Raw genomic sequence first — 141,361 nt, 5'->3', positions numbered from 1 at the left:
ATATTTTCTTTAGTGACACGGTAATAATCTCTCTACAGTCTTTCCAATATATATTTTTGAGGATATTTTCATTTTTGCAAGTCTTATCAACACTTTTCCCTTCTATTCAATGTATAAGGTGATTACCAATTTTTCCAAATTCAGCTTTGTTCTGCTCTCTGGAGAGGGGAGGAGGATTCTCAGGCAACACCTCTCTCTTTGTCTCACAGAATACATTTGTAAACAGATATAAGAAATTTATAATGCAAGTTGGGAAAGTACTATTGGGCTATTTTATCATCAGTAAAGGGGGGCTTCTCAATAGGATAAACACTCTGATAGAGGAATTTAAAGTACTTTTCAAATAGAAAACCGATTTTTTTTCATTTGAGTTGCCCCCTTGTTTTCTAGTAATAAAAGTAATTCAGATTTTCAAGGAGATAGTTGATACCAGGTAGTGAGCAATTCATCGGGTGGCGTCTGAGCACAATGTCGGTGAATTTCTGACCTCATAGTCCAGTTGAGCCCTTGCCTCCTAAGAACTGTTTGGCTTACACTTGTTTTAACAAAACAGATCTGCCAACTTTTATAGTATCTGCACAAACAGAAAATGGTGTCTTTCAGCATCACACTATCAAATAGCAGCGCAAATATTTATTTAACTATTATTATTGTCCTAGGGATTGTCATTGCTGAGATAATACTTGTTGAGTAGTTACAAGACTTTAGTTTATACATTTAAGAGATTACTGTTAGTCGGTTGTTTCAAAACTGTACTTAACATGGATAAGGATAAATACAAGCCTTTATTTATATATCCAGAACAGTCAATCCAGTTGCAATTGTTTGTAAAATTCATAGATGAGAAAAATATGTTTAGATAAACCTGGAGACTGTAAACTAAAGTTAATCTTTCACCTCTCTTTAGTAGTCTCCTTTGTGAGGAGGTGGTAGTCAAGGAATGAGGATTCACACACTCCCATTCTTCCTTCCCCTCTGAGAAACCTATTTTGTCTTAAGGTCAGTCTTCCCTTCAGCACCTGCAGGGGTGCCATCCACCTCTTTAATTCCAGAACCATCATATTCCCTTCTATATGGGAATAAGAGGTTTACAATTCCATAGGTATCCTTTTGTTAGGATGAAATTTCTCCCTTGGTGATGTTATTATATTTTCCTTTTCTCTGGAAGGGAAAGGCGTGGTGTTCTTCATTGAGAAATGCTGAACTTCACAGTAGGTATCAATCTGTACATTAAAAACATACTTAACATAAACTCACAGACATATGAATTATATGCAGATAATTAGCAATACTTGGTTAGTACCAGACATCATGGCAATCAGCCACACTGAAGGAACTCATCCCCAGCCAATTCCTTCTGCATATTATGACAGCAAACAGTTGTATTTCTCCAGACAGAAGTGTTTTTCTGCAACTTGCAGACTATTTGCATCAAAAGCAGTCTCTACACTCCCACAACTTCAAGCATGCTTAACAGAAGACCCCAGGAATTAGATGCCAGCTGGTGGACACAGTATTTAGGTTAAGCATATTTTAATGAAACTATAGCAAGAAAATACATTCCAGAGCCAACTGGCCAATGCAACTAAAAAAACTCTGATTTTTAAGCAAGTATTGTTAGGACCAGCAAATAAGTATTTACAAGCTCCCATTAGCAGTCCACTGACTCATGCTGGGAAACACTATGCTTGACAGAATCTGCCAAATCAGGTTATAAAACAGACTGTGCAGCTTGGATTCATGATGTATTGATAGTGTATCTAATTCAAGCTGTTATTTGTCATTAAGACTAAATTGTCAGAAATCATAAACATTTGAACAATTCCTTTTATGCCATGAAAAATATTCTTTAGAAGAGACATTTGAAATTCAAGCTTCCTTATTCTATCTCTTTTCTTCCCTCCCTCCTATAAGTTTGAGTTGAGATATACTGAGAAAATATTTAATAGATTAAGTTACAATTTAATTTCCCAATGTGAACTATTCATTTAAGATTTAGGTTTTAAAATTTATTTTTCTCTAGGCATCTCTAATTTCACATTTCATTTATTTTTAGCCTCGTGGAAAAAAAAGCATGAAAAACATACAAAACTAAAATACCACCCCCCAAACTATTCCTTGATTTTCCATCTTCCAAGCATTTTAATCCCTCTCTAATGCAATAAAAATAATCAGTCATGATTTTACATAAGAAAGAATTTCCCTTGTGTTGATCTTGAAATGTTGAGTCCTGTATTACAAATAAAGAAGTCAACATGTATATTCTATTGAAATTAGTTACTTCTACGAAACAGCAAAATTTTCACTTTTATCAGAAAAGAAGTAAAAGTTCACGCATAAAGCTTTTGAGGAATGCAAATCAATGTATAAATCTATGTTACTCTCATACAAGATAAAATAAATTAATATACAGATATAGTTCCTTTATAAAGAGAATAGCCTCACTTCAAGACCCAATAGAGTAGATGACAATAAATGTAATGTCCCTATTCCAAGAAATGGAACATTTCACACAATTAGCTTCTGTACTCAACATTATTAGCTGTGAGTCATAAGCACTGTTGCCAAAATACTGCAGTAAAGGGCAATAGAGCTGGTTATTCTCCTACTTCAGTAATTTTAATATTTTGAAATGTTCTGCGAAAGTGGAATTAAAAAATAAAAATAAAATCTAAAAATCCTTATGACATGACACAGAGAAATGTAATGAAAAATCTGATATTAATGTTTTGACAAATTTTAAAACACTAAATGTAGGATGAACACGAAACTATATTACACATTGAACAACCTAAATGAGTTTTTGCACCCTTCTATGGTTTCACTGGTATTTATTTCACAAGGATTTTGGCTGTCTTTTGAAACAGAGAAAATAATTCCTCTGAATACGGCATATATGAGGCACTCTACTTAGAAACTCTTAATGTACTCTTTATTCATCATTTTAAATATTGCAACAAAGTAAAACTAATAAAACCATTACTTCTTGCTTCTAGTTTATCAAACTATTGTCTTTTTTTTTTTCTTCCTAAGCACACTTTTTGGAAAAAAACTACAAACTCATTTGTTGCTGCATCACAGAAAGATATATATATTTATTGTTTCATTTGACCGTATACACATCAGTGGAGTTCCAGATCCACCAGTTATCTTACCCACTGTTACTTTCCTTACTGGGGCAGCTATGTAAGGCATTACCTTTACCTGTAGCTGATAGAGAGGCACTGCCATAAAGGATTCAGCTGAAATGTATTGTCCGCTCACGATAACTGGATGGGGATCTGCCACAAGTAGGTTCCTACTTTAGAGGCCTCAGTTAGTAAACAAATTTATGTACTATGGGTACCTAAACTTAGGATTTATCTGTCCATTTAAATTTTGCATTGTTTGTTGTCTAAATATCTACATTACATTTCAAATACTGTGTTGCTGGGTGTTTTTCTCCTCCGTAGAACATGATGAAAAGTTAAAATTCAGAAGACAGTTGTTTCTTGCATCTATTTAGGTAGGAATGGTGATGTGTTTTGTGAAGAAGGTGCTGATTCTCATCAGATGCAGGGGTTTAAACTTTGCAGTGCCCTCACTGGCTGTTCTGCCCTCTGTGCAAAGCCCCACTGCCTCAGTTGAAGCTGCCAAGGGCAAACACCTGTCTGAGCCACAGCAGCTGCATTTTGCCAACCAGGGCTCCCTTAGGAAGTTACCCTCACATATGGTTACAACAATGGCTAAACTAGGAATTCTGTCACATCTTAACTTATTGCAGGGAGATTTTCCAGTGGAAAATCATATGTCAGTGGAGCATGATGTGATGCTGGTGTTTGAATAGAATATATGCTTTGCCTCACTCTGTGCCTAAACAAGAGGCTCAGAGCAAAAGGTCTGAATTTTCTCTTAAATCAAGAGAGATACTGTGTTGAGCTCTATAAGTACTCATTTTCTTTTTACTCTGTTCTTTACAGGAAATGGTGATTTATTATCCGTAGTGATTATTTTATTTTTCCAGCTAATGAAACAGGACTGTCAAAGTGTTTTGAATCAAGCTGATGAAAGCACAGTATAGTTATGCTTATCATGACACTGAAGGGAAAAAAGGTCTCTCTCCCACTGGACAGACCATGTTATAGCAACAATAATGAAGTAGAACCTGTTTGAGTTTGCTTTTTTGCACTAAACACATTCCCCAAGTTATTTTCAAATACAGCTTACATTTGATATAAGAGAAAACTTGTATCACTAATTTGAAATACCATATAATTTTGAATTGTCCATATGCATCAACGGCAAGTTGAATATGAGTCAGCAGTGCCCTGGCAGCCAGGAGGGCCAACTCTGTCCTGAGGGGCATCAGGCAGTCGAGGGAGGGGATTGTCCCACTCTGCTCTGCACTGGGGCAGCCTCACCTTGAATATTGTGGCAGTTTTGGGCACTGCAATATAAGATATTAAGCTATTAGAGAGTGTCCAAAGGAGGCCATAAGGATGGCGAAGGGTCTGGAGGGGAAGTCGTATGAGGACTAGCTGAGGGCACTTGGTCTGTTCAGCCTGGAGAAGAGGAGACTGAGAGGAGACCTCGTCGCAGTTACAACTTCCTCATGTGGGGAAGAGGAGAGGCAGACACTGATCTTCTCTGTCATGACCAGTGACAGGACTCAAGGAAATGACATGAAGCTGAGTCAGAAGAGGTTTAGGTTGGATATTGGGAAAAGATTTTTCACTCGGAGGGTGGTTGACCACTGGAATAGGCTCTCCAGGGAAGTGGTCACAGCCTGACAGAGTTCAATCAAGCCTGACAGAGTTCAAGAAGAGTCTGGATAACACTCTCAGTCACATGGTGCGATTCTTGGGATGTCCTGCCAGGAGTTGGACTCAATGATCCTGATGAGTCCCTTCCAACTCAGCATATTCTGTGATTCTATGATATGCTACACTGTAGTATATTGCTTAGATATTCCTGTAAGAACTGCCAAATATTTTGCAATCCTCAGCATTGATAGTTGTAGCTCTTTCACACAAAGATTGACCAAGACTTTTTAGAATGCTGCCATAATCATGAATGTAGATCTGGGGCGCCAACCTATAAGCTTATTGTATGGCAAATAATTAAAATGCAAACATTTTAAACTGAGGATGCAGTCAGAACTCAGAATACACGGAGAAAGTGCCATTAGCTTGAAGTTTTCCTTAGAATGCTGTTTAAGTTCAGTTTCTCTAGTTTCAGTGGACAACTGTTTATCCCTGTATTACTCTTTACTTTGACTCCTGATAAACTGAAGTTCATTTGTAACCTTGGCCTGTGCTTAGATTTACCAGCATCATTGGCAATAAAAATAGATTTGAATTCAGGCATTATTTAAAGAGGTTATGTGATCTGCAGCCCTAAATTGTAAAATGCCCAAGACAAATACAATTTTTATTAATGTACAACATGAATACATGGTTGGCTTTTTGGCAAGTAAAAGAGGATTTTAAAAAAGAAAAAATATATACTATCTACAGTCACACCGTGGTCAGTATTATCTACTCCATCACCCCATTTGTGAACAAAGAGGGAGCCTTCCAGAAGAAGATGAGCCAGAATAGCAATCCTTGCTTAGTTAGAACTAAATACAGAATTCAGGAATCCTAACCAGAAATATGACTGACCGCCCTGTTCCTAATAGGAAAATCTGAGAGCCGTAGTTCCGCTGCCATGGGAATTGTGACATTCTGATTTTATACATCTTCTGGCTTGCATGGTTTGGAAAAACTGCATGGTTACCTGAAAAACTTCTTCAAAGCTGTTACCATTGTTATTCTCATAGGAAAAAAAAAATCCAAAAGGGCGTAACCCATTCAGCTTCACTAAACAAACCATTCCAATCTGACTATGTGTCTATAAATATACTGGCTAAGCACTGAGAGTAAAAGCTGTTCTTACCTCAGTAAATCATACTATGGGGTAAAAAGAAAAGCTATATTGCCATATCTTCCTCACGGCTGCCATCCTGTGGTTTTAAGTGAAAATCATTGAAGGTGCTCAAACACTGGCGTGGTTCCAATTGCACTCCCTCATGTAAGGGCAATTTACAGGGTGGGCAACTTACAGTACACCAGCTGCACATGAACCTCACTGGTGAATTCCTGTGTGCTCTGTCCTACCCAAATGATCTCTCCAATCCCAAAGAAAAACTAAAAAACATGAACAGGGAAAGAAACAAGCAACCAAACAAAACACACACAAAACCCCCAAAATCTTGCTGTCTTAAACATCCTAATGTGTCTTCCAGCACAGGAAAGGAGATAGAGGATATGGAGGCTCAAAATGGAATATACTTTTTTTTTAATTTTGTATTATGTTTCTTTACCTTTGAATGTCATTGTGCAGATAAGCAGTGTGTTTCAGAGTACTGTTTTCCAGCACAGGAAAATATACTGATTTTCAATCTTAACATTTGCTTGAGAATTAATTCTTCTGAGCATTCTGAAGGAGTCTGAAACTGAGATATCAGCCCCATTTGAAAAGGACAACAGAACAATAGAGGCTACAGTAATTTTTTGGAGGAAAACCGATATATCAAACACTGAGTCTCTTTAACATATATATAGTCAATGAAAACTATAGGAAAAAAGCTTTCAGTGCAATCAGCATAGCTGTGCCAATATCCATACCACATGAATCAGTTTAAACTGCAAAGCTTTCTCAGTAAGAATTAACCAAAATATACCTGTATAATTTACCATGACTGTTTTGCTAAATGTTCCCAGGAACTTGCTGAAGCCATGAAACTAAGCAGAAAAGCAATACTTGCTTTGTATCTCAGGATTTACAATGTCTGTTTTAAAAGCAGACCTTTCGATTTGATGTACAAATAGTAAATGCACTCTGGGGATAGTTTCCAATGGATTTCTCAAGCTTATCCATCTACTTGAAACATTTAAAGGCACATCACTTGACAAACATTTCCTCTCAAATACTACAAGGACAACACTTAAAAAAGGCATTGCATCTTTTTACAGTCAAAGAACAAATTTAAGCATGCAGTCAACCCTTAAGATAGCTGTCTCAAAAGCCGTACCATTTAAAACCAAGTTACACAAATCACAATTCTTGCTTGAAGAGTCAAGATGGCATGAAATTGCCAGACACCAAGTTATAGTAAATACTCCCAGAAGAATTCCAGTAGTGGGCTGCTGTCACTTCAACTTCTGGTCAGAGGAAGTGATTGTCCTGCTCTACGCTGCACTGCTGTGGCCTCACCTCGAATACTTGTGTGCAATTTTGGGCACCACAATATAAAAAAGACATTATGCTATTAAAGAGGATTGAGAGGAGACCAAGAGGAAGGATCTGGAGGGGAAGCCTCATGAGGACAAGCTGAAGCCACTTGGTTTGTTCAGCCTGGAGAAGAGAAGACCTCACTGTAGTTTCAACTTCCTCATGAGGGAAAGTGGAGGGGCAGGTACTGACCTCTTCATTCTCACTCTCAGTGACAGGACCCAAGGAAACGGCATGAAGCTGAGTCAGGGGAGGTTTAGGTTGAATATCAGGAAAAGGTTTTTCACCCAAAGGGTAGTTGAGCACTGGAACAGGCTTCCCAGGGAAGTGGTCACAACACCAAGCCTGACAGAGTTCAAGTGTTTGGACAACACTCTCAGGCACATGGTGTGATTCTTGGGGTGCCCTGCACAGGGCCAGGAATTGGACTTGGTGATCCCAGTGAGTCCCTTCCAACTCAGCAAATTCTATGATTCTATGATTTAGTGTACACTGAAAGAGATAGAGTAGACTGCATGAAAAAAAATTTGAAGAGTTCTTCAGAAGTCATTGGATGGAAAGCTTTGGCACAGGTAAAGTTGTTAGTAGAAAGAACGGCAAGTTCTACTCAAATCCAGTCAACTAAAAATAAAAATATACACTTCAAAGAAACCCAAAAACCTGTATTCCAGATACTTTTCATTCTCATCTGTTTATTAGTTTGAGAAAATTATTTTATCTTCCTAACCTAAATTCTATAAAATACAATCCCTAGACTATGCCACAAATAATGTGTTATTTAGAGCTGCTAAACTATGAAAGATATTCTTGTGCTAACAGGTATTGTATAAATATTAATTACATTCAGAGACTACACTATGTAAAAAACTGCATAGATATAGAAATGATATACTCATCATCTTATCTGAGAAAAACCTTACCCATTATTTTTGTGAAAACCAAGAGAGGAAGAATTAATTTAATCAAAATACAATGAAGTTGCAATGGTTACATTCACAGCTAGACACTTAAAGGCTTGATTTACTTCATGTTGTTCTTCAGCAAAGGATTATACCCCCTAGCCTTAGCAATTAGGAATTAGAATTGATTTTTTGCCATTAATATTACTATGAAAATGGGCAGAACTGTGTAAAATATTATAGATATTATGTCTAAGTCGTAAAGACACTTTCCCTATAAAAACGTATTCAGTTGTTTTCTCATGTTAAGAAAGTTGTCATCTTAAATACTGTATAGTTTTCATATTGTATGCTACTTACTTTGCAGAAAAGAAGAAAAAAGAAAGTTTACTTATCAATGTAGATAGGCCACATGACTAAAAACCTTCTTTTGAACTCAGTATAATTTTAATTAAATACTAAGGACACTTAGAGGAATTTAGATGTCTAAAAGTAGGGGTCTACAGGATTTTCAAGAGAGCTTAAGAAAGTTAGGAATTTACCTTCCACCTTTGAGCTTCAAAATGACTTTGACAGTTCTTGTTTGCTGAAGAGAGTCCAGCACAGAGCCCCTAAGAAAATTAAGAAACTGGAGAACCTCACATTTGAAGAAAAGCTGGGAGAGCTGAGACTACACAGCCTGGAGAAGTGGAGATTAAGGAGAATCCTAACATGCATAACCACTTGCAGGGAGGGTGCAGAGAGGATGGGATCAGGCTCCTTTCAATGGTGCCAAGTGGCAGGATGAGGAGTGACTGAGGGCACTTATTCTATTCAGCCTGGAGGAGACTGAGGGAGACCACATTGCTGTTACAACCTCCTCATGAGGGGAAGAGGAGGGGCAGACACTGATCTTTTCTCTGTGGTGACCAGTGATAGGACCTGAGGGAATGGGCTGAAGTTGTGTCAGGGGAGGCTTAGTTTGGATATTAGGAAGAAGTTCTTCCCCCAGAGGGTGGTTCGGCATTGGAACAGGCTCCCCAAGGAAGTGGTCACAGCACCAAGCCTGAAGGAGTTAAAGAGTTTGAATGATACTCTCAGGCACGTGGTGTGACTCTTGGGGATGGTCCCATTCAGGGCTAAGGGTTGGATCTGATGATCCTTGTGGGCCCCTTCCAGCTCAGCATATTCTGTAGTTCTGGGACCAAACTGAAACACAGGAAGATGCCTCTGGACATCAGGAACCATTCTTTCACTGGGAGGGTGAGTGAGCTTGGCACAAGTTGTACAGAGAATTTGTGGAGTCTCCCTTCTTGCACATGTTAAAAAAATCATCTAGACATGGTCCTAAGCAATCAGCTCTGGATGACCCCGTGTAAGCAAGAGGGTTGTGTCAAGTGACCTTCAGATATCCCTTCCCTCAGATGCTCTGTCATTCTGTTTACACTGATCAGAAAGCTGAAAAAGGAGTTTAATGAAAAGTATAACCTGCACAATAAATTTAATACAAAAATATTTTTAAAGTACTTAATTATCCACAGCACTATGTTGTCATGCATTTAAGGGAGAACAAATGCACAAGATTATAAGTGAGGTATATCTACCCCCGCCCATGAAGAATACGTCCTTGAACACATCAATATCCAAACAATCTATATAAGGAAAAATATATCAGTAAAAGAAAATAAATAGTAAGATCAGTCAAATGTAATAATTTTTAAAGTAAGGTGAGATGTTATATTACTTTCTAAAACCACACAAGTAAAGGCAGTGAATAAGAGAAGAATGTAAATTAAATCTCTCCTGTAGACAAGGACTGGAGTTTTTAATTTCTGAAGATCTCTGTGCTGGTAATTGTAATTAAATCACCAATACAACAACAGGAAGGTAGTGTTGTGCCCATTACAAGGCCAAATAACTCACTAATATAACAATTCTTCTAGCTTCACAGATTTTGGCTGTGGCTGAAAGATGCTCTGAGCAGAATACAAGAACAGGGTAAGCACAGAGTGGAACTTCCTCAATGTATAAATCTTTTGACTCCAGAAAATGGAGGTTCAATAGGAAGTTTTTTATTATTATTATTTGATTAAAATATTAAGAAAAAAACTTACAGGGATTGTTTTTACATGGCTTGTCTAGTCTCTTTGAAATTGTATAAAAAGAAATCTGAAGTGTAAGGTCTTGTGGCAGAAGGTTTCATTGTCTTATTATATATTCTGTTTAAAACATTGGGGTTTTTTTATATTCACTTTAAGGTTTTGTTCCTTCTCTTTGCTTACTACTTAAACAGCTACTTAACTTTAAGCACGCAGAAAATCCTTTAATGACAATGCAAATTAATTATATGATTGAATATAATGCTGAATTATGGTTTGAGTATATAAAAATATTTTCGCTGTGAAGATTAACAAAAGGTTACAATAATTACAGGCGACTAGAATTTCTTGAGAATGGAAAAGCGCTGCCTAGTTCTGACCTAGGTCAAATTGTTCTGTGGAAGATTAGATCACACTTCCTGGCTTTGCAGTTTATATTTTTGTATTGCTGAACAGTACAGTTATTAATTGTGCAATCATTTAGAATAATTTTATTTCAGAAATTTAATGATATTAAACTGAAATGTAGAATCAGTAGGCAGGATGTGCTGTTTTTCAGAAGTTTCACTTCTCAGTCTGAGTGTAACATAATTTCACATCACACAGGACTGACTGAACACTACTGGGCTACTCACTGTTTCACAGAAGTAGTGCCCCTGCTTGTCTCATGTAGCATTCTGGGTGAACTGAACAAGGGAGAACAAAAAGATAGTTGTAACACAGGACTTCCTTTGGTAGACTTGTTCCTAAGAGCAGCTCAGATCTAAGGTAGGGATCAGAAAGAGACGCCATCGTCTCCTGAACCCTATTAATTTCAAATCACTTCAATCCAGGAGCAGTCTCACAAGCTTTCTGAGGGACAGGCTTTCTGAGTCATACCCACTGTCTTCAGATCACAGGACTGTGCACACACATTACGATGGGCTGGAAAGGTATACTAGTGGCTTTAATTCACTGGATACTCGTCCTTTTCTCAAAAAAAAAATTAAAAATCCTATATTTCAACTGCTTTTTTCAAATTCTTTTCCTGAGAACCCTGACAGGGATTAGTTCTTTTTATTTACGTCACTTTGCATTTCAATTCCTTGCTTTATACTCAACTAATCAACTACTGTCATTGGTCATTGAAACAAAGCACACAAAACCACAGCAAAATCCTGGTTAATGTGTACACTATTTTGTTTATGATATTTTGTAAACTTGGACTTTAACCATACAAATATTTTGAACAAGAGCTTGCTACTTACTGCCAAATTCCTTTTTAGTCCACTGCTGTTGCAGTAATGTATTGCTAAAGACATGTATTTCTGAAAGAGTTTTATTTTTATTTCCCTACAATTCACATGTATGGGTGGGCATCTGAGTTTCAGTTAATAGGTAGTCTTTCATTTGCACATTTTTTAAGATATTTGGGATTGTGTTTCATATTGGTGTGTCCTTTTTTTCCTTCTTTTTTTTCTTTTTTTTTTTTTTTTTTCTGAAAAAGTAGAGGGAAGAGAGATAAAAACAAGATGGAGAGCAGGTGAGAATTAAATAACAAGGCGATGTAGTAATAATGATCTGGATAGACATCAGAATCTGAAAGAGGAACTTAACAAGATCCAAACCACAGAGAAAGAGCAGCATTTAAGAGGAGAGAGAACAGCTAGACTGAATAGGAAAAGTGGAAGTAAAAGCTACTGTTATCTGATGAAAATGCTAAGGACTAATAATGAGCCACTATGGTTTTAAATCGTGCAAACTATACTGTTCAAAGCAATTCTTCAGCTACTCAAGAAAATTAGATGCACCTTCTAATCAATTGCTGAGCATTTGATGGATTCAAGGTACATATTTTAAGAAGTTATTGAAGAAAAAGCTGAGAGAGATAAGGATGCGTGCTTTATTTTTTTTTTTATTTATTTAAGGCATTGTGTGGTACTTCACCATTTGTGCAACAGGTTTGGGGACCAATAAAAGACAATGCTCACTGATGCTAAAAAACTCTACTGTGTGATTCTAGTAGTGCTGATTAAAATAATAGGGAATTCAAACTGGTAGGACAGGATGATTGATCTACTAAAATTCACTATATCACAGGTAGAAAAAATCAGGTTTTGCTCTAAGCAAAATTTAGTCTCTCTTTTAGTAAATATTTATTCATGCAACTTCCATTCCTTTATTACACCAGCATTTTCACTCTCAGAAAAGACTTAAAAAGATGTAAACTGCTATTTTCCCTCTTCAGCTGTACTCTAAACTACTATTTATCCTGTTTTCTCCATTCTGCAACCTTGTGCTTGACCATATATGAACTTTCATATCACAGTCAACAATATGACAGATAGCGTTGAATACACAAGAAAAGGCACAACCAAAACCAATATATGCTTCTTTGTCTAACTGATATGTTAGTGAACAATAAGATTTCAGGTATAGCAGGTGCTACTAATATACCATGTAAAGCAGGAGCTAGAACATTCATTTAATGAGGCTTCTACTTTTAACAACTGCTTCTATTCAGCACTGCTCTAAAGATAAAATTTTTGGTGCTTTGGCTTTGCACATTGCTTTTGCTTTTCTGATTTAGCTCCTTTTAAGGAATTTTGTTATTACATTAAGAGCTGAGGCGTAGAGGATTCATATACGAACAGCCTTTTGTGGTTCAGTTCTTATTTCTCGTGATGAGGCAATGATTGCACATGTGGGGATCTGGATTTCTAGAGAGGAAGAGAACATTACAGTGGGGAGAGGGATCTGTGCCAAAGGCAATATTGCTCACTCCATACTACACTTGTAACTATGAAAGACCAAATAACTGTTCAAATCTCGCCTTTTGTTGTTAAGCACTGCAGCAAATCACTTGTTTTTCTTGTCCTGAGGCTCCAACTGCTTTCATGGTTATTTCATTGCCCTGTTTCTACCTTGCTGCATGTTTTCTGCAGATGGGTACTTTTCTTGACTATGCTGTCAGTGCATAATGGCCCTTGGCACTTCCACTTTAGTGCTATTACATTTAATGGGAAAATGCTTCAAGCAGCTGCAACTTGGCTACTGTATTTTCTTAGGGCCAAATGGTTTCCTGGTGTACAAAAATAGTGAAAAAGGAAAAATGCACTCAAGATCTATGTAGATTTCCATGTCAATAAAAAGGTAAATATGTATACAGTCACTTAAGAAAAAATATTTCTCCCTTTTCCTCCCCAGGCAGCACATGGTGTCAGGAAATGGGGGTGCAGTGAGTTCATTACACTTTGTGTCTGTCACTCCTTTCTCTTCATGCTGCTCCCCTGCTCCAGGGAGGGTCCCACCCATAGGATATGGTTCTTCACGAACTACTCCAATGTGGGTCCTTCTCACAGGCATTTCTTCAAGAAATGCTACATCATGGGTCCTTTCTACGGGGTTCAGTCCTTCAGGCACAGTCTGTTCCAGCATGGAATCCCACAGGCCACAGGTCCTGCCAGAAAACCTTGTCCAGCAAGGGCTCCTCTCCATAGGCTGTGGGTCCTTCCAGGAGTCTGCTCCGATGTTGGCTTTCCATGGGCTCCAGATTCCTCCAGGGCACATCCACCTGCTGCAGCCTGGGATTCTCCACAGCCTGCAGGTTGATATCTGCTCCACCGTCTACAGGGGGCAACCAGCATCCCCACAATCTTCACCATGGATTGCAGGAAAACCTTTACTCCAGCGCCTGTAGCATCCGCAGCCTCTTTTTCTTCGCCAGTCTTGGTATCAGTAGGCCTGTTTCACTCATATTCTTATTCCTCTCTCCCAACTGCTGTTCTTTACTCTTTCTTAAATATGAAATCACAAAGGTGCCACCACTATCACTGATTGACTCAGCTTTGGCCAGTGGCTTTTGGTTCCATCTTGGAGCTGGCTGGAATTGACTCTGTCCAACATAGGGGAGGCTTTTGGCACCTTCTCAGTTAAGTCACTCCTGCAAGCACTCCTGCTAGCAAAACCTTGCCACATAAACCCAGTACACAGTTCCTTAAAACATTTCTAATAAAAATAGATAAGACGTTCTAAGATTACCTATCTATCTATCTATCTATCAATCTATCTATCTATCTATCTATCTATCAACTTATGTACCTTTTTGTCTCACATAGTTGCATTTATTTGTTTAAAACATGCAGCCTCTTAAACTTGTATTTTTAAGATAAGCTTATGGTTCCCACATAAAAAGAATTTCATGTAAATCTCACCAAGAAAAAGAATTCAAATATAAAATACAGAAGGACCAGATGTTTGTAATATCAAGGCAAAGAAAGTAAACAATATAGTCTATTTGCATGTTTGAAGACTCTGGTCATAACAGCCAAAATTATTCTGAGCTTTCAGTTGTCTAAGTTAAAACAAGGATTGCAAACTGCTGAAGTATACAAAAATCACTGAAAATTCTGGCCTTTACTCCTGCTTTCCTTCACATCCTTTATATTCTGCATAATTAGCACTTTATGCTGAGAATGAATTCAGGGTAGGGATTCAGTCTCTCACTAATTTATGTGGAGCTACTTTACTTTAAAAATTATGAACTCTTTTACCAAGTCTAGAATATTCCTTCCACAAAAGTTAAAAAAAGTATATAATAGAAGTAGAATAAGTATTAACACCTTGGCCCCAAAATCATAAATGAAAATAGGAGGATGCTGTGATACAAATCTGTACAATCCATGTGCAGAAATAATGAAACTGGGAAGAGGAAGGGATGCAACAAACCTGGAGAACTATTTATTACCTGCATATCCATCACACTGCATGTTTGAGGCTAAAAGGGACCTTGTTTCCCCTGTTGTACTTTGCAAGAGCTTCTTATATAACTGCTAGATGTGGGCTGATCTTTGCAAGGGGTAGAAGCCAATGGTGTGGGGTAAAGCAAAAAGGTATTAATAAAGGTGTCCCGCTTTCCTCCTGATAGAGTTGTATTTTCATTGCTCTGCATTTCCCCTCAAGCATTTTTGACATCAGAGGGGAGGATCTGGGTTAACGTTACCTGTCTAGCAGAGCATGCAATGACAGGATTTTATGAAGACTCTAGAACTCACGGTTAAAGTTCAGAAATAATAAGTAGTAAAATGATTGCCTCTATTAAAAAAAAAAAAAAAAGAAAGGATATTTTCCTGGTTGTGCTAAGTAATTCTCTGCATAAGTCTGATGTGATAGCCCTTGCTATCACTAAGGTGATTTGAGGTGTGAATGACAATGTAGTGGTTTGAACCTTGTTTTCCCCAGAAGCTAACAGAAGTGGTAGACTCCAAGGGGTGGAAACCCCTGGAAGTTTTGAAGTTCTGCCCAATGGGCGCTCCTGCAGAAATGTAAACATATCACAACCAGACCGGAAAAGAAGAGTTGTAGTTTGGTTGTAGGAGAGGTGGCCATGTTGTAGAGCCACGAGGAAGGGGCTCTGAGCCCCTTGGGGCCTCTGGCCCCCTCCCAGCCCCTGGCTGGGGGCTGCAGGGACCTGGAACAGCATAAAGCTGGGCTAGGTGCCTGTAGTTATGCCGGGAGATGTTTTCTCCATGGGCACAGAGCAGCAGCCGACGCTGACCAGAGAAACAGTGGCAGAGAGCCAGAGATAAGAACCTGAACTGAAGAAGCAGCAGAAGCAACATGCAGCACTGCAGAGGAGACTCCTGGAAGGAGAGTCGAGGAAAGGAGAGCCAGCAGCTGAGAGCTACAGAGTTCTTGGGGGTAAGACTGATACCAGATCCCCAAAACTCCTTTGAGACCTCCTGGAAGGAGGAAGATGATGGACTCTTACTTGAAAGAGCCTTGAAGTGCGACATGCACTGTAGAAAGGAGCTAGAGAGCTCCGAGAGGAATGCAGGGGGAGTTGACCTTGGCTTCCCCCCCTCGCACTGCTGCCACGGTGGCAGCCTGAGAGACAGGGCACAGAGGCCCTGCAAGAGATACCAGACCGTCACGAAGACCCCCCTGTGTCTTCGTGATATGACGTGGTGATACGACCTTGTCTGGGGTTACGAAGACCACGGAAGACCCCTCGGTTGTGAGGCGATGGGGCCGAGAGAGAGGCTTGGATACCTCCCTCGTGGAGTGCTGGCAGAAAGCCAGCTATCAGCTGCTGCATGCATGAGATGAGGAGAAACCTGCTGCATTAGAAGATCCTGCTGCTTAAGGACTGGAAGGGATCTGTCCTTCTTTCCCTCCTGGACTTTTATTTGGAGGGGAGAAGAGATCTGATCCATTGTAAATACATATGTCATGGTAGAGATAGTTGTGATCATGTGTATAATGTGATATGGTATTTATTTGTACAGTCATTTGTAATATATTCCCTTTTCCCCACTTTGAGTCTGGTGTGTTTTGTCTGGAAAAACCCATCTCACATTAGGTTGAGATGTGGGAGGGGGGATGGAGCTAGGGAATTGGATGTTGGGGCTATCTCAAACCATGACAGACAATAATATGAAGCATCAAAATTTTATTGAAGGAAGAAGTTTTCTGACTTGTTGATGAGGAATGGCCTGTTAGAGGCTCGTTCTGTTCTAATAGCTCGGAGTGCATTTTCAGGTTATTGTATTAGGTCCATTGAACAGATACCTATTTTGGATATTAAGTCATTAAACCCTGTTTCTGAACATGATCTTCCCTTTTTCCTTACATTTACTCACAGAAAATTAACATTATTGAATTACTGTGTCTTGAATAATATTACTATGAATTCAAATACATTTTAAAATTCTTTAATTTAAAATAAAAAAAGAGAAGTATCTACAATGATTGTAGACTATTTTTTTTTTTATTTCACTGGAGATTCTCATTACATTTCCAGCAAAGTAAATGAGCCATATAGTCCTCTGTTGTTCCTTTCTCAACTGAAAATTGGATTGAGTGTTACATAGCTATTGTAAACTGTATATTGTATAAAAGAATTAACTCAACCAGTTATTGGTTTTGGTGGTAAGGGAAATCTGCTAAATTCTATTTGGAATACTTAAAAGATTCAAACAAAGGAAATATGTTTTGGATTGACATATTAGATATTATCTATTTATGCACATTTCCATAATGAGATAACACAGATATTTATAGAAGCAGATGTAAGCCAGGAACAGGTTCATTTAAGAAAAGCTAGTATGATATTCTGAGATCATATCACCCTGCATGTAATTTTAGAATTGTTATTTTCAATATATGGAGCCATAAAAAGACACACATGTCCCCTTCACCTTCTCACCCATTAGGCTTATTCATCTGTCACTGCCTTCTCCTCACTTAAAAGGTCTTCCTTGTTGGCAGAAATCAAGTGACAGTAAGCAAAGCTGTAGTGTACTCATCTCCACTTGACATCTTCTTAGAGAGATCCCCTAGTGAACTTTCTCTCACCGTTGCTTCATCCCTGTCAACACAGTTTTAAAAATATAAAAAAAATATCATTTTAAGCAACATATAAGTAGGCAGTTACTTGGTGAGTGTAATATGTTGAACTACCAAAGTAGGCTTTTTTTATGAACAGGTTATCTGATTTTAAAACAGTGTCATTCTATTTATTTAAAAACATTTTCCACAATTAATGTCCATTTCTTCCAAGAAAGACTTTTACCCAAAGGTGTTGCTACAGACAGGATTTTCTCACTTTTTAACAAAACTTATATTTGTGCACTATCTCATTTCAGCAGGATATATTAGAAAAACACTGAATTGATTAAAGTAAATAAGACAGTGTAGAAAGAATTTGTATTTGTATCTGTAGTTTTGTTCCTATATATATATAGTTTTGTCTCATAACTTGTTAATGGAAATAAACTTCATCCAAAATCTCTTATACAAATTGATCAAAACAAGGCCATGGAAGAAGGACTCTTCCATCTTCTGACTTATTATCTACATTCCTATGACTAGCAGAAAGATTGAATTAGAGTAGATTAGATTAGAAAGCAGAGAGAGGAGGTGAGAAGGAAAGCTTAAGGAAAATTGTCCAAGGGCTTTCTTTTGCAAAGGATGAAATCATTGTCACATTAAGTGTATGACAATTCAGTAACAAAACTGCCACTGACTTGCATAAGACCAAAAATTTCAGTCTATGCAAAAAAATACATGCACACTGACAAACACGCATACTACAGGGGCAAAGTGTGAGAAGCAAAGATTCCCCTAGCTCTTGAATCATATTTTTGTCAAAGTTATGGAGATAACACAGCAGACTTCTGGATTTTAAGATATGCACTTCTCCATATCTAAAAATTTGCATTGCGCTCTAGAGAAGGTCCTATTATTATGCCAAAGGCATTTGTGTAGCACTTAAAAATTGTCACAATCTCAAAAGTTACAGACACAGGTTCTTAGTGCTTTAGCTTCATTTTAGGACACATTCAACCCCACATGTTTCATTTTCACAAAATCCAGGATGTTCCTGTGAAGAATCTGACAGACTTCCAGGATCATCCTCTCAAAGAAAACAGCAACAAAAAAACACCCCACAAACCAAACCAAAACAAAAACTGTCATATTTCTGCTATAAAACTATGTAAGATGTCTTTGCTTTTGTGTACAAAGTGAAGTACGAAACTTCACAGTCGTCCTATGGAGGTGGTATGGAATGTGTAATCATATGTAGCTGTTTAAAAGGAGGTTGTAGTGAGGTGGGTGTCATTCTCTTGTCCCAAGTAACAAGTGACAGGATGAAAGAAAATGGCCTCAAGTTGCACCAGGGGAGGTTTAGACTGGATATTAGGAAAAATTTCTTCACTGAAAGGTTTGTAAAGCATTGGAACAGACTGCCCAGGGAAGTGACGGAGTCATCGTCACTGGAAGTATTCAAAAATTGTGTGACTATGGCACTTGAGAAAGGATTTAATGGTGAATGTGGTGATGCTGCGGGGTTGACAGTTGGACTTGATAATCTTAAAAGTCTTTTCCAACTTTAAATCTCTATGATTCTATGGTATATGTCTACACCTAGACTAGTGTGTCTAGTTTCACTTAGTGTCAAATAGTAAACTGCTCAAGAGTGGGAACATTAGGGTTCACAGCACGATTGACCATCTTAAGGTAGGTATTTAAAATTAGGTAGCTAGCTAGAAATCTTTATGGTGCCTTTTTTTCTCTTTGTTGATGTTAAAGGGATCACAAAATGACCAGTTGATATACAGATGTTCTGAAAGTACAAATTGTGAATCTGTTTCCATGCATAATATATTCATATAAAAAGCACTTATACATACAGTGTCCTCTCAACAGTTTCAAGAAGCAAAAACAGCTGCCAGAGATTAATTTTATATAAGTGCTTTCTCCTCGCTACATTTCAAATACCAATGGTCCATTCATCGATTGCAGAAAGGGAGGAAGCTAACACAAAACCACCAGAGAATCCATCTAAAATTATAATCCCCAGAAAAGAGACTCTGCTTTCACAGCTGACCTGCTTCACAGGTATCATTCAGATTCAGCATGTAAAATTCATAATTCCAACATGTTACCAAGAATTTCTTCAATGCCTCATAGTTACCAATAACCATTCAGATACTAGAACTGAATGTATTTATGAGCTCACAGTTTGCTCTACATCATTTGTCAGATCAAGGGACTTGTGCATGTCCGAATCATCTTCTGGTGATGGCATAAATACAAGTTGTTCTCTCTCTATATTGACTACTCTGTACATACACAAGGAGATGGGCCCAGTCTGTGCCTAAAATCAGATTAAATGTGTCTTTAACATATGTGGTACCCCATTTTTCAGTGGTTACACTAGCCCAATTCAATGACACACAAAGACCTAGTCTATTGTTGCCAGACAGCTCCAGCATGAATTTGTTGTCTGTGTTAGGTAAATTGTCTCCTCTTTAAGATACTGTTGATACTCTTGAGAAAAATACATAGTACTTTACATATTTTAAAAAATCTTGCTTTTCATTCAGGTCTGAAAAACTTTCTACCTTTTTTGTAAGTAAACAAGTTGTAAAAGGTAAAAGCATCAGCCCTTATGGACTATAATAATAAAAATATTTGTTTGACTTGAACTGCTTAATTTTATCAGAAATAAACTTTTCCTAGTCTTTTACTTCATCAGAAATATGAAAATAATAGTGTTGCTAAAAAAGAATCAGGGAAAGGTGTAATAACTTGTGGATACCTTACTTAAACTACATATTTTTAGGATCTGAAAGACTCTGACAATCTTGCGTAACTTATTTTTTCTATGTAAATTAAGTGTCCTGTGGTTTGTGGGCCACTGGTCATACTGGTGAGTATCACGGCAGCGCTGTGCCTCAATGCACACCCAATGCACTCAACTCCTCAATTTCCTGGGTATACCAGGAACTGTTCCCAGCTTAGAGATAATGTGCTGATAGAGATGACAGATTGACTTTAGACAGAGTGGCAGACAGGGCTCCTATCTGCCTGCACAACAAATTATTGAACTGACTCCTCCCAAAGCTCTCTGGGTGTGAATTTCAGCTGGTTTTAGAAATTCCCACAGGCATCTCCTGCTGGACCCATTCTCTTTTGTATTTTTCAAGTAATTTCCACAGTAGAGCTGGCCAAACTGTGGACAAGTAAGATGCAGTAGTCAGCAGAAACTGTTCCTACAGATGCAGAAATGGCCATGCAGGACATTCCTGCCAGGAACTAGCAAGAATAGGGATGCTCCAATGTGGGGAATGAAGCAGGGGCACAGCCTCACTAGTCAGAGTACAGTCCCTCAGGGCATCAACAGACTTGGCAGGAACAGGATCTACCAACAGTCAAGACAAGCAATTGTCCATCAGATGCAGAGCCCATCCAGGGAGTCCTTGCAGAAGCAGCAGGGGATGGGACCAGAGTTGGGTCTGAAAACAAGGTTAAGCATGGGTTCACGGTCTGTTTAGGAGACAGAACTGGAGATGAAGCAGAGAACAAACACATCTACATCCTCCTTCTGAAAAAGAGTGGGTGTCTAGGGGCTCTGGGAGCAGAAGGAGTGGGTATGGATCTCAGGTAAGACTGGTCAAGGCAGTTCTGGCCTGTTTGTGCCCTTGGGGTACTGACAATTATTTTATAGATAGTTAAGATAATTAAAAGATGCCATGTATGTCATTTAAGATAAACAAAAACAGCAGATCATGCAAATGATGAGCCCTTAGGCAGTACCAGATCCCACCTAGGTACAGGAATTCACTTAAACAACAGTCTGGGAATTATCAGCTGATCCAGCAGATGATGCTGCTGCAAGGATCCTTGAAATGGAGATTTCTGTCACCTGCTGGACAGCAACTGTCAACTGTCATGCTGTTTGAGAAATTCTTTTCCCCATGCCAGCATTACCCTTTGCAGAGATGCCAATAAGTTTTCTTTTTTTTTTTTTAACTAACACATTGTCCAGAAGTGGCTATGCAACACATTTTTTTTTTTGTAGATAAGGTACTCTCAACTTGTGCCTTTAATTAACCTCACAATAGCAATAATGTACTAGTTAAATAGATTTTTCTTTATGAAGTTATACAAGCATTGTGACCTATAGGGTGGTAAGCTCTTAAATTTCATAGACAGCTATATACTTTTGTTCTTTAGATAGTAAATTCTAATAGCATATTCTTTTTTCTCTCAGTTTGTACATGCGTATGTGTGTTTACATAATTATAGGACAATTAGAGTAAAAAAGGCTGTGAAACTTAGAATTTAGTTTAGAGGTCCAGATTGTTGTAATAACATCCATTTGGAATTTGTGTAGCTTTTCTTTTTCAATACAACATTTTAAGATCACTTGCTCATTGAGAAAGATAACAGCTGTTCAAGAATTCAAGTTTCCCTTTTCTCTTTTTTTTTCTTTTCTCTTGAAATTACATTTTTCCCAATTTAAATTACACACATGTACTCCTGAAGTCCTAATGCTGGTTTAAGTGACAGTTTATTCAAGGAAGAGGGGAGTCAAAATATGGTTACAATATCCACCTCATCAGCACCTTACTTTCCTAGAAGTGTTTGAGTTTTACCATATATGAAGCCACCAAGGAAAAATATATGGACACATCAATTCAGAGACCAGTAGTTGGGAAGGAATCTTCCTCTCCATAGTATCTATTATTCATAAGATGTTTCCCAGTAGTTTGACTGACTATCAGATATTACTGCTTAGATGTTATTATCAGGTGGTCTATGACTGGCAGTTGAATCATGCTGTTGGAAGGAGTGAAGTGGCTTCTACTCTCCTTCATATCTCCGTCTTAATTTACTCTGTAAGACTGCCTTAAAAATCCAGCTCACATGTTTTTCTTAGTAATCCAGCACTGTATTGTACCCACATTATTTAAGTATACAGAGAGACAATTTTCCTCAGCAAAGTCTTATTTCACAGCCATGATTTTTTTTATGCCAACATTAGAAATGCATGTTGCTTCTGTAACTAGGCATGTCCTTTATTCACTAAAGATTTTGTTTTGTCCTGCATGTAGTTATATATACTCTTTATGTTTACTCTTTAGAGATAGATTCATTCTCAGCTCTGACCTAGCATTGTTTGCTTAATAAGCTAATACACTCCAATACAGTAGAAGTTCTAACAACTGAATTTAAAGCCTAAAGACAATAGCATTTGAGAAACCCTCATTCCTATCATAGTCCTCTAGAACAATTAAGCTCAATGCATCAGTTCCAGCTTTTTACTTCAAGTTAAAACCTCGATTTATGGGAAGAGAGAGACTTCTAAATTCAAATACTGTGACTATCAAATATAGGACTAACCTTTCTGTCTGATATGGCAGGAGAGATAACATGATGGGGAAGGTGATTTTCTCAGGATGAGGTTCATTCTTTGCAAACAGACTGTGCTGGCCCCTGCAGTTTCCCTAAATACAGGTAGCTCAATTGCACAATTCATAGCAGATTTTGCAATGCAGAGACAGAAATTTTGAGATTTATCTGGAGCTGCCTGAGCAGTTTCTGGATTTGTTGTTGTTTGTCAATAACACATTTTAGACTGTCTTCTGTATAAAATATTGCAACATTAAAATGCAGGTAATGGCAGAAAGGACTTAAATCCTGTGTCTTGTATTTTACCCTCTATCTTCCAAAAAGTATTCTGCGCACAGCTGTATCTTTTTCTCATGACTCTGCATAAGGGCTGGGAACATATCCATCTCACAAAGAAAAGCAAGATAAAGCTTTGCAATGAGAGAATGAGACTCTTAAGGCACTGCCACTCCATCAGTCCTATTTTCTGGAATTATCAGAAGCCTGCTAATCCCTACCCAACCCAAACAACTATGCTCAGTAAGTTCAAGACTTCAGAAGAAAATAACTATGGGCTTCTGACTGGGAAACTATCTTAATAGGATCCAGGAGAAAAAAGGCTACATTTAATTTCATAATCACAGTCTGCTTAGAATCATTAAACATGTTTTGCTTATATCCCCAAACAAATCATGATTAATAGCAAAAGGCTCCAGGACATAAAATGTAATTTATTAATTATCAGAGTTCTGTTAATTAAGAGCTATATTTATATTGTACCATCATTAGTATAACATTGTTTTTAGCATCACTGACATGAAGAAGAGCAAAAGATTAAGTCTGATACTCATGTGTCATCTGTATGACATCTCCATAATTTACTCCTCAATGCATCGATATTCTGCCCAATATATTTCTGTGGAAAATATGCAGATTAATATGAATAATGTCACTGTACTGACCAACATCTTGTTCTGAATATGGAGACATTTCTACATACCACTCATTATGAACACGCAGCCTCACATGTTATATAAGAGGTAAAAACAGCCGCATGCATCCTATTTGCAGTCTTAAATCCCGTAGGGATAAGATCACATCCCTAGGTGTGAGAAGCAAACATCCTTTTCCCAAAAACATTTCCTAGTGATGCAAATCCATTAAAAGAGTTATGAGTAACCAGAACTAAAGCACAGATCAAAACCATGTGCTACTACAGAAAAGGAATCTCAGTATTTTATTTTACTGAAACAATGAAAATATGAATATTGTACATAATTTGCTCACACTATAGTACCAAAATCTCCAAAGAGAAGTCCAGTAAATTTTCATTTCCGCTATTGGTAACTGTCTTTAACAGGTAATCCCATTTTCTTTGAAATCCATGTTCCAAGTGTGGAAGGTGCATTTGTAATGTAAGGCTCTGCCATCAGTGGAACATAATGGATCAAAGGCACTGTAAAAAATAATTGGTGAGAGAAGGTTCCTCTGGAAGTGACATCCAAACTCCATGCAAATATGTACATGTGTGGTTATTATATTCAAGAGTCAGATTTGAATACAGAAATAACTAGATTTCAAAATAGGCTTTTCACCACAGGTTTGAGGGAAAATGGCAGAAGGCCTTTAAAACCCACCAGGGGCATAGCTATTCTCCTACTAAAACTCAGACCAGAATCTGTTCTCTTTTATTTCTCCCTTTTCTGCTGTTTCCTCTGGGAAGATGGGAGCTAACAATCAAAGACAGACGAATAAAAGATGTGCAGCATTTTTAGTTATCCAATTTCTTTTGTTTTAATCAGTTCTTGAGAAAGATGGACAAGAACGTCGAAAATGCTGATCATTTCCTGACCTGCTCTTCATGGTGACACTATTTTGCATTAAAAACATTCTTAAATCCTTTCACACATGTGCAAATATAAGCCCAGTAAAATCAAATTGATTTTTGGACATATGGCCTACATACAACTTCCAGGGACACTTCTGCTACTTCTTAGGGACTAACACAAAAGTCAGAAAAGGAAGGAAATTATTTGGTATCCAACAACACCTTTGTTTTGCCCAGTGATACCCAAGAGCTATTGATTAGAAAAGTAGACACAGCAAGGGAATGCTGATAGTTAAAGGATGCTTTTCCTTCAGGCTCTTCTGCTCTGAAGTAGGAAAGCAGTTTGCCTACTGTGACAAGAGAAAAAGAGGAAAATGATTTGTCTACTGGGTGGTAGCTTAGTAGTATCACACTGCAAGTCAGACACAGCAGAGCTTGCTGGAATGCCACAGCAGCTCTGAGTCAAGGCTTCCTGTGACAAACACTCCCTGTGCTGGCACTTGGTGTCAAGGGAGATGTCCTGGACCAAACCATGAGCTTGCATGCGGACGACAAGTGTAGCAAAGGGCTTTGCAAATCTCACTGAAATTGGTCTGAGTTCGGGTTGGAGTTGGGGGATGTTTTGGTGTTTGTGTTTCCCTTGGAGCACAAGACCTCAGACTTCACCCACTTCTCATCACTTTTGGTTCTACCGCCAGAGGGCACGAGGAACCAAACTTTAGTGGCTTCACAGTGATACCATTCCCGTTTACCTACAGAAGGAACAGTGACTAAACTGCACTTTGCGACCTCTGCAGTCCCGAAGCAGGCTGCTGATTGGGAGGGGAGAAACTGGACGTGTTCTTCTGAAGGAAGGAAATCCAAGAACATACCCTTGTGTACCTTTATTTCATGTTCTGTACCCCACATCATGTGTATAGGAAACAGACATAGCATTGTCCCTTGGTTGTGGGAACATATTTGTCCAGGAGAAAAAGGTCATAATTTGCATCTGTCAATGATCTTTTGTCTTTTTGCTTTGTGGAAGTATGCCAAGGACAATGTGACTCTAGAGTGCAATGCTAGCTTTCTCTTCTATATGCTGCATGACCACTGTTTTTATCATGGCACAGATGCTTTGATATTCAGAAATTCAACAGGAAACTGGGACCCATTTGGTGACTACTTAGCTGAACTGGCAAGTAAGTTTACATTTGATGAACGTATCACTCCATTAGTTTTACCAAGTTCCAAAACATGCAGCTCCTCACAGCCAGGGGAATGGTTGCCTTAAATTTAAGGGTATCGCTCTAAATGCATCTAACAGAGAAAAGTAAATTCCGAGGTGTGGAGGAACTTCATGTTAGTTTCTGTGGTAAATCCATACGGTGTCATCCTTAAAAATGTTCTGATAGGGTAACATTCCATCACCAGGAACAAGAAGAGGGGGGCTACAGGGACCATGTCCCTTCTGAAGATGCAGAGGGCGGTCTATAGGAAATAGAAAATTAGTGAAAAACTTAACAGCAGCCCTTATAGTTTTTCTGGTCTGTTTCTGATGACCAAGAAGTGCTAGCAGAGCTCTTTTACCACTATTTTTGTAGGGTTACCTAGCAACTCTGGGAAAAGTTTTTTTAAATGTTCCCTGGAGAATGCAAACCAGTTACTTTCTTAAACACCTGAAAATATGTATGTGTTATAGTTTCTCACAATTAACATATTAGAAAGTTTTATGTAAACATTTTTTTTTAAATTTCTGGGGAATTTAACTGAAGTCCTAAGAGTAAATCATTTATTCCCTCAAAGAAAATAACTATGACTGTAATCAATGATTTGAATAATTCTGCTTGTGAAGTTGCAAAATTGAGAATGTTTTTCCTAAGTATATGTATCACATGAATCTTAGTGTCCTTTTTAGAATCCAAAATTATTTTTTTGGGGTAAAAAGGCTTGCAACTTCAGTCTCAATACAAAATGCATCATGCTCTTTCCAAACCTTACCTTCAGGCAGATTTGTCATCGGAAGACATGCTCTCCTTAACAGTGTCTGAAGATGTTCTTATGTCACCATATGGGTGCCTGTTTGTTGTTTGAAACATTTATGACAGGAGTTTTTTAGGCTAAGAACAGGACTTCTTTTTTTCCTGCAAAAACAGTTTTACAAAATTCATATTTGGAAGCCAGCACTCAGAAATAAAAGCAGATGAGTTGATCCAACACACTTGCATTGATACCAAGGCAGAAACAGGAATATGATGTCCCAGTGCCTGAACAGCTTCTATCCCTCCAGGAGCTGCTGATCTCTTCCCCACAGACTGTGGAAAGCTATGCTTTGATCTGTTTCTGATGACCTGATAAAACACATTCCTGAATTTCCCTGAATACATTGAAAGAGAACATCCTCTTAATGTCTCGCCAGATACACGTGCTGAAAACCTGTCACAAATTCATTAAAACCTGAAGAGGCTGTCTCTCAAAAGAAAAAGCTGCTGGTGAAAAAAGCTGGAGAGTTTATTATCCCCTAAGTTTTGAACTTGCCAATTTCCAGGGTTTTCTGCTAAGTAGTGATAGACCACATGTGAAAAAAAATTTACCTGTTATCTGCAAACTAACAGGAGCAAGTAACGATGCCACCACTACCCAGTGAAGACATTAGGGATGACATTTTCCACTGTTTGGATGTAGACATATGGGTCAGTCTCCAAAAACTAGGCTTAACAGGGTGTAAAAAAACTAAGCCTTACAGCAGAGATCTTCAGCAAACCTTGGCACATATGGATCAGAATGATCAGGAAAAGTGAGACAAAGTTTCATTCTACTGGAAAAACTCAAAACAGAAGTGGTAGATCATGTGAAGAAACCTGAGTGCCTTGATCTTGTTGTTCAGGAAATATAGGACAATATGAAGGAATGCCTAGGAAAATCAGAGAAACACAAGCATATTCCTTCTTGGGACAAGAAAGAATATGCTTGCCGAGGAAAACCAAGGAAAATTTGTATTTAGCAAAGGAGCCCAGCAACAGGACTACACCAAAAACTATTCCTTTCATCCTTTGCCTGAGAGTATCTTGAAAATTTTGAGGACTATCCTCATCAGAGTTAACTTTCTGAAGTTCCTAGGAGTAAAATATTCCCTTGCTAGCTTTGTGTCTGTAATCTATTATGTGGTGTATGTCTGTCTGAGCTCCTTTCTCCTTTCTCATGATTTCATATAACGTATTTCTTTCATAAACTGATTGATACCAAATCTCACTTTTGCTCTAGATATCTCCTTGTGCTTTGCCTTTTTGAAGATGCATAATTTCTTTTAATTTTAAATACCTGTATATGGTTTTCCATACCCTCACAAGGACTGAAGGTTTCACTTCCACAGGTCTGGATCTGACAGTGCTGTGGAGGGTGTAGTTATAAATGTATCCACATAACAAAATGTGCTACATGATGTAACATATATCCACATCTTAGTATTTACTATCTTGATAAAAAACTCTGAGATGGTAAGTTTTCACTGTATTATTAGTCAAAAATGGTGAATATTTTACTGCTTTAATATTTTGTTTTTATTTTTAAATTCTGGTTTAGGAATTATTTTTCCTAGTCAGCCTGTAATTTCTGAGGCATATGTCCCTATTAAAATTGTTTTTAAAAGCCATGTTTTTTTCTGAACTATTCTTGCATTTTAAAAGTGCAGTCCAGGAATACAGGGATATTATGTCTGTCAGAATTATGATATGTGCAACACTGTCATTCTGTTTTTTGGAAAACAGTGTTTATGCACCAAATGCACCTGCCTTTGAGCACGCACAGCATAAACACGTTATTACTCTCAAAGTTTTTATTCAGTCTATTCTGCAAACTGTAAGCATCCTGGTTTGGAAGCTACGGTGCCGCTTGGCTTCTGCTGATATCACAGAACCACATATCAACTGTTTGCTTCTTTAGACACTTAAAAAATTGGAATTACACCAACAAAGCTTTTCACTTCCCCTGGAACATAAGAAATGTCTTTTAATAGATATTCTGGCAAAGACACCTCTAGTAACACACTGCTAAAACATGCATGTAAAGACTTCAAACACAAGGTGATAAAACAGCTGTGGTTGAAGAGGCTTTATTAATCAGGAACCAGAAGAGGTGATGCTATGTTTGATATTCTCAGCCTTTTTTCTTCTTACTTTTAAATGTTGCTGTCTTTTCTTTGATAGTTATGCCATCTTTATAAAATGGGGTTTGACCACAAGCACATGTTCCTGAGAGTTATTCCTTTTTTTCTGGCTTTCAATTTCTGTAGGAAATATTACCTGCACAGTGAAGCAGAGGAAAGTCTCAGGGACCAGAGAACACCACCAGATCTCACTGCCCCTACCCAGCCCTTCTGTGACTCATCCACCCCTGCCCATGGCCCAGGACCCCATGTCAGCCCCCCAGGGCCATCAACTTCTGCCCCAGTGACACAGCCACAGAAACTGGTCACCAGTTCTTCACAGCCCTGCCCTGACCAGAGAGGGGCCATGTCAAGCCAAGCCCACCTGTGGCTGGACCAGCCTCAGGCTACCCCTGGGCAGCCGCATGATTCCCAGGGGTGGAGCTGCCCCAGTGACCCTCAAGTTGCCCTGCTTCTGGCTTGGAGTGAAATTGGCCCTGGCAGCCAAGTTCTATCCCATGGAGAACTCCCGACGCTTCCAGTTCCTGCTCCACAGGGAGCTGCCAGCCTGGTGGTGACTTGACAAATGGTCACAGTCTGTTGCACTAATATTGTGCAACTGTGTGGCTGGTTTGGGGGTGAGTGAAGGGATGCCTGGGTCAGACTCACAGAACTTTCTTCTGTGGACAGAATAACATGGGATGGGATGGGATGAAACAGAGTTTAGTGTCAGTTTTCTTGTCAGTCTCACAGGGTTGGACTTTGCCCCCCACCTCCTCCAAGTTACTTCTACACAGAAGTGTTAGATTTGATCGGCAGCCTTTTAAACAGTGGCCCAGGGCTTGTAATTTGCTATTTAATATTATTTTGTTTTCACAGTTAAATTGACTTTAACAAGTTCACCAGAAGTTACTAAACTGGTGACAAAATCACTACAGTAAATTTCATGGCACACAATAGGGTGTCAGTTGTCTGTAAAAATTTGTTAACAAGGGTCTGGCCCTCATCTCTTTCTTAAAGCTTTCAAGGACCCTGGGAACACATCCCTCTGAGCTGATCCGAACTCTTGGATGCGCAAATGGGTCCTCTTCCAGATGAATGTCTTCCTACAGCAAGCAAATATGTTCCCTGTGCTCATCATCTTCTGGAGTACAAATGGGGAAAGTAAAAAGGCTCTGAAATAAAAGTATACCCAAGGATGCGTTCTTGGATTTCCTTCCTTCAGAAGAACACGTCCAGTTTCTCCCCTCCCAATCAGCAGCCTGCTTTGGGACTGCAGAGGTCACAAAGTGCAGTTTAGTCACTGTTCCTTCTGTAGGTAAAGGGGAATGGTATCACTGTGAAGCCACTAAAGTTTGACTCCTCGTGCCCTCTGGCGGCAGAACCAAAAGTGATGAGAAGTGGGTGAAGTCTGAGGTCTTGTGCTCCAAGGGAAACACAAACACCAAAACATCCCCCAACTCCAACCCAAACTCAGACCAATTTCAGTGAGATTTGCAAAGCCCTTTGCTACACTTGTCGTCCGCATGCAAGCTCATGGTTTGGTCCAGGACATCTCCCTTGACACCAAGTGCCAGCACAGGGAGTGTTTGTCACAGGAAGCCTTGACTCAGAGCTGCTGTGGCATTCCAGCAAGCTCTGCTGTGTCTGACTTGCAGTGTGATACTACTAAGCTACCACCCAGTAGACAAATCATTTTCCTCTTTTTCTCTTGTCACAGTAGGCAAACTGCTTTCCTACTTCAGAGCAGAAGAGCCTGAAGGAAAAGCGTCCTTTAACTATCAGCATTCCCTTGCTGTGTCTACTTTTCTAATCAATAGCTCTTGGGTATCACTGGGCAAAACAAAGGTGTTGTTCGATACCAAATAATTTCCCTCCTTTTCTGACTTTTGTGTTAGTCCCTGAGAAGCAGTAGAAGTGTCCCTGGAAGTTGTAGGTAGGTCATGTGTCCAAAAATCAATTTGATTTTACTGCACTTGTACTTGCACATGTATGAAATGATCCAGGGTACTAATGTAATTACTTCCTTAATTTGTATATTATCTCCTGTTAGACAATGCTTTTAAACTAACTTGGTCAATCCTATCACAAGTGTATGCTTCATTTGTATGTGGATTATACTGATAGGCTGCCTGCTGCTTCTCCTACACTTCGTTTTAGAGGAAACATACTCTGAAAAAGCTTAAGTCAGCTGTCCAGTCATGCTGAGAAGGTCAGCCAAGGGCTGTTTCAAATGAGACGGGAATGGCTGTACATAGTATTCCTATCCCACAACTCTTCAGGGATGCCAGTAGAAAATTGGATTTTCACAAAACAATGTCACTGAAAAGACCAGGTCAGGTTATACTCATCTTGGACATTTTTGTCCATCTCACTCAAAAACTGATTAAAACAAAAGAAACTGAAAAACTGAAAAGGCTGCATGTGGGAAATATCTTTTGTTCTTCTATCTTTGGATCTTAGCTCCCTTCTTCCCAGAGAAAATATGAGGAAAGGGAGAAATAAAAAAGAACAGATTCTGGTCAGAGTTTTAGGTAGACCAACTATGCTGGTGGATTTCAAAGGCCTTATGTCATTTCCCTTTAGCCCTACAGTGGGACAGTTTCAAATCTAGCCATTAATTTATTCTGAAACAAATTGAGCAGAAGTCTACAAACTGTAGACAACTACAGGGATGCATGCTATTTTCATTGTCATGTGTGACTGAATATTTGTGGCTGACCTATCGAAATTTTGCCATGCTGAGATTATTTAAGGCCAGAACATTCTTATGTTTCTCAAGTGTTGACTGTTTCCTTATTACTCTAGCATTCTGAGGGAACACATTATCCTCAGACCATCACACCAGCAGCAAACCTACAGCTAGAAGATGCTCAGTAATGTACTTGGCTATAGCAATATGTGTCATGTCCAAGGGCAAAGTGTTACAAACCAATACATAGAATTAGAATCACTACAGCTAAACAAAATTTCTAGTCTTGCTGTGAATTATTTAAAGTAAAAGTTTTGAAGAGACAGAATTTTTAGCTGTACTCAAAGGCTATTGTACGGTGTCCTCATTTTGGCTGGAACAGACTTTATCCTTCTTCCTAGAATCTGGTACAGTGGTGTGGTTTTGATTTAGTATGACAATAATGTTGAAAACACACTGACGTTTTGGTTGTTGCAGAGCAGTGCTTACCTTGACCCTAAGTCGAGGACTTTTTGGTGTCTCATGCTCTGCCAGTGAGGAGCTGCACAAGAAGCTGGGAGGGAGCATGACCAGAGGCGCTGACCTGAACCGGCCAAAAGGATATTCCATACCATAGAATGTCATGCCCGGCATATGAACTCGGAAGAGTTAGCGAGGGGGGGCTGTTTGTGGCTCAGGGATAGGCTGGGCATCGGTCAGCGGGTGGTGAGAAATTGTACTGCACATGACTTGGGTTTGTTACTCTCTTCTTCTTCATAAAATTACCACTATTACTACTACTACTATTATATATTGTTATATTTTGTTTCAATTAAGAAATTGTTCTTATCTCAAACCATGAGGTTTACCTTTTCTTTCTCAATGGATGAGGACAAGGATGTATGGAAACTGAGTGAGTGGCTAAGTGGTATTTAGTTGCTGGCTGTGGTTAAACTACAACATAAAGACATATTGCTGGTAGCAAGATATACAGAATCGGGGCCTTCTAATTTAATCCCTAGACCTTGCTCCCTAAAATCCTCCCTTCAATTTTTTAGGAATAAAGTTTAAAAATACATTCACTTGTTAATAAAATGATAAATAAAACAGGTCATAAAAAACCCAACGATTACATCCTTTGGCTAAAATTGGGAAGAAATATTTTCTTCTCTAATAAATTTCGTCTGTTCCTATTTTTATCTCACAATGAGCACTTGGAAGTGAATGTTGTGCATGACTGCATATATGCTAGTAAATGACAATCAGTTAAGCATCAAAGACTTATTAATGTGAAACAATATTTGTTGCAATAAAGTAAAAGGAAGTGGTGTTTTGCTGTTTAAAACATACCTCAGTGGGATTCAAAAATGTACATTTTGATGAAATACAAGCTCTTGATGTCTGTTTAGAAGAGACACTGAATAAAACCTTCCAACTATTTGTTTCCTATTTTCTTTTCTTTGTGTATAAGACTTAGGTATAAAACTACTGCCACATGTGCTTTGCGTACTGCATACCAGCTGTCATAATTATTCTTTACATACTCATGTATTGATATTCATCACTAAAACAGAATAACAAACTGTCAGGGCATCTCCTGGGAGCTGAGACCACTGGGGATCTCCTGGGGGTTCCCCACAGGCAGGGTCTGGTTGTGGCGAGCTGGAGACCACCCCTTCAGCAACACTGCTGGGGAAGGGGCTGATGACCCTGGGGGCTGCTGTGGTGTCCTGGTGATACGGTTTGAAGCTGGCTCCCTGCCAAGTCTCCAAACCTTACCACAAGAAGTCGTGTCCCCCCCCCCCACCAAAACCTCAGGGAGAAGAGGGAGAAAAAAACAACCAAGAAAACCGAGAGAGAGACAGCTAAAGCAATATAAATATAAATATATTTACATGTATGTTACAGTTATATACAATTGAAATATATATACAATTTCACAAGGGAATGGGAAGGGGGAAGGGAAAAGGAACAAAACCAAAATAAAATATATATATATATCCCGATTAGTAGCCCAACATCTAGCAACTAAAAGAACTGGCAAAAAAACTATCTTACTACTCTCCTTAGGACAATGGAGAGTCACACTGGAATGATCGCCGGCAACCTCCGTCTCCCAAGGTCAGCAAGGCCTTGCCAGGCCTCGCTCCCCAACACGACAGACTCAACAGCAGGGAACCTGCACCTCCAAGCCGCTGGAAGGAAAGAGAGCGAAGGTCTTTCCTCCTTTCTTGTTATAGCCTGGCTTACGTAAAAATCGTAGGGAATACTGCGTAAATACTAGACCAAACTACCACACCTGGGAAGGGCTGGGGGGAGCCTGGAGAGGGGAGGAAGGCAGGCAGGGCTGGGGGTACCCTGAGGGTCCCAACACAAATAAAATTTCTGACAATCCTAATACCAGCATATAAAAACTTACCAAGGTGACCAACCAACAGTGTCAGACATCACCAAGGATATATTACAGCTTTTACCAGCCAATAAATTATAAAGTAGAAAAAAATGTGTTCCAAACAAATTCCTTATTCTCCTCATTCTTCTATCATATATCTGAGTCCTTACATGTTTAAGAAGCCTTATAACACTTTTTAAACATTTTGCATGAAATTTACTCTCTCTTTCCTATCCTTAAATCCAAAGTCATGCTGAATTTATAGTGTTACACCTGAGGAAAGAAGTTTGCTTTTCTTGAAAAGCATTTTGTGCCATGGTGCATGAAGAGTACTATCAAAATAAATTACATTTTAGTTCCATAGAGCAATTCCATCTTATGCAAGTGTTCCCATTAAACTAGTAAGTTTTGGATATTCAGCACTTCTGAGAACTACATCTTTATATGTCAACTTCTATATATAGTTTAAAATGCCAAAATTCAACTATTCATGTTTGAAGATCCTGGCCCATTTTTAGAGATGTGATAGCAACGTTCTAATTCTATATTGACAATCATGATCGAGGTTGAAAATATCTGCTAACCTGAAAGATCAAAATGGCTAATGCATTTGTAAAGGGTTGTTCTCCAATAATTATGACCTCTTAAAAGAGAGACAGTTTCCAAAGTTGGCCAATTTTTAACTTCTCTGATATCTAAAAAGCAAACTCTAAAGAATAGCTAGCCAGCATCCTTTCATTGTTCTCTTGGGTTTGGAAATTGGAGTGTAACCTTTTCAACACATACCTAGCTTGAATCCTAATCTTTCATACCTTAAGATTATGCATTAGAAGGTCTGGAGGTTGGGAAAGGAAGACAAAATTTCTTCTTTTATTTTAGTATTGCTCTATGTATATTGGATATATACGAGTGTGTTGCACACAGTTAGAAAATAATACACAGCAAACTGCAAACCGGGGAATATTCACCTCCCAAACTGGTTGGGGTTTTGGTGTTTGTTGGTTTTTGATTTTTGATTTTGGGTTTTTTTCTAAATTTTATCTTAAACACTGAAATTGAACTGTTTAAGTTGTGAAGGTCCCACATTTACTTTTCTAAGAAACTGATTCACTTTTCAAAACAGGAAAATTCTATAATTATTGCATAGTTACATCTTCCTTTACTAAAGTTTTATTTTGATCTTCTAAGGAAACTGAATTCTGTCTTTATACTTAATTCTTTCATACTTAAATAAATCTAGTTGAAATACTTACAGATCATACTCTTAAGCATGCATTATACTCTCTTCGACACAAAAATTGACTGTGCAAGTTATAGCTATTGATTGTCTTTTTAATTCTGAATCTTGTGCACTGGGAGTTCATTAATTTAAACAGTATATAATACAATAATCATGAGACCCCTTGCCATTACTTAATAAGAGACAGATGACTTTTTTATCTCTTATTTTTATTGTCATTTAATATTGCTAGTAGTGAAAAATGGAAGATATTCTTGTATTAATACTACAAAAGTTATTTTCATCCCTGGAATGCCAGAAAATAGTGCTGACATTGTCCAGGTAGAACTGATCACAGATATTGCCAAGACTGCCATGAATTAGGGAACAGCCGTCTTAGCAGTCAACCTACCTCAGTCTTAGTCATCATCAAAACAAAATCCTGATGAAAATTTTGCTACTCTGTCAACATGAATTAGGATCTAAATTTGTAAATCCAAATCTACCCTATAAATCCAAACCAGAAAACAAATTTGCATGTTCAGTGATTCAAGGCAGAAAAGGGTTTTGCATACATAGTGTTACATAAATGGTTAGTTTTGGGGTTTGGTGGATTTGAAGAATTCACAAAAAAGTATTCACCTGACCAACATTCAGAATCAGTTCTTCATATATTTGTAATATTGATATTTTAAACTGATTGCGAACTTCACGTATTCTATGTTTCAAATGGAACTATGAAAATCTGTCTACACATTAGGGAAAGTTAAAATTTCACTCAGAAAATATTATAAAATGTACAACACCGAAAATGGAAGAAAATAATTCCATTCTTTAGTCATTTTATGTTGGAAACTACATGTAACAATCCTTTATCTTGTTCAGACAGGATATGTCCTCACAAATGTTTCCTAGATAATTAATAATAATAATTAATAATTAATAATTTCTGATAAATTACACAAATAGATAACATCCAGTATAGGATACTGTTCAAAAATTTTCCATTCTGGAAACAACCACTATGAAATTCAACATCCAGTCTTCAGAGAATGTCAGAACTCTAAAATTAAATAATGCATTTAAAAATGCCGAAAATTAGAATATAAGAAAACAGTAAGATGTAAATGAAAACATCCATCAAGACAGAGGACACAGTCTCCAAAATAGTTGTTGTAGAAAGTTGGATATGATTCACAATAGGGAGAAACCATACAATAATCCTTAGTAAATAAGATGTACAAGTTATCCATGGTTAAGCCCTAGTCCATCCTTGTACCCAGTCTTATTATGTGTTATAAAGCATCCATATCTTAATTACTTCATCTTCTCTTGACCTCCAGACAGAATGTCTTGCCACAACTAATATGGCATATCTTCTCTTTTCTGCCATGCTATAGTAGGCTTTGAAACAGTTAACAATCCTCTCTACCTCAAAGTGCATCTGCTCTGGGGAAGGAATCAAACAGATTGCATGGCACGCCAATTAAAATAACATCCTAAGAACAGCAGATTCAGGAGATCACTGTCAGACTATCGCTTTTGGATTGAGAATATTGGCAGGTGTGAATATTGGCAATTGAAGTAAATAGAGGGGTTTGTAACTAAGAACTATTGTTTCAGACTCTCTGCAAATTTTAACATATTTTCTCTGAAATCAGAACAAATGAGACACCTATGCTTTCACACAAGGAAACAGAAAACAGAGATAACCCCCGCACTTGCACAGTAGTGCAAGTGCCTTTTCCTCCATGCTTCATCAGCAATATGCCTGGGTTTAGAAGAACTATTCCTTTTTCCCAGCAATTAAATTAGAAACTGCACTATAAAATTGTGCTTTTATAACCTTTAGCCATTGTTTTTTCTACCTTAGTCTGCTCAGGTGTTTGAATGTGAATGAGGTGTTTAAATGCAAATGGAGGCCTGGTAAGGCTTAAGATGTGAAGCTGGTGCTTGGATCGTATACTTATGTTCCTGCTACATCCAAATTTTTTAAAGAAGTTTTCTAATAAAGCTACATGTTCCACATCACTAACAGCAACCTCCTGCAGTGTGGCTGCATCCAGTTGGTGAAGCAACAGAAAGGAAAAGATCTCTCTGAAAAAAGCATTAATTAGATAAGTGGCATAAAGATGACACCTAGCCTCTAAACCTAACTGTAAGTAGAAGCTCTTTACTCAAAACCAAACACATAATAATAGAATTTTCCATTCCATTTGATGCTCAGTCTTTTTGCCCGAACTCACTGAACTTCTGTTCAATGACTGCTCGTACTTAATTACACAGCTTCACGTCTCTGGTGTACACATCACATGGTAGACCTGCTGCAGATTTTAATGTCAATGGAAAGATTATTTGAATGTATAAGCTTCATAAAATAGACAGTTTCATATTTATCAGAAGATCATTAAAACAAAATTGCCAAAACTGGACTTCCTGCTTCCTATCTGTGTATGATGTATCTTGTATTTTCAGACTACTTTGAGTAACACGTTTTTCTTTCCCTTCCTTTGTTCCTGTAGTGCACATTTGTTAAGCGACTTTTCATAAAAATGATCAAATACAGAGGAATTTTCTTGTATAAAAGTTATTTCTTCTAAACTGAATTTGTATAGTACTTCATTAACTCCCTGTAAATATATTTTTCACAATATTTTTAAAAAGGTGATGGAAAATAACCTATTTCCAGTAAAAATTAAAGATCCTATCTCTCACTTCTAAAAAATTGAAAGCACACTTCCTGCCTCATGAGCACAACTCTCCTCCTGTTTTGAAATTTAATAATGTTCCCCAGATGCTGAGGAAGTAAGTACCTGCTAAGTAACACTACGATTTCTAACAACAAAATAAGCATGAAAAATTAGTTAACTTATGGATTATTAATTAAACCTAATAATGGTCTAATAATAATTGAGGTTCTCAGCATGAAATTGAAACCAAAAGTTCTGAAGTCCTAGCTCATTTCTGATTCAGTCAGTGATTAGAGACACCAGTGTTTTATTAAAGGTATTCTTTTCTCTTTTGGGGAAAAAACCAAACCAAAACAAAACCAAAAACAACAAAACAAACAAACAAACAAACAAACAAAACAAAACCAAAACAAAAAAGTCAACAAACAAAACAGAAGTAGAAATCCAGTATCTTTTTCATGACAAAATTCTGGATGAAACTTGAGAATTGAGGTCTTGTTTTATTTCATTGCTTTAAGGAACACAAAAATTGAACTCAAAATAGTAGCCTCAGAATCACATCATTTGGAAGGGACATCCAAAGACCATCTTGTACAGCTTCATGTTCAAAGCAGCTTAACCCACATCCTTGAATGCCCCAAGGTTAAAGGTTCCACCATGTCTCTGCTCAACATGCACTAATTGTTATCAATTTTATCAAACTCACAAATATGAAAAATAAGAAAATGGAAGATAATTTGTATATGACAGCAGCTAAAAAAAGCTCTGGAAAAATATGTTTTCTTGGTACTTTGTATTTTAGAAAATCCATATTAGGAAAGTCAATTATATTTAAATGATATTTATTCTTGGAGTTTTATTCATAATTCAGAATGAAAATATTTCTAGATCAATAAGCATCACATTCAGAGTAGATATATCCAAAAAAAATTTTAACTATCACAAAATAGTCTAAAAATATAGAATTAGATAGTAATACTTGGGATGGAGGTAACTGAAATGTCTTTCTAATTCATAACTTTTTCAATCTAAGTTATAGTAATATTTATTCAAAATATGAAAGAACAGTACATTTGCATCCCATTTTTGCTTACAAAACTCCAAAGAGCAGTAGTTTAATAAAAGAAAAATGCAACTGTCTATAAGTAGTTTATTAAAAGAAAAATGCAACTGTCTTTCAGAGTAGAATTTTGCTTAAGACTCAGACATCTAAATTCTTTTGATAACAACATAGCTTACAACATGTAAACCACTGTCTAAGCTCCCATCATAGTCAATGAACATGTAGCCAGTACAGTCAGTGGAGTCTAGGGATCTATTTATCTCTTCTTAAAATAGATACCTGCTTTAAGAGAGCTGAATAGCTTTCTATCTCCATTGACTCTGGTGACCAGGTGTCAATTGACTGTAAGAGGAGCTTAGATACCTTGTCCATGTGTAATCACTTATGTTGTAATCATTTACCTTGTAGATACCTAAATTTAGCAGAATGACTCCGTTGCCCAAACACAGGTTCCTGATATCACTAAAGTGATATCCTCTCACGTGCTTCTGGGTAAATAGTTGTCAGCTACAGCATAGTACACAATAGTATAATGGCACTAGAATTTTATGTTCAAGTACCTTTATGTGCCTGACCCAGGAGGTGAATCCAATTGTGTGTTCTTCTTAGTTGTTAGCAAAGTTCAACTATAGACCAGATGATGAGCATGAAGGCACCAGGACCTGGAGATGTCCACAGTCTGGCACAGTGACTGGGTAAGGGTCTTGGTGTCCTATGGGGTTAAAGCAGTGTGATTATTCACGTGGTACATAACGTGGAGATAAACCCTTTGGAGAGTTCAGGTGACTGCATTCTCCACCGGTGAACCTCAGTGCTGATCAACTAGTGGTGGGGGATCAAGCTGAGTTTCTCTGTAATGTGTACTCAGAACTGCTTCTGATTGAACCTGCAGCAACTGCATCCTGCAACCTGCAGCAACTGCATCCACCTGACCAAGGCAGGAGGAACCGGGAACTCAGAGCACAGTGGAGTCAGCTCTGAGCAGACTGGGAAGCAGAACTCCTCTGGATCTTGAAGTCCAATTGAGTTAGCTACTCTTTTACATGGAGTAGAGATAAGAGGAAAATGCAAACTTTGAAAGATTGATAAATATTGTATCCTTAGATGAAAACAAAATGAAAGCAAATAAAAAAATTATATTTATTTCTTTTATTTTGAATGCTTTTTAAAATTTATCTCTCACCATCAAAGCACAGTGCAGGACATGTTTAAGATTCAGTGATAATATTTAATTGCCATTTTTTCATTATCCTTTGACCTTATATTTGTATTTTTTATAACCTGGTCTTTTTTCATAACTCTCATTTTCTATAATCATACCTTTTCTTCCTTGATGTACTGAGAACCACTGCCAAATTCTGTAGGCTAGAAATACAGACATATGTAGTCACAGCAGTCTCCAGCAATGATGGCATTGATGTTATCTCCTCCAGTTTTATGGCCAACCAGTTTATCTATGATCATCATGACAACCTGTCTGCAACACAGAATCTCTTTAAGAAATTTTTTTAATTCCCAAACACTACCCAAAAATTAATACCTCCAGTCCTTCATCCTATTTTAAAATTTGACTATTTCTCCAATGTTCTGTTACTATTTTTCCTCTGTATCTCTCCATTTTCTATATACCTTATTGCAATAGTTAGGAGCCATCTGTGTCACAAAAATTGCTACATCATACATAAACACAGTGGAAGAGAGCCGTCTCAGAATGAATAAATGAAAAATAGGTGTTATTAATTCCCAAGGAATATAATGCCTTCAGCAGAATGTGCTTTTTGATATTTAACACAGACTGCCAAATGTAAGTAGGTCAGCTTCTGTGTATACAAGATTTTTCTGCTAATTCCTGTGCGTATACTAACAGCTTAAGGATGCTAAGTCTCTCCTGTGTTTTCACTGTACATTGCTGTGCATTTTGGTGATAAAATCCATGAAAACATACTGCTGGTGAGCTTGGGAAAAAGCAACTTTTTGTTCCAGCTTTCTAATTTTATAGCAGTAGCAGGGAGCTGAATCTTTCAACTAGAATTTGTACACAGCACCAGGTTTAGCTAATAGCAGTCATCTCATTACTTTATTAGATCCCATGTTCCTCACCTTACCTAATTTTATGAATAACTGATTAAACAAGCCATCAAAAACTCCTTCACTAACATGAACATCAGAAAAAGAAATGCTGAATGACATTTTTCCTTTCAGAACACCTTTATTTTTTAATAATGCTACAATGAGGCTATTTAGGTGTTTCAGACTAAATACCAAACACTACCAAAGGAACAAAACAAAACTACACCCAACAAAAAAGCCCCAAACCTAAAAAATCCAGAATTGAGCAAGTGCATAATAACCAGTTTTTTGAGCAAGGCATTACTCAATTATTTGGTTGAATTAATGCATTTAGCAGTACAAGCTGTGGTCTTTACCTCTTTAAAATGTTTATCTGTCTTTTGTGTCACTTTAGTTTTTAATTCCTGCACCATCCTAGTTTCTTATTTGTAGAGATTTACAGCATTAAGTACTTTTTCCAATAAGTCTTTGATATAGATTCAAATTCTCCACTTCAATTTAACCTACTTTCCTTTATTGAGGAAGGCTGTCTATTTTCTCCTGACCAGTGCTAGTGTAATATTCATGTAACTCCAGTGATTTCCATTGGGTTACCTTGGCCCTGTACTGATACTGTAGATGAGAAAGGAAATAATAGAGAAAATGAGATTAATACAATAAATCTTTAGTATAAAATTTATTCATTTTTTATTCCAGATACAAAAAAATTTATGAGATATGGATTTATATAAGCATCAAAGTCACCCAACTATCTGTATCTGAAGGAAAGATAGAAACAGGACAAGCTCTGCGCCAGTGTTTTTCATCAGGTGACATACCATATTCTAAGGATTTGAATGTGTGGGAGTATAAGCCAGTAGACCAAGTTAAACGAGAGAAAATATAATGCAACAAAATTGCAAAGTTCTTTCTAAATTAACTGAAATTTAAAATAATTCAGGATTTTTGTCGGTATGAATTTACAAAACCAAGTTATTCTAATGTTATAGAAATTACTGCTCATACATGCAATTTATGAATCCAACATTACTTCCCTTTTATCTCTAGGAATTACTTTTTTCTCTTGTCCTTTTGGACAAAAAATGTGGACAAGGACTACAGGGCTTACTGTCATATCAGATTCAATTTTAAAGTTTCATCAGAGCCAGGAATTCTAAAATTCATGGTCTTCTGTGCCTTGAGTATTGTTCCATAACATAGTTATAATATATTGCCTCTTTTCCCAGCAATTTTTCCAGGTATTTACCATCAGAATAAATATTGTGTTCCTGGGATCCTAAAAGCGCAAAGGACAGATTTGCACTAATTTAGAATGCTCTTGCCATCTGCTAATCTGTTAGAATTTGGACTGATCAGGTGAAAATATTCCAACAGAGTATTTCATATATCTTCTTCCTCCTCCATAAAATAAACTGTTTACTTGCCCCTTTATATCTCTTGACTCACTTGATCTTATTAATTTTCATCAGATTGAGAAAATCAAAAGTAAATACTCAAGCAGGAAGGATGAGAGTAACCCACCTTTTTTATGAGAAAAGTACTTAGAATAGTGGAAGGAAAATGAAAAAAAAAAGAATTCTTACAGAGTGTGTGAAAAGTATTGGGTGGACTGGTTCTTAGCAGCCAATCAAAAGAGGGAGGCAACTGCTAGAAGGAATATAAGTAAGCAGGCATGTATTTATTGCCAAACACAATTCTGAGGTATTTTCTCTATAGATGACTAGGAGCCCAAAGCTTAGCTCCCTAGAGGTAACAGCCTATGCTGAGACTACAGGAAGATTGCACCAAGTGTCTCACATATCAGCATTGTTTACTTAGGAAAAGGCACACTGGCAAAAGCAGAAAAAAACCTCAGAATGAAGTTTTTACTCAAATACCATGGCTCCAACACTGACTGATCAGCACAGTTTTGTAACCTCTTAGCTCTGAAGTAAATTACCTGGAGCAGGAGTGAGTCCTATGGAAATGTCTCAACGCAGTTTCTGTAGTCAGACCTGAATGAAAAGCGAGATTTTTTTAAAATATATAAAGTACTATGTATTTTTTTCAAGGGTATCAACAGTGTCTTAAAGAGGAGACAATTTACCTAACACAAACAACAAATTCACGCTGGAGCTGTCTGGCAACAATAGACTAGGTCTTTGTGTGTCATTGAATTGGGCTAGTGTAACCACTGAAAAATAGGGTACCACATATGTTAAAGACACATTTAATCTGATTTTAGGCACAGACTGGGCCCATCTCCTTGTGTATGTACAGAGTAGTCAATATAGAGAGAGAACAACTTGTATTTATGCCATCTGCAGAAGATCTATTCATCATGCAAGATGATTCGGACATGCACAAGTCCCTTGATCTGACAAATGATGTAGAATAAACCGTGAGCTCACAAATACATTCAGTTCTAGTATCTGAATCGTTACTGGTAACTATGAGGCATTGAAGAAATTCTTGATAACATGTTGGAATTATGAATTTTACATGCTGAATCTGAATGATACCTGTGAAGCAGGTCAGCTGTGAAAGCAGAGTCTCTTTTCTGGGGATTATAATTTCAGACGGATTCTCTGGTGGTTTTGTGTTAGCTTCCTCCCTTTCTGCAATCGATGAATGGACCATCGGTATTTGAAATGTAGCGAGGAGAAAGCACTTATATAAAATTAATCTCTGGCAGCTGTTTTTGCTTCTTGAAACTGTTGAGAGGACACTGTATGTATAAGTGCTTTTTATATGAATATATGTTCGTATGGAAACAGATTCACAATGTATACTTTCAGAACATCTGTATATCAGCTGGTCATTTTATGATCCCTGATAGTCTTCCCAAGCATTCATGGCCCATTCATTGATAGCCACTGGACTAAATGAACCTTTGATCTGGACTAGTGGAGACATTCTTAAGTTCTTATATAGCTTGGCCCAGAGAATAACTAGTCATGACAAATGACATGATCTCAGATAGTTGTCTGAGACTGCTGCTACTCAAACCATCCTGAAACTGCCACCTGATATCTTCCTTCTTTGCTTAGTAGAGAACATGCCTGGGAAACTTTCAAGGAAGGAAAGTGAGTTGAAATTCAAAGTGTGATGAATGTTATACCTGTTTTGTTTGCTTAGAGATTCTGTATGTGCATTGTACATCACCCTTGTGGAAAGGATGTAACTAAACGGCAGAGAGAAAAGCTGCTTGTCCCAGTCCTAGCTGCTGCATTCTGGTTTAAGCAGATATTAATTTAATGTAGTTGAGTAATGGTTTAACCCCAGCCACCAACTAAGTACCATACAGCATGTCGCTCACTCTCCCCTTTCTCCCCAGTGACATGGGGAGGATAATCAGAAAAAAGAAAAAATCCTCATAGGTTGAAATAAGAACAGTTTAAAAATTGAAACAAAGTAAAATATAATAATAATAATGATAATACTGATAATAATAATAATATGATCTTGAATCCACAATAATGCGGATTTCCTTATAACTTAAAGTTTATGGTATTGAATTTAAAAAGACTGGGTCAGATCAATAGGCATGGGCAACAATAGCTGGAGCGCATATTTGTAAATTAATCTTTTTTTTACCTCATTCATGAGATAATGGATTTGTCTTTTAAGAAATCACTATTTTAATTTCTGCTCTAATAATACATACCTTAGGAGATATAAAATCTGTTTCTTGATTTTTATATGCATACTTCAAGAAAATATGTGGACAATTCAGTCCTAAAGCTCTTACCAATGCAGCATCTCGTACCAGAGAGATACAATAAATTTGTCTTATATCCATACCCTGACTCTATTGTTGTATAGTTGTTCAAAATCTTAAATGTGCCAGTGCTGGGGCATGTTGTTAAGACATCCAGAAGTCTTGGTTAGGAGAAAAAAAGAATGGCAACAAGCAAAACAGCTGAAGCAGGATACATCAGCGTTGTGGGTTAACCCCAGGGAGTAGCTCAGCCCCACATAACCACTTGCTCACTTTCCTGGAGAGAATTGGAAGTGCAAAAGCGAGAAAGCTCATGGGTTAAAATTAAGACAGTTGAATACAAAAAAGCAGAAGCAGTGCACACAAGCAAAACAAAACAAGGAATTCGTTCACCATTTCCCACGGGCAGGCAGGTGCTCAGCCATTTCTGGGAAAGGAGGTCTTCATTATGCCATAACCCCCAAACAGCCCTTATTCCTCCTTCTTTCCTCAGCTTTTGATGCTGAGCATGATGCCATATGGTACGTGATATCCCCCTAGTCAGCTGGCGTCAGCAGTCCTAGTTGTGTCCCTCCCCAGCCCTTGTGCCCCCCAGCCTCCTCACTGGCTGGGGAGTGTGAGAAGCAGAGGAGGCAATGGTTAAAGCATGAGTGTGTTATCGCACTCTTTTGACCACAAATCCAAAATTCAGCACCATACACTATGAAGAAAATTAACTCTGTTCCAGCCAGAACCAGTACAATCAAGTATTCAGGAACATGTGAGTCTAGAATAAGGGAAAGTATATTTATCTGTAGACTCCACTTAAAGTCTCCCCAAAAATATATTCCCATCTCCCCTGATGAAACTAGGTAAGTTTTTTTGTTATTTTATTTCAACAGCACATGTATAGCACAGAAAAAAACTAAACCCCGATCATCAGGCAAAGGTCTATTTCATAAAAGATGCCACAGAGCCAGTAGAAGGCCTATGTGCAAGGGCTGCCTTGGGGAGTGTTGCCATCACAGTTCTCACTTTACTCTGAACACCTCTGTGGGCTTCACTCTTCTGTAGAGTCTCACATTTCTCTGTGCCTTGACCCAGCCCAGGCTGGGACCTCTCTCATGAGATATTGCCAAAGATCCAGGTGGAAAGATTGCATGTAGGAAAGGTGACATAACAGCCCTTTGGAAACCTCTCTGGGCTGAGACTCTTATTTTTCAGTGCCCTGAGTTCACTAACAGGCCTTAATTGTTCTGAGCAACTTCATCTGGATCCCCCACCACAGCACCCTCTTCCCATTAGCCTGGGAGCTGCATTGCAGATCAGACCTGAGGCTTGCCCCTTGCCTAAGCTGAATTATATCTATGTACCTGTCTGCACACGCTTTATTTTTAGCTATATGTAAACTATAACACTTAACAAATAAAACCAACATCCTAAGTTCTTGGTGCTACCAGAAGGAAAGCCACTTAAATATATTATAAACCTATTCTTAACTTCACTTAATGACAGCACTAAATCTCAAAACCTAGAAGAGGTTGTCCTGAACCTTTGCAACATTTCAGAGTGACTTTTTGAAGCCTTTTTTTTCATTTTAAGGGGAAAAAAAAAGAAGAGATTGAATAGACTAAGCAAAGGAAGAATGGCTTATATAGTCCTTTAGATTTGCTAATACAAGTAATGTTGCCATGGTAGTCTCTTTTCTTTGTACAGAGAGTGCTGTGAAAACTAAAAGGGCAATCAAAGTGCAATTTTTGTTTTGTCGACAATTTTCTATTTTTTTTATTTCTCTTTTTCACATTGGAAACAAAACTTTGCTTCACTGCATAACTTGATTTCAAAACCCATAATCATTGTTTTGAGACCACACAGAGCATGTTTCAAGAACTTTTTTACAGGAAGTTGGCTACCCAGGTGAAAAACTAGCCAGAAAGCCAGACAATTGGAGCAGTCTGCCAGGTGGGAAGCAGGGTAGCTGGACAGACATGACAACCATGAAGTCCAGTGAGACGGGCAGGCTGGCCTTTCAGTCACCATGATGCCAGCTGGCGTGAAAGAGGTAGAAGGGAAACCTCTCTGCCTGCCTGATTTCCATAAAAAAAATGCAGAAGAACCAGTTTGTTTCCAAGGAAAATATAATTTTTGGTGAACTGGAACCCTCAGATGGGAAATTGTTTTGAAATTTGTTCAGCCAGGAGCCCAGGCAGGACCAGAGGAGGTGTGAGGGCTGGTCCGGGGTCCCTCTAGGAAGATCAAGGCAACAGGGCACGGGGCTGAGCAGAGGCACATCTATAGTGTAGCCCAACCCAGAAGTGGTTGTCCCCTCTAAGGCTTACACAGAGCTCACAGAAAAAAAAAGACAGAGAATGCATGAGTGGGGTTTCCAGGTAAGGCTGGAAATGGCAGCTAAAGGCAGTTAATGCACTCACAATCATTATATGTATATAAAGGTTAATTGCCATTTGTGAAATCACATATGAATTCCAGAATGGGGTGACTTGTTTGCATATTTTTATCATCTGTATCTATTATGCATTAAACATCAAAGTCAAATAGGAAGAGAAAGGATTTAGAAAGCTAAAATATAATGTGGAGTTTGGTAAACCCAATAATAATAAACATATTATCTCTGCAACTAAAAATGCAGAGTGCACTGTTTGTGTACAACCCATATTTTCCATCCACAAAACAACGTTACATAATGGTGTACATTTCAGACTATAAACTGTAAAATTGAATTTTAAAATCCATAAAAAAAAAGTCTATCTTTGAAGACAACTCAGTGCTGTAGCATATCTTTCTAATAGTGAACTAGTCTCTCTAAGAGAGTACTTACTTATATGCATAATATTAAGTTGCCAAAGATGATGAGTGTGCTTAGGGTATTTTGTTGACTTCAGTTATTCTAAATACCATTAAGAATATGGGCTACATTTCCAAGTATTATAAACTGTCACAAAGAAGTATTATGTGAGTCACCAGATTTAACAATTCCAATGCAAACTAACTTCTTACTGAAGTCAGCAGGGTATAAATGGATGTTTACATTGATTTAACTTTACCTCCATCAGTTTCATTGAACAAGAACTAATATAAGTGTACGCTTGAAACCGGGTGTTTCATTGAATCAAAGGCTGGAAAGTTCCTTTGACTTCAGTGTGAATAACTGGAATTTTGATTTGCAGTGAAATTTGCTTCACAAAAAGTAGTTGTAAGCACCTTATTACAGAGATGCAGCAGGAATCTCTTCCTTCCCTCTGTCTCCTTCTATTTTTTTTTTTTCCAAACAAAGTTTAATTTTACTTTTTTAGATCTTTAGCCTGTTCTCATTTAAATCTGCCATCTATCTTGTGGAAGAAAAAATGTGGAAGCTCTACATATGCAAACTTTACCTTCACAGGTACGCAAGACTCAACTGGAATGTACTGCACTTCTTTCATCTATGTATTATTATTGACACCAGAGTAAAAAATGAAAGAATGCAGAAAGGCAATGTTAAGGGAGAAGACACAGCCTCCACATTATCACACAATTCAAGGAGTTGCACACACATCACTTAAGACTTTTAACTGCTGGTACTGGAGTCCCTTCCAATGAGCCAGTAGGATCCCCCTCTGACTCCATGCTCACACACACACTCCCAGGTGTGCTTCCTCTTGATTCAGGCTCAAACTTAGGTTTCCTGCAGCAGAGTCTCTGGTGTCAGATTTTATAAAAACAAATAATTTAATAGTGTGGTACAGCAGTAGGTCATCTTGAACTGGGTGTCTCCAGAGAGGGACCGAGAACAAAGAAATCCCTGGGTAAATATACCGTTGCAATTTATCCACCCATTCTTCAAGTGCCCTTCATACACCTTCTGCTGACATTTGTAGCCTCCTTAACTTTGGTTTGCACTTCTTCTGCACCTGCTCCACAGCACAACATGGGAAACTAAAGTTCTAGATTTGGAATAAACATTGCTTAGCAACAACTAAAGCATCAATGTGTTATCAACATTCTTCTCATACTAAAGACAAAACACAGCACTGTACCAGTTACTAGGAAAAATGTTAAGAAAATTTACTGTATTGCAGCTGAAAGCATATCTAGGTGAAAGTCCCCAGCTTATGGCCTAAGGCTTCAACAAATGTAGCTGCTCATACTAAGCAAGTAGAGCTAAGCAATCAGCATACTAAATCACACAATATTTTAACAGTAAGTGACTCATTCTGTTTAAACCTTATTTATTTAAGGCAAACAACTAATATCTCTCAACAGGCAAAGCACTGGGAAATAGTTTTATTAAGTAAGGATTTTTAAACTGTCTATGTATATGTTTCCTATAACGACTGAGTAGAAATAGCTGTCTGTAAATGTCTGGCTGGTGGAATTCCCTCCACCAGGATTATCTAGACAATGCAGTGCTTTTTATTGCATTGTATTTTTTATCCATGTCCCAAAGAACTTAGTGCCTGATTTACAGGGTTATGGAGGAACCTATAGATCCATTTAGGTAAGTTTCTGGGGAAATTTCCACATGCACCTATCTGGCTGATACCTTCTGATATCCCACTAACTGATTATCTGAATCTCTTAGAATCTAAATACTGAGGAAAAAAATCTAGCTGCTCCAGATCTGGGTAATCCTACAGTAATTTCCACTCTAAGCAGTGTGATAAGTGACAGACTTGCCAGGTCAGGTGGCAAGGTGGGATTCCTACAGCTATTAAGTTAGCTACAGTTACACATCAGTCCCATGAATGACACTCCTACAGATGGCCTTCCTACTGTCCCATTTCTGCTTCCTGGAAATCATCTCACTTCAGTGCTTGGTTAAACAGAATTACCACTCTATTGGGTGTAGGTGGCAAAGGCTTTTGCAGAAGGGGGTCTGCTCTGTGAGAAGAAGGGGAGGGACTGCCAGTTCCCATCGGCTGCAGTGGGCCACAGGACCATTTTCCCGTTTCTCTGGTAAAACGTATTTATGAAAGGGCAAAAAATGCTGGACAGGTGAAGGGGGAAGGGGGGGGGGGGGGGGGGGGAAGAGTGAGAAACTACAGTGTGAACACCCAAGTCAGAGAAGAAGGAGGAGGAGGTGCTCCAGGCACTGGAGCTAGTATTTCCCTGCAAGCTGTGAAGAGGACCATGGTAAAGTAGGTATTTCCTTGCAGCCCATGAAGGGACTCCACTCTGGAGCAGATGGATATTTCCTGAAGGAACTGCAGTGTGGGTAGAGCCCATTCTGGAAGAAACTTTTTTTCCTGAAGGACTTCAGCTGGTGGGAGAAACCACACTGGAAATAGGGAAAGTGTGAGAGGAAAGGAGTGCCAGAGAGAAAATATGTGTTAACTCACCCCCACACACATTCTCTGTGCTGTTCAGGGGCAGGGCAGAGGAGTTTGGAGTGAAGAACTGAAGTTGAGTTTTAAAACATTGTTTTAATGTTTGTCTTAGTTTCTCATAACTCAAATCCATTTTAATTGGCAATAAATTAAAGTAACTGCTAAGCAAAACAGTTTAACATGTTTAACTTCCTGCTAAGTTAAACATAACTGCTAAGCAATCTTCCTGGTTTTGTTCCCTTGTCCCACTGAGAAGGGGGACTGTGCAACTGGGTAGATATTTGGCCCTTCACCAAGACTAACTCACCGTAACCAGGAAAATGACATTTAGTTAATGTCCTCTCTCTAGGAGAAGGAAAAAGGCTTCTACAGAGACTTGGAGGCATAATTTGGATCCTCTTTATTTTCTATGTTTGTAAATAGTGCCTCTTTGGATTTTAGTGTTGCAAAATTAAATACATCTTCCTACTTTTTAAGAAAGACCAAACATTTGTACAGTAAATCACTTGGACTCCTACCTACAACATTTTCCAAAAAATTTCACGTTCTATGAGTCTGATATAAAGACCATTCACATTTTATTTGGTAGGCCCTGAATAAAACTCCAAATTCCAGAACAGTTTTAAGAAAATGCAATTTCCAAATTTTCATTAGTAATGGATTATTTATAGAAACAACTTAATAGTGAATATAATATAACTTTATATAAAAGATAATGCTGTAAGGGAAGTCAATCACTTTTTCTGTCTCCTTAGTTAATGTTTTGTAAACAAGAAAAAAGTCTGAGTTTCTATCAATGAGAATGAATTATCATTTTGTAAGTCTTGAACTTCTTCTTGATTATTGGATGGATTTCCAAAACTCTGAAAATCCCTGGTTTCCATCAAAACTACAGGTTTCCATTGCCACTGGATGTATGTCCACATGAAAGATGTTACTCATTTATTACTTCATATTTTTCTGCCATATTTTATTTTTATGAAGAGGGTGAATAACAAAGCCTATACAAAAAGCAGAAGGGTAAGGTAGTTTTTCATTTGTGTACAAAGCTGTCAAAAAAAAGAGGAAATGCTAGTTTATCTCATAGTCTTTTCAATCTTATTTGACACATTGCCTCAGATGCTGTAGTTTTAAGATACAGTGAGAAAGAGTAAGAAATTAAACAATCCAAAGAAAAAGAGACACTGTTCTATTTAATGTGTAAATGGTGATGCATCATAGAGTGCAACAGGCACTTGAAAAAATTAATAAAGCTGATATAAATAAGTGGTTAGTTTAATAAGTCTAAAGGTTAAATAATCCATGTATAAAGCAACCTGATTGAATTCATGCCACAGGGAGATCTTATTTCTCTGCTTTTTTGTAATTTTTGTAATTGATGCTTTTTCTAGATTTCCAGAGTTTTTTCATTATGAATATTCATAGTTTGCCACAAATGCATGCAAATACTTTAGGAATACATTGTAGATGGTTTATCCTTAATGTCTACCCTAAGATTACATTAAGAGAAAAATTGTACCTCACCAACCTGTTTGTCCTCCCTGTTGAGATGACGAGCTCTGTGAACAAGAAGCAAGCAGTGGATGTCGTTTCATCAAGGCCTTTGACATGCTAACCCAGAGTAACCTCAGAGTTAATAGAAATTGGTCAAATAGAAACTCAGTAAGTGGACAACTAAGTGGAAGTGAGTCAAGAACTGGCTTTCCCATTGGGATCAAAGGGTAATATCAGCATTACAAATTCCAACTGGCAGCTGGTTATTGGTGATATCTCTCAGAAATCAAAACTGTGACTTTTTTAAGTCTGGACGATAGGATCAGGCAGATATGCAGGGCAGAGGTTGATATGCTGGAGGACAAGGCTGATATTAAGAGAGACATGACAAATGGGACTAGACAAATGGGCTGATGGGAGTATCAAGTAGTTCAGAAGAGGTAAATGCAATGCTATGCACCTGGGGAGGAATAACTTCATGTACCAGTACCTGCTGCAGACTGGCTGACTGGAAAGTAGCTTTGTGGAAAATGACCTAAGTCTTTTTCCACAGGGGTGGGGGTTCTGATGGGCAGACTGTGACAGGGGGATATGTTTTACTCAAATATTGACTGCAGTCATGGAATCATAGAATATTCTGAGTTGCAAGGGACCCACAAGGCTCATTGAGTCCAAACCCTGGCCCTGCACAGGACAGCCCCAGAATCCCACCACATACCTGAGAGCATCATCCAAACGCTTCTTGAACTCTGTCAGGCTTGGTGCTGTGACAGCTTTCCTAGGGAGCCTGTTCCACTGCTCAGCCACTCTTAGGGTGAAGAATCTTCTACAATTGGAAGTTGTTGATGGTTGGAGGAGTAGAGCAGGGTAGGACTCAGAAGGGTACAGTGAAATGATGACAGGGAGAAGACAGAAGCTGAACATGGGATATTCCCAATTCAAAAGTAAGGAAAATGGTTTTCAGAGAGGTCTCCACCCTTTGAGGTAATCAAAAGGCTTGAGAAACCTGCTCAGTTTGGACCTGCTTTGAAGAGTGGGTTAGACTTAACAGCCTCTGGAGGACCTTTCCGGCCTGAGTTGCTCTGTGACTCTATATCTAGACATCTAGGAGCGCAACTGGCTGTTCAGAAGTCTGATCAGTGAGTGCCTAAATTACTGAATTTATCTTTTCACTGCTACAATTGAGATCTGTGTTATTTCTACCTGAAGTCAAGGGAAACTAGTTAATTCGACATACAATACCAGGACTGAAAGTCTACAATACAAGAACTTAGATACATAAAGTGTACAAAAAAAACACAAAGTAAATTTTACTAGTGTTCCACATAGGACTTTACTTCATATGAGAATTGAGAAGCAGTAAAGATTCAGGTTGTAGAGTATACTTTTAACTCCTCATTTCTTTTGGACAGGAAAGAGCCAGTGGATCAGAAAAAAGACTTGTGGGATTTATTTCATATGCAACTGAGACTTCCATGCGGTTACATGTACATTCATGCAGCCAAATGCAATCATTCTAGGATTCTATGATTTTTGGATAAAAGAAACTATAATTTGTGCCTTCTTCAAAACATTATTTGAGAATTAATTTACAAATGCTTAGAAAGTATAGTCCATTGTGGTTCACATATCAACTCAAAGGTGTTTGCATACCTCTTAGTTTTGAAAAACCAATGGTACTGCTGGAAGTCATTCATCCCAGGAGTGCACAAGACGACTTCAGAACATCTGTGTGAATAAGAAGGATTTCTGCTGCAATTGATTTGAAAAATTTCTCATATTGCCAAGAATCCAAACCCGTCACAAGCTAATCACTATGACTACATATTCATGTCTCTGGAAACTAAAATACAAAAGTCTGTTTTGTGTTGGACTCTCCTGCGTAGTCAGGCCACACACAGCAGTAACTCAGAGCAAAAAACTTGGGAGTGCTCCTGGGCCTAATGTTTACAGACTTGAATTGTTAAATAACATCAGTGCGACAGCTACATCGATAAAATACCAACTCATTTGCATATGTACAGAGTGCAATTTCAAAGTGCTTGATAAGCCAGTCAAATAATTAAAAAATAAAACTTTCTTGGCATTTGTCATCAATACGTATCAGTTTCACAATCAAGTATTTGCATGCTGCCTCCTGGTGCCAACACCACTTGAAAAGAAAATGTGGCTGCAGCAATAAGTTTTACTTCATTGTCTCCTATTGAAAAGTATTGCTGAAGAAAACAGGATGCAAATCAAACAATTTAGATTTTTAGAAACACTGTCATCCTTTTACCTCATATGAAATATTTTGATTCAATTGTTTTTCTTCTGAGTGAGAATTATTTTTGTCCTTTACATGGAGAATACATGAGGCGGTGTCTTCACCTCACAAATTCATAGTAGCAGCAGCACTGCACCATCACAAACAGCAAGGAAATGCTGCTGGTTTGTATCTTAAAAATAAAGTTTGAACAAAATTTAAAAACAAAGAAAAAGGAACAAATGATGACAGGAATCCCTGTCATACAAAAAAATCCCCAAAAAACAACCCACACAAAATACATCCTGATGTGACAATAAAAGAGACATTGTTTGAAAAAAATTTGTTGATGTTACAAATATATTCACTGTGAATGGATGGGTGTTAAAAGCAGAAATATTAAGAATCTCTGAATTTTACCTTTTCTCTTGAGCTTAATATTTCTTTTTAGAATCTCTCCTTTCTAAATGCTCTCCAAGAGAAAGCATATGAGCAGGTCCCTACTGCCTTCAGATTTACTCAGACAGTTTATTATCTATAGCCATATTTTCTCCAGGAAGACTTTATGATCTGACATTTCTGCATGGACAAAAAGTTAATTTCTGTTGTCAATAATACTGCTATACCATACACAGGCTGTGAAGACACAGTCTAATTAATTTCTGGTTTGAATTTCAACATGCAAATAGAAGATGAATACATTATTAAATCGGACTGTGTTTTCCTTCACAAATCCATGATTTCTCTTGTTATAACTATTTTCTGAGATTTGTTGATATTAGACCTAAATTATCGATAATTTAATATATTTTAATATAAATGAATTTAACTTCTAAGGTTTCCCTGCTTTCTTTTGCCTAAATTTCTCTTCTTCCTATTTTATTCTTTCTAGTTTGACCTGATAAAAAACCCACTGGACAAAAATGTTTTTCCAATTTATTTATTTGATTCTGGTTCAGGACTTTTTTCCTTCAACCTCTTTACTCTTTCTTGTATGATCTAATTTTCTCAAGGTCTCCGTCCTTTTTTTTTCCTTTAGCTGATAATCTTCCTCTCTTCTGATATCCCTGTGATCTTAATATTTGTTTCCTTCATCTCGTGATTTCATTACCTTTCATCACCTTTCATCACCTTTCATCACCTTTCATCACCTTTCATCACCTTTCATTACCTTTCATCTGATCTTCACCACTGTTTCAAGCTTCAAAGACACTTTAAAACCTGTCTTCTTCTGAGCATGCTGTTCTTCTGCTCCTTTCTTCTTTTCCTTATTTGATCCCTCATTCATCTTCAAACAAATAATTGTGAAATTCTGCCATTTACATAAATGAATGAGGCAAGAATTTTTTGTAGGATGGCTCTTCAGCTGGAGGTTTGCTATCTGGACCCATCACAGAGTTGTTGACACTGGGAAAATCTCTTCAGCTCCTGGTGCCTCTGCCCATTTTCTTCTGCTCACTACCAGGAATAACAGTTCCTGTCTTTTTAATATGACTTCAATGGGAATAGAAGATGTAGAATTATAACACAGTCAGACACCACAGTAATAGGGTTATGTAGAAATCTTAGATTGATGAGAAGTTTGTGGCATTTTAGGCACATTTTGTATAGTTTCAGGTCAACAAAGTGACACACTTGCTATCTAGTGTATTACGGAGCAAAAGACTGCAAAGGACATACTGCTGCATTCCAGGGCGTGCAAACAATGGCTGCTCATTCCTCTTCACCTTTTCCAGGTTATTAATAATACCAAAGATTTATTTCCAACTCGCAAAGGACCTCAGCACAATCATTAATTATCCCAACCATGTTGATGTGGAGATGACCCTACAAAAAGATTTACTTTAAGATAGGCTACAGCTTGTTCTTCCTTCTGTATTTCACAGGAATTAGAGAATAAGATTCATTATAGCTCAAGAAACAAGAGCAGTTTTACCTCTTGTTTTAAATTACTGAGACAAACCAATTATACCTGTGTATTATTTTTGGTTTTGTTCACCATCCTCTTCCTAGTGCAAAGAAGGAAAAGTTTTGGAAACTTTGAAATTTGATTCTGCGAATTTATGAAGCTCCAACCCCAAACATATCAGTCTCATTTCAGACAACATACTTCTATAATAACAATCTATAATGTGTTTAAGACATCTTTTTCTCTTCTCCAATATATTTCTGTTGTTTCCTCTCTTATTTCATCACATCACATTGTAGAAACCTTTTTTTTTTCAACTGATTTAATTTTCATTTCACAAATAAAATTTGATAGTTCTAAAGATGGAGAAAAAGAAAGAGGAAAAAGGAAAGCAGTAATTAAACACTTCTTCAGTAATTAAACATTTCCTCAGTGTTACTCATAGAGGTGGTTGAATTATTATTAACTTCGGAAATTTACCTGCAACTTTTCCTGAGGGAAATCTGTCTTTTTTGCTCTTCATAGATGCTGACACAGTAAGTTTGATGTTTAATGAAGAGGTATTTTTAGCCACCTAGGAAGAAGAAAAAAAAGATAAGTCATCAAGATATAGGCAAGTTGTAGGTTATTAAACCTCAGGGAATCAGGTAGTGCACCAGACAGCACAAAACTATTTGATAGGGAGTCATGGTTTTCAATGACACGGTCTCATACCTGCCAAGTTTGGAGTAAATGGTGAGGAAGAAAGAGGATGTAAGCGATTGCAGCACTGTTCTGGGGAGTGTGTGGTGGTGGTGTGGCTGTTTCCAAGAGTGAAGGAGTTTTCCCATCAAAGTCTGGGCAGTGCACTGAACTCTGTGCCCCTATGGGGAGCTAATCAGACTAACAAAGGGAATGAAATTAACCCTTTGTAAGTACTTAGTGTGGAAAGATCATTTGAAACTACAGATAGTAAGAATAGGATAAGGAAATACTGAAACAATAAAAGGTTCATTGAATCTGATTTTTTTTTTCTAAATACAGAGATCAACTGGAGAAAATCAGAACTTCTTTACAGCATCTCTTCTAGCAATGCAGGTTATTATGAAGAAGGCAGCTCTATGATACTTGCAAGTTCTGTAGCACTTTCTGTGGAATTTTTTCTCACTTGGTGCAGGTAGAGCTTGAATTTGAAACTGCATTTGGTAAAATGAAATTTAGTGCACACTAGATAAGTGCAACAACAGAGAGGTGTGTTTTTAATCAAAGAGCCCAAAAAAAGTAATTAAATCTTAAGTAAGTAAGTAGACATGTGATAGTTGTGTTTCTAGTTCTGCAAGACACTTAAAAGGGAACCCTGTATTAGGTGAGATCTCCTTTAAGGGTGATAGTTCCATAGTTATTACAGAAAACTATCCTCATAAAAAGAACACATAAAGGTCTTGTAAAATCAGAAGAGATATGGAAATGCTTTGTACTGTCTTCAAATGTAAATAAACAGTGAGAAAGCTATCAAGACATGTTACTTATATCAAAAGCACAGGCCAAATCTAATAGATGATTATGTATAGACATATGGCATAGACAGTTTAGACTCTCAGACTGGGATGTTTAACACAATCTGGAAAAGGGGACTTTATTCTTTATTTTTATTTTTATTTTTACTCTGTCAGAAAGTACCTTCTAGAAGATCTTCTAGGTTTGTAGCTTATTGTTATTGGATATCTTCTTCTAGCCATGTGTGCTGGTTTAAAGGTAAACCAGCAGGGGAAATGAACTCAACTCAAAAGAGAGATTATAAGTCAGAATAACAATTTAATAAAATAATACAATAAGTATGATTATACAGACAAACAATTGGTTTTAACCCACAAAACCCAAATATATAACCCAGCACCCTGGGGCATGAACAGAGTGGTGTTCTTTGGGCCCCCTGAGTCCAAAGGAAAAGGAGAGGGGAAAACCTGTTGGTGAGAGTGCTATTGCAGTCTGGTCAAGAGTGGTGATTGCAGTCTGGTTGAAAAGTGGTGGACGCAGTCCAGTCGAGAGTGGTGGTCTGCAGTCTTCCTCTGGATCCCATGAGTGGTTCCAAAAGGTCCCAAGACTCCAAGTTTATATATCTTCCAGTTCAGGCAGGTACCTCCCTCAGGGCAGGGGGTTCCTTAATGGGTGTGAGGACAAGAGCAACTCCTATCTCACAGGCCTCTTAGCACCTAGTTTATAGCCTGAGGAGTCAGGATCTATGTGCAGATAGTGTAAATGGTTCATTGATAACAGTTTCTGGGAAATGGCATGGAAGGCTATAGAATACACGGTTTTGGGTTACACCCATCCAGTGATGAACTGGTCTCAGCTGTCCTAACTAGGACACCATGATATAATCAATATAATAACATGTAAAATGAAACTTAGTTTATTCAGGATAAGTAGTTGCAAGTGAAATAAAGTATTCTTTAAGTAGTTGCAAGTGAAATAAAGGTTTTACACACTGTCTTCTTTCCCAATCCAACACTTCAGTTAAAAATAAAGTTTTAAAGGTAGAATGCACAGAAGTACCTTCTGTGAAAGTGCAGAATGATTCCAGATAGGTATAGTTGTTAATTGTGAACATTTTGTTCAGTAGAAAAAATTTGTGAAAAAAGTCTTCAAAGGAACTTTTCTATAGTAAAATATTAATGCCAAATACTGGATACCTGCAAAACCATTGAAGATAAAATAAGAATAAAATAATAACAATATAATAGGTATCTGGTGATCATTAACACTTCCATTGAAAAAAGCGTATACCTTTGATGAAGAAAGAATGATATATACATCTGCCTGTTATAGGAAGTAGTGTCATGGTGATTTGAAGTCATTTGCCATAGAAAACAGCAGAATACTAGAAGAAAGGAAATCAACTGTAATTGATTCTGTTATTCTTCAGACAGTTATAAAAAACCAACAGCCCTATAACTTGTGGTATAAAGTGAAATCGTTTCGACACAACAATAATGGAGACAATCATCTAGCAGAGTCTCAAAAGTATTTGAACAATGACTTGGGGAAATTTAAATAGTGAAGTCACACACAATGATTGTATTTGTACATTAATAGAATCATAGAATCATAAAATGGTTTGTGTTGGAAGGCACCTTGTGCTGGTTTTGGCTGGTGTAGAGTTAATTTTCTTCATAGTGGCTGGTATGGGGCTGTGATTTAGATTTTTCATACAACACAGGGTTAATAATATAGAGTTGTTTTTGTTATTGTTGAGCAGGGCTTACACAGAGCCAAGGCCTTTTCTGCTTTTCGCACTGCCATGCTGGTGAGGAAGCTGGGAGTGCACAGGAGGCTGGGAGGAAACACAGCTGGGATAAGTGACCCCAACTGACCAAAGGGATATTCTAGACAATATGATATCATGCTCACTATATAAAGTGGGGGGAATAAGGAGGAAGGGGGGGACATTTGGAGTGTTGGAATTTGTCTTTCCAAGTAGCTATTACATGTGATGGGGCCCTGCTTGGTGGGAATGGCTGAAAATCTACCTGCCCATGGGAAGCAGAGAATTAATTCCTTGTTTTGCTTGCTTGTGAGAGCAGCTTTTCTTTCCATATTAAACTGTTTTTATCTCAACCCATGACTTTTCTGGCCTTTAGCCTTCCAATTCTCCCCCCATCCCCTGTTGGGGGAGAGAGCAAGTGTCTGTGTGGTGCTTGGTTGCTGGCTGTGGTTGAACCACTACAGACCTTTAAAGGTCATTTGGTCCAACCTCCCCTGCAACGAATGGAGTCATTTGTCCACTAGATCAGGTTTCTCAGAGCCCTGTCCAGCCTAACCTGGAATATTTCCAGGGGCAGGGCATGTACCACATCTCTGGGCAATCTCTTCCAGTGTTTTGCCATTCTCATTGTAAAAAAACTTCTTCCTTATATCTAATCTAAATCTACCATCTTTCAGTATAAAACCATTACCCTTGTCCTACCGTAACAGACCTTGTTAAAAAGTCTATCCTCATCTTTCTTATATGCTCCCTTTGCATACTGGAAGGCTGAAACAAGATATCTCTGAAGCTTTCTCCTCTCCAGGCTGAACAGCCCCAACTGTCTCAGCCTTTCATTACTTTTAAGTATTTGGAATTTCATTCTCTATATAGTAAGAGTACATCATATATAAACAATATAAAATACTAATGGGGGACCCGTTGAGATGATTGGACAGTAGGAAATCCATCTGGTCCTCTCCTTCTAAAGATTTCTTCTTGTCACATGTTTTTGTTTGCTTTTACTTTAGTGGGATCCAGGTCTATTTGATTCATACTAAAATCTGGTAGTGAAAATACCTCCTTACCCCTACCTCAGGAGTAAAATATGCTGAGTAAATTAATTACTTATTTTCAGATTGTGACTATCTAAGCCATAAATTCTAGTTACTTCATGAAAACAATGTGTTTTAAATATAAAAATAAAGACTTGTATAGCACAAGTCTAATAGTTGACAGTGATTTCTTTATAATGTTTGTTAATAAAGATTTAAAATGTTCATAATAAAATGTAAAGGAGAAGGTAAATTTTAATTTTCCTACTTCATTTTCATCATCTTTTAGAGGAAAATCTACCATCCCTATAGAACAATTACAGATGGTGGGGTTTGGGATGGGGAGGGTATATGGTTTTTTTTTCCCTTTCACCATGTAGGTTAACACTTATCAGCTCCACTAATTGCATAAAATGGATTTGGTCTCAGAGGAAACTTCACATTACATCTCAGCAGCAATGAGCTGTTTTCTAAGGCAGAGAGTTATCTTGACAAAACAGTTTTAGACACCTGGGGAAGATGGAGGAGGAAGTGCAAAAAACCTCCAGAGACTACCATTGTAATATTGAAATACTAATTTCTTCATTTTTCCTCATACCACTATTTTGGGATCCCTCCAGCAACAGAGGAGCCAGCTGCAATGTCATTGTGCCCTGCAATACTTTAATAACAGAAATATGATGCATATTAAAAGTGTAACACAGAAAGAGTGGTATCTAGGCTAATATAAAGGTTCAATAAAGAGTGAGTGAAGTTTCAGACTTTATAATTCTTCAATCAGATGTATTTTTGTAGGTATAATTTCAATATCTGGAAACTATGGTGTCAGTTGAGGGAAAAATTTATGCAGAATTGTAAGTGGGATAGTTCAGTTTGTAAACTGAAGCATAGATATATGATTGGATTGAAACCTAAGATGTTTTGGTTTTGGTGTGTCCCAAGATTAGTTTCTCTCTCTTTCATCACTCATATATACACACAGATGCAAAACCTCAAAAAAGAATTACCTGTTTCATTCTCTGTCAGAACATGTTTGCAATGTTCTTACAAAAGATGATACACAAACTACATTTAAGTCCTAATAGCTGCATCAAAGGGCTGGAGTTTTCACATTATTGGTACAGTCAGTAGCAAAGTGTTTTAAAACTATTTTCATAACTTAAAGTTATGGTAGAAGAAATCAGGAAGATTATACAAATAATACAATCAGGAGATTATGCAAAAAAAAGATTGAATAGATCTTCTTTTCTTGCAGGAAAAAAATTAGGGAAAGAAAAGTGGAATTTGAAGTTAATTTGGCTAATTCAGTTAGGGATAACAAAAAGTCCTTTTATAAATACATTAATAGCAAAAGAAGGGGCAAGGGAAACCTCAATTCTCTGTTGGACTTGGAGGGAAATATAGTTAACAAAGATAAGGAGAAGGCTGAGGTACTTATCACCTACTTTGCCTCAGTTTTTAGCAGTAAGACAGGTGGCCCTCAGAACAACTGGCCTCTAGAGCAGATAGAGACAGAGAGCTGAATAGCCCTCCTGTATTCCAGGAGGATGTAGTTAGGAACTTACTGAGCCAGCTGGATCCTAACAAGTCTATGGGACCAGACGGGATCCATCCCAGGGTGATGAGGGAGCTGGCAGAAGAGCTTGCCAAACCGCTCTCCATCATCTTCCAACAGTCCTGGCTCTCTGGGAAGGTCCCAGATGATTGGAGGTTGGCGAATGTCACCCCAATCCACAAAAAAGGCTGCAAGCAGGACCCTGGCAACTACAGGCCTGTCAGCCTGACCTCGGTGCCTGGCAGGGTTATGGAGCAGATCATCCTGAGTGCAATCACACAGCACCTTCAGGATGGACAAGGGATTAGACCCAGCCAGCACGGGTTTAGGAGGGGCAGGTCCTGTCTGACCAACCTGATCTCTTTTTACGATCAGGTGACCCACCTGGTGGATGAGGGGAAGGCTGTGGATGTGGTCTATCTAGACTTCAGCAAGGCCTTTGACACTGTCTCCCATAATATACTCCTGGAAAAGCTGGTAGCCCATGGCTTGGACAAGTGTACCCTCTCCTGGATTAGGAGCTGGCTGGAGGGTCGGGCCCAGAGAGTGCTGGTGAATGGAGCTGCATCCAGCTGGCAGCCGGTCACCAGTGGTGTTCCCCAGGGGTCTGTGTTGGGTCCAGTCCTGTTTAATATCTTTATTGATGATTTAGATGAGGGGATTGAGTCCATCATCAGCAAATTTGCTGATGACACCAAACTGGGAGGGAGTGTCGACCTGCTGGAAGGCAGGAGGGCTCTGCAGAGGGATCTGGATAGACTGGAGAGATGGGCTGATTCCAATGGGATGAAGTTCAATAAAGCCAAGTGCCGGGTCCTGCACTTTGGCCACAACAACCCCCTGCAGCGCTACAGGCTGGGCACAGAGTGGCTGGAAAGCAGCCAGGCAGAAAGGGACCTGGGGGTACTAATTGACAGGAAGCTCAACATGAGCCAACAGTGTGCCCAGGTGGCCAAGAAGGCCAATGGGATCTTGTCCTGTATCAAAAATAGCGTGGCCAGCAGGAGCAGGGAAGTGATCCTTCCCCTGTACTCTGCGTTGGTGAGGCCACACCTTGAGTATTGTGTTCAGTTCTGGGCCCCTCAGTTCAGAAAGGATATTGAGGTGCTGGAGCGGGTCCAGAGAAGAGCAACAAGGCTGGTGAAGGGACTGGAGCATAAGTCCTATGGGGAGAGGCTGAGGGAGCTGGGGTTGTTTAGCCTGGAGAAGAGGAGGCTCAGAGGTGACCTCATCACCGTCTATAACTACCTGAAGGGAAGTTCTAGCCAGGTGGGGGTTGGTCTCTTCTCTCAGGCACTCAGCAATAGGACAAGGGGGCACGGGCTTAAGCTCCGCCAGGGGAAATTTAAGTTGGATATCAGGAGAAAATTCTTTACAGAGAGAGTAATCAGGCATTGGAATGGGCTGCCCAGAGAGGTGGTGGATTCACCATCCCTGGAGATTTTTAAACGCAGATTGGACGTGGCACTGAGTGCCATGATCTAGTAAATGGACTGGATTTGGACCAAGGGTTGGACTCGATGATCTCGGAGGTCTTTTTCAACCCAATCGATTCTATGATTCTATGATTCTATGATTCTATTAAGAGTAACATGGCTTAAACAGACAGTCATACCTTATCTGTGATAAATCCTGCAACACAGGTTTTTATGAAAAATCAAGGCAGTGGGAAAAATGGAGGGATGTAAAGCTAGATCAGAAGTAAGGAAATTGTGAAAGAAAAATATTGTGATCTGTGCAATATCAAAGCATAAAAATTACTAAACTGTTAATAAAACTGGGGTACTATGTATACGAAGTTCTAGTGCAGTTAAGACCCGGTGTGTGATCACTACATAAACATCTAATAAGATGAAGGACTTAACCTTCTGCAAAGATGAAAAGGTCATGAGAAGATATTTAGATAACCTAAATCTCCCCTTCTACAGTCTTGTCATTTGACATACACCATCTTTCATAATAATTAATTAGGCTAAGTTGATGATGATCACATGTTTGGTCTTTGTATGTACACAAGTGACAGGATACCAACTACAGACAATCCTAATGAGTCTCCACATATACATATCTATATTTTCACACAAGATGAGCAATAATTGACTTCAGAGCCCTGGGACAACTGATCAAGGGATCTGGAGCATAAATTGTATTCTCTTCTATCCTGACAGTTGCAGGGACTGATGGGGTATCCTGGGCTGCATTAGGAAGAGCAGTGCGAGCAGGTTGAGGGAGGTGATCCTGCCCCTCTGCTGAACCCTAACGAGGCTGAATCTGGAGTGCTGTGTCCAGTTCTGGGCTCCTCAGTACAAGAGAGACATGGAGCTACTGGAGTGGGTGGTGAGGGGACTGGAGCACCTCTCTTACAAGGAAAGGCTGAGGGAGCTGGGCCTGTTCAGCCTCAAGAAGAGACAACTGAGAGGGGACCTCAACAGTGTATCTCCAGAGATTTATAATAAAAGGCAATTGAATTGAGTAAATATCTATTTAACTACTAAAGAAGTTCCAATCAAATAAATACATGCAAAAGACGAATTACTGAATTTTGTCAACAAATTAACAATTAAGTGAAGGAACAATGAAATGGATATTAAAATAATTCTGGTTTCAGTAGAACAAGCACATATCCTATTACAGTGTTAAAATTACTTCTTCCATTAGTAATTTTTTAAAAAACACTTTTTAATAATAATAATAATTGAGTGCATTTCCTTGTTCATCAGGAAAGTTAATCTTGAAAAATAACACAAATATTTTGATACATACAGAAATTTTGCATCTATGTTCCTTAGACCTACATTGGTCTGTAATAAAAAACCTAATGCCTGTGCTGCACACTCTTGATTGTCCCTGTTCTGAAATCAGACAATATGTCTTATAAAATCATTGAACAGTGTTTGTTTAGTAAGAAGAGTTTATTGAGCTAAGATCACAAAGGCAGTTGTTACAACTTTAAATCATACAGCTAAAACAACATTATTACTTCATAGTAGGCATTACTTTAGTTCTTGGCATCAGTTAAGTTTGAAATACTCATTAGGAACTGTTCATTGAGTTAGGCTTGTCTTTTATTTATGAAGTGTTTGCAAACCAGTAACTTCTTTCCAAATAAGGTTTATCCTCATCAATCTTCCATTAATGGCAATTGTACACATATTGTATATCAGTTTACGGATTGTTAATCTCAGGAAAGTGAATACTTCCCCTGCTGGTCAATATTTGAAATCTGTTAATGGAACTCTGTGACAGATGACTTGCTATAGACATGGTTTCTGTACCCTGATTAGATAGAAAATTAGGGTCAGTGCCTGGTGGTCAATATTTCAAGAGCAGCATGCAGGAGGTGTTACAATTTAAGACTTATAGAGAAAACTGAACTTTGCAAACTGCATCATTCAGCAATATTTCTAGCCTTCCTTTGCACAAGTAGTGTTATGGCTACTTATGTATGATATAGTGAAAAGGTATTTTTCAAGCCTATGTTTTTTCTGGGTTTTCTTACTGGGCAGTAGGAACTCTGCAAATGGAAGGCAAGGACATCCTAAAAAAACACCTGGAGTATCTCTGGGCTCATTTATGCTCTTATGCATCCCCCTGAGAGCACACAACAAATTTTAAATCACATCAGTAGCAAGCCCAGGTTCAACCTTCATTAAAATTGGTTACGTTCAAAAGAGGGTACTAGAGGATATTCTGAGATGGACCCTTCACCCTTGTCTCAACTTCACAAAACACCAGTTATTTTCAGTCTTCTTTTTGTTTTGATTTCCACAAGAAGGGTCGTGGTTTATGAGGGAAAAAAAATCAGCCTATGGAAGAATTCAATCCTTTTACAAGGTTCTTTAGTTAAAGATACAGAAGACAAGGAAAAAAAGAAAAGAAAACAGAAAAACAAAAGCAAAAAACTCCAAACAAACAAAAACTGAAAACAAACACCAGAAAACAACCTCTAGCTTGAAATCTAAGCTGTATGCACTAGACATCATGTAAAAATTATCTTTGTTTTGTAGATATCCTTTTAAATTAGCAAATCAAGTCTCTGTTCTCTTAGTTGTTTATATAGATTTTATTTAAAAAAAAAAAAAGCAAGTTTCGTAAAACTTTTGTGATAGCCCAAGAGAGGGAACAGGCTTAGCTGAAATGATGAATTACCATTTTATCAGTTGGTGAAGGCAAACTAAGCTGCTTTACATCAATTTACACAGCCCTAAATTTTCAATTCTAACTCACCATTTTATATTACAAGAAAAACCATGATGAGGACATAAGAAATGTACATGTTAGAGTACAGGTCTTGTCAGCTTCTTTGGTTCATCCTTCTTCCACAATTATTAAATTAGAGATGTCAGAGAGTAAATATTAGTCTATTCCTTTTATTCATTACATATGGAGCTGTGGACTATGCTTTTGCCTTTTTCAGTCTGCTGTTACTGTGCCTGCTTTCCACAACTGCCTTGTAGCAGTAAGTTCTAGGAGTTCACTACCTGATCTGTAAATAATTCCTTTTAACTGCTTGAATAGCAATTCTTACTGGTTTTATTGAATGTCTGCTATCTCTAATTTGGTGCACATTTTTTTCTGGTTTCATCTGAATCACCATTTTCTTGATTTTTATAAGCCTCAATGACATTAATTCCAGTAATTTGGGAATCTCTATGTAATAAAGCTTCTTCACTCCTTGATCATCTTCATGATCCTCCTCTAATTTTTGTGCTACATTGCTTATCATTCAGACCAGAACTGCCTATACAACTTGTGACATGGGTGCACAAGGCTTTTATAGAGCAACAAAATGACACTCTGTCTTAATCTCAAATCTTCCTGATGGGTCTTTCATCCATGTGTAAAATGTTTGTTGCTATTTCCAGAAGCTTCATGAGGATAATATAAACATACTCTCTGACCTTCAAGAGAAAGCAGTGTCATACAACACAGAAAGAAACAATAATTGTCTCTGGAAAACTATACAGGTGTGGGGGCACAGAATAAACTTCCAAATCTGTCCATTAAACCAGTGTAATTGGTTTAATGATTAATGAACATACAGGAACTTTAATTTAAAGAAAACAAAATTAACAGTAACACCATCTCAAGGCAAGAGTAAACTGTTAAAAGATTTGTTCCTTGGAAATGTGCAACTGCCTCGTTATTGACAATATTGATCTTTCGTGGCAAAGTGATAGGGTTGGACAGTTAAAAAAAGTGCTCCTTACATAAATGAAAATTCTAATGAGAATATCTTGTCATTTTTTAGTATATTTACACTATTTTCAGCAGCGTCATAGAAAAGAGCATGAGTTCTGTCAAATAGTTTCATGTATTATTTTATTCTACTGTCATCATTTTAGGGGAAATAAGAGTCACAAAAATATCTGAATCTTGAATGCAGGTAGTTTCTGCTCCTGTAGTTTTTTTGTAGAAGTCCTTTCAAAGCTCAGAATAGAGGGATCAAGATGGTGTTACACAGGATGGTGAAGAACCTAACGGTAGTGACACACTACAGCTTGTGCAGGTGGGAAGGGCAGACTGATGTTGCTGGGAGCCAAGCACAACATGAAGATATATGAATCTGTTGCAGCTTACTCTGAGGAAAAGCTTAGCTAGGTAATTGGGATTTAATATTTCCCTTTCAAACTTGAGCTTCCATAATAATTTCTAATAGGAAGCACTTGGCTGTGCTAAAAATGGACTAGATGTTACAACAGAATATGAGATATGGCTTTACATGAAAGTTAAACTTAAGCAGTAGTTCACATCAAGAATATGGTAGCCCACATCCTTAAATTGCAAATGACCAGGATAGTAGTAGTTACCTCTTTTACCTCTTGTATAGTATACTGGTAAAGCTCACCACACTTATAAAACACTTCAGCAATTACACCAACAATATTCCACACTAGCTAATTTTGCCAATATATTTTTACAACAAGAGTATGACCACTGTTAAGCAAAAATAATTTCAGTGTGCAGAACCAAGGATTCAGACTTCTACCATTTTTAAGGAAGTGGATAAAGAAAAGGGTTAGATACTGGGTAATTAGTATTAATTTCAATTCTTAAATATATTTCGTACAATTTTTTCTACAGCTGAACACATGCAGCAGGCAAAGAACAGCTATTTAAAATTTTGAAGGCTAGTTCTGGACAGACTAATAATTGATACAGTAGATACTTCGAGTGTGGTTTGAAAGAGTACAGCAGCTTTTAACAAACATGCTTTATGGGATTTCTAGGAAATTTTATAGAAGGAGACCACAGTTAATGTTTTATTGGAGAAGCTCATAAATTTCCCCAACTGCAGTTTAGAGTACCTCAAAAAACTAAAATTTTACAGCAAAGACGGCAGATCTTGTTCAAGTGCTTAAAATCTCTTCTCAATGGCTAATCAAACCTTATTGAATTTTAAAAAGACAGATCTTACACAGCAAATTGCTGACTCTTTCTTCAGCTTTTGTAAATTTTAATCTACAAAATTTATAAATATATTCCTGGGAATATAACCGAAATCCAACAGGCATACCATTGGAGATTAATGTTTATCCATTACAGAAAACAATAAAAATCTGAGCAAAAAATTAGGGCTTCCTTGTGAAACTGTAGGATTTATATGAATTGTAGATTATAGTCAAGAATAACCTGAAAGATCCTGAATGGTGAAAATAGCAGCACACTCTACAGTATTTCTATTATTTGAGTTGGAACATAAGGACATTACTGCTGGAATATAGACGCCTTATTCCTCTGCAGCTTTCAAGCACAGTGTGACCTGCATGGATGGATCTTTTCAAAGTGTTGCTGAGCAAGCATTCACACACAAAGTTTCTCACAAATTGCCTGCCTCTCTACTCAAGGTCATGCTCTATTAAGACGTTGATACTAAAACAAGCTTCCCAGGAGGTTTGCCCTGAACTGTTAACTGCAGGTAGCCAGGCTGCTGTAACATCAGCCTGTCTCCTGACAGATTCCTTACAGAGGAATTTAGCATTACAGAGTGTGGTATGGATCTGTTGTAAGCACTATTATTAAGCCAGGACTTGTTAAGATTGCACGGTGGTCTCTTTCACCTAATGGATTAGAGAACTAGAATGTGATATGGCCTCATATAATCTCAAGTTTCTGCTAATTTTACTCAGCAATGTGATGTTTTATTACCAGTATATATTTTGCATCGTACCACATGTCAGTATTGGACTGATTTACAATTGCTTTAAAAAAAACATGTTTACAATAAATTGACAACTCCCTTCCAAAATATTGCTGATTTTGGCTAAAGTTATTTGTATAATTTTTGCCTGATAGTTAGAATATTTTCAAGCCATAAGTATTTAGGTTTGGGTTGGTTTTGGTTTTTTCATCTTCAAATTACTGACTTGTGTCAGATTTTCAAACATAGGGAATAAAAAATACTCAATGCTCTCACTTCTTGATCAATTACAACTGGTTAACATGTTCTACTAGTGTTCCGATAAGAACTTCACATTGCCACCTTGTGCAATCCTTCTGAAATATTGAACCTACTACTTGGTCAGAACTTGTTATAACAGAAGTCAGTGGCTGAATTGTCTTAAAAAACACCTTTTCACTTTCTTATAAATGATGTCCACAAGGTTGCAGTTCATGTTGGAAAGATAGAGTTTGAAGAACTGCTGCCTTTATACTCTTTCGTGAAAGTCCATGTAGATCTTCTTTCCCTGAATTCACACCGGCAGTTTCCATAAGTTTTCTTGATAAGTTTTAGACTAATTCTTCCTTTAAACGTTTTTTTTGTGCCTCTGGTTATTTTATGTTACTTATTTTATTTCATTTGTTTTGCTTTGGTTTTATTTTTTAAGCCCTACCTTGCTGAGTTGGACTGTTTAAAATAAACTTTAAAAGGATGTAACTATGAGTAAGCTGCTCTGATACATTCTCTGCTAGGAAATGATCTGCTATATTTAAGTTTGAAATAATTCATATTATGTTCATATCATAAATGTCTGATTTTTTTAAACAAGAATACCTTGCATTTTAGGAGTTGTTTATAGAGCATTTGCATTATTAGTGTCCCATCTGTCACATAGCTAAAAGAGGAGGAAGAATGTGTGCAAATAGCAAATAAACCCAGCATATTCATTTTCTATAACCAAGTCTTGTTAATAATTAATCTTGCTGAATTCCCAACCTATTATGGTTTAAATAGAGTGCAGATTGGACTCTTAATTGAGAGGAGAGAATGGATTAGGAAGAGGCTTACAGACATTAAAAAAAAAAAAAGAAGGTAATATCTTAAATTCAGCAGTGATTCTTTACTAGGAGGGATGAACAGACAAATATGCTTATGTGTCACAGGAAGGGATATTTTTAAAGAAGAGCAAAAGAGAATATATTGAAGAATAATTAGTCAAATAAATTGCTGCCCATCACAACTAGCTTCCTGGCCCTCAAACCAAGAGCACATTTGGTGCTATATCATTATCTACTTCAAAGGTTCTATCTGTCACTTAAAGGCATAGGATGTGTGCTGAAAGAAGTATGATTTGCTGAATATGTATTAAGTGGTCTGCTACTAAGATTTCTAGCCACCTCACATGGCAGTAATGAGAAGGTCATCACTCAGGCATAATTGAGGTCAGTAGATTATTGCTCAAATCAACAATATATTGTGACAAGTAAAAGAACAGATTTAGTTCAATTCCTTGTCAGCACAGATATTGCTTTTTGTCTGTTTAAGGTAGGACAGGAAAATCTTTACAGTAAAAATGTAAGACTGAATGAGGATGTAAGAGCATCCATTTCTGTGTTATGCAAGCCCTGTCATTAATTTACCAATCACCATATTTTACCTTCTGATATAGAGAATGTTGCAATATAGTCACAATTACCTAGAGAACTTTTTTTTCACAATCATCTGGATGTAGCAGCAGAAAAACATTACTGATGCTTAATGGATATTTAAATAAGTAAGCAGTATACTTACTGCTGCTGTTTAGCTCATATGAAGCTATTATAATAAAAGCAAAGAGAAGTATTTTCCCTGTCTGTGATCTATTTTCAGTTAGTAACCTACTCAAATTCTGGCACACCTATAGAAATGATGCATACTTTCAATACTGAAGAGGGAAATTTAGAGGTTGCTTTTAATTTTCCCCCTCTTTTTTACTTGGAGTGCAATTCTTTCTGCTCTACAAATTCAGTCCATTATGTAAATAAAATACTCGTACCAAGCACAACCTGAGAACCACTTTAGATGACAATTTTAAACAAGTTGATGAATGTCAAGAAACTCTTGAAGAAAATACAGGAATATTGTGGTCAGAGCTAAGTTGCATTGAGAATCAGTCTGAAAGAGCTGAAGAAGATCAAGATCATGAAGCCTTCTTTAAAAATAATCTAAAACTAATCAGCACCAGTCCAGATGCAATCTAAACCAGTTACATTTTCCAGCATATTGACAGGAAATCCTCAGACTCTAAATCCCCATTTTTTTTAAAAGCACTTCTTCACTGCTAAGGTCTGTGTACCTATTTCACTTTGGCAACATTTCACTTTTCTACTGTTATAGATAAAAATACATTATTCAGGCATACCCTTCCTACGTGACTGCATTCCAGGCCAGAGTGAATCCTACTAGCAGAGGTTAACTAAAAAATCATTAGGCTCTTCATGCATTGAATTTACCTCAAAGGGAAAAGATTACTTGTGGTTCAACTTTAACAGGCAAAGAAAACAATAAAGTATGCAGTACAAAAACTGTCAAAACTTCAAATTTCTTTTAGCAATCTATTTTAAAAGGATTTAGCTGTACTACTGCAAACCGCGCACTTGCTATTAAGTCAAACTGGCTATATCTTTTCAGTAGAAGATAATTTAAGAGGAAACACTCAGCAAGGTCTCTAAGACTTTGTTATTCACAGAATCACCAAATGAGTAAGGTTGGAAGGGACCACAGTGAGTCCCACCTCCCTGCTCAGGCAAGGTCATCTGAAAACAGAAGGCACAAGATTGTGTCCAGATGGTCCTTGAATATCTCTGATGAGGGAGACTTCACACCCTCTCTGGGCATTCCCATCCAGTGCATGGTCACTCACACAATAAAGAAGTTCTTCCTCATGTTCAAGTGGAACTTACTGTGTTCCAGTTTCTACTCCTTGCCTCTTGTCCTATTGCTTAGCACCACCGAGAAGAGCCTGGTTTGTCCTCTTGGCACCCTGGAAATTTTCAAGAACTGTCTGGACACAAGCCTGTGCCGTGTGCTCTCAGATGACTCTGCTTGAACAGGGAGGTTGGACCAGATGACCTACTGTAGTCCCTCACAATGGGACCTATTCTGTGATTCTCTGATAGGAAACAGCACAGATTTTGAGGGTGTCCATATTAGGCCACAGAAGCACAATAGAGTTTATGTCCCAGAGCATGATGAGAGCAAAAAGAGGGACACAGTGCTGGAGAAGCTACAGTGGCAGAGTCCAAAAGTGTTGAGAAACCCGAGGGCAGCAGGCTGATGAATGGACTGAGGAGGCAGGAGACTTCACAACAATTTGTGTTCAGAGTGGTTGGAGGCAAAGAGACATTTCTTACCATGTCTTACCTCTAGGATGAAGTTGAAAAGCTTTCACTCGTAGAAAGGGCAGAAGCCTCTAATACCAGATGACTTACAAGGCTTTCATTATGCACCTGAAACTACATCTTTGAACTAACCTAAGTTATGCAAGACAAAGTGAGTTACAAGAAAAAACTCTGTTCGTATCCACTGTTTAGTGAAAGTTGTAATCTGTCCATTAAATCATATTCTCATTATTTTTTAATGTCTATCCTGTAAGTCTGAAGACCACAATGACAAATTTTGTACACTTGTTTTATGTCATGGGAGATCAAAGTTAAGATTTAAATGAATTTATAATACCTCTATTCAGTATTTTCTTCTAGAGAACATAGTGTCAAATAAGTTATCAATGATGTGACATGAATAATACAATGCAAGAAACAAGCTCATGAATGGTCCTTAATTCATTTTTATACATTCAGACAGGTGCAAAACAGATTGTGTCTTGTTACGACCCGCCCCAGGAAAAGAGGGGGGGGGGGCGGGGGTAACCCAGGTTTTATCAAAAATTCCTTTGGGGTGGATTAAAGCGAAACGACACTAAATAATCGGTGTATGAAAACATATATTGATAAGATTTATTTTAACAATTTTGAATCAATAGGTAAGTTAACATTTTTGGGTGCTGTCATAATCAATAGGTAAGCTAACATTTTTGGGTGCTGTCATAATCAATAGGTAAGCTAACATTTTTGGGTGCTGTCATAACCTTTCTGGGGAGGAGAAAAATGCATAGGGGAGAGAAAGGCAGGATAAGAGCAAGGGAGAGTAAGGGAAAGAAAAGCTGAGAGTGGACAGATGTCCATAGTCACCGCCCACGGGGTCCAGCGATGAAACTTGATAGTTGCAGCTTCCATGTCTGTCACTTGAAGTGGTGGTCTTGATCTGCTGGGGGTGAGGGAGGGAAGCTCCCACGCTCCAAGAAGTTATGAATTATCATATCCATGGTCAGTGTCACGGGCCATGCCTCGAGCCTCCAACCTCTCCCTGGGCCCTGCGCAAGAGAGCTGCTGTGTCTGGCCTGGCTCCCACCTTTTCAAGTTTTGCAGAGGGAGGGAGGGTCCTGATTGCTCGTCAGATGTGTCAATAGTCAAAAGCCTGCAAGGTCAGCCCTTATCTTTCAGGACTTCACACCTCCAGCACTGGAGGGAGGGAGGGGCCCGACTGCTCATCAGAGGTGTCATGCAAGTCAAAAGCCTGCAAAAGTCTCCTAGAATGCATAAATCATTAACCATTTCAGTCTCTGACACCACCCCGTGATTTATGCATTCAATAATTTCTCTTCTTTTGTCGTTCTCTGTGAATCTTCTTTGTGGGCGGTGCTTTTCGTATAGTGGACAGGGAGACAGAAGAGTGAAGGAAAGGAAGAGATTGCCCCAATGCACTGCAATTCTCCCCCCCTTCAAAAAAACAAACTAATTTTATAATAACATAGTAAGCTAATTTGCATTAGTTACTCTCTCCACCCCGTGAGTAGTCATAGGGGATGTAATAGGATCTCAATGGTTACAATCAAATTTCTTAACATTAATGAGGTTACAAACATACATACAAATATTTGAAATTATACATCAAAAAAAACAAAAACACTGAGTTACTTGGGAGCTGGTAAAAGGCTTTCTTATGTTTTCTTTTAGGCCTAAATTTAGTTCCGTTTTGTTAAATTTAACCAAATATGAAATTCAATGCCTTTCAAGGCAGAAGGCTAATGTATATAATGCATATTTATATGACTCTAAATATGCATAAATACTTGTACTAACTCCCAGGTTATATTTGGTTGAGTTTCTCAATCGAGAGGGATATTTAAAAGGACAAAATGAACTTGACAAAAATCAAATTAACAGTACATCTTATACTATTTTACCAGTAAGTTGCTCATATAAAAGAACACATTCAAAAAGCTTCTCCCAAGCTAACCTGCCCCCCAACAAAATAACAAAACAAACTTGGCAAAACTAAACTAGCAGTACATAAAATGGCTCGTCTTACACAATCTTATCAGTGAATTGTTCGTGATAAAAAAAAACAAAACCCAAATAAGTCAACAATTATTAATAAACTGATAACACAAGCAATTCTGGGAGTAGAGGGGACACAAACACAATGTTTGTGGCAAAGTTTTACATATTGCAGACTTACTGAGACAAAAATACATACAGGCATGCATATTACAAAGTTATTAAGATAAAAACATAAATACATGTCAAAGAACAGTATAAGTCTTCAGTCCTGTTGCTATTTCGTTTTCTCATGGGATACTTGTAAGCTGATAATAGAAGCAGTTGTGGGGGCAGTTATCTCTTCTGCCTCTTGCTGCAATTGAAGCTCCATTGGTTTCATGCAGTTTGATCTCATCTGCTGGCAGGTTTCTGCAAAAGAACAAATCTGGCCCACTACGGACCGATTGTTAAAAAGAAGGAAGAATCTATTTATCCAACTCCTTTTCTTATCTGGCATAACGTCACTAGGGCAGTAATAATAGAGAAGTTTGGAACATGTTTTCTCCAAAAAACAAATAAACTCAGAGCATGCTGGAGTTCTTTTTTACTTCTCAGCATCTTTATTTGCTCTGGGGTGGCCAAGGTGTCAGGGGGAAAACACACTGTTACCTTTTCTGTGGGAATCTGAAGTCTCAGACTTTCTAAGTGGGTGATAGTACTTGTCTGAGTCTGGTCCCCTGTGGTGACATCAGCAATCTGGGTAATCAGTTCAGCTTTGTTATGTACAGCAGCTATTTGTGAGCCAGTGTCAGCATCGAGGTAACTCACTGGCAGCTGCCACTGCCCATTCGGTTTATGGACAGACCATACTGTCCATGGTGAGTGTATAGGGACAACCACTCTTTGCTCCTGCAATTCTGCAATTTCTGGTGTAATGTTTTCACGTGTTCCTAAAGGGAGTGGGTGGGGGTTTACATTTGTTATTTTAGAAGGAGGCAGACTTGGAGCAATTTGCAACAGACGGACAGAGGGGGATGGGAGACCAAACATCCATTCTCTCCCTCTGGCGTCTGTCCAGGCCTTCCCCTTTAGGAGATCTAACCCCAGGATGTTAGCTGGTAATGGCCCCACAATCATGATAGTTTCTGTGGCTCTCTCATCTCCGGGTAACCAGCATTTCACTCGAGCAGTGTACTGGGGTCGGGATTTGCCAAAAGCATCAGTTACCCATATCTTTTTTTTGTCTGGTTTAATGCCACACTGAATAGCAGCTTCAGTTTGGAGTGCTGAGACTTGTGCACCCGTGTCTACCACGAATGTAACCAAAGATTTAAAAGGGCCGAGAGGAAAAGTGATTACCAAATCTCCCTGGTTGTTTTCTGTAAGCTTTCTCTCATAAACCCACTGGCTATTTTTTGGTTTATTTACTGGAGAGCAGTAAGTCCAGTTCCTTGACTCAGAACTGGTCAAACTGGTTAGTCCAGTTTCTGGAGAGGCTGAGGGGATCACAGTGTTGGACTCCTTAGAGGGGCTGCCCTTAGGGGGTGCCTTGTGGTCTTTGATCTTATCCCACTGCTTTATCAAGTATTCTAAATTAGCGGTGGGTAATTTATCCATCACTTCTCGAGGAATTCCTTTTGCAACACCTTCTCTCCACAGACTGTATCTCTTTCTCCCGCTAGATGACACATTTTGTTGACAAATACCTGGCGAGGCAGGTTTTTGGACTTTCCCTGCCCTCCTGCAGTGTATTCTCTGGCCACTCGTACCAGAGAGCCCCAGCTGCTGACCAGTAGCTATTAATTCTTGGGCTATTTCCAACCAGGTTATTCCTGATGGAGCACCCCTTCTTCTAGGTCTGGGGGTTGCCTTTATGCGCTCCTGTAATTGTTTAGCATAAACTTTTAGTGCATCAGGCAGGCCTCGAATTAAAACTGGAAATCTCTGTGGATCTGCCTCGAGTTCCATTGGGGAATTTCGTTGTGGGTCTAATAATTTTGTATGCATTAACTGGAGACATGCGGTTTTTTGTACACTTTTTACAATGTGGCCAATTGTGGGTGTTTTAATCGTGTAAGGATCTCCCCTTTCTATAGGGTCTAACCCACCTGCCCAGTAGGCAGCTCTTTGGGTCAGGGACCACGGGGCTCGGTTATCATTTGTGGTCAGGAAGACCCCTGGGCCCCAAAATCCTCTGGCCTCATCTTCACTCAACAAAATCCGATCTCCCCCAGTAAGGGACACCCTCCACACATATTCAGTCTCTGATTCACTGGCCTTACGACTGTATTTTTCCTGAATTCTGGCCAGTGCTTCCCCCGTGTACGGGGTAGTTCGTGTGGTAGTTTGCCTGTCTGTCCCCTGGCCAGTGGTTTCAGTTTTAATGAGGGGACGCATATGTATTACCCCCTCCTCCGGGTAACTTTGCTTCAACTCTTCTAATTCCCCAGAGGGGTACAGGGATTTGTTAGCATCTACCGGTTTAGGGTATTTTGAATTAATGTCTCGCAATTCACAATTTTTCATTTCCAGTATCTGTTTAAGCCTTTCATTTTGTTCCTCCTCATCTTCAAGGGCTGACCGAAGCAATGAGTTAATCTCTCTCTCTTTCTCCAGTGCCTGACGTTCAGCAGTTAACTGCAGGCGTTCTTTTCCTAATTGCTCCTGTAATGCCTTCATTGTCTCTTGAAGAGACCTTATCACCTCACCGGTAGATTTTTGAATAGCCTCTTTTTCTAGCTGGTCCTGCAAAGTTCTCATTGACTCTTGGAAACATTTTATCACTTCACTTACAGATTTCTGAATAGCTGATTTTTGCTTTTGCACTGCTCTAAGGAACACGCCTAAGACAGCACCCACAAAAAACAGTTCTAAACCAAGGATAGCTATCAGGAGGGAATAATCCCCATATAACTCAACCTGGGGTGTCATCCCCTTTGCCTCAGTCATTAACCCAGCTTAGGTTAATGTCTTTCTCCCCCTTAATCCTCTGAGGGCTGGTTTGACTCTCTCCTGGAAAACCTTTCAACAGGTCCAGGTACCAGAGAACCTTTCAACAGGTCCAGGTCACACCAGGAAACCTTTCAACAGGTCTGATGTGCCCGGGTCACACCGAGAGGAGAAAAATTCTTACTATAATTTTACTGCGAGGGGACAGTCACCATTTGACTCGCCCCCGGTACCAGTTTTAGACTACACCGATTACTCCACCACATCCAAAGGATCCTGTCCGTGACGCCAAAAATGTTACGACCCGCCCCAGGAAAAGAGGGGGGGGGGTAACCCAGGTTTTATCAAAAATTCCTTTGGGGTGGATTAAAGCGAAACGACACTAAATAATCAGTGTATGAAAACATATATTGATAAGATTTATTTTAACAATTTTGAATCAATAGGTAAGTTAACATTTTTGGGTGCTGTCATAATCAATAGGTAAGCTAACATTTTTGGGTGCTGTCATAATCAATAGGTAAGCTAACATTTTTGGGTGCTGTCATAATCAATAGGTAAGCTAACATTTTTGGGTGCTGTCATAATCAATAGGTAAGCTAACATTTTTGGGTGCTGTCATAATCAATAGGTAAGCTAACATTTTTGGGTGCTGTCATAACCTTTCTGGGGAGGAGAAAAATGCATAGGGGAGAGAAAGGCAGGATAAGAGCAAGGGAGAGTAAGGGAAAGAAAAGCTGAGAGTGGACAGATGTCCATAGTCACCGCCCACGGGGTCCAGCGATGAAACTTGATAGTTGCAGCTTCCATGTCTGTCACTTGAAGTGGTGGTCTTGATCTGCTGGGGGTGAGGGAGGGAAGCTCCCACGCTCCAAGAAGTTATGAATTATCATATCCATGGTCAGTGTCACGGGCCATGCCTCGAGCCTCCAACCTCTCCCTGGGCCCTGCGCAAGAGAGCTGCTGTGTCTGGCCTGGCTCCCACCTTTTCAAGTTTTGCAGAGGGAGGGAGGGTCCTGATTGCTCGTCAGATGTGTCAATAGTCAAAAGCCTGCAAGGTCAGCCCTTATCTTTCAGGACTTCACACCTCCAGCACTGGAGGGAGGGAGGGGCCCGACTGCTCATCAGAGGTGTCATGCAAGTCAAAAGCCTGCAAAAGTCTCCTAGAATGCATAAATCATTAACCATTTCAGTCTCTGACACCACCCCGTGATTTATGCATTCAATAATTTCTCTTCTTTTGTCGTTCTCTGTGAATCTTCTTTGTGGGCGGTGCTTTTCGTATAGTGGACAGGGAGACAGAAGAGTGAAGGAAAGGAAGAGATTGCCCCAATGCACTGCAATTCTCCCCCCCTTCAAAAAAACAAACTAATTTTATAATAACATAGTAAGCTAATTTGCATTAGTTACTCTCTCCACCCCGTGAGTAGTCATAGGGGATGTAATAGGATCTCAATGGTTACAATCAAATTTCTTAACATTAATGAGGTTACAAACATACATACAAATATTTGAAATTATACATCAAAAAAAAAAAAAAAACAAAAACACTGAGTTACTTGGGAGCTGGTAAAAGGCTTTCTTATGTTTTCTTTTAGGCCTAAATTTAGTTCCGTTTTGTTAAATTTAACCAAATATGAAATTCAATGCCTTTCAAGGCAGAAGGCTAATGTATATATTGCATATTTATATGACTCTAAATATGCATAAATACTTGTACTAACTCCCAGGTTATATTTGGTTGAGTTTCTCAATCGAGAGGGATATTTAAAAGGACAAAATGAACTTGACAAAAATCAAATTAACAGTACATCTTATACTATTTTACCAGTAAGTTGCTCATATAAAAGAACACATTCAAAAAGCTTCTCCCAAGCTAACCTGCCCCCCAACAAAATAACAAAACAAACTTGGCAAAACTAAACTAGCAGTACATAAAAATGGCTCGTCTTACACAATCTTATCAGTGAATTGTTCGTGATAAAAAAAAAAACAAAACCCAAATAAGTCAACAATTATTAATAAACTGATAACACAAGCAATTCTGGGAGTAGAGGGGACACAAACACAATGTTTGTGGCAAAGTTTTACATATTGCAGACTTACTGAGACAAAAATACATACAGGCATGCATATTACAAAGTTATTAAGATAAAAACATAAATACATGTCAAAGAACAGTATAAGTCTTCAGTCCTGTTGCTATTTCGTTTTCTCATGGGATACTTGTAAGCTGATAATAGAAGCAGTTGTGGGGGCAGTTATCTCTTCTGCCTCTTGCTGCAATTGAAGCTCCATTGGTTTCATGCAGTTTGATCTCATCTGCTGGCAGGTTTCTGCAAAAGAACAAATCTGGCCCACTACGGACCGATTGTTAAAAAGAAGGAAGAATCTATTTATCCAACTCCTTTTCTTATCTGGCATAACGTCACTAGGGCAGTAATAATAGAGAAGTTTGGAACATGTTTTCTCCAAAAAACAAATAAACTCAGAGCATGCTGGAGTTCTTTTTTACTTCTCAGCATCTTTATTTGCCCTGGGGTGGCCAAGGTGTCAGGGGGAAAACACACTGTTACCTTTTCTGTGGGAATCTGAAGTCTCAGACTTTCTAAGTGGGTGATAGTACTTGTCTGAGTCTGGTCCCCTGTGGTGACATCAGCAATCTGGGCAATCAGTTCAGCTTTGTTATGTACAGCAGCTATCTGTGAGCCAGTGTCAGCATCGAGGTAATTCACTGGCAGCTGCCACTGCCCATTCGGTTTATGGACAGACCATACTGTCCATGGTGAGTGTATAGGGACAACCACTCTTTGCTCCTGCAATTCTGCAATTTCTGGTGTAATGTTTTCACGTGTTCCTAAAGGGAGTGGGTGGGGGTTTACATTTGTTATTTTAGAAGGAGGTAGACTTGGAGCAATTTGCAACAGACGGACAGAGGGGGATGGGAGACCAAACATCCATTCTCTCCCTCTGGCGTCTGTCCAGGCCTTCCCCTTTAGGAGATCTAACCCCAGGATGTTAGCTGGTAATGGCCCCACAATCATGATAGTTTCTGTGGCTCTCTCATCTCCGGGTAACCAGCATTTCACTCGAGCAGTGTACTGGGGTCGGGATTTGCCAAAAGCATCAGTTACCCATATCTTTTTTTTGTCTGGTTTAATGCCACACTGAATAGCAGCTTCAGTTTGGAGTGCTGAGACTTGTGCACCCGTGTCTACCACGAATGTAACCAAAGATTTAAAAGGGCCGAGAGGAAAAGTGATTACCAAATCTCCCTGGTTGTTTTCTGTAAGCTTTCTCTCATAAACCCACTGGCTATTTTTTGGTTTATTTACTGGAGAGCAGTAAGTCCAGTTCCTTGACTCAGAACTGGTCAGACTGGTTAGTCCAGTTTCTGGAGAGGCTGAGGGGATCACAGTGTTGGACTCCTTAGAGGGGCTGCCCTTAGGGGGTGCCTTGTGGTCTTTGATCTTATCCCACTGCTTTATCAAGTATTCTAAATTAGCAGTGGGTAATTTATCCATCACTTCTCGAGGAATTCCTTTTGCAACACCTTCTCTCCACAGACTGTATCTCTTTCTCCCGCTAGATGACACATTTTGTTGACAAATACCTGGCGAGGCAGGTTTTTGGACTTTCCCTGCCCTCCTGCAGTGTATTCTCTGGCCACTCGTACCAGAGAGCCCCAGCTGCTGACCAGTAGCTATTAATTCTTGGGCTATTTCCAACCAGGTTATTCCTGATGGAGCACCCCTTCTTCTAGGTCTGGGGGTTGCCTTTATGCGCTCCTGTAATTGTTTAGCATAAACTTTTAGTGCATCAGGCAGGCCTCGAATTAAAACTGGAAATCTCTGTGGATCTGCCTCGAGTTCCATTGGGGAATTTCGTTGTGGGTCTAATAATTTTGTATGCATTAACTGGAGACATGCGGTTTTTTGTACACTTTTTACAATGTGGCCAATTGTGGGTGTTTTAATCGTGTAAGGATCTCCCCTTTCTATAGGGTCTAACCCACCTGCCCAGTAGGCAGCTCTCTGGGTCAGGGACCACGGGGCTCGGTTATCATTTGTGGTCAGGAAGACCCCTGGGCCCCAAAATCCTCTGGCCTCATCTTCACTCAACAAAATCCGATCTCCCCCAGTAAGGGACACCCTCCACACATATTCAGTCTCTGATTCACTGGCCTTACGACTGTATTTTTCCTGAATTCTGGCCAGTGCTTCCCCCGTGTACGGGGTAGTTCGTGTGGTAGTTTGCCTGTCTGTCCCCTGGCCAGTGGTTTCAGTTTTAATGAGGGGACGCATATGTATTACCACCTCCTCCGGGTAACTTTGCTTCAACTCTTCTAATTCCCCAGAGGGGTACAGGGATTTGTTAGCATCTACCGGTTTAGGGTATTTTGAATTAATGTCTCGCAATTCACAATTTTTCATTTCCAGTATCTGTTTAAGCCTTTCATTTTGTTCCTCCTCATCTTCAAGGGCTGACCGAAGCAATGAGTTAATCTCTCTCTCTTTCTCCAGTGCCTGACGTTCAGCAGTTAACTGCAGGCGTTCTTTTCCTAATTGCTCCTGTAATGCCTTCATTGTCTCTTGAAGAGACCTTATCACCTCACCGGTAGATTTTTGAATACCCTCTTTTTCTAGCTGGTCCTGCAAAGTTCTCATTGACTCTTGGAAAGATTTTATCACTTCACTTACAGATTTCTGAATAGCTGATTTTTGCCTTTGCACTGCTCTAAGGAACACGCCTAAGACAGCACCCACAAAAAACAGTTCTAAACCAAGGATACCTATCAGGAGGGAATAATCCCCATATAACTCAACCTGGGGTGTCATCCCCTTTGCCTCAGTCATTAACCCAGCTTAGGTTAATGTCTTTCTCCCCCTTAATCCTCTGAGGGCTGGTTTGACTCTCTCCTGGAAAACCTTTCAACAGGTCCAGGTACCAGAGAACCTTTCAACAGGTCCAGGTCACACCAGGAAACCTTTCAACAGGTCTGATGTGCCCGGGTCACACCGAGAGGAGAAAAATTCTTACTATAATTTTACTGCGAGGGGACAGTCACCATTTGACTCGCCCCCGGTACCAGTTTTAGACTACACCGATTACTCCACCACATCCAAAGGATCCTGTCCGTGACGCCAAAAATGTTACGACCCGCCCCAGGAAAAGAGGGGGGGGGGGTAACCCAGGTTTTATCAAAAATTCCTTTGGGGTGGATTAAAGCGAAACGACACTAAATAATCGGTGTATGAAAACATATATTGATAAGATTTATTTTAACAATTTTGAATCAATAGGTAAGTTAACATTTTTGGGTGCTGTCATAATCAATAGGTAAGCTAACATTTTTGGGTGCTGTCATAATCAATAGGTAAGCTAACATTTTTGGGTGCTGTCATAATCTTTCTGGGGAGGAGAAAAATGCATAGGGGAGAGAAAGGCAGGATAAGAGCAAGGGAGAGTAAGGGAAAGAAAAGCTGAGAGTGGACAGATGTCCATAGTCACCGCCCACGGGGTCCAGCGATGAAACTTGATAGCTGCAGCTTCCATGTCTGTCACTTGAAGTGGTGGTCTTGATCTGCTGGGGGTGAGGGAGGGAAGCTCCCACACTCCAAGAAGTTATGAATTATCATATCCATGGTCAGTGTCACGGGCCATGCCTCGAGCCTCCAACCTCTCCCTGGGCCCTGCGCAAGAGAGCTGCTGTGTCTGGCCTGGCTCCCACCTTTTCAAGTTTTGCAGAGGGAGGGAGGGTCCTGATTGCTCGTCAGATGTGTCAATAGTCAAAAGCCTGCAAGGTCAGCCCTTATCTTTCAGGACTTCACACCTCCAGCACTGGAGGGAGGGAGGGGCCCGACTGCTCATCAGAGGTATCATGCAAGTCAAAAGCCTGCAAAAGTCTCCTAGAATGCATAAATCATTAACCATTTCAGTCTCTGACACCCTCCTGCCATCAGAGGGGCTAGGCTGAGAGCTGCCCTGGTCCTTGTGATGCTGGGAAGGTCCTGCCTGGTGCAAGTGGGTGGCACCAGAAGTCTTTTGGGAAGAGGTGGGAGGTTGTGGCGTGGGAGGTCTGGCGGCCGGGCAGGGCTGGCAGGCAGCTGCAGGCAGGGCTTTCAGGTGATAGGGTGTGGAGTGGCCAAAGTTGGCGGCTGTCCGATCCAGGATCTTCCCCCTACTGTGCTCAGTGCGAGGCTGCTCACATGTGCTGCCAGGCCCCAGCCTGCGGATTTGTCCCCTGGGATGACAGAGGGAGAAACCTCTCTGGCAAACACTGTCAGACTCAGCTGTGGGGCTCCAGCAGCAGTGATGCCTCTGTCCCCTCACCCTGCTCATCATGACACCCTCCCAGGGTCCTTGGAGGGGCAGGGGCATCTGAGCGTCCAACCATGCCTGTGACTGCTGGGAATTTCATCCCTTGGCTTGTCTGGACTGCCCAGCCTGAGGCTCTGGGCATGGCAGCTGGAGCGGGGTAGAGCCAGAGCTTGGGGTGACCCTGCTCCCTTGGGCTGCCCCATTCAGTTGGCAGGACTGGGACCCCTCTCCCATTCTTCTGGGGTCCCTGAGGGAGCCCCAAGGGGCAGTTGCTCATGAACAACATTGAGCTGGACACAGACTTCTCTGAGGTGGAATAATTTACTGTCGTGTGTATGGGCAAGGGGTGCCTGGGCTGGGTCATGCCAGGGTTGTGTGTGAGGGATGCAGCAGAGCTGGTCTGGGGGCCTTGGAGGTGCACCCCTCCACACACTGAGCCATGTGGAATGAGGGGTGAGGAGCCCGGGCAGGGGCTGTGATGTTCTGGTCACTTGGTCTTGAGGGGAACAGTCTGTGGGGACAGTGGGGCAGAAGGGACCTGCCTTGGCTGGGGTGGGTCTGTGCAAAGGTGAGATCCAGGGCTGGGGTGTGAGCTCAAGGTAAGGGCATGGGATATGTTGGTGGGCTGGAGTAGGGACTGCTTGGGCTGAGGATCTGGGGCAAGTCATGAGGGAGCTGGGCAGGGTACACTCATACAGGGTGGGGGTCCAAGGTACAGCCAAGTGGTCCCAAGAGGGCCAAGCAAGGATCCTAAATGAAAACAAGGGGCTCTAGGCAGCTGGGCAGGGAGCTTGGGAGTAGCCAGGGGTCTCTAGTGCAGACTAGGGCTCACAAGCATGCAGAGCAAAGGTCCTGAGTTCAGCCTAAACTCCTAGATGTGGGCAGGGGTCCTGGGAGCAGAACAGGGGTCCCAAGGGTGCAGAAAAAGGCTCTCAGGAGGAGGCAGGGGTCCTGGTTGTGGATCAAGGCTCCCACAAATGCAGCTGGGAATCCTAGGGATGCGGAGCAGGGTTCTGGGGCACAGCCAAGAGGCTGAGGTGAGCAGAGCTGGGATCCTGGGGTGCGGCTAGAGATGCCAGGGATGTGGTTTTGGGCCAGTGCAGGAGTCCTGGGAGAGGGTATGGTGGGTAGAGTGCTAGTGCTGCCCAGCCCCATAGAGCAAGGGGTGGTAGAGGGGGCAAGGATAGGAGAACATGAACTTGACTGCAAACTTCATCTCCTTGTTGTGCTTCTGCCAGGGGTAGATGGCCAGGAGGAGCAGGCGGCCGCCCACCTTGCGGCCCATCACCAGGAAGCTGCCACTGAGGCTGTCCAGCTGGGGGCAGGGGCAGGCGCCTGCGTTCCTCATGTGCAGCACCATCTTCTTGGTGTCCTTGCGTTTGAGCGGGCCCAGCTTCAGCACCTTCTTCTTCTGGGCAGCCACCAGCCGCCGCTCCCCGTTCTCCTCCGTCATCTCCTTGATGCGCATCTTCACCACTGTGTGGGGCAGCCGAAGGGCATGGTTGGGGGAGGGGGGCATTGCTGGGACACCGGGGAGGGGAGGGTCTGGGCCAGGCACCTGTGCAGAACAGGGTGCAGCCCATCCCTGGGATGGGTCTCTGGGGAAGTTACTATGTGGGAAGGGGAAAGGGGTTATTGAGTGACCCTCCCACATGTCCCTTTCTGTCTATCCCCCCACCAATGTCTCCTCTTGTGGTGCACCCATCCATGCATGGTCTGAAGGGAATGGCCAGGGATCTCCCATGGGGCTGTCCCCATACACCCCCACCCTCTGGTCAACCCCTGCCTGGGCTGTCAGACCTGGGGGAGGCAGACCCCTCTCCAGGGGGGCTGGGAAGCAGACCCCAGCACTCACCAAAGTCACTGGAGCACATCTGCTCCATCATGCCATCCGCCTTGTGCTCCATCTCACACTGGGTGCAGATCTTGGACACTGTGGTGAGAGACTAGTCATTGTCACAGCTTCCTGCTGCTGATACTTGTCACCTGGACCATCTCCTCGGGGACTGCTTGGGAGAGTCTCAGCAGCTTCTCTGCTCCCTAGGCAGCTGTGCTGGGGTAATGGGGGGGCACAGAGCACCTCTCTGGCCAGTGTCCCAGCATCCCCCCCAGCAGAGGGGATATGGGGATGCCCTCCCACCAGATGTTGTCGCTTTGAAGCACAGGAACAGCGAGGGTGGCCCCAGCCTGAAGGGTGTTGTAACAGCCCCGATCCTGACCCTGGGCTGCCTTTGGCTGATGTGCCCTCCCCTATCTGAGGGGACAGCCACCTGCAGCAGCAACGTGGGACTGAGACCCACAGATGCAGTATGCTCTTTGCTGCTGGCATGGGACCCAGAGGAAGGAGGATATAGATAGCACTGTGGTGGATCTGCCAGTGGCTCCCACCTCATCCCATGTTCTCCCCTGTCCTGGGGCAGTTCTGTGCAGGCAGCTGGGTCCCCAGCTCCCTCAAGCAATGAGTGGTGTCCAGACAAAGCAGCTGATGCTGCTGGTACTGCACCCACTCGTGCCCTGCTGCAGACAGAGGGTCCTTGGCCAGTACCAGTGTCCCGAGCTATGCTTCGAGGGGTGAAGGGATGGTGGTGCAGGGGCTCCACATGCATCCCCATCCCATCCACAGTACCCTTCCCACTTACCTGGTGGCGGAGTGGCTTTGCTGTTCCCAAACTGGACGGCAATGCAGAGCTCATGGTCAGAGGGGAACTTGCCACAGTGCAGCATCTCGGGCCAGGGGAAGCCGTAGGACTCCATGACAGGGGCACAGGAGTCACGTACCACCTCACAGAGGGAGCGGCAGGGGTAGACGGGCCGGTCGAGGCAGACGGGGGCGAAGAGGGAGCAGAGGAAGAGCTGCGTGTCAGTGTGGCACTGCTTGGCGAGCAGGGGCACCCAGCTGCCAGCCTGCTGCTTGGCCTCGGCCATGGTCTCGTGCTCCAGCAGGTTGGGCAGCCGCATGCGCTTGTAGCCCACGTCGCGGCAGAGCTGCATGTCGGGCGGGATGTCGAGGCACTGCGGCTCCCGCCCGTAGAAGCGCCCATGGGGCAGGTTCTCGGGCTGCCACCCATAGTAGTCGTAGTGCTGCCCGCCGCCCAGAGACCCTGCCAGCGCCAGCGACAGGGCCAGCAGCGCCGTGCTTCCCGAGCCCGGGGGGCTGCCTGCCTCCGGCATCGCCGCTGCCCGCCTGCCGCTGCCGGCCGTGGCTGCCGAGCGGGACGGGAGCGTGTCTCGGCACCTCGCCTGCTCCCTTAGCGCCTCCCACGCTCGCTGCCCTTTCTAAGGAGGCTGGAGGCCTCTCCGGCAGCCAATCTGCTCTGGCTGCCGGGCCCCCCGGGGCTGGCCCCCGGCTCCCCCCCCCCAGCCTGCCCACCCCGCTGCCCCAGCCCTCCCTCTCTCCTCGGTGCATGGTGCTCCATGCCTCCCACCCTCCCAGGGAGCCTCTCTGCATGCACCCCTTCAGCCCACCCTGGCGCTGTGTGTCCCTGGGGTGATGCTGTCTGGAAGGGCTGGCTTGTCTGTCCCATGGGGATGTGCTGTGGGCACAAGGTGCCCCCATTATACACCAGTCCCCCTGCCCGTCCCGACTGGCACCCCAGAGGCATGCCCTGTCAGGTGCCAGGGGATGTTGGTTATTACCCTGTGCCCCTTCTCTGTCCTGTGCCCCATGGGGTCTGGGTTTGGGTATGCTTGGGGTTTAGAGGATGGAGGAATAGGGCATCCCAGAGGCTTCATGCTTCAGCACTGGGGGAGAGCTGAGGTACCCAGGTGCCATGTGTACCATCAATGCCAAGGTGATGCCAATAGGCATGGAGTTTTTATTCTTCATGGGTGGCCCAGTCAGCATGCACTTTGGACAGCCCATGGTCTGCTAGGCACAGGTCTGCTGGGGTTACACCTCCCAGCAAAGGGCTTTCACACAGGCTCTGCCAGTGCCCAGGGTGTGGGCAAAGCTGCAGCCCAAGTGGGGTGAGAGTCCTGCCAGGGCCACATTCCCCCATTCCCTTGGAGATGGGCTGGGCCAGGGGGTGCAAGACTTAAGACCCCATTAGAAGCCCATTTGTCTGCAGGGGTTATCTGGGACATCCCCTCCCTTTCCCGTGATCGATGCTCCAGCCTGGCCAACAGGCTTTGGGCTGTCGCTGGCCCCTGCCTGCCGGATAAGGCAGCTCTGTTAATGGTGATAGAGCAAACAGTCCAGTTCACGCAGTGATAGCAGCTGCTCTTTGCCCTGGGCTGGGGACAGGGATCGTTCCCCCAGTCCTGGTGGGGTCCATCTGCTTTGAGGCCATGCTGGGAACCTCAGCCACACGACCTACCCTTGCCTGCAGCCTGCCTGCCCTGCCCATGCCCTCTGTGCTGGGCTCAGCAGCCATCACTGCATCACTGATGCTTACTGCCAGCCCGAGGGTGGGCTGGGTTCATCTCACCCCAGCCGAGCCCGGAGATGGCACCATTAATGTGTAACTGCCGGGGAGCCCGATAAGATAGAGCGGCCCTTTATCAGGGCTGCCTGGTAGCAGGAGGGAGGGTGCTGGAGGGATCAGGCTGTCACGGCAGGAGTGAGATTGTCTGGAGATAAATGCTGATAGAAAATAACTAATCCGTGATGGATGGGCTTGGGCAGGGTGTAACTGCCATGAGAGCTAGGCTGGGAAGGGGCTGGCAAGGCCTGGGAGCAGGAGTTGGGAGGTGGAGGCAGAGCAAGGCTGTGTGTGCAGGGTGGAGTTGCCAGTGTGTGGGATGCTGAGCACAGCCATGGGTGTGCCATGATGAAGGTGAGGGGGCTGGTGAGGCTGGGGTTGAGTGAGGGGCTCTCTGCCAGCTGGCCCAGTCCCTCTGTCTGTCACGATGCCTTCATTAGAGCCACTGAATCACCTCCTGTCAACATGGCCATGCTGGGGGGAGCGCGGCTGGCTTCAGGATAGGGATGTCCATTCCTGCTCCCACCCTTCTAGGTGTCCTGGCAGCCTTGTCTCTGAGCTGAGACTTTGCCTCTGCTCTAGGGGTTCCCTGATGCACTCCCATTGCTTCCTTAACCCTTTTCTACCCAGGATGCCTCAGGGGAGGTAGATCTGGGGTGTACCCCAGAGAAGGGTATGGACCCAAGGTAGGTGGATCTGGCACCCTTCCCTGCATGCTGTCTGCACAGGTTGATCTAGTGTCCACATTCCTGTCCTGCAGCCATGCAACTGTCTGGGAGACTGACACTTGTGCCTGTCACTCCAGGGAGCTGGCTGTGCCAGCACTTGTGTCACTGCCTGTGTCGCCTGTCACAGCAGCGAGGACAGAAGCGGGGCCATGGGAGCTGCCCCCTCTGCAGTGGGGACCTCAGGGACGGTGAGCCAGAGTGGCAGGGTAAGAGGACATCCCCCTGAGGGTACCCCATTGACACTCCAGGCCCTCCCTATGGAGGACCTGTGCCTGGTTGTAGCACAGAGGAGATCTGAGCTGGGGGAGCAGGAGGCTCCTGGGAAATGAGATGCTGAGAAGGACCTTGGCCTCCTCTTTCCATCCTTGTGTCCCACTCTCCTGCCTCAGCTTTGGGTGCTACTGACCTTGTTTCTGTGAGTAAAGATGCATCCCCTGGGCCTGGGTGGGCTGACTGGGCTGGATGGGTTCTCTCCCATCCTACTGTCCTTCCCATCCTGATTCTTGGGCTATGTCAGTGCTGGACATGGGATGCACTCGCTGTGGAGCAGGGATGTCTGGGAGAGGACAGCACACTGGGGCTGACCATTCAGGGGCCCTCAGGAAGGGACAGCATGCTGGGGCTGTCTGTGCAGGGACACGTGTCCGAGGGTGTCCAGCAGCTGAAAGGAGAGAGCACCCTGGCTGGGGGGCAATGCTGGGCTGGCAGCACAGCTCCATGGGGGTGGCCCTGCCTGGGAGTACTTGTGGGAGTTTGGGGCATGACTGGGGACACTGTGGGGTCGAGGTAGCCCGGGGGCAATGTGGAACCATCAGGGTGGGCAGCGCACAGGGTCAGTGGTGGCTGTGCACTTGCCCTGCGCCCACACACGCTCACTTGCCCGGCAGCCCCAGGAATGTGCTGGCAGCGTTCCCAGCCCAGCTGCAGAGCTGACGCGCTCTCCCAACCCCGACCCAGCACCTCCTGGCCCTACCCAGTTCCTGCCAGCTTGCAAACAGACCCTCCCTGTTCACTGCCGGACACCCCGGTCCTGGCCCCCAGCACCTGGTCCTGCTCAGCAGGGCAGGGAGGGGGCATGTCCCATGTGGGGGACCCTCTGAGGAAGAGTCCCTTTGCTTCATGGCGTGGCACTACATATAGGGACCTCCTATGTAGTGCTGTTTGCCCCTCCCCACCCCACTGGGGAGGTGGGAAAAGCCACCCATGTCTGCTCCCAGCACAACCCCATCCCTGTGTGGTAGCAATCCTTGCACAGCCTCAGCTCTCAGCTGGCACCTTTGCTAAAGCCAGACCTTGGCAACTGGCTCCAAAACCACATCCTCCTCTGCTTGCCTGTTTGCAGGAGGATGCTGAGTCCCCTAGCACCTGTGGACTTCCTCGGGATGTGCTAGGGGGCTGTCCCCACCCTCTGCAGGGGCTCCCAGCGCAGTGGGGTGCACCAGAACCATCCCTTGGTATGGACACAGCTGAACACGGCAGTGCTTGCAGATGCCACAGAGGGGGGCCCACTCTTGGAGTGCTCAGTCGGTAGGGTCAGTGGCCCCAGTTTGGGGCAGTCTCCACGTCCTGCTTGAAGGGGCAGGCTGAGGCACTTGGAGCTGTTTTCCAGAGGCTCACAGTGTGGGGGATGTGTCCCCCTCCCCCCCCACAGGTGCACACACCTGGCATCTCTCAGGAAAGGTTATCAGCTAATCATATGGCCCCGCTGTCTTTGCGCCTCCCAAATGTCACTGTTGTCCTCACTGGATGGTGATCTCATGCTCCCCCACCAATAATGAAAGCCCTCCCAGTGCCGTGGGAAGCAGCTGCCAGAACCTGGCCCTGTTGTGGCCTCTTTGAAGCAGAGCTGGAGCCGCTGACAGCCCCGACAGGCAGGAGAGGGGGCTCAGCAGGCAGTGGGTGCAGGATGGGGCCCCAGGGGTTGGTCCTGGACTGGTTGCAGGACTCCAGCTGTCCTCCATGGCCTCCAGCCACCCTGCTGGGGCTACAGGGAGGGTTGAGATGCTGGGATGGGGTGCAGAAGTGTGCACCCGGAGACACACTAGGGACACGCCCTGTTCCTGGTCTGGGAGCCAAGTGCAGGGGCTGAACCAGGGGCACTGCTGGGGCATGGCTGCTGTGATGTGATGGGCACAGGCATACTGTCTGTGCAGGGTTGGCCATAGGGATCCTAAGTATGTCCTGTGTCTGTCCCATAGGGCCAGGGGCAGGGCCTGTGGGCAGCTAGCCAGAGCCAGAGGCAAAAGGAGATCCATCCGATCCAAGGGGGCTGTGCAAGACAGGTCAGAGTCACTTCACTCCAGGCACAGAGGAAAACTCAAGTAGGGGAGTAAAGGCAGCTCTGGCAGCAGCCATGCCTATCCCTGCTTCAGGGCAGCCTAAAAATAGTCCCTCAGGGCTGAGCAGATGGAGCAAAAGGGACAGAGCCCTGTTGCTGCAGGCACCTTGCCAGCCCCCCTCACAGTGCTGGGGTTGAGGGAGCAACAAGGCCATGCAGCATTTTAGGGCTGCCCTGAGCTCTTACTGTCCCTGATCCTACTGCCTGGGATCCCTTTGGCTATGCCAGCCCCCTCGACCTCTGACCTGCCTTGCTGGAAGCCATGGCACAGCATGGCAGGACCTGTCATGGCATGGCATGGCAGCAGCCTATTTCTTCTGCATGGGAACCAGCAGAGTCTATCCCTGCTCTGGTTAAAACTGGAAAGCCCATGATGGTGCACCCTGCCTGGGGGAGCTGGTAGACCCTGGTGGGCTCTGGAGGTGCTGGGGACCACAGATACCATAGGTAGGGCCAGGGGCTGTATGGTGATGGGGAACACTTTGGGTCAGGTCAGGGCTATCCATGTCCTGCCTGTCACTGGGCAGTATGGCTGGCAGAGAGTGGCTCCCCATAATGGGGTGATGTCAAAGGGATGACAAAGGATACTTCTTGACACGTGCCCTGGTCCTGCAGACAGCAGGTCCATGGCTTATGAGACAAACGGAGCCCAGAACCTGGGTTGGTGCAGCCAGAGAAGAGACATCCCTGGGGCAACACTACAGGTGGAGGATGATGGGCAGAGCCTGGGGTGGCGGGGACAGCTAAAGCCCCCTGACTGCTCTTGGCCCCTCACTGCAGCACGGGAGAGCAAACTTCATCTCTTGGCAGGCACAGCATTGCCATGGCAACTGGCAGGACCTGCCAGGTGGGCAGGAGAGCACTGACGTGGCAGTGACATGCAGCATGGGAGGGAGATGGGATGCAGGGTCTCGGTTTGGGGACATCTGGGGACATGCTTGGGAGTGTAAGCACAATGCATGTGCATCAGAGTGCATGCCTGGGGTACATGGGGTATGTGGGCAAATGTGGGCATCTGATTGCATGCACGAGTGCCTGTGCCAGTGTGCATGCACGTGTTTGGGTGCATGGGAGACTTCACACGCCACCCCCTGAGGGGGGTCCTTTGGTTTTGTGGCACTGTCAGGGCAGGGTGTACCTCACTGCTCCGGGCTGTGGGCTGGCAGGGCTGCTCTGAACCATGGGAGCAAGAGGTTTCCCCAAAAACTATGGGATCCATAGCTTTGTGTCTGTGGGGGAGATGTGTCCTCCAACTGGGGTCCCTGACTGCATGTGTCCTTTGGTCCCTTGGTAACAAACCCTGCCTGCTCTAGAGAATGGGGACCGCGCACCAACCACCCCAGGGCTCTGCCTCTATTTGCCCTGCCCAAAGCCTGCACTGGTGCTCAGGGCAGGGGGATTAGAAGTCAGACAGAGCTGCCCCTGCACTGCAGGCAGCTGGCCATGCTGTGTTTGCTGTGTTCACTGTGTTCTTTGTATTAGTTGTGTGTGTTAGCTGTATTAGCTCTATTAGCTGTGTTAGCTGTGTTCCCTGACAAGGCATACACGCTGGCAGGGCCCTGAGCTGCCTCCAGCATTGCCCAGGTGTTGAGGGATGGGCTGGCTGCTCTCCTGCCTGCCAAGGGCCCTGTGCCCAGCTACTGCATCCCTCTCACCCCACCACGGTCCCAGCCAGGAGCCGCCCCCTCCTTCACCTCTCGGGAGAGCGTCTCTTCCCCCCGTTTGGCATTTCTCCGGCTCTAATTGAGCTGTCAATGGGCAGAGATAATAGGGAATTCGTTAGCTCTGTCTTTGATGTCTGCCCGCCCTGCGACCGCAGCGCCAGCTGCAACTCCTTCGCAAACAAACAGCTTCAGACGAGATCCCTTGGCACGGCGAACTGCCAGCCGCACGGTCGACTCCCCAAATCGCTGCCGTTCCAGCCTCATGGAACAGACCCCCTGTTACCTCCAGCAGCACCCCCTCGGCAGCCAAGTTCCCCCATAGGGACCTACAGCTGCATCCCAAAGGCACCCGGGCTCCGCTACCCGCCGTGCCAGACCCCCGGGGACACCCAGCAGCAGCCCTCCTTCTAAACCCCTCTCCAGGGCCAGCCGCGGGGCAGCGGGTACCGCCGTCCGCAGCAAGGGGCCCGCGTCCTGCAGGGGCCCCGTGCCGGTATCAGCGGGCGCCCATCCCCGGTGCCTCGGGGCGGGCCGCGGCGGACCGGGCGGCTGCGCACACGGGCGGCCGGGCCCGCCTCCGCCGCTCGGCTCGGCAGCACCGCGGACAGCGCCCGGCCCCGAGAGGCTCCGCACGGCCCCGGTGACGGCGTCGGTCCGGTCCGGTCCGGCCCCCCCGGCACGGCACAGCCCGGCCCGGCGCCCGCCGCGCCATGGCCACGGAGGTGGGTGCGCGGCGGCAGGGCGGGGGCACCCCGGCGGCGGCACCTCCCGGGGCCGCGCTGCGGCGGAGCCCCCCCGCTCCGCCCTGCCCTGCCCGCCGCCACCGGCTGCCTGGGCGCGGCGGGGCGAGGGCTCCGCGAGCGGTGCTGCTGCGGGAGGACAGCGCGGCGCTGGGGTCCGTGCGGGGGGAGTGTGGGACCGGGGGCTGCGAGGGTTCTGTGTGCACGAAAAGGCCGGTGTGTATATGGGGTGCCTGAAGGAGTGTGGGGGTGCAGGGTGGGTGCAGAGTGCCTTTGGTGGAGGGAGCAGCGTGCGTTTGGGTTGGGGCACCCCGGGGAGAGGGATGGTTGTGGGACTTGGGGTCCTTGTCTCAGATGCCGTGGGCGGGACGTGGGCCAGGGACAGACGGTCTGTGGGGCAGAGAGCAGGTGGTGGCCCCATGTCACCCAGGGCAAGCGCAGGGAGGGGCCTTAGACCCGCCCTTGGCACAACCTGGTCCCTCTATCCACCTCTCCAGCCACCCCACAACCCAGAGTTCGGGCGGCTAGCACGGGCCTTCACACCCCATGGGGAATCAGGGCTTAGCATCTATCGCAGAATCTGCTGATCCCTTTTCTGCAGCCTCCCCGCTGCAGCCTGCTCACCTACTGTGCCACTGCTGCAGCCTTGCTGCCCGGCCACTGCTCCTGCTCGGCTCACTCCCGTCTTCCTGCCTAGGAGCTGCTGGGTTGGCTGTGTACTGGGGTACTGCTTAGGACACGGGGCTGTCCCCTCCCTGGGCCATGGCCCGCTATGAACACACACTCGTGCATGCAGGAACCAGTATGGGTGAGCTCTGACAGCAGCCTGGGGCAGGGAGCACACTCATTTGCCCACGCTCTGAGTAGGGGGCTGCCACAGCACCCTCCCCTTGCCACCATCCTCTCCTCACCACTTGCTTCACATCTCCAACACTGAGCTGTGCTCACGGCATGACACAGCCCATGCTAGGTGTTCCCTGTCCTGGGGGTTGTGCGAGCCTACAGACCCTGACACCGGGGGAATGGCTGCTCCTCAGGCCCCCAGCTCTCCAGCAGGGATGCCTGGCACCCGCTGGCTGCAGCCCCCCGTATCACCCACTGCCCCCAGGTGCACAGCCTGCAGGAGCTGCGGCGCAGCGCGTCCCTGGCCACCAAGGTCTTCGTGCAGCGGGATTACAGTGATGGGACCACATGCCAGTTCCAGACAAAGTTTCCCCCTGAACTGGAGAGCCGGGTAGGAAGACTGACAGATTGACAGGGTGGTGCCCTATGGCAGTGCCTTATAGGGGCTCAGAGGGTAGAGGGGTCTAAAGGCGTGGGGCCTCCACGGGATGTGGTGTAGCCCTGGGCCAGCCAGTGCTGCTGGGTGCATGCAATCACAGTCACCTTGCCTGCTGTGCAAAGACTTGGATGCTACTGGGGACTGGGAGGCTCTGGTGAAGCCTGCAGGCTCAGCAGATCTTGGCATGGGTGGGATGTGGGCAGGTGCCAGCGAGCTGAGGCATCAGCGGGGCAGGGAGGAGAGAGTTAAGTGCTCTCCAGATCCCCTCAGGAATGGGGACAGGGCAGTGCAGGGAGTCAGCCTCTGGCCAGACTCCTCTTCACTCTGGTTTCTGTCCTAGATTGAGCGGCAACTCTTTGAGGAAACTGTGAAAACCCTAAACGGCTTCTACGCTGAGGCAGAGAAGATTGGGGGCAGCTCATACCTGGAGGGGTGCCTGGCCTGTGCCACTGCCTATTTCATCTTCCTTTGCATGGAGACACATTATGAGAAGGTGCTGAGGTGCAGGGGAGGGCTCAGGGATGGGTATGTCTGGCAGTAGGCACAGGGACGGCTCAGAGATGGCACAGGGAGCAGGGGGCTGAAGGCCAGAGCAGGCAGCACTGCTGGCAGGCCCTGAGTGTCCCTCTGTGTGCTGGCAGGTACTGAAGAAGATCTCCAAGTATATCCAGGACCAGAACGAGAAGATCTATGCGCCACGGGGGCTGCTGCTCACTGATCCTCTGGAGCGTGGCATGAGGGTTGTATCCTGCAGGCAGCAGAGTGCTGGGGGGATGGCAAGGGGTGGAGGGACATTGGGAGTGGTTGCCAGGCAATTGGGCTAGCACATTTCACTGATGATCCTTAGCGGGGCCCAGATTGAGATCTCCATCTACGAGGACCGGTGCAGCAGCGGCAGCTCCAGCAGCGGCAGCTCCAGCAGCAGCAGCGGTGGGGGTGGTGGGGCGGGGGGCCGGTGACTGGCAGGGAGTCCCTGCAGGGACTCGTACTGCCGGGACAGTGGCCTCTCCGAGCTCCGCAGGCTGCACTACCAGAGCACCCGCTTCTGAGCCCAGGGAGAGCGGGAGGGGGAGGCTGTGGCTACCCGGTGGGGCTGCCCACCCCCATCTACTCTATGCCCCCCACAGTGAGTCTGGCCCTGATCGGACCCACTGTGGGCAGGGGCTAGTGCTGGGGTATCCCAGGTGCTTCCCACTGAGCCAAACTGTTGCCAAGGGGCTCCCGCAGCCCTCTGTGTTCTTGGTGCTGCTGTCCCTTCCCCAAGCGAATGGGGCTTGCCCTGCTGTGGGCAGCCACAGGTGGCAGTGCCCTGTTGCCATGGATCGGGGAGTCAGGGGATTGGAAAAGCCCTCAGCAGCACTAAGGGGGGGATGCACACTTAGCCCCATGACCACAGGCACTGAGCTCTTGCTTCACCCCCTCCTTGGGGCACCCTGCTCTTGGTGCTACGGCGTGGGCTCAGCTGCTGCGTGTCCACTGCCCAGGGTGTCTGCAGAGCCTTGGTGCCGCTTCTTTTGCATGATGGTGCCATACATTCTCCCCAGCCCTGCCCCAAATGCTGCCTGTTGCTGCTCCCCAGCCTTGGCCACATGCTCTCACCCATCTGGCAGTGCATCCTCGCCAGCAGCATCCTCGCCAGCAGCATCCTTTAGCACTACCATGACACTGGGCACTTGCTTCTGCTCCCTCCCTGACCTGGTGCTAAACCCAGCTGGACCCAGAAAGCTCCCCAGCCCAGTGTCCAAGGCAGGGAGGTGCAGTGCTGGGCAGGCTCCTGCCCCTGTGCCATGTGCCCCGGGCTCATGCATGGCCCAGTATAGTTGAGGCTAAGCTGTGGCATGGCTGAGGCAGGCTCCCTGCCCAGTCCTGGCAGAGCCTGCCCATACCTGGCTGCAGCTCCCTGTCTGCACTGCCCCATGACCTGCTTCAATGCAGGGACAGTGCCTGGTGGAGCAGCTCCACCGGGACCCTTCCTCTCACACTGCTGAGCCCTCTCCTGCCCACGTGTCCTGCATGCATCTGCCACCAGCACCCTAATTCTCAGCCTGGCCTGTGGTGGGGACCCCAATGGGCACCTGGGCTTGGCTGCAAGGTGTGGAGGTTCATGGTCCAGGGTCAGATAGGGGGAAATACAAGGGTCCCTGTGACATCCAGCACCTCGAGGAGAAGAACTCCTGTCCGGGTGCAGGGCTGAACCGAGCCAGCATTTCTCTCCTGGGGTCCTGGAGGGAGGACTCTGCCCTGTGGGACTCCCTTTGGCTCGGTCATGACGTGTGTGAGGGGTGGCCCTGGCCTCAACATTCCTGCTGGAGCCCCCCTGCATGGAGACCTTCCTCAATAAACCCCACGCTTCTTCTCCCACTGCCTGCCCTGCATCTTCTTGTGCTGGTGGTGGTGGGGGAGCAGGACAACATTGTGGGGGCAGAGTCAGGCTGGGTATCCCTTATCACACTGGTGTGTACAGATCCCCATGAGGATGGTGAGTGTGGGGGAAATGAGGGTGAGGGATGGGCCAGATGGGGCAGTCTATGGGAGGACAGGGACAGACCTGTGTAGCAGTCAAGTGGCCCCAGTGACAGGGACACACGAGGAAGCCAGTGCAGGAAAGGGTTTATTCAGTTGGCACCGAGTGCAACTGGAACAGGGCTGGGGGTGAGCAGGGGACACCTGGCTGTGCCAGGGCAGGCTAGTTGCGCTGGCAGCGCCCACCGGCACCCAGGGAGAAGCCGCGGTGACAGTGGCAGTGGAAGGAGCCGTGGGTGTTGTGGCAGATATGGTCGCAGGGGCCAGGCTGTGCCTGACACTCATCTATGTCTGGTAAAGAAGTAGAGAGGGTCAGAGCAGTGCCAAGGGTACAGGGATTGTCTGGCATGGGAAAGGAGAGAGAGTGCATAAGGGGGGGTAGGCTGAGTTAACCTGGGACATGAAGGCAGGTGGTCCTGCCACTGCTTGTCCCAAGGCTGCTGGGTGGCAGATGCCTTCTTACTCCACAAACTCCTGCACAGCCACAGTCCGTCCATCCCACCCTCCAGGTCTAGGGCTGTGAGCACAACTGGGCACCCCAGGAAACAGCATTTCTGCTCCCAGGGCAGCATGGCTGCACCAGGCTGGGTGCCACGAGTGGGCAGCCAGTTGCTGCCTGTAGGTACTCACCCAGGCACCGGCTGGCAGCAGGATCAAGGGGGCGGAAGCCTGGGTGGCAGCGGCAGGTGTGTGCCCCAGGGGTGTTGGTGCAGAGCTGGCTGCAGTTGTGCAAGCCCTGAGCACACTCGTCGATGTCTGGTAGTGGGGAAGAGAGCAGCATGGGGTTACAGCACACCAGCAGAAGGCAGCACAGCCCTTTTGCTGGGGTGCAGGCAGGGCTGCTTGCTGCACCCCAGCCCCTCCAGTGCTGTGCCCCCAATGCAGAGCTGCCCAGGGTCACTGTCACCCTCCAGCCAGCTCCCAGCCCTGAGGCAGGGAGGGCTGGGGCATAGCGGGGATGCTCCCCACCTTGAGCTCCCTCCCCATGCAGCCCCAGGGCAGGGTGGGCAGAAGCATGGGCACAGCCCTGCCCTGCCCTGCACAGCTCAGCAGGCCAGGTTAATAGATGGGATATAGTTTATTGGGGAGTTCTCTGGGAGAAGGGCTGGAAGACTAAGCAGGGTCCGACTCCAAACAGTAGGGTCAATACATTAAAAAACAGAGCAGGAGGGTCCTGCCCCTGCAGGACTGGGGAGACCCTCCTCTGCCAGGGCTGGGGAGGTGGTCCCCACCGCCGAGGAGGGGGCAGGCAAAGCACACACGTCGCAGGCCAAACCAGCAGGCACATGGTACAGTATTGAGGCGACGGAGCAAGCGACCACCTGGGAGGTGCCAGCGTGGCAGGAGCAGCACTGGGGCAGTGGGATGCTGGGGAAGGGGCTCTGCTGCATTGCCCCAGGGCTGCTTTCCCAGCGACGGTGCATGGGACAGCCAGGTCCGTGCCTGTCCCACTGCAGGTCACCCCGATAGGTCACAGCCAGCGCTTCGAGGGCAGTTGGACATGGAGAAAAAGAGAGAAAGAGAGACAGGCAGAAGCCAGCTGGTCCTTCCACCAAGGCTGCTCTGGCATGTTACAGGCAGGGATTAAAGTGCATAGAGGCAAAGGTAGAGTCCGAGAACTAGAGGGAGGAGGGCACTGTGGGGGAGCCTGGGCCAGCTCCCAGTAGAGGGGTATCCCCCAAAAAAGGCCACTTGAGCTGCACAGAGAAGGAGCAAGAGAGAAAAACAAAGAGAAAGAGAAGGGGAGTCAGTGGTGACTCAGTGCGAGGCACAGGATGAACAGACACAGCCAGGGTGGAGGTGGCTGGACAGCCACCTAACAAGTTGCAGAATGTGGCCAGGCTTTTATCAGGGGTGCAGCACCATCCCAAGGTGGTGCTTTGGGGCTGCTGCCAGCTGGCATGGGGTCAGGGTGTCCCAGCCATCACTCACCCACACAAGCTGTGCCATCCTCGTTGGGCTCAAAACCCCGGCTGCAGCGCTTGTTGCTGCGACAGCGGTACCCGCCATAGGTGTTGATGCAGATGGGCTTGTCCCGGGGACAGACAAAGGGGAACTCAGTGCACTCATTTGTGTCTGCAAGAGAGTCCTCAGCATTAGATGGCTGGGCAAAGAGCTTGGGACTCCCAGCCATGGCCCCTCCAGTTCCCCCTGTACATGCTGGATGATCACCCCAGTGGTAGCCATGCATAAGCCATGTCTACCACCCAGGAGGTTCACAGCATGGCCACAGCCACCCTGCTGCATCCCTGACACCCCTTCATTGCTCGTAGCTCCAGTACAATGCCTGCCACATGCCAGCCATGCCTCCCGCCACAGCACAGCGCTCTCGCTGCTCCCTGTGACACCACGGTCCCCCTCTGGAGCCGTGCTGCTGCCCTGTCCCCAGGCTATGTGCCAAGCAGACAGCTGTACCTGGCACTGAGCCATGTGGCAGGCAGCCACAGAATGATGTCCCTGTGTCCCCCCTGGGGCCATGCTGCAGCATCCCGGGTGCAGGCGCACCTGTGCCCCCAGCAGCCACTCACCTACACAGCGTCCATTCTCGTGCTGGGAGAATCCCTGCCCGCACTGCATTTGGGGAGAAGCAGAGACCGCCAGGATGGGGAGGAATCAGCCCTGGACAGCCACAGAACCAGCAGAGCCCAACCTCTCATTCCTGTCCCCAAAGTCTCCCGCCTTGCACCCACACCCAGCCCTCACCTCCAGCGGGGCAGGTATGAGTGGCTCCTCTACATCCAGGGGGTAGGGGACCTCCAGGACAGAGTTGGTCTCACTGCTGGCCACAGCTCGTGACACCACACGGCCATCTGGCCAGGTCACCTCCAGGCTGCTGGCTTCATCATGCCCTGCAGGCGGGCAGCCCATCAAAGGGGGGGTCTCCAGGGTGGGCAGGGGCTGAAAGGAGGCCAGTGGGGTGGTAGGGATGGGAGGGCCAAATGCTCCTTGCTCCCCAAGCCTGGCCCCAGGTGCTCATGCTGACAGCCCATGTACACGGATGTAGTCCAAGGGGTGTAGGTGAGGACAATGGGATGATCTGCCAAGGGCCAGAAATACACTCCTGTGGGCTTGGCTGCTGGCCATACTGAGCCAGAGGAGGGCTAAAACACAGGGAAAGCCCTAGTGTCTGAGCAAAGTAGCAGACAAAGGGTGGGGAAGGGGGCAGCTGCCCCTTGCAGCAGAGCTGCAGTAGCTGGGCACCCTGCTCAGTCTCCCACAGAGCCCACCATACCCAGGGTGACAGGCATGGATGATTATTGTGCTGCAGGACAACAGAGCAGCAGACATGGACCCTGCCCAGGGAAGTGCCAGGGAAGGCTGGGGGTGAAGGCAGCCCCTTGACCCTCTGTCTCACCCAGTCCAAAGTGTGCCACAGGCTCCATCTCGCAGAGATACCCCGAACCGCCATCGATGATGCGCAGGTGGGCCCCGCTGCGTCGTGTGAACAGCACCACTTTGGCCCCCCGCGCAAAGGCCCCGAAGCGGGTGCGGGGAATGACTCGCAACCAGTTGTTGCTTCTGCCCTGCAAGGGAGGAGGGAGCAAGGAGACTGAGCTGGGAGCAACAAAAGGGATGGGGACAACGCAAGGACCACCTGCTTGACTCACCTGAGTGCCCTTGAAAATGGAGATCGGCTGTGCCATGGACTCACCATGGGATAGGATGAGGTCCAGCATCCCATCGCCATCAAAATCTGTCACTGCACCTCCTGCAAGGACAGGATCATGTCATGCCTAGGGCCAGGCCCCACATCTCCCACCGCTACACCCTGCTGCTGGTGCGGCCTTCCACAGGCAACAGCAGCATTCCTGGCCATGCAGGAGCAATAGGGAAGATAGAGTGACTCCAATGTAGGAGTAAGTGTCTCTGTGTGGGTGACATCCTGCAGTCAGGTGTGTCAGCATCCTGGGCAGTGGAGGGGACAGGTAATGCCTGGAGGGTTGTGGGATACAGGAAACTGCCTCACCCTCTCTCGAATACAGAGGGTGACTTTGAACAGTGGGTACCCAGGAAGGAGCCCCCCAAGAGCAAATCCCAGGGGAACTAGAGATGGCACTGTTAGTTGGGTATGGGTGGAAGGAGAAAGCATGGGGCCATTCCTGGGTGATGGGAGCTCCAGCCTGCTGGTGGGGAGCAGGCAGATGACTCAGCCAGCCATGCAGCATCCCCAGTCATAGAAGGTGCCGGGCAGAGCTGTGGCACATGGACCTCCACCAGCAGAGCCAAGGGGACCCACCCGTGCCCCGTCCATCAGGCTCCAGTGCATCCCCTGGATTCAGCTCTTCCACGATGGGGTCTGAGTGTTCCCTGCGGATGAGCCTGCCAAACACACACAGGGTATTAATGCCATTCTCTGCTGTACTCAGAACCCTCCTGGGCAGTGTCTGACCCTCCTGCAGAATCATGGTAGAGGTGACAGCCCTGGTGGCTATGCAGTGGGGATGGCGATGCATCTGTCCCCCATTGGCACGTCCCCACTCAATGCAGGCGCAACAGGAATTTCATGAGAGCTTGTGATTCTGAACTGCAGAGTAGCAGCACCAACTCCAAACACTCCAGGAGCTGGCGATGTCTCCAAAGGACTCCTCGACAAGCCACTGCCCTCCACCCACCCACAAGTGCAAGCACGGGTAGACAACCATCTCCCACCACCCCACACACCGGGCAAGGAGGTGCTACACAGCAGTAATAAGGAATTGACCCTCACAATTAACAGGAGTCAAGAACAAGCTTCCACACAGCAGCTAATCAGCGGTGCTGGGGACCCCAGGGGCTGCTGTAGGCACGATTGTAGTGGCTGGTAATGACACTGGGAAGGGCTCAGTCACGGCATCTTTTATTAGCTGAGCCTGAGCCGTGGCACTGCTGGAGAAGAGCTCTGTGAGCCTGGCTGTGGTGTGAGGGCTGCTTGTCTCCCAGAGCAGGGTGCAGGCTCCCCAGCTCCCCCAGTACCCACCGGGCTCCTACCGGAAGAGGCGGTTGGCAGAGGAGCCGCGGTAAGCGATGTTGTTGAAGAAAACCTCCAGCTCCTGGTCATTGTCAAAGTCAGCTGCAATGACAGTGCGGACGGGGGATGGCATGGAGAACTTGGGGGTGGCGATGTCCTGCACAAGGGATGGGCATGGCGTGACAATGGGCACAGGAAGCAGGACACTGGGTCCTGCTTTGGTTCTTCGGGTCCCCTCCTCACTGGGAATTGGGGCTCAAAAGCTCTCCTGGCTGCGGTGGCTCAATGGCAAAGCCATCGGTGGGTGTATCCCAGCCCCAGCCCTCACCCGGAATCGGATGCGCCCAGGGGCTCCACTCTGTAGGTAGAGGCGGTGCGGCCCGTTCCAGTTGCCATAGACGATGTCCACTCGGCCGTCACGGTTGAAGTCAGCCAGCGCCACACCGCGTCCGTGCTGGTAGGGGTCATCCAGCCCTGGGGAACCGCAAGGGGACAGGGGGAGACGGGAACCCCTCCCTGCCTCCTTCACCCCAGGTTGCCTCCCGGAATGTGCCCCATGGTACCCAGACAGGTCCCCCATGCGCAGGGCTGCACCCCTGTGCTGACGGATGCCCCAATGCACATCACCCCCTGCCCGGTGGTTAGTGGGGCTCTGGGTCCTCAAGGCTGTCCCTCCACCCTGCACTCATCCTGTGCACGCAGGGACAGGCAGGACCAGCCTGCTCCTAGGTCCCCAAAGTCTGGGTGCTCCTCCAGGGTCCCTCTACTCACCCACAGCAGCCGCCACGTCCCTGTACGTCCCATCCCCCCAGTTGTGGAAGAGGAAATTGGGGCTGTTCTCATTACCGCAGAATATGTCAGAGGCACTGTCACTCAGGATGGGGCCCACAGCCACTCCACGGCCCCCTAGAGACAGAAGCCCGGGAGTGAGGGGACAGCTGCCCCAGAGGTGTTTGTGCTCCCCGTGTTCCCTCAGTGTTTCCCACCCAGTGCTCCGAGCCCCACCTCTCCTTCCCACTGCCGGTGTCCCTCCTTGCCCACCTCCAATCCCTCTCATCAGGAGCTAATTGAGCCTGGAAGCCGGTTGTTTTACTCCCAACCCTAATCACTGCCATCGCCATGGTGACAACACTCCTAATTAGTGACAATTTATCACTGGGGAATGCAGCGGTCCCCGTGGCGATGGGGTAGCATGAGGCACAGGCTGGCACACTCCCCGCTGCCCCGCTCCTGTGCCTACAGCCCCACTAAGTTCCCTGTGGATGCTGCGAGGTCTGGAGGGATCAGCCCAAGTGATGGCGGGCACGGGGGTCCTGCCAGGTGTGCATACCTTCCCCGGCCCCGGGGCTGCCACTAGATGGGGCAGTCAGGCAGCCCAATACGCGGCTGCACAGCCCCGCCACAGCGGGGTCCCACGCTCACCATGCCCAGCAGTGCACCGTCCCCTCCACGGGGCCACAGCTGCCGGGTACCTGTGTACTTGCTGACGCCAGCCTGGGCAGCCACGTCCACCAGCACCACGACACCACGGGCGGGGTCACTGGCAGCCACATCCATCTCAATCAGGGCATGGGGGCCCACATTGCCGCTGGCATAGTTGGCGATGTAAATGGAGTACCTTCCGGAGCCCTGCAGCCAGCAGCACCACCTCAGTACCCAGCCACCCAAAACCCATCTCCACGGGGACCACAGGATCCCTGCCGTGGATGCCCTCATTGCTCTGTGGGAGCAGGCACTGCTACTGTGTTCTGAGCAAGAGCTCTGCAAAGCCCATGGCAAAACAACCCTGGAGTGGGTATGTGCACTTTTTCCTTCAGAAGTTCTCTGGTCCACAGGCTCACAGTGCTGGCATGGGGCACGCTACCCCCCCAGCATCTCTGGTGTGCCAGGTCCTCCCAGTCTCCACCGCCCTCCTTGTCCCATGCAGCAGCTGCACCCCGATTTAGTGATAATCATTTGGAAATAAACCATTGGAGGAGGAGGAAGAAGAGCGAGCAGGTGACAGGAGCATAAATCACCTCGACAGGCAAGTTTATCAGCTGGTGGCAACCATGTGGACAGGCATCCGTGGTCCCCACGGCTGGGGGAGTTGCCAGCCCTGCCAGTCACAGGCTGCTGGGGGGCACCCCTGGCCCCATTGGCAGGGGTGGGATGGGGTTAGCAAGGGAAGTGGTCCCCCAGGACTCCACTGGAGGGGACTGGGGGTGGGAAGGGAGCAGAGATGCCCCTGCCCACAGAGCCCTGCCTGCTCACCGTCCGGTCCACGCAGGCAACGGAACGCCCAGCAAAGCGGCTAGCCATGTCCTGGTTCACCTCATCGCTCAGGATGTCCTCCCAGCGCCCATTGCGGAGCTTGAAGAGCTTGTCTGTGTAGGTGGCCATGCCTGGAGAGGGGTACGGGTCAGTGGCCTGCAGCATCCCACCTCCTTCTGGGGAGGGGGCCCTGCAGCAGGGGAGGCTGTGGAGGAGGTACACTTTTCGCAGAGCATCCCAAACCTCTGCTGTCTCCACAGCCCCCTGCAGTGCCCAGGGCTGGGCTGCTGCTGCAAGAGCCCCCATGACCCTTAAGGGCCACCTGGAGACACACAGAAGAATCAACTTATTAAGGTAAAATGTGTCCCAATGGGGTGCAGCCCTGTAGATCATCCCCAGGAAGGTAAAAGAGAAAAAAAAAGAATCGATTCAGTGCCAGGCACAGGCAGCGAGCTGCACTGCTTGTGACAGCGGCAATGGCAGCGCCTGATTTAGGGACAGGTGTGCTGGCAGCCACCGCCAGCCCGGGTAATTAGGAGCATCAGGAAGGTAGATCTGCTGCCTGGAGGTCAGGGACACAGGGCAGAGCTAGGCTGAAGCACCAAGCCAGGGAGCTCTGGGGATTCCCAGTGCCAGATTGGGGCACTTAGGTCTTTTCCCCATGACAGTCATGCCAGAAACTGGGACAGCACCAGCAGGGCAGGATTAGACTTGATTTGGTTCAGCAGGCACAGGAGAGCCACAAGACAGAGGGGCACAACTGCTGCAGGGCACAGGGGGGATTTGCAGTGCAGGGTCCCTGTGCCAGGGCAGCCCTGGGGGTGGTGGGGAAGCTTCTGTCCTGCTTGGGGTGCTGCCGGGAGGGCGATAGGCAGCTGGAAGTGCTGACTCGGTGGCTGACTGGGCTCAGTGTCCCACCCGTGCTGCCATCAATCAATGGAGCCACTCAACTGAGAAATTAACTCCAGCCCGCACACATCCCTCATGCACCGAAGGTCGCGGGCAGCCATGCTGGGGGCTCGGGGCACAACTGCCAGTGGGACTCACCAGAGAAGGCATTGTTGGTGTTGAGGAAGTAGATCTCCTCACGGCCATCGCCATCGATGTCACAGGCTGTCACACCGATGGCATGGCCCTGACGGTCCCGCAGCGCATAATATGGGGAGCCCCGCTCATCCTCTGCCACGTTCACCAGCCGCCCCTGGGCCTTGTCATACTTGAGCACCAGGTTGGGGCCATTGTACCTGTGAGTGTGAGCAGGGGGGATGGCTTCCTGAGGCTTGGGGACAGGATGAAAGCCCCTGTTCCATCCTAAAGGGGACACTGGGTGTGAAGTCAGATTTTCCCTGTTATGGGCACTGCAGAGACCTGCATGGTCTGTGGAGGCCAAGGGCTGTGTCAGGCATCCCATGTCCACCTGGCCTGCATACCACAGGGCAACACCAGGGCAGTGGTGAGGGCCAGGCAGCCGGCAGGGCAGGATGACGTGCAGGTCCCTGCTTGCAGCCCTTTCCCAGGGCAGGGAAATGGGCACACAAGGCAAATCCTCTCAGCAAGGTGCGTACCACTGGCTCCCCGCCCGTTCCTGCCCGACGCACCAGTAAACAAGTTATACAACGGGCACCACGACTGCTTACAAAACCCCAGCTGGCTTCTTGACTCAGCATGGCTGGGAGTAGTGGCCCAGACCTCTCTGGAGTCCTCAGTGTTGCCCATGGTTTCCTGCCTCAGGGTGATGCTCAGAGCAGCAGCAGGGCTACACTCTGCTTGCCACCGCTGTGCCTCCATCCTGCTGGATGGGAGCCGTTGGGGTAAGGGACACTCTCCAGGTGGGCACACCTGTGTGTGCAAGCCTTGTTTGGGGATGACAGTGGTGGTGTCTACACAAACACCCTTCAGCGGCAGCTCACAGCCGTGCCAGCACACACACACAGAGCCTGCACCATGGTCCCTGCTGTCTGTGACCCACTGGCAGCAGCTGTTTTGTGTCCAGCCCTACTTGGGCACTGGCAGCACAGCACACGGCTCCCTGCCTCCCCAGCTCCTGCCAGCCCTTCCCAGCTATCACTCCAATAAAGGGCTATAAAAAACCTCCAGCCAATTAACTGAATCTCTGGAGAGCGCTGAGTCCTGTCAGTGGAGCTGAGACAGCTTGGGGACACGCTGGCTCTGCACTGCAGGGTGGACCCCAGCTCCTGGGCAGCTGCCACTGCCCCAGAGCGGGGACCGATGGGGGCACTCACATGGTCCTACACAGGCACTCAGCTGGCACCAATACCGTATGTGGGTGCGCATGCAGACAGACAGACAGATAGACACACACACGCAGACCCCCACCCTGCTTTGTGCACAACCACCCAGCCAGCCACAAGCCCACAGAAGAGGGAGGACTTCCTGGCCCTGCAGGGCCACCAGGTCCTGCTGGCACTGAGGCACTAGTGCACCACTCACCCTGCCACCACAATCTCGAAGTCACCATCGGCATCCAGGTCAGTGACAGCCACACCATAGTTGAGCTGTGTGGGGTTGCTGTCGTAGTCAGGTGGGAGGAGGCGGTTGGTGACGGCTGTGAACATGGGCTCGCTGCGCTGGAAGCCCTCACTGAACCAGGCCAGAGACAGTAGGCACAGTGCCAGCATCTTGGACACCTGGGAGAGACCTGCAGCTCATCAGCTTCAGGAGGAGACCCCGCTCCACAATGCACAATGCCCAAGCAGCCCCATTGCCTTTGCACAGGAGACACTCTCTTTCCACCCCTTGCTGTATCACACCAACCTGTGCCACATCACCTGCCCCTTGACCCCTTGGCACTGCAACAGCTCTGGCATCCCTGTGCACAGAACCCCCTTGGTGCTCACCTTCAGGGCTTCCCTGGGACAAGACCAGTGAGCTGGGGCTGAGCAGGAGTACAGCCTTGGGAGGGACTGGGGAGGCTGGGGCTGAGCAGGAGTACAACCCATGGGAGGGACTGGGGAAGCAGAAGGAGGGCTGTGGGATGCTGACAAAGCTGGGCTCAGGTTCAGCTTGCTCTGCCCCAAGGGGCCATTGGCATCCAAATTCCTGGCAAGTCACAATACCAATCACTGCTCCCTTGGTAGGACCAGAGGAAGCAGGCATTCACCAGGCTGAGGAACTTGTTCTCTGTCTAGTTGGTCTTCCAGAGCTGGGGAAGGCCATGGGGAGAACATGAGGATACTCTGCCAGGTGACTTCCATGTGCATCAGTTTCCCCAGCCGGCTGGTACTGTTCCTCCCAGTACCTCTGCAGGGTGAGCTCCTTCCAGCCTGGCCAGGGAAGGTTTTTGCACAGGGATGCGGCCCTGAGAAGGAGATGCTGGGAAGAATGGGAGACTGGGAGGAGAGGCTCAATTAACCTGGACTGCGGAGGACAGTGTCTGCCAGCACTGCTGGCAAGGCTGCGGAGATTTTGGAGCTGGCTGTAGCACAGGTGATCAGGAGGGCCACCCCTCACCCCAGGCCAGGCAATCCCATCCAGAGGGGAAGAGCCCAGCAACCAGCTGTGTATCCCCAGGTTATGGGCATGAACGCACATGCCAGTGCTCCAGCTGGAATAAAACCCAGAAAAACCAGCCTGTCCCACTCTCACCAACTGGAGGGATGGCTGGGGCACCTCTCAAGGTGGGAGACACTGCTTCATGTGACTATGACATCCCTCTGGGCAGGACTGCTCCCCCCAGCCAGGAACAGACCCTCCCCAAAACTGGCATGGGTACAGAGATGAATGAGCCCTCTGCCAGCTGATCCCCATGCCACTGGACTCTGACAGCAAGCAAAGGAAGCTGTGGCAGCTGCATTGTACCACATATGCCCACCTTGGGGAGGGGAAGGTACCCCAGATTTAGATCCTGGCAGACCCACCAGGTTGTGGACAACAGCTTGCTGCTGCTGCCTCCTCTGGGGATGAGAATGGTCCCAAAGCTCTTTGGGGGACCAGGACTCCCCTGACTCAACCAAATAGCTTTCAGGCCCACCTGTCTGGGCACAAAGAGGCTGTCCTCTAGCTGCAGAGGAAACTTCAACCCCACTGCCCAGCACACCCAGAGCCCTGCATCCCATTGCACCAGTCCTGCTCTCCAGGGGCAGGAGCCTGGGTCTTTCCCTGGTGCAGATGCTCCATTCAAGACATATGTGATGGGGACAGGGGTTCATTGGATTGTCCCTGGGTGTCACTGGGTGTCCCTGGGTGTCACTCCGCAGTGCCAGACAGGGAGGAAGAGAAGCCTTTGCCACAGTCCCACTCTGGGCTCACCAGTGTAAGCATGTGGGAGAGCCGCCCGCATTGCGGACGTGCGGGTGCAGGGCTGCCACACGAGCCCCCGGCCCTGCAGGGCAGCGCCACCTCACAGCCACAGCCAGGCAATGGGTGGCTGTCCCCAGGCCATTGGCAGGCCTCTCCCTGTCTTTCCCCCTTCCAGCTCCCATCCCCACAGCTTGGCCTGTTCCCCAGATACTCCCATCACCTCATCCAGCTGCAGCTGAAATCCCTCCAAGCTGGATGGAGCTTTTCCAGGAGGAAATAATGTTCCTGATTGGAGACAAAAGACTTTTCCCAGTGGATCCAGTGACTGGTGCCATGGGAAAGGGATGTACAGCCCGGAGCCAGACCATTTTGGGAAGAGGGAGGGAGGCTCAGGCTCTGCATGCACAAAGGCCTCATGGTTCTCAGCGTGCTGCTGATAGCACCAAGGCCCTGGCATGAAGCTCCACCTGATGTTTGAAGCTAATGGGTTTTGTTTGCACGCAGGGCAGACCTCAGTCTATCTTGTCCCAGCAGAGCCATGTCCTGGCTTGTGTTGTGGCATCTGGTGGCAAGGTCACCTCAGGAGTTGTGGTCATCCCAGGGTGTTTGCTCAGTGTGGCTAAACCTGGTAACACAAAGCCAAGGTGCCAGGCAGGAGTAGAGGCAGTGGGTGGATGCCATGGGCACCCATGCAGGGTGCAGTCCATCAGCACAGGGGCAGGGTGCTGGCTCCAGGGCCAGGATGCAGTGCATAAGGCTCATCTGCTCCCACGCATTGCTGTGGATGACAGTGCCCTGCAGGGAGGGTGGAATAGGACTGGAATGGGAGCCAAGAAGCAGGTAGGTGGTTGTGCTCCAGACTCTTCACCATGACTGGGGAGATGCTGTTCCTGGGGCTCCTCATTGTACCCACATGCATATCTCTAGCCCCTGATCCACATCATGGGGAGAGTGGGAGCTGGCTCACCGTGCAGCCACCCCATCCTACATGCCACCGTGACATTGCTGCCCTCCACACTATGCACCCCAGTGATGTCATGCTCCACCACTGCAGCAACATCCCACCCCAGTCCGCAGTCACCTCCAGCACCTCTACGACATTACTTGACATCATGCAGCAGGGGCCTCATTGCACCCCAAAGGCCCCCCAAAGCAGTGACAACATGGCAACATCACAGCACCTCATGCCATCATGCTATATGTGCCCCAGTAACATCATATTCCCATTCCTGCTATTACCAGGCTGTCAGAGCTGTACCTGTCAGGGCAGAGGACGGGTAGATGTCCCACAGACCCAGCAGCCCCTCTCCCACAATTGGGCTGCCCAGGAGTGCCAGCAGTGCCCCCTCCACAGCACCTCAGCCCCAAGCAGCCCAGACCCTGCAGTGCCTCTGCTCCAGCCAAAGCCTGTGAGCCCAGGTCCTGCTGCTACGTCTGCTCGCTGCTGGAGCCTGTTCCTCCTATGCAGGACTCCTCAGTGCCGGCCCTGGCAGGCTGGGGCTCAGCCAGCAGCAGCTAATGCAGTGTGGAGATGAGTAGTCACCTCAGCCTCTGAGCTGGGCCCAAAGGGACACCAGGTCCTTGGGGTCTCAGACTCACCAGCACGCAGCCAGCCCTTTCCCATGCAGGCAAGTATATGGCTGGACCCCTCTGCTCACTGCCCCCAGTTCGTCCCCAGGCTCAGTCACGACCAAGCACAAGCGCCACTATAAAGAGGCGCTGTCCACCACCCTGCTGCCCCTACCAGCGCTCCCCAGTCCCAGCACACACTCCCCCATCACTGCTCCAGCCTCCTGAGCACGGTCCTCCCCAGCCCAGCATCCTTCCATCCCGCTCCCTGCTGCCTCGCTCTTCCGCATCACATCCACGTCTCGGGGACAGGCTGCTTGCCTGTGATCCTGCTCCGCCCTCCACCAACTTCTCCCCGGGCCGGTGACCGTACCGGAGTCGAGAGCCGCCCCCCGCCGCCCCTCCCCGCCCCAGAGTCCCCAGGAAACTTCATGGAGCAGCAAAACCACACCGCTACTCACGGGCCAGGGGGGCCGCCCGGCGCCCCCGCGGCGGCGGGAGCGCATCCCGCACCGCCGCCTTGCCTCCCGCCGCTGCTCCCGCCTCCAGCTGCGCCGCTCCCGGCTCCCGACGGGGCCGGTCCGGCCGCGCGGCGCTTTATGAAGGGGCGGGCGGCGGCGGCGGCGATCGGGGCGGGGGGCGCCGCTGCCAATGGGGAGCGCGGGGTGGGGCCGCCCGCCGCCAGGTCCGGCCCCGCGGTGCTGCTTGGGGGGGCATCGGGGACCGTCGCCGACGGCACCGGGCCCGCCAGCGGTGCAGGGCTCCAGGAGGAGAGGGGCGTCGCGTCCCGGGACGCCGGAGCCGCGTCGGGGGAGCTGGCTGGCCGCGGGGAGGGGGGCATGTCCCCGCTGGCTGCAGTCACCCCGTGGGTGCTGGGTGGGGCGCGACTGGGCACTGCTCCCCAACTCCTGCAAGCGCAGCTGGGACGATCGGGCAAGCAGAGCCAGTGACCTGCCCCGGCCTGGGTGCGGTGGGGGTTGGGCACAGGAGTGGGAAAAGGAATGAAGCTGGGCACCCCTGTAGTGCAAGTCTATGTCCTTGGTAGGATAAGAGAGAATGGTTTCAAACTAAGAGAGGGGAGATTTAGATTAGATGTTAGAAGGAAATTGTTCACCGTGACGGCGGTGAGACACAGAAACAGGTTGCTCAGAGAAGTTTTGGATGCCCCATCCCTGGAATGGGGCCCTGGGTGACCCGATCTAGTGGGCAGAAACCCTGCGCATGGCAGGGATTGGAACTAAATGATTTTTAAGCTCACTTCCAACCTAAACCATTCTATGGTTCTATGAATCTAACACCCAGTCACACCCCAAGGGGTCAGCACCCTCCCTGTGCCATCACCCTGCAGGCCACCCACCTCCCTCTGCAGGGACCCTAGGAGTGGCTGTGCCTTGGCAGCCAGTCTGAACTGCAAGAAAGGCCCCATCTTAGATCATGCAAGGCACTTGCCTAAAATCTTGTAGCCAGTGGATAGGATTGCACTTCCGCAAGCTTGCCTTCCCTGACATGTTCTTCTCCTAAGGGGCTGAGCACAGAGCTCTCTGTGTGTCTCTGGAAGCAGATAGTGGCTGTGGTGGGGGCTGGAGTAGCACTGACAGGGCACAAGGCTACCAGGTCACACCAGTGAAGCATGTTTGCAGGTGCTCCAGGACAGAGTCTGGGGCTGCAGCCACTGTGGGAGACAGCAGGAGACAGCAGAAGAGACATGCTGGGAGTCAGCAGGAGCTGCAGAAGCCCGTGCCATTCGGGCTGCTTCGAGTGGCTAATCACCTGCTCTGCTAAGGCCCTTATTTCTCACTGAACATGTCTGGCTACAGCTTCTGCCTGTTGCTCCTGGTTCTTCTTTCCCTGCTGGATTCAAGAGCTCTCCTGTCACAGTGATTGTCTCCCACAAAGGTCCTTCCATGTGGCTGTCAAATACCTCTTTATTTAATTTCTGATGACCCCCTTTTGCAGGGTGCCTGGCTGAGCACTGGACTTGCTGCATGACTGCCTGCTGCAGGATCCTCACAGCCAGCATGATGGTGTCCAGGCACAGGGAACCTGCTGTGGGGTACTGCCATGGAGCAGGAACCACCCCTGCCCTCTGCATTTGCCATGGTGAGCCAGGATGCCAAGCAAACCCACCAAGCTGGGATGCCAGTGGGACCATCACACATGTGAAATGCTGTGCTGGTGTGCCCCTGTGCACCCCAGAACTGCAGAGGCACTTTGCCTGCCAGTGGTCCACAGCCCCAGTGCCTGGCTGAAGCCTTGCACGTGCGTGTGTGCTCAGGGCGAGCACCCCTGCTGCCGAGTTGTTAGCTTGTCCCAGGTTTAGTAACCCCCTGGGTAATTATGAACACAAACTGCAAGCCGCCTCCCAACGCCCTCCCCGAGGCTGGCAGGTACAGCATACACACGCCGACAGGAAGCCAGCTCGAGCATGCCAAGACTGCGAATGGCACTGGGCACACTGGCTCCCTGGGGCTCTAAACCCAGCGTGCCAGCACAGCGGGGGCTCGGCTCTGGCCGTGAGTGCATGCACACCCACCAGCAGACACAGGCAAGGCTGCTGACATGCCAGCACACCGTGCACGTGCACCTGCACACCCGTGTGTGCACATCGGGGTGCTCACACGATGGGCACAGCTGGGCACACAGCGTGGTGCGTGCACACGCAGCTCTGTACGTGCGTGTGCCGTGTCACCAGGGATGTGCTCGCACCATGGCACTCCCTGAGTACACACACATGGTGTGCAAGCACGGCATGTGTGCTGGGAGGGCCTTGCACGCTGCAGCCCCCAGCCCATGCTACTGGCACCCAGCAGGGTGATTTTTCACTTGTGGGGCTGCAAGGTGCCCCCCAATACCTGCTGTCGAAGCTCCTCAGTGTCCTTCACAGGGATGCTGCCACCCTGCTGGGCTAGTATGTCTCTCTAGGGGAGAAGAGCAGCCAGCAGGCACCTTGGCATGGCCGGAAGACACAGGCCTGCAACAGTCCATGGGCCCTGTGCTGGCCCAGATGTCTCCATCCCACCCCTTTGGTCATACTCACACAGGGGACATGGTGGGGCAAGCACCCAGAGGTGGGACACGGGTGTCTGCAGGGAGCTGCAGAAGGGAGCACAGAGCATCAGTGAAACGAGCTGGGATGTATGAGGGGACGTACGCAGGGACATTTGCGGAGTGCTGAGGTAGGGCACAGGCATTGGGGCATAGGGAGCCTGGCTGTGTGGTGTGTGGGGGGATGCGCAGGGAACGGTGGCGGCAATGATGGGGACAATGCACAGGAAATTAGAGCGAGCAGCAGCCAGACACACTGCTGGGGGAAGGGAGCTGCTGCGCTCCACTGAGGGCTGCACGCAGGCGGGGAGAGGCTCTTCTGCTGAGGGGGGGCCAGCATGAGCACCAGCCACATCCTTGCACACCTAGGACCTCTCTTGTCCTCTCCCCAGTACAAAGATATCTCAGTTTTCCCAGGCCCTTTTTCCTGGGGCCCCATCCATGCTGACCGAGCTCCCAGGGAATGGAGACCCTCTTGAAGCTGGCAGCCCTGATACCCTCAGTCCCTCTGCATGGTGTCTTATCTGCCACTCCAGGACCTCCCTGGGGAGAAGGGAGCAGGATGCTGGGGAGAAGTTTGCCCCTTGCTTGCACTGCAATAGGCAGAGGGGTGGCACAGGGCTGTTAGCTGCTAGTGCTATGGCCAAGCAGGGTAAGCCTGTGTGGTGGCAGTGCCAGGTGACCCGCTTTGCTCTTGCAGGGACAGTACTGCTCTGGGAGCACGACAGGAATCCACCCAGGACAGCTGGAGCACTCATGAGTCTGTCCCCTCCAGCAAATTCTAGACAGTGCAACACAAACAGGGTGCAGGTGAGCAGAGGTGCTGACTCAAGGCATTAACCTCCAGGATACTTCACTGGGACTGTCATTCCTCTTTCTAGAGCATCATGAAGGCCGAGACACCTGCACACAGCCTGGTGGGTGCACAGCACATGCATACACTGTCAGCACACTCACATGCACCTACCTGCACACATGCAACAGCCTGTGTGCAGCCACCCCATCTGCACACCCTCTCTGTGCACACAGTGTGCTGCCCAAATGTGCACAAAGACCACGCACACACACACACCTGCACTCACATGTGCATGCAGCAATGTGCATGCACCCCATCGTATACCCCTGCTGCTTTTTGACACTAGGAGAGGGCACATGCTGTCACCACAGCATGCTGCGGGATCCCTCAGCTGCCAAGCCTCCTGCCTGGCACTGCTTTCTTCTCTGCAGGGGCTGTGCTGGGACATCCCTGCTCCGAGGGTCTAATTTCCACCCTAAATGTATTCATGGATAATTTATCCTCAGTTGTTCCTGTGCTAATGTTGTCTTTTAGCTGAAATAGCTCTCCTCCTCCCTGGCATTCACCCTGATGATGTATTTTTAGTGAGTGCTCCGTTTTCCCACAGACTGCGCCGTGCTGGGCACGAGCCTCTGTCCTCCCTTTGCAGGTTTTCTGGGCTCTGCCTCTCTTGGCAGCCCTGTCACACCTCTGATCCTCTCCCAGGTTGGCTCCAGCACAGGCAGGTCCCCTGGGGCCCATGCAGGGATGCAAGGAAGTCCTCGGTCCTGCCAGAAATGCATCTCCTGGTTCCTCCGAGCATTGCTTTTACCTTTCCCATGTCTACATGCCTGTTGTGCAGTGGCTTGCAGCGATGTACTCTCATGCTCAGCTGGCTGCTTGCTCGGTCCCTCTTCTCCCTGCTATCCCCTCCCTGTCATTGTCCCACAGTGTCTGACCTCCTGTCTTGTCTGAAGACCTCTGCCCTCCCAGGTCCTGCACCCCAGGCCAGCCCACTGAATACGTCCCATGTCCCCTGAATACGTCCCAGCCTGGGGGGCTCTTTGTGCCAGTGCTAGTAGTGACCTGGCAACTGTCACCATCCCAGCAGCTTCCTGTGAGCTGTTGCCTCCCAGCACACTTCCCTAGTCCCCTCCTTCTACCAGCACCCTCTCAGGTGCTCAATGGGCATGGGAAAAAGCCTGATAAGGCAATACCAACACAGAGGTCAGGTCAACTCTGAAGTGTGTTTAATTTCCTCTTCTAGTCCTCTTCCTCACAGGTTTACTGCACCCTTGCCAGCAGCAGGGTCTGCAGGCTGGGCCCCAGACAGTGCTCACCCAGGGGGGCCCCAGGGGTGCCTAGCCCCTGCCCTGAGACCCCCAGCCCTGTGGCTCTCTCACAGCCCAGCCCCTGCCTTTGCATACCTGCCCTGGGCCCCACATGGTCCCCAGCCTCTCCTGTCACCGTGTGCAGTGCCCCCAGGTCCTCACTTGGACTCTTCCTGTCGCCGGGACATCATTAGAAATGTTAATTATTTATTATCACTAAAAGCCCTTTTTGCTGCATTGCTGTTCTCTGCCCATCTCTCTGCCCCGTGCTGCCTGTAACCGGATCCGCCTGTGCTTGCCTCCTGCCTCACAGTCCCTGTCCCTGCTTTTTCTCCTACCTGCTGGGACACAGGGGACAGGAGGGAGTCCACTCCCCCATCTCCCTGCAGGACATGGTCCTGTGGACTAGACTTGTCCCCCTGGGATTCCAGAGCTATGACCGGTATGGAGATGCACCTGTACCAGTGCTCAGCCTGGGGACTGCCCTGTCCCATGCCAGGAGAGGAGAGAGAAGGACAAAGAAAGGACATGTCTGGTGCTGCAATGGAGCTAGGGACCATCAGTTCTTCTTGGCCAAGGACAATGGGGTCCCTTCTCGGCACTGGAATGGAACTCCCTGGCAAGGAGGTCTCAGCAGGGTGGAGGCATCAGGCTGTGCTGTAGCCCTCCCAGGCAGCATCCCTGGCTGGGGAAGAGCAAACAGGCTACAGGGGAACCTGGGGTGCTGCTGGCAGCCAGTAGGGGCTGGCAGGACCCACGGGGCTTGTGCCCACTTGGGGCAGCCAGCTGCTTCAGAGAAGCCACGCAGCTGCAAGGAGGCAGGGGGAAGCCCAGCCTGCCCAGCTCAGTGTCCTCTGCCAGGGCTCCTGAAAGATTTATCAGCTCCGAGTGGATCCCATTGATGAATCAATTAAAATCTATCAAAAGCAGCAGGGTTCTTTCCCATGGGGCAGGGCTGGCACTGGATGCAGCAGCACTGCCACAGCCAGTGCTGGGAGAGATTGGGAGCTGCTTCCAGTCGCAATGTCCCCAAGCACTGTCTGACAGGCAGAAATCGCCTCCTGACAGCATCTGTGCCTCCCAGAGCTGGCCACGATGCCATGGTACCTTCAAGGCACTGTGACTGAATGGACCACGATGGAGCAGGCTGTGAGAGTGCTAACGGAGGCCACCTCGAGTTGGGATAAAACCCGGACCCTGTTTGTTCCTCCAGTCTCCCAAAAAAGCCAGGCTATCCGGGTTAGGAAGCTCCCCAGCCCCGGGACTGTCACGGGCCATCCCATGCTGCTACACGGTCCTGCTCAGGGTGCTGGAAAGGAAGGCAATCGCGGGAAGGAGACAACAGCGGTAGCTCAGAGAGAGGCGCTGGGGGCTGGCTCCCGCGGGAGCGCGGGGAGGAGCACCCAGGCCGCTTCTGGAGCGATATTGATTCCTGCAGCACAAGTACTGCCTTCTGCGCCTATTCATTGTCTATGTGCAGGAAAACAGGGAGCAAGAGAACCCGACTCCCCCCTTCACAGCCAGCCCACACTCCTAGGGGCCCTACCGCTTCCCTGCCCGCGAGCCGCCGGCAGCACCGGTGTCTGCCCGCACCACCGCCTGCTTCCCTGCATTATACAGCACTGTCACGAGCTGCCGAGTCCCCAGGTGTTTGGTGCAATAATGCAAAGCAGATCTAATCCACCCCAGCCCCGAGCTCCGCAGTCCCCTCCCGATGGGCTGAGTGTGTTCCCTGGCCAGGCATGGGAGAGAGATCAAGGACTGTGGGTGCTCTGGGTGTGCCCAGCACACTGGAGCTGACAGGAGATTTCCCCGTTGTTCCTGTATGCCCCTTGCAGCTCCCCAGAGATTTTCTCTGCCAAAAACACTCTGTAAGAATTTGCTCTGCAGCAATAAATCAGAGGGATGCTTACACAAGCACGGGCCAGTGCTGGGCTCCCTGGAACTGGGGTGCAGCGAGGTACTTGAGGCAAGGCTCAGTCCCAGAATGCGGTTCATTCATTTCCCGGCTACTTGCAACTTGGTGGTGTCCAGGGTCCCAGTGGCTTCCCAGGTTGTCTGGGTCCTTTGGGGCCAGAGCGGAGCAACCAGGGACTCCTCTACACCTACGTGTGGTCCAAGAGGGTCCCCAGGGCTGGCTGGGGTCTAACGTGGGTGCAACAGCCTCAGTACCCCAGGACAAGGTAGTTCCCTGTCCCCGGACCATGCTTGGCTGTCTCTGTTCCTCCTGCTGAAATCCTGGCAAGGAGCTGGGTAGGGGCAGCCAAAACCCCTGACCTCTCTGGCACCTCCATGTGCGTGTTGAGCCAGCAAGTTCTCAGTTCCCTGAGAACAATGGGAGTCACAGGGGCTGACCGGCTCTCTGGTGGCTGAGAGGAGGCTCCAAGGCTCAGAGGGAAAAGCCTGCTCAGGAAGGGCTGAGGTCGCCCCATACTGTCTTTCTTTCCCCTCCTAAGGGCCAGGACTCAGGCCAGCACAGGGATGCTGCATGAGCACGAGCTGGATGCACAGCTCATTTGAGATCAGTCCCAGACCTGGGGCCACTAACAGCTCCTTTCTCTCCTGCGCTGCTCCTTTCAGCCTGTGTCTCCCCATGGCCCCAGCTGATGCAGTTGCAGATGAACAGACAAGGAAAGCCAGGCAGCAACTCCTGGCTTGCTCTGCTGTCCCCTGGGAACCACAGACATGGCAGCTTTGGATCAAGGCTCTTCAGAAGGAAGAATAACCCCAGCTATCAGCAGAGAGCGGCTGGCTGGCTCCCGACATATGCTCCCACTGGGTAGATACATGGGCAGTGGGTTTTTGGACAGAGGTGCTGAGGCCATCGATGCAGAGCCATGGGATGCTGGGCAGGGTGCCTAAGGCATGGCTGGGCTGGGGGCAGACCAGACAGCAACAATTAACTGCCTGTCCCAGCACTGGGAGCAGTGGGAGCCCAGTGCCACCCTGCTTTGTGCAGATCATCAGTCAGCCCTTAGAACATGGGATCTCCATGCCTGGGAAGACTCCCAGGACACCTGAGACCACTCTAGCCCAGGAGAAGTTGGGCCATGGTCAAGCAAAGCCCTACAGTCTCTGGGGTTGCTGGCCTCAGGGACTGGTTCAGGTGGGGTGCCTTTACATCCCTGCCTTGCCCTCACCCATCTGCCCTTTCCCAGGGAGCAAGGCGGTGTTAGCGGTGCAATGGGTCCCTGTCCCCATGGGTGGCAGTCTGGAGGGTACCACCGTGTCCCTCGAGGGAAACAGGAGCACAGACCCAGTCGCTGAGGCTGGAGGAGATATGAGAAGACGTCTATAGCGGAGGAAACCAAGGGGGTCCTTTTGCATCCCACACCTCGCAGTGCTTGGACTGCGTTCCTGCTGCCATGGAAACTGCTGTGGAGCATCATCCTGCTGCACCAGCCAGGGTGACCAGGCCACCACAGTCCCCAGCCTTCTTCGAGCTCTGTCCCCACATACTGGGGCTGACAAAGTGGGAGAGGTTGGGTGCTCCCTGCCAGGCACTATCCTTAGGTCACTCTGGGCCTGTGATGGGATAGGGGCATCCCTGGGTGGGAGACCCACGGCACGGGAGGGATGGAGAAACTAGGGAAGTGCTGGCAGGGGGTGCCTCGTGCCATTCCAGACAAACCCAGCTCCCATGCGGCCAGGGGCTCCACGCTGCTTGGCCTCCCTCAAACATAAATCATTTTCTAATTTATAACATGAATAATTGATTTTGCCTCCATAGCTGGCGATAAATCTCCTGTGCGCACATGCATAAGAAAATAATAATAACGAAAGCGATCAGGATCTGCTGCCATCGATTATCTGTGAGAGGGAACACGGTCCCCTGTATGCCACAGCAGGCTGGGAGAGGGGCTGCTCCCCAGGGGATGCCTGGCATGATCCTTCCTTGTCCCGCACAAGGGCACATGTCTGAGGTGGGATGACTGTACCTACCTGAGTCTGAGCCCCTGTGGCTGTACTGGGACCCACACTGGGCAGTCAGGAACATCCCAGTACTTCAGGGCATCCCAGACCTCAAGCATCAGCAGTCCTAGCCTTGTAGCCGCACCTGAGGAGGGATAAGATGCTCGGCGTAGCCTCATGCATGGATGCCCTATTCAGTGCCTCAGTGGCACCTTGTCAGGGTGGCCCATGACCAGTCTCCTGTCCCTTGCCAGCTGCACAGCCCCTGGGGAGCTGCAGAAGCTGCGCTGGCTGCCGGTTGCCCTGGTCCCAGTGGTGTGCGCGCCATGGAACATTCCTCCTTGCCGAGGCATCTCCTCTCTGGTATCCACACCATGAGGCTGGCTGGGAAACAGTTGGTTGGGAATTGCATCGGAGAGCTTCGGCTCCCCAGGAAGCAGGTCCTGGAGTAGGGAGCGGGCAAAGACACCCCGTCCATCAGCCAAACAAACCAGGGCGGCTGCACCAGCTTGCCCAAAGCTTCCGTAGCCCGGTGTCCCCACGTCTGCCGACCTGCCAGCCCCCGCCACAGGGAGCACCGCCGCTCCCGCCCAGCGTGCGACATTAAACGGTAACGGGAGACCCACGGCAGCCTCCGTGGGACCCACCCGTGTGCGGGGGCCGCTCTCCCTCCTGCAGCCCTGTGTCCACCACCCTTCCAGCCACGAGCCCCCTCCCTCCGGCTGCCGGGCGGTGCCGGGGGAGGACGGGCCGCCGCGGCACCGGGGCTGCCCGCGGGGACTCGCAGAGGACCGTGCGGGGCGGCGGCGGCCCTCGTGCTCACGGGTGCAGGGGAGGAGCGACGGCCTGGGGTGCGGGGCGGGGCGGAGCCGGTGCCGCACTACAGGTCCCGGCGCTCCCCACGGCGGGGCGGGCCCGGCGCGGCGGAAGCGGCGGCGCGGAGCGGAGCGGAGCTGAGCGGCGGGGACCCGGCGCGGCCACTGGTAACGGCGGCGGCCTGGCGGGCGGCACGGCCCGGCCCGGCGGGGCCCTCGGGACGGGGGCACTGCAGCCCGGGGTGGGCACCCTGCCATGTCCTGTACTTCTGCCCTGCTCTTTTCCGCCCTGGTGTCCCAGCCGTGATCCTTATCCCCTGTCCCAGCCCTGTCCCCCTTCCCTTCTCCCGGCCCTGTCCCCCATCCCTTCTCCCGACCCTGTCCCCCATCCCTTCTCCCGACCCTGTCCCCCATCCCTTCTCCCGACCCTGTCCCCTATCCCTTCTCCCGGCACTGTCCCCACCCCAATCCCTTCTCCCGGCCCTGTCCCCAATCCCTTCTCCTGGCCCTGTCCCCCGTCCCTTCTTCCGGCGCTGTCTCCCATCTCTTCACCCAGGCCTGAACCCCACACCCTCTCCTAGCCTTGTACCCCATCTCCTCTCCTAGCCGTGTCCCCCACGCCCTGCCCCAGCCCTGATCCCCCACCTGAAGTTGCACCTCTCCCACTCCACTGGCTGGCGGCCCCTGACGTACCCAGATAACATGGCACTTGTCAGACCCCGTAACTCTCCCCAGTGTGCAGAGTCCCAGGGCGATGCCGGCAGTGTTCAGCCCTTGAGTGCAGGGCTGTTGCACGTATCCCTGGGTGCTTAGTGTGCCAGGCTCCCATGCCTTATAAAACACGTCTGGTGCTCACAGGTGCTGGACACTGTTTTTCATGGCTGCTTGCCTGTCCCTGTCCCTCCATCCTTCATGCCTCATACCACCTGTGAGGCTCTGCGTGCTGCCTGCTATGGGGCTGTCACAGCCCTGGGGTGGCCCATGGCATGATGCTGGTGATCAGATTCTGCCCCTTGCGCATTTTGGGGTGGTCTTGCTTTCTGGTCTGAGTGCACTGTGTGGTTCTGGGCCTTGCTTTCCAGGCTGCTCTTACCCCCTGAGTAGTTGCTTTGGGTTATTTTACTTTCATTTTCTCAGGCTGAGTCTCGCTTTGTTTCCTGGTTACATTTCTTGGATCCTTTGAATGATGTGTCTGCTCTGGAAGGTGTTTGCAACAACTCTCTGCTCAGTTTCATCTGCACATTTAATTACAGTTCATTATTCAAGTTAAAGTTTGGGAGATGGTATAAAACGATACCCTGAACTTCAGCTAAGTTGTCTCTTGCCCAGCAATTCTTCTGAAATAGCTCCTCTGGACAAGCCAGCATATATCATCCAGAAGCCCATTGTGGTGGGTATGCAGGCTCCTTCACCTGCCGGTTTTGTTCTCCACTAGGCATAGGAACAGGATTTATCCTGTGCCTTGGTTCTGGTTTTGTTGTCCTTTCTTGCACAGAAAATTAGTGCCTGATTTGCTCTACCCATCACCAGGGCCCTGGTTTCTTCTCGGCACTGTGTATCAGCAGGTTAATAGGTTCATCTCTGCACCAGTCGTGCCGGCCAGGTGACTGTGTCTATGTGGAGATGCTGTTTTTGCTTTCCCTGCAGCTGTTTTTGCGAGGCCTCTGCCTCATTTGCATTTTTCTGGTTAAAACCAGTGATTTTTCCCTTTTGAGTCATCTTTATTTTTGAGCCATCATTAATTTTCTCTCCCTACTTGTTTATTAATAGACCTTTTCACTTTTGTGCTGATTCTGCCTGGGTATATTTGTAAAGTCCTTTGTATTCCCCTTAGTGCTCTGGCTGTTAACTCCTTTTGCTGGTTTGTTGTCCCTTTTTCCCACTGCAGCTGTGAGGGGACACTATTGACTTACAAATCATCTTCCTGTCTGGAATGTTCCCCTTTTCTTGTTCCAGGTATCTCCTAAGAGCATCTGTTCCAGGTATCTCCTAAGAGTATTGCAAATGAAAGGCATGATTTAAATCTCTCTTTCTCAGCACCTTTGACACTTTTGCCACCTCCTCAATGTTTGGTGTGGCTGCTGGAGAGCATCTTTCTCCTGGCAACAGGGGACAGGGACGTCTTAAATCCTACAGGGCTGTGGGCAGACGTTGGATGGGATGCAACTCTTGAAGCGCTTTGCTTTGCCTCATAACAGCGGCTCTGTGTTCTTGCCTTTGCTCTGTATTCATTTCCTTCCATGGCCCCATCACCTGCTGTTGAGCTGGGTGACCTGGGCTGGAGCTCTGCTGAGAGCAGGAGAGGTGCAGGGTAGCCAGAATCTCTGACAATCCTTACCTGGGCTACCATATGCTGGTGTTGGTGCAGTAGATGAGTGTGCCATGGCACGTGCCTGGCATGGGATGAGCTCTGCAAGCGGCAGGTTCCCCAGCGGAGCTGTTTAGACTCTCCTTGTACCTACCTTTTTATTAATCTTGTTATTATAGTTATTTTTTTCCCCTTCAAAGAGCCCAATCTGCTGCAGGCTGTAAAGAGTGACATTGTGGTGCACGAGCTGCATGCCAAGGCTGCATGAGGTCTCCCAAGGCTCCTGATCTCCCAGTATTGCCATCCCTGTTCACTATCAGGCTTTAAGGTTATCTACTCTATCGATGGGAATATGGATTGAGTGGAATTAGAAACCTCGAAGGCTAAAAATACAGCTCCCTGCCAGGAAATGCGGCAGCCTGCTGAGAGGGTGCTGCGTGGCACCGAAACTTCTCCGGGAACTGGCATGCTCCACGTGAGCACCACAGCCCAGCATCTGTGCCTGTTCCCAGGTTGCCTGAGCAGGACTGTGGCCAGCATCCCTGCCTACAGCAGGAGAAGGTGGCAGGACCCCTGGCTTTGCTGTCGGAGCTGCAATGTAGGTGTCTTCACGTGCCAGGCAGGGATGCAGATGATGGAGGAATTCAGCAGTGCGCTCTGCATTGGGAAGCAGGGTCTGTGACGTAGCCAACCCTGTCTTGCTCTTGTTTGTGGGGCCCTTCCCTGGACGGATAGAGAAATCAGGGAGAAAACGCTGCCCGTATGTGCTGCAGATGGTTGCTAGAGGAGAAACTCAGGCTGGCACATCGACCAGGCAGCTCGCTGAGACCTCACAAACAGTGCCAGGAGCACAAGCTCCCCACGAGCAGCGTGAGCAGTGTGTTCCTGGGAACAGTGTGAGGGAAGCCTGTACCTGCAGGGAGCTCTGGCTGCTGCCTCGCTGATGCTCCAGCATCCTCCTGGCCATGCCAGGCTATGTTGTGCTGGGCTGGTGGGCTTTATGTGCCAGGCAGCTGGGCAGCACTCCCATCACCACTTTTACCATGGTACCATGGCCTTTCCCTGCTTGCTGCCACAATGCGGATCTGTTTTGCTAGTTGACTTCGTAAAGCAGGACAGCACCTGGGGCAGCCCAGGCCTTTTTGGGGACGTGCTGCCCATTGTTGCCTGAGTTTGCAGGGCAAGCTTGGTCCCAGACTTTGGAAGTGGGAGGATTGCCCTGCCCAGTGTAGTGTGAATGAGACCCAAAGCCAGGGCCATTGCTCTGCCTCCCAGAGCATGAAATATGTCGGTGCCGACCCGTGGCTGTGGCATCGATGAAGTGTGTAATAGGCTGGGGGCAGGAGCTGTGCTGCCCTGTGGGGAAAAAACAAAGTGCTGCAGCATCCCTGCTGGTGTGGGTCATCTACCACCTTGACGTGTGTCTTCCCAGGCTGTGGGAAGTGGCTCTTCCCCAGCAGTGTGCGGCAGGCAGAGATGTGCGGGGAGAGGATGTGCGGGGAGAGGATGCTCCCAGCACCAGCCGTCTGGCTAATGCTGCACCATCTGCTTTGGAGGGTGAGGCAAGGTGAATGGCAAGCTTTCGAGGAGCCCATAAATCCTGTGTGCAAAGGCTCTTCTTGGAGGTGACATGGGATGTGTGTGGAGTAGTGCTGCTCCTGGTTGTTTCCAGTGCTGGAAATTCTTGGGAAGCAGAGCCTGAAGAGATCACTGGTGCCCCCAAAGCATTTGATGATGTGCCTGGGAAACATCCTTTAGCAGAACATGCTTCAGTGTAGTTGGAAGCTCTCTGTGGTTGGAAATGGCGATGCTGGGGGGGCTTCCAGTGCCCCCTCCCCTCTGGCATCCAGACTGCCATTCGGTGAGAAAATGTATAATGCCTTGGTGTTGAAAAATTACTAATCCAGCCCTTGGAAGGTTTGTAGGATATGTTCCTTGCGGTCGATAAAGATAAAGGGGATCGTTCTGCCAGCAAAATTAGTGTATCAAAGAGGGGGAAAAAAATGACAAGAGCTGCGGAGACAGAAAAATGATTGGGGCAGCCCTGGGATGGTGCCCAGCATCACCGCGGCGCCCGTGCCTGCACCTCGTGTTCCGGCCCACCTCCGCGGCACGAGGTGCAGGCACAGATGCCGCGGTCATGCCGGGGGGTACTGCCCTGCTCGGGCTTTTCCAGCGGTTTCCAGAGAGCCATGAGAGGCTCATCCGTCATGCCAAGGCAGCCGTCTGTCTGTCCATCAGGAAGAGGGGATGATGCCGTGTGGCATGGGCAGCCTCAGCCACTTTCCAGCCAGTGGTTGGCCTCCCGTCTCCTTCCTGGCACCGCTGCTGGCTCTTGGTGAGGGGCCACGAAGAGCATTCGCGCCTTGGTCAGGGGCTCCGTGGAGGGGAGGCTAATGCACCGGAGGTGCCTCGGAAATGAGAGCCTTGGATGGGTTCCTGGCCCTATTGATCTGCCGGCAGTTTATGCATCCTGACATTCATAATCTCGGTCGGCGCTGATGGTCCAGATTAATGGGCCCAGGGGCTGTCCATCCGTCACTTCACATTAATTACTGAAGAGGTGTTTTTCCAGTGATTTACCTGACAGTGGCCCGTGATGAATCCCCCTAAACGGAGTGGGCAGTGATTAATCATGGGGCCCCGGCCCAGCCCCACTCTGCCTTCCCCTCAACCACAGTGCAGCCCCCAGCACCATCCGTCTCCATAAACCCTGTCTGATGCATATTTATAGGGGCAGGGAGGCCTGGCCGCTTGTGGTGTGCCTGCTTCTGCCAAAGATGATGAAAAATAAATCTCTGTCTGGATGGGGCAGCAGGTGAGCAGGGCTGCAGTGTGCCAGGGTGGCAGCCGTGGTCCCACACCAGAGTATCCCTGGGCTGGGGTTTGGTTTCTGGTATTCTGTGGCTGCCGCTGGCTTCTCTGTGGTTTTTGATGCATGAGTAGTGCATGATCTCTTTGTTCTGCTTTGGGTGCAGATGTGGGCTCTTTGGGCTGGAGCGTCCCAGGTAGCAGCTGCCAGAGGAGGGCAGGTGCCCCAGTGATGCTGACAGGGTTTCCCTACTTCCCCCAAGCCTGACACACCCCACCAAGGCTGTAGGGGGTGTATAGGGCTGTGGCGTGCTCCGGGTGCCAAACCCCCTTTGCAGATAAGCTACCGTGGGGCAGCGTTAGGGCTTCACAATCCATCACTGTGTGCAGCTGCTGGGGGAGCAAAGGGTGGGTGCTGGGCTGGGACCCCAACTCTGACCCAGGCAGGGGCTGCTCACTGTGTACTCTGCTGTGGGGCTGCTGGGACATGGGCAGGGCAGTGACGCTGTCTCTCCTTGGCAGGCAGTGGTGGCACCATGCAGCAGGAGGCGGAGGGCAGCCGGCCGCGCCGCAGGAAGCCTGACATGGCCCTCTATGTGCCCAAAGCGCGGCGGGAGAGAGAGGCACAAGCAGCGGGCAGTGCACTGGTCTGGCACCACCAGGAGCCTGCGAACCACCGCCTGGCACAGGACTCTTGCCAGGGCAGTGGCAAGGGGCAGAGGCGAAGCCCCCGTTCCACAACACAGTCAGGCAGAGTGGTAAGGAGGGAGAGCAAGGTGGATGCTGCCCTGAAGGAGCTGCAGGCAACCTCTGACAGGCAGTGCCAGAGGGAGGGAGGCAACTGCCCCATTGCACTGGAGAGCCTGGAGGCATCACCCCATACGTGTGAGCCATGCCCAGATCCAACTGTTGCCCAGCCCTGGGACGGTCAGGACAAAGCATCCCATGATGAAGGATTCAGAGAGCTCAGCCGTGGCCACCAGATGACAAGGACTGAGCCTGACCCTCCATCCCCACCAACTGCCCAGGCTGGGGCCATGAAGGCTACCCCCAAGCCTGGGGATGACCTCACTAGCCCAACACCCACTACTAGCCCAACACTGGTTTGTCAGACAGGACTGAGTGGCATGTTGGAGCACCTGGGGGACAGCACCCCAGATCCAGCTGGGGACCTCTCCCAGAGCCTGAAAAAGGCTGTTTTTCAGTCAGCAGGAGTGGGCAAACAGGGCAGTGTGCCCAGGCTGGCAAGGGAGGCAGTGGCTCTGAAAGCCCAGAAGGAGGAGAGGGAGAAGGAGGGTTCTCTTCTGGCAGGGCAGAGCGAGGGCTGTGCCACTGGGGTGTTAGAGGAGGGGGCAAGATGGGGAGGCATGGTTGAGCTTGCCGGAGAGAGCATCTTGTGTGCACCAGGAGCCAGCTGTGAACCTGTGTTCCTGAGGGGTAGCACAGGTGATGTGCCAGTACTCCCAGGGGAGAGCACCCCAGGGCAGGGCATGGGCAGCCCGTCCCAGCTCCTGCCTGTCACAGAGGAGAGCACTACTGGTACCGGGAGACCCAGTGGGGAGCGTGATCTGGTGGCTGCTGCCGAGGAATTGGGCAGCACTTGTGCCTGCACAGACAGCAGCGCTGGGGCTGAGAGCAGCCCAGGGAAGGGAGCACCCCTGGAGAACTGTGAGCCCCCACCACCCCTGGAGCTGCTATGCCGTGGCGTGGAGGAGCTCTTGCCGGCGTCCTGGGCCAAGGAGCTGGCAGGGACGCATGAGGATGTCGGCTCACTGCAGAAGCACCAGTGCACCCAGGAGAAGGAAGAGAGAGGTCTCCACAGCAGCTCCCCAAAGGAAGGACAGACCAGTGCCAGTGCTGGAACCCTGAGCCAGGCTAGCCCGGGTGCTGAGGAGAGCTGGGATGTGCTGTTCAACGATGATGGGGACTGCCTGGACCCACGCCTACTGGAGGAGGTACTTCCTGCAAGCCAATGTTTGTGGGGATTTGCAGGGATGGTGACTGCTGCCCACTGAGATCTGGGGGTTGTCTGTTCCTGTGTTCTCTGGGGTGAGTGCAGGGGTGGGCGGGCTGTATCCAGGGCATGCAGTCAGCCTGGCTGTGCTGCCTGCTGTCACTGCCAGCCATTCCCGAGGGCATGAGCTGCCTGAGCTGCTGCCAAAACACCTGGGACCTCCACCTTGCCCCCTGGCTGGTTCTCATCCCATCCTGCAGTGCTGGTGAAGGCTGAGGAGATTGTCTCTCTATAGTACTTAAAGTGCAGTAAAACCTGCTTGAGTGCCGTAAACTGCAACTGCACCCTGATGAAACTAGGGTTGGTGATAAAGAAATGAGCTCCCACTGAAACAGCAATGGGATGTTTCCTTGAAACTATGGCTTCTTAATCATCTGTGGCTCATTACCATTCCCTCCTGCACGCATGCAGCTGAATTTACTACAGTTGGCTGCTTAGCACCAGCACCCACACCATTTTCCTGCCATTCATGAAGAAAGCTCAGCTTCTGCAATGAGGCTGGATATCCCTTATTGCATTTTAAATCAATAGTGTCAAACTGGTAATTTTCTGAATGACATTAATGTACCTGAAGTAACAAACAGTGCTAATATTGTTACAGCCAGCGTCTGTCTACCCTGGGCTGGAAGCAGGGTATGAAGTGGTGGGTTCTGCCTCCATAACAGCATCTGTGAAGGGATGTGATTGACTCAAGAGCATCCTTACTAGGGGACACTGATACCCATCTTGTCCTGAAGGCCTTACTTGGGCTGGTGTGCCCTCTCTGAGCCTGGCGTAGTGCTGAGATGGTGTGTGGGCCACACAGGGCTTACCTTGGGGGAACGTGGAAGGGCATTGGGTACTCCCATCCTTGCCTGGCTGTGCTCCCCTCAGCTGTGGTCCCCCACCCTCCAGGTGGGATGCTCTGATGCATTGCTGCTCTGATGGAAGCACGTGGTGCTGGCTTTGTGTGGGCTGGTGCCATAGACATGGCTTTGTCCTGGGAGTAGGAAGGTCATGGACGGTCTGTGTTATGGTGCAGCTGAAGGATGCTGTGGACAAGATTGTGTTGCGCAGTACTTCAAGGAGTATCCGTATTAGCTCCCCCATGCACAAGCTCTGAGCCAAGTTTGAGCTTTCCAGGGAGCTTCCCAAAATGGGTGAAAAAGAACCTGAAATAGGGATTTATCAATTAAAAGTTGCCATCTTTGTCCCCTGCCGATTCCAATGTGGAGTTTGGTGCTTCCTGAGCCCTCTGAACTCTTGGCAGGGGGATGTGACTGCTCCAGGAGGGCGCAGACTCTCAAGGAGATGGACCTGTTGTTAATTAACAAAAAGGACGAGAAAATTAGTAGTGTCTTCCTTGTAACCAAATCCTTATGCGATGCAGATAGCCAGCAGAGAGCAAGATTTATGACGTTCTGTGTGGAGGAGAGATTTCTGATAGCGGGCAGCTCTTTAATCTAGCAGGAAAAAAATACCACAGTGAGTGCCATTGGCTGGAAGCTGAAACCAGGCAAATTCAGAGCAGAAATCAGTTTGAACACAGAGAGTAATTAAGTACCACGACCATTTCTTTGCAGGCTCAGTGGACTCTCCATCAGCCAGTGTGGCATGGTGGGGGCTGTGGTGCATGTGTGCCAGGGACTGTGGTGTAAGGGAGCAGCCACCAACCCCTCTAACATGCTCTGGCAAGAGTGCATCTTTAGAGAGCAGCGAGATGTGATGGACAGTCTTCATTTTCCCTGTCATCTGTCTGCCCATCCGTCAGTGAACCTTTCCAGGATGCCTGTCAGGACCAGGGGCTGTACCCTGGTTCCCACTCACTGCCCTGCCCCATGGCTGGGGAGCTGCAGGCGTGCTGCATGCTGGGGCTGGCAGCACCAGGGGACCTGTTGAACCTTGCCTGCCACGTGGCTGAGCCCTGCTGCCTGATGGCTCCTGTCCTTGCTGCCCGGCCACACTTGGTGATTTGTGAAGGTCAAGGACTGCTCTGACACTTTGTGCTCTTGCTCTCTAATCATCTTCCCAGTGCCTGGCACTACCCGAGTGCTCTGCTCCCTCAAGCGGCACTGCAGGGCTTCATCCTGCCAGGGAATGGCTCCCTCGCCTACCCCGAGCAGGCACAGGGCGCCTGGCGAGTGTGCTGCTCCACACGGGGGTGATGGTGGGGCAGGTGGCTCTTCCAGCAGTGCTGGCCTGTCCCGTGAGCTCCATAACTCAGCTCTACCCTCCACCAGCATCCAACCGTCCTGGCAGCACTCCTTCACCTGCTGTGAATCCATCTTCCCCATAAAATTGTCAGAATGAGCACTTTTTATCGACTGAGCTGGCTGGGATTTATGGACTCTAACCTTGCAGCCGTGGTGTACTCCACTATGATCGCTTAGGGGATCAGGCTGGGAACCTGGCTGAGTTATGTACCTGTTTCCTGGCACCATGCCAGCCCCACGCTCCAGGGGGACAGGGGAGCTGTCAGCACCTGTCCTGGTGTCTCCGCTGAAGCAGGGCAGTGAATCCCCTTGACAGCTGGCACAGCATGGTTTGGAGAGCAGGGGTGCAGCAAGCGATGCAGGATGGCCCACTGGGCAGGAGATGGTGCGGGGTGGCCTACCGGCACCGGTGCTGTGGGACAGAGGGAAATAGAGGCTGGATCCATCCCTGTATTATGGCAGTGGGAAGCTGCTGCTCCTGTTTTAAAATGAAGGATGAAAAATGGACAAGGTAGAAAAGTGCTACAGCCATCATCTTTTAGGGCTGGAGAAAGTGCCCCATTGTGAGATGCTACAGGCACACAACCCATTTAGCTTATCAAGAAGAAGATTGAGAAGGGACTTGATAACATTAGCAAATGCTGTCATAGGGAGGGGACCAGAGACTGAGGGTTCTTTAATCCAGTAGAGAGGCAGAACACTGCCTGGTGGAAAGTGAAGTCAGACAAATTCAAATGAGAAATAAGCGTAAATTTTTAGCTGCACAGGTGATTAACCACCAGAACTTGCTCTTTAGGGGAGTGCTGACTTTTTCATCTTGGCATCTGGGGTGCTGATGGGCTGCTCCATGCAGCCAGGGCATGCTAAACCTGGTACTTCCATGTGTCAGGAAGACATCAGTCTTTCCTCCTGGCATTGGTGTCCTGCTCCTTGTTCTTCCCTAAAAGTATTTCAGGTCATCACATCACTGTGGAAGGAGGGGTGTGCTTGGAAGTGCATGCACTGTTTCACTCCTGCCGTTCCTACTGTGCCCCCGGCAGGGCCGCAGAGCGTGGCAAGTGAAGGGATGCTGGTAATGGGAAAAGCAAGTGCATGGCGTGAGAATGCCAGTCAATAACTCCTAATTCTCAGTGCCATGAATCCATCTGCAGCGCTGGGATGGGGTGCAGGGGGCTGGGCCACTTTCTGGGGAGTGCTTGCCATGGATTGGGAACTGCTGTGGGGTAGGCAGGCATGGGTTGCTCAGTGCTGTGTCTTTCCTACCACTGCAGCTCTCAGGGGGTGAGAAGCACCAGGAGAGCCTGCAGTCACCCCGCTTCGACTACTACAGGGCTGAACCCTCTGCTCCGGACATCAGTGATGATGAGCTGCCCCACGTCATCGAGATCTACGATTTCCCCTCGGATTTCTGCACTGAGGACCTAATGCGTGTCTTCTGCAGCTATCAGTGAGTCTGCCAGCAATGCTGTGTCTCCGGTGCTGGGGTTCCCTGCCTGGGCTGTGCTCCAGACCCCCACTCACCAGGTGCCAATGCCTTGCTAACCTTCCCTCTCTTTGGTAGGAAAAAAGGCTTTGATATTAAATGGGTGGATGATACACATGCCCTGGGCGTCTTCTCCAGCCCCATAACAGGTACTGCTCCTGGTTTGGCTGGGTATGGGCAGAGGGGAGGCATCCTTCTCCTGTGGCTGGATCCTGGGCATAGGACTGACCCTGCACCTGAACTTGCTGCTCTCTCCCTGCAGCACGTGATGCCCTCAGCACCAAGCACCTGATGGTGAAGACGCGTCCGCTCTCCCAGGGCACCCGTGCCTCTAAAGCCAAAGCCAGGGCATATGCTGGTGAGTGATGCTGCCCTGTGCTGGCTTGTGTCATCGTGCTTGTGCTGCAACATCATCCTGACAACTGGGGAGGGACAGGGCAGCCAGCACGGCTCTGTGACCATGCCAGCTGTTCTGTCCCTCCCAGGATTCCCCACTGATGTCCCCCATCTTCACTTTCACAGAGTACCTGCAGCCAGCCAAGGAGCGCCCTGAAACATCAGCTGTCCTGGCCAGGCGGCTGGTGATCGGTGCCTTGGGGGTACGCAGCAACCAGACTCCAGCCCAGCGAGATGCAGAGCGGAGGAAGCTGCAAGAAGCTCAAGGTGAGTTTTGGATGCCTGGAGGGACTACAGTATGGGGAGACCCTCCTTGTGAATACCCCTTCTCACAGGGTGCTGGATGGGAAGGAGTCCACCCAGGGTGGACTCCAACCACCTCCACGAGGAAGTGTGTGGCTGTGGGCTGATGGGGACATGGTGTTGACCTTTTTGTCTCTGCAGAGAGGAAGCGCCTGGAAAACAAGCAGCGGGAGGATGCCTGGGAGGGCCGAGACTGAGCCAGGAGGCTGCACTTTCAACCCCACTGGAAACCCCCCTGGGGTGCCTGGACCCCTCTCTGTAGGCAGGCAGGGCACTCTGCATCTCAGAGCTGGGACAGATACTGCACCACATCCAAAAGCACTGGGCAGCTCCACCGAAAGGGCTGAGCGGGACGCATGCGGGACTGTTGCTGTGGGGATGCTGTTGCCGTCAGGCATCACTGCCCACCCTACCCCAGGCAGGACCCCCAGGGCTGCCAGCTGCAGCGGGAGCAGCAGGGGGTGCAGGGAACTCATCAGAGAGCAGGGGGGCTGTGTGGGGCGGCCCTGGCCACCTGGCAGGGCCTTGCAAATGAGAGTTTCTCTACTTTATTTTGCTAATAAATACCATATATTTTATTTGCTTGGTTGGGTGGTGGCTCCCGTTTCCTTCATACCGGGGATGGGTATGCATGCTGGGGGCGCCTGGGGATGTCCACCCCTCCCAGGTGTAGGTGTCCCCAGCGGGGAGGGGGGATGTGCAGGCAAGAGGGATCGGGCAGGGCGGCAGGCAGGAATGTGCTGGCAGGGACTCTGTTTACTTCCGCGGAGCAGCTGTGGCCCCGAACAGCAGGGCCCTTGTCAGAACACGGGCAGGGCCACGTTCCTGGCCCTGCACGGGGCTGTGATGTGGCCATGCTGCCAGCCGTGGTGGGCTGGGGGCTTCCTGCCCCGCCCCGGGGTGGAGGCCAGTGGCTGGGACCTGCCTTTGGCTCCTGTGCTTTGCATCGTCACTCAGCATCTGAAAAACAGCCCTGTGTGCCCCAGCACTCCTACCCTGTAGCCCTGCACACTCTCAGGGCCGTGACTTTGGGGCCCTTCACAGGAGGTGAGGATGATGCTTTTCTGCCACCCCTGCCAGCGGTTTGCATGTTTTTGGTTGCTGAAGGGCTCATGTGGCTGCCCCGTGTCCCCTGGCTGTCCCCCAGCTTGGCAGCAGTGGAGCTGGTCACAACCCCGTGGCAGTGGCTGCCTGCCCCTGCACTGTACAGCAGTGCTGCCAGCTGGGAGCCATCTCAGCCGCTGTTCCCGGATGCTTGTGGCTTGGCCAGTGGAAATTTCAGGGCGCAAAGCTGCTCTCATGTGGAAAACATCCTCCCCGCCATCCGGCATCCCTCAAACCCTGACCCCGGCAGTGAGCCTCTCGCCGGCATGTGCCTTGCCACGATCTCTGGCCTCAGGCCACCCCAGTGCATCACCGCTGTCCCCAGCAGCTCCTCCACGTGCAGAGGCCATCACGTGTGGGAACAGTCTGCCATGTCCTGGGCCAAGGTGGGTGCTGATAGCCCCCCACCCGGGGCTGGTGCCTGCCAGTGAGGTGAGGGATGGGCAGAGGTGTGCAAGGAGGGGGGTGGCACTGCCTGTCAGCTGGCTCGCTGGGGAACGGGCAGTACAGAGTGGGCTGGAGACATTCCCTTTTATCTGCTGTTAAAAAGATAGAAACCACAGGGGAAAGAAACACAGAGAGCAAGGGCACGATGTGCCCTGTCTCTACGCTGTGCCCAGGTACAAGGGCTTTGGGAGGCAGAGTGGCCTCACCACTGCTCCCATGGCTGGGAAGCTGCCAGAACAGTCTGGGAAAGCCCATGGTGGCTGGAGATACTGCGGCTGGTGGGCTGGCTGCTGGCCCGTGCTGCCACAGAGCTGGCTGGGGTCCTTTGCATGCACAGGGTTAGCCAGTTCAGGGCCAGGGTGCCCTGGCTGGCGGGGACCACTGGTGACAAGCCAGAGCTGCTTGATGCCAGCCCCATGCAGACAGCCAGGGGCTGGTGGCCCTGGGGGGATACTACCTGGCTAGGGACCCATTGTATAGACCAGAGTTGTTCTCAGCTGGGGACTGGCTCCATAGTCCTCATGGGAAAGAGCGCAGCGGAGAGAGTAGGGAATGATGGGGTTGATAAAGGAGTACACCTTCTCCCATAGCACAGCACCCTGCTCCCATCTCACAGCACCTTTATTGAGGACAGGACTGGTGCATGGGTGGCCAGTGACTGTCCTGAGTCTGCTGGAGCAAGGGAGGTTGGGCAGGCAGGCTGAGGTAGTTGTCCTGGGGGGCATTGGAGCTGTGGAGTACCTGGGCTGCTCTTGCAAGTCCCGCTGGCGGCACGGGACTGGGCACCCCTGGGCACTCTCCACCAGCCCCAGTGTTCATCTCCATCCTCTGCAGCAGCATCAATAAATACAAAAGTCTTCAAGTCCCTGAGCTCAGTCTGGCACTGCCGGGGCACGGGAGTTGGACTGTCCTGCAGCACTGCTGGGACCATGCCGATGCCAAGGGGTCACACGAGGTTGCTGGCCAGACGTTCTCGTCTCTCCAGGTCGCTCACCACATCAGCACCATAGGCATCACCTGGAGAAAGTGACATGGGTGGTGATGGGGGAGGAACAAGGAACCTGTGGCACTCCCCGCCCTGACACTTCTCCCACCCTGTCTTTCATGCCCTCTATGCTCCTGTCCCTCCTTACTTGTGTGGCAGCTGTGCATCCAGACACGCTGCCCATCATACTTGCACTGGCACCGCATCACATTGTTGGAGAAGTCTGACTCAGCTACTTCGTGCTTGGGGTTCACAACCACCTGAGAGGGCAAGAGGCAGGGCTGGGGGCACCTCTGCCATGCCCTGGCCAGGCAGGGCTGTGGCGCATGCACAGGGGGGTGCAGAGCTGCACCCCAATGTGCAGGGTGAGGGAGTGCTGATGGTGCCCATGTAGGGCAGCCCCCAGCCCTGAGCTCCAGTGGCTTGGTACCCCCCTGACCCTCCATTCCCATACCTGGAAGGTGTAGCTGCCTGGTGGCACATCGGTGATGTCAATCCACTGGCAGTCGATGTCATGGCGGTAGGTGTCCCAGCACCCCACGCTCACCCCTTGCTCCCCAAAGTTGGCACAGGCGAAGCGTCGCTGCAGCCCTGCAGGAGGGTAGGGAGGTGAGGGAGGGCACAGACAGAGCCCTCTTCAAGGAGCAGAATGAGGGGCTGCTGTAAGCTCTGCAGACAGCACATACCCTCGGGGCAGTTGGTGTCCTCCAGGCAAAAGCTGGCCTTGTGCCCCTCCGCCACCTTGGAACCGTTGAGAGTTAGCAGGTCATAATGGGTAAAGACCTCGATGCTGTGGAAGTGCCTGTGGGGACAGGGACTGAGTACAGGGCTGGTGCACATGTGGGCGGCCCAGCTGCCCTGCCGGGAGCAGGCAGCACCCAGGGACTCAGCAAATTACAGCCTTGAAGCCAAATAAAGCCATAATGACAGTGTTGACGTGGACACTGTTAACTACCTCGGGTGAGACAGTCTCTTGGGACCATGCCCTGCCTGGCCCTGGGAGGGGGCAGCTCCTTGCCAGCCTCTGCCCATGGGCTACTCACCGGTGGCACTGGTGCCAGGTCCAGGCATGCCGCCCCATCCTGGGTCGGAAATCAGCTCTTCCCAGGTTGTGGATCTGGGAGGAGAAGCGGAGGAGGCGGCGGAAGCCATAGGGCCACTGCATTTGGTCGGCAGAGCGGGAGAGGCAGCGCTCCTCATGGGCGCAGTACAGCAGCCCCAGGGGCCGGTCCTCCAGGTAGGCTGTCTCCTGCACCAGCTGGGCATTCATCACCAGGTCTGGGGCATCTGGCATGAAGGGAACCAGCAGGGATTGAGAAGGTGATCCCCACCCTGCATAGCTCCCCCTACTCTCCAGGAGAACAGGGGTGCCGCCTCCCAGCAGTACCCCATGGGCTCCTGCTACTCACGGGCAGTGCAGGTGACCCCTGCTGAGAAGCGTCCCCCGCCGCTGGGGCAGTGGACAGGGCCATGGCGCTGGCACTGCTGGAGGGCCAGCTCGGTGCCGGCACAGCGCACCCCGCTCATCACAACCTGGGTGGCATCGGGGCTGCCTGCCCAGTACCACGTCTCCTGAGCAGAGGAGGAGCACAGTGCTTGGACCAGTCCTCCCACCCCCTGCCAGAACCCACCTGCCTCCCTCCCTGCCATAACGCTGCCACCAGGGCTTTTTGCCCCGGCTGTCCCATCCCAGAGGCCCAGCCACCCTACGCCCACACTACCCATCCTGCAGGACCCCTGGCACTCCCGGCCCCAGGATGGGAACCCACTCACCTGGAGGGCATGGCTGGCAAAGCCCAGCCCCAGCTGCCTGCAGACCACCATGGCCTCGTTCAGCCCCCACTGTGCACCGCACACTGCACCCCACTGCAGCCGCCCCTGCACCGGCACCAGCACCTCCACTACACCTTCTTCGGGGTTACGGCCCCCAGCCAGCCGCACCTGCCAGCAGAGAAGGGCTGAGCTGGAATGTGATGCAGACCCCAGTCCCCCTCTCAGCACTGCAATGGGATAGGCAGCCCAACACATCTCCCTCAACTTCTTCCTCTTTTTCTCCCCACTTTTCCCACCAGCGCATCCTGCAGAACCCCAATGAGGTGCTGCTCTGTGTCGCCTCCATCCCCTGGGTCAACCCAGAGCTGCTCTGAGCATCCACACCAGGCACAGAGCTTGGTGAGCAAGGGCTGTGCAAAGGAGCTTTGGCTCTGGGGAAGAGACAGGGGCTCACCTGGCTCTTGAAGTCCATGTGGGGCGTGTGGCAGCGAACGGCAGCATCAGCCTTGTGCTGACACCCGCTCCGCTCGGCATCTTGGAAGCGGCACTCACCCAGGGTGCGCTCATGGCCAGTGCATTGTACATTGCTCATATGGATGGGCCCCAGACCTAAAGCAGAGGAAGGGTCAGTGCTCCCTGCTCCATGACCATCCTGGAGCAGGACCCCCCCCCCCTCCTTCCCCTGGTCTGGGCATTCCCTAAGGGAATGGGGCAGCCCATGGCAGGAGCAGACAAGGGAGCCCCATGCCAGGGCAGGCTGGAGCTGACTGAAGAACCCAGGATGCTCCAACAGGACACATTAAACCAGTGGCTTTCCCCATCATACCCCTCCAAGTCCATGCTGTGCCATCTGCCTCACCTTGTCCCATCTGGGCTCCCACCAGGGCCTGCTTCGCTGTCCCGTAGCCCAGCTGCCGGCACACCACACTGGCTGCAGTGAGGTCCCACTGCTTGTCACACACGGTGCCCCACTGCCCGTGGCGTAGCACCTCCACCCGGCCCTCGCCGGGATGGGTACCCGCTCGCAGCCGCACCAGGAGCACCTGGGCATGGGGAGCAGCTGGTCAGCACCCCCAGGACATGGCCACCCGCCTGCACAAGTGCAAATGGAGTGGCTGGGTGTGCTGCTCAGCTCTGAGACCCTCTGTCGCTGGGATGAGGTGCAGGGCTCTGCCAGGGCTCACCTTTCCTGGGGAGGTCTTGCTTTTGCTCTTGCCCTTGCCTGTGCCCTTCTGGAAGGCTGGGCTGGGGAGACAGCTGACAATGGCATGCATGCTGTGGGGGCAGGCGTGCTGGCGGGGGGCTGGTGGGGCCACCTGTATAGGGCAGCGGGCCAGGTGGGGCTCCGAGCCCTTGCACTGCACCCTGTGGACCCAGAAGCTGTTCTTCTGGCTGAGAGTCTTCAGGCTGCCGAGGGAGAGGAGCAGGGCCAGTGTCAGCTTGGGTGCCAGAGACTCGCCCCCACCCAATATCCATGCTGGGTGCCCACCCAAGGTGCCCTGCCTGCCCTTCCCAGGGCTGAGTCCTACCTGGAGTTGGAGTCCTTCAGCTTCCTATTCCAGAGCTTTCTGCGGGTACACAGAGCCAGGAGGTTGGGGGGTGTCATGCTGACACTGCACAACTGAACCTCCCCCCCACCCCATCACTCCTGCCCTCCCCAGCAGGAGCTGGAGCCATGAGGTCTTCCCACAGAATGTCAGGTTCTCTCACACTGGCGATTACCGTGCCAAGCCTGGCTGTACCATGTGTCCCAGCAGGACTGTGTGACTCCTGGCATTGGTAGGGGCTCATTATGCGTTGTATTTATAGTCCCAGTCTGAGACAGGGGTGGAGGGATTGAGAGACACTTGTCTTTCCTCTCCTTTCTCCCACACTTTGCCAGTCATATCCGGTGACCATACCCACAGTCCTCTGGATGCTGCTGAGCCCAACTCTGCCCCTTGTCAAGGCCACAAGAAGGGGACCTAGGCATGGCCAGGCACCTTGCCCACCCACACATATGTGCAGCCCTTCCCTGACGCCCCTTCCAGTCTCTTGTCCCCACAGTGTGCCCAGCCAGGCACCTGCCCCGCATGCTTAGGTGCTATGCATGTTTCCCACATCCCTACCGGTAAAAGCTGGTGTTGATCTGCTTCTCACGGGGGAAGCCCAGCATCCCACAGACCACACGGCTGTTGTTCCTGGTCCAGTTGGCATCACACACCTGCCTCCAGCGCCCGTTGTGCTTCACTTCCACAGCACCCTCCGTTACTGGCATGCTCAGCTTGGCTCGTGCCAGGATGGGCTTGAGCCGCACCTCCTCCAGGCTCAGCCCTGGCACCTGCCGCAGTGGGCACAGGGTTGGGCATGGGACTCCAGTATCGAGGGCAGGGCATACAGGATGGGGACAAGGGAAAGGGTTAGAGGGACCTGCTCCAGTCCCCCTGGTATACCCTACCGGGAACAGGGGAATTCCATGACCCCCCACTCACCTCTCTCAGGTTACCAGAGGTGGTGGCCTGGGGGGAGTTGCCAGGCAGTCGCTGTCCTGAGCACACCACACCAGCATCCTCACCATGGTGGCAGTCACTGATGCCCCAGCCATTGTGGACACACTCTGCCAAGGAGCCTTCATTGCCCCCACACCGCACGTTGTCCAGCCAGATGGGGCCTGGGGAACACAGCACCACGGGCACCATCCAGTGCATCCCGCCGGCTGCCTGCACCTACAGTCCCCAGGGCAGGTTCCCCCTCCCCACTGCCCTCCCCAGGACCCCCCACCTTTCCACTCCCCACCTGCCCCTTACCTTCCCCTTGGCCGTAGGTGGCACTATGGGTCCAGGTGATGGCTGCGGTGTAACCCAGCTGTCTGCAGGCGACGGTGGCCGCGTGGAAGTCGAAGCCGTCGTCGCAGATGGTGCCCCAGCGTCCCTGGTACAGCACCTCCAGCCGGCCCTCTCCCGCTGGCCCCCGTGGTCCCCCCAGCCGCAGCTGCACTGGGGCCAGGTCCTGCCCACTGGGGGCCACCCAGCACAGCAGCAGCACCAGAAGGATGGGACTTGTGCCAATTGGCATCACCATCGTGGTTCTGCAGGTGGGATGCCTGAGGACAGCCTGACAATGAGCCCTTGGGGCTCATGGCAGGATGGGGGTGCTCCCTGTGCCCCAGGAGTCGGGCAATGGTGTAGGGATATCATGTCCCCTTGCGCAGTGGTGACATCCCTGTCCCTGTGCCATGGGGGATGCAGGCACTAGACCCTGCCACACTTGCAGCACACCCCACCTCTGGGCTCAGCCCCAGCCCTGCACCCATCACTGCTTCACCCAACCCTGGCACAGCCCTCCCAGGAACCGACAGCCATGGGCAGCCCCATGAACATTGCCCTGTGCTCTTGTTGCTTCCTGCCTGCCCCGTGCTTCGGGACATGGGTGGGAGCCTCACAGAGCCCCCCTTTATTTCCCGCTTGGATCCTTTGCCGAACACCAGGGTCCCTCCCCTCCCCACCCTTCACACAGCTCTGTCTCCATCATCCCATCTCTTCCCCTGCATTCCCATTCAGAGCACTAGAGGGGTTGCTGACCCCCTCCAGGTGCCCAGATCTCCCCCCGCCGGGGCTACCGCCGGTACTCACCCTGGCAAGGGATGGCGGTGCAGGACTGGCAGCGATGCGGGGCAGGCGGTGGCGAGTGGACGCGACTGCTGGCTCCCGCTGCTGCTGGCTCCCACGGCTCTTGACTCCCGCCGAGCACCGCCTGCAGCCGCTTTTATGTTGCAGCGGGGTGGGCCGCTCCGGGGGAGGGGGGAGCCTCCGCCCTCCCGCCTCGGGCCTGGAGCCCAGCCCTACTCCCTGCCCTCCCCCGGCCGTATCCTGCCACACTGGGGCAAACCTGTCCCCGCCCCAACCCCTGTCCTCCCCCCAACCTGAGGGGGCTGAGGACTCCCGGATACCCCTACCTGCCGTGAGCCTGGACCTCCTCCCAGTCTGAACCCAATGCCCCCGGTCGAGGATGCTTCTCCCATGGGTCTGTCCCCCAGCCAGGCAGAGCATGGACCTTGTGGAGGTGACAAACTGTCACGCTAGGGACACCTCGAAAGGACACCTCTTGCCCCTTCCCACCTACACACTGACTCAAATGGGCATGCAGGCAGGGGGTGCCTCGGGGTGCTGCAATGGGGCCAGGACTCGGGGGGCACAGAGAACACGGCAGGCTGTGGGATGGCATTGGAAGTCCGGAGTACGGTTCTCCCAGGGCTCAGGGCATCACCGGGGCCATTCCTGAGCCAGGCTGGCTGTGAAGGTCCTCAGGCATAGCCTTTCTCCCTGGGATGTGGAGACTGGGGATGCCCCCCTCCCGACCTGCCCCGGGAGCAACCTCCGGCTTGGGGTGCCGCCAGTCCCCGGGGCACCCCGCTGCCCACACGCCCGCCGTGCCCCGCCGTGGGATGGGGATAAACAGGAAACCCTGTGCCCTGGCTGTGCCCAGGGACCGGCCAGGAATGTGCCGGTGGCCACCGGGCTGTTTGTTTGGAGTCAAAGCAGCTGGATCCTGCCGGGAGGAGCCAGAATCAACACGGCCGGGAATAGCCCGTGAGCTCATCGCCACGTTTCGCAAGAGCTCCAGCACCTCTGGGTGTGCATGGGTGCACGGCGCCGGGACCCGCTCTCAGGAGACCCTCATCCCAGCCCTCTGCCTCGTCCGGGCTCAGGGCACGTGCTGAAGCCTCTCCTGCGATAGGAGTCCCTGGCCAGCCCCAGCATGGGGGCCACGGAAAGCCCTGGGGAAGGGCAGGGTTGCAGCCAGCAGTGAAGCCTGTGACTCATTCGTGTCTCAACGTTTTGGAGCTCAATTTCTAAAGCGTGAGGCCAGAAGTCCCCCTGGCCTCCCCACCCGGAAGATGGTGGCAGGGGTCCAGGGCAGGCGGGTGCTGGGTACTGCTCCCAGCTCTGCCTCTGCTCCTGGGGTCAGCAAGAAGAGGGCAGGGAGGGGGCTGGTGGGCTCTCCCACACCTGGGACCTGCCAGCCTCACCCCGCAGCAGTGGGGGCACTGTGTTGTGCTGCTCATTGTGACCGTGGCAGGCTGGAGGCATCCCCCTTTGCCTTGAGGTGTCACTCAGTGAGCCCCTCATCTCCCTCGGGGCTCACTGGGTGCCAGCACCTGCAGTCCCGGGCTGCCAGCAGCGGCAGCAGCTAAAAATACGCAGCCGGCAGCAGGGCAGCCCCGTGCGCGGGAAGCTGTGGGCAGCAGGCGGGCGTGCGGGGCTATTCTCAGAGGGCTGCGGGACTATTCCTGGCCAGTCAATATTGATTCAGCTAGCTCAGGTGCAGCAGCTCAGCCTGTCAGCACCGTATTTAGGGCCCAGCGGGAGGCGAGGTGGGCGGCTGAATCGGGAGCATTGTCCAGGGGAGGAAGAGGGCAGGGAGAGGATGTGAGCTCTGTAATCTGCAGCCAGTGGCTCCCGGGCCTGCTGTGGCTGAGGGTTGGCCGGCACGGAGCATCTGCCTTGGTGATGGAGGGACAGAACCAGAACATGCGCAGGCAGCACCTGGTGGGAACAGTAGGGAGTGTGAGGCACAAGGGAGTAGCTGCCACTCCTGGCTCCTGTGGCCTCTGAGCTGCTGGGCATGTCTGCTCTACACACACCTTCCCAGAGCTGGGGGACGGGGGACAGAGGACAGTTGGGGCCTCCAGGTAGCAAAGCAGGTCCCAGGCAGCTCCCTGGCTGCCTGCTTGTT

At 47.6% G+C, this 141,361-nt stretch overlaps 5 protein-coding genes and 1 non-coding gene across 24 annotated transcripts; 3 read left to right on the top strand and 3 right to left on the bottom strand.

Moving 5' to 3' along the window:
* Window positions 1-22,908: 22,908 nt before the first annotated feature.
* On the top strand, window positions 22,909-23,067 carry LOC113997895. The gene has a single exon (XR_003544269.1). It is a non-coding gene; the product is annotated as a U1 spliceosomal RNA (small nuclear RNA).
* Window positions 23,068-83,531: 60,464 nt separating this feature from the next.
* Window positions 83,532-86,439, bottom strand: SFRP5 (secreted frizzled related protein 5). The gene is made up of 3 exons (XM_027710967.2): window positions 85,866-86,439; window positions 85,082-85,159; window positions 83,532-84,702 (listed from the first exon to the last, which is right to left on the bottom strand). The coding sequence occupies exons 1-3, from the start codon at window positions 86,395-86,397 to the stop codon at window positions 84,362-84,364; spliced, it is 951 nt and encodes a 316-aa protein (XP_027566768.1). The 5' UTR covers window positions 86,398-86,439; the 3' UTR covers window positions 83,532-84,361.
* A 5,170-nt stretch (window positions 86,440-91,609) lies between these two features.
* On the top strand, window positions 91,610-96,765 carry GOLGA7B (golgin A7 family member B). Of its 2 annotated transcripts, none has more exons than XM_027710987.2 (5): window positions 91,610-91,659; window positions 94,226-94,351; window positions 94,740-94,892; window positions 95,041-95,142; window positions 95,257-96,765. In XM_027710987.2, exons 1-5 carry the CDS (start codon window positions 91,615-91,617, stop codon window positions 95,356-95,358), a joined length of 528 nt encoding a protein of 175 aa, XP_027566788.1. In that variant the 5' UTR covers window positions 91,610-91,614; the 3' UTR covers window positions 95,359-96,765. The 2 variants fall into 2 exon arrangements, with proteins under 2 accessions (XP_027566788.1, XP_027566789.1); XM_027710988.2 differs by lacking the exon at window positions 91,610-91,659 and adding an exon at window positions 92,229-93,099.
* A 226-nt stretch (window positions 96,766-96,991) lies between these two features.
* CRTAC1 (cartilage acidic protein 1) lies at window positions 96,992-110,510 on the bottom strand. Of its 13 annotated transcripts, none has more exons than XM_027710979.2 (17): window positions 110,414-110,509; window positions 106,575-106,771; window positions 105,171-105,367; window positions 104,124-104,254; window positions 103,343-103,499; window positions 102,642-102,776; window positions 102,199-102,344; window positions 101,891-102,027; window positions 101,160-101,242; window positions 100,531-100,631; window positions 100,278-100,446; window positions 99,626-99,771; window positions 99,451-99,493; window positions 98,855-98,998; window positions 97,553-97,678; window positions 97,316-97,396; window positions 96,992-97,213 (listed from the first exon to the last, which is right to left on the bottom strand). In XM_027710979.2, exons 1-17 carry the CDS (start codon window positions 110,456-110,458, stop codon window positions 97,086-97,088), a joined length of 2,166 nt encoding a protein of 721 aa, XP_027566780.2. In that variant the 5' UTR covers window positions 110,459-110,509; the 3' UTR covers window positions 96,992-97,085. The 13 variants fall into 13 exon arrangements, 12 of the variants coding, with proteins under 12 accessions (XP_027566780.2, XP_027566782.2, XP_027566781.2 ...); XM_027710980.2 differs by having other exon boundaries at window positions 97,122-97,213; window positions 97,316-97,451; window positions 110,414-110,508; XM_039379200.1 differs by having other exon boundaries at window positions 97,127-97,213; window positions 97,316-97,359; window positions 110,414-110,507.
* Window positions 110,511-119,966: 9,456 nt separating this feature from the next.
* R3HCC1L (R3H domain and coiled-coil containing 1 like) lies at window positions 119,967-131,919 on the top strand. 5 transcript variants are annotated; one of them, XM_027711000.2, is made up of 7 exons: window positions 119,967-119,998; window positions 125,472-126,904; window positions 130,427-130,602; window positions 130,717-130,787; window positions 130,901-130,996; window positions 131,161-131,301; window positions 131,479-131,919. In XM_027711000.2, the coding sequence occupies exons 2-7, from the start codon at window positions 125,486-125,488 to the stop codon at window positions 131,532-131,534; spliced, it is 1,959 nt and encodes a 652-aa protein (XP_027566801.2). In that variant the 5' UTR covers window positions 119,967-119,998; window positions 125,472-125,485; the 3' UTR covers window positions 131,535-131,919. The 5 variants fall into 5 exon arrangements, with proteins under 5 accessions (XP_027566801.2, XP_027566803.2, XP_027566802.2 ...); XM_027711002.2 differs by having other exon boundaries at window positions 119,978-119,998; window positions 125,476-126,904; XM_027711001.2 differs by having other exon boundaries at window positions 119,995-120,072.
* A 1,551-nt stretch (window positions 131,920-133,470) lies between these two features.
* On the bottom strand, window positions 133,471-139,330 carry LOXL4 (lysyl oxidase like 4). 2 transcript variants are annotated; one of them, XM_027710836.2, is made up of 15 exons: window positions 139,258-139,330; window positions 138,433-138,728; window positions 138,118-138,296; window positions 137,755-137,966; window positions 137,176-137,214; window positions 136,831-137,053; window positions 136,506-136,689; window positions 136,101-136,255; window positions 135,647-135,814; window positions 135,283-135,445; window positions 134,917-135,160; window positions 134,560-134,675; window positions 134,328-134,464; window positions 134,022-134,133; window positions 133,471-133,905 (listed from the first exon to the last, which is right to left on the bottom strand). In XM_027710836.2, exons 2-15 carry the CDS (start codon window positions 138,704-138,706, stop codon window positions 133,835-133,837), a joined length of 2,277 nt encoding a protein of 758 aa, XP_027566637.2. In that variant the 5' UTR covers window positions 138,707-138,728; window positions 139,258-139,330; the 3' UTR covers window positions 133,471-133,834. The 2 variants fall into 2 exon arrangements, with proteins under 2 accessions (XP_027566637.2, XP_039235108.1); XM_039379174.1 differs by lacking the exons at window positions 135,283-135,445; window positions 136,101-136,255; window positions 136,506-136,689; ... (4 more) ...; window positions 138,433-138,728; window positions 139,258-139,330 and having other exon boundaries at window positions 135,647-135,681.
* Between the last annotated feature and the right edge of the window lie 2,031 nt (window positions 139,331-141,361).

Source organism: Pipra filicauda, unplaced genomic scaffold (assembly GCF_003945595.2).
Source record: "Pipra filicauda isolate LSUMZ 115617 unplaced genomic scaffold, ASM394559v2 scaffold15_size4787011_pilon, whole genome shotgun sequence".
NCBI lineage: Eukaryota > Metazoa > Chordata > Aves > Passeriformes > Pipridae > Pipra > Pipra filicauda.
This window is presented reverse-complemented; position numbering and strand designations above follow the sequence as displayed.

Excerpts from the sequence above, each read along its gene's own strand:
- SFRP5 (XM_027710967.2), bottom strand. The coding sequence starts at position 86,397 with ATGCCGGAGGCAGGCAGCCCCCCGGGCTCGGGAAGCACGGCGCTGCTG. Across the intron at positions 85,160-85,865 it reads CAAAGCCACTCCGCCACCAG|TGTCCAAGATCTGCACCCAG; the intron begins GTAAGTGGGAAG and ends CTCTCACCACAG. Across the intron at positions 84,703-85,081 it reads GATGTGCTCCAGTGACTTTG|TGGTGAAGATGCGCATCAAG; the intron begins GTGAGTGCTGGG and ends TGCCCCACACAG.
- GOLGA7B (XM_027710987.2), top strand. The coding sequence starts at position 91,615 with ATGCAGGGTCTCGGTTTGGGGACATCTGGGGACATGCTTGGGAGT. Across the intron at positions 91,660-94,225 it reads CTGGGGACATGCTTGGGAGT|GTGCACAGCCTGCAGGAGCT; the intron begins GTAAGCACAATG and ends CACTGCCCCCAG. Across the intron at positions 94,893-95,040 it reads TGGAGACACATTATGAGAAG|GTACTGAAGAAGATCTCCAA; the intron begins GTGCTGAGGTGC and ends GTGTGCTGGCAG.
- CRTAC1 (XM_027710979.2), bottom strand. The coding sequence starts at position 110,458 with ATGCGCTCCCGCCGCCGCGGGGGCGCCGGGCGGCCCCCCTGGCCC. Across the intron at positions 105,368-106,574 it reads TTCGAGATTGTGGTGGCAGG|GTACAATGGCCCCAACCTGG; the intron begins GTGAGTGGTGCA and ends TCACACTCACAG. Across the intron at positions 99,772-100,277 it reads TGTGGCACACTTTGGACTGG|GGCATGATGAAGCCAGCAGC; the intron begins GTGAGACAGAGG and ends GCCCGCCTGCAG.
- R3HCC1L (XM_039379223.1), top strand. Across the intron at positions 130,788-130,900 it reads CTTCTCCAGCCCCATAACAG|CACGTGATGCCCTCAGCACC; the intron begins GTACTGCTCCTG and ends CTCTCCCTGCAG. Across the intron at positions 131,302-131,478 it reads GAAGCTGCAAGAAGCTCAAG|AGAGGAAGCGCCTGGAAAAC; the intron begins GTGAGTTTTGGA and ends TTGTCTCTGCAG.
- LOXL4 (XM_027710836.2), bottom strand. The coding sequence starts at position 138,706 with ATGGTGATGCCAATTGGCACAAGTCCCATCCTTCTGGTGCTGCTGCTG. Across the intron at positions 137,054-137,175 it reads CTGAAGGACTCCAACTCCAG|CCTGAAGACTCTCAGCCAGA; the intron begins GTAGGACTCAGC and ends CTCCCTCGGCAG. Across the intron at positions 136,256-136,505 it reads GGGAGCCCAGATGGGACAAG|GTCTGGGGCCCATCCATATG; the intron begins GTGAGGCAGATG and ends CCTCTGCTTTAG.